At 38.4% G+C, this 128,871-nt stretch overlaps 1 protein-coding gene across 2 annotated transcripts; it reads right to left on the bottom strand.

Moving 5' to 3' along the window:
- Positions 1 to 30,869: 30,869 nt before the first annotated feature.
- Itprid2 (ITPR interacting domain containing 2) lies at positions 30,870 to 68,971 on the bottom strand. 2 transcript variants are annotated; one of them, XM_036183921.1, is made up of 18 exons: positions 68,479 to 68,971; positions 68,152 to 68,197; positions 64,820 to 64,869; positions 63,910 to 63,966; positions 61,890 to 61,929; positions 61,704 to 61,802; positions 60,313 to 60,521; positions 58,844 to 59,517; positions 52,792 to 52,864; positions 49,093 to 49,181; positions 45,142 to 46,344; positions 42,958 to 43,035; positions 42,751 to 42,878; positions 42,036 to 42,186; positions 40,874 to 40,939; positions 39,726 to 40,190; positions 32,898 to 33,016; positions 30,870 to 32,002 (listed from the first exon to the last, which is right to left on the bottom strand). In XM_036183921.1, exons 1-17 carry the CDS (start codon positions 68,687 to 68,689, stop codon positions 32,912 to 32,914), a joined length of 3,744 nt encoding a protein of 1,247 aa, XP_036039814.1. In that variant the 5' UTR covers positions 68,690 to 68,971; the 3' UTR covers positions 30,870 to 32,002; positions 32,898 to 32,911. The 2 variants fall into 2 exon arrangements, with proteins under 2 accessions (XP_036039814.1, XP_036039815.1); XM_036183922.1 differs by lacking the exons at positions 68,152 to 68,197; positions 68,479 to 68,971 and adding an exon at positions 65,750 to 65,781.
- Positions 68,972 to 128,871: the final 59,900 nt, after the last annotated feature.

Genomic DNA, 128,871 nt, shown 5'->3' with positions numbered 1-128,871 from the left:
ATGTTACCTATATATCTTTTTAAATTATCACTATAAAGTATTCTTCTATCTTGCTCAGTTCATTTACCTCCACATCTGCTATGTACAGTATATATCCTCCCACTTGTAACTATATTTAAACACGAGTCCATTTATGGTCACAAAACCAAACCAAAGGTCAAGACTCTGGAAAAGCCACAGGTTTGGTGCTGGGAGGGAGACAATAAAGGGTGGAAACAGAATACTGTCTAGAATGCATTATATACATGCGTGAAATTGTTAAAGCACTAACTTCATTAATAAATAGTAATGTTACCAGTAATAAATACATATCCTTTGATTCAATAAAAGAAATTTTCAAGTATGTTTACAAATTCTGAAATAAGTATTGAATGACTAAGACATGGTTGCCACTTTTGGCTACATGTTGAAATTCAGCAGTTCTGGCTGAGTAATCGCTGAAAAGGAGCTGTGCTTGAGTATGTGTGTGTGTGTGTGTTTCCATGCACCAGATAGGCTTATTCACATCTACAAGTGAGCTCAAGTAATGGAATGTTAAGAAGTAGAATAATTTACTGATTAGGATGAGTCATTTCTAGCAACTGCAGATGTCTTCTTTGTAAGGACATGAGCCTGCATTGGATGTCTGTGGATTGTTTGCCTGTTTCTCATCCAGTTGGTTTATCATGACTCTGGGCTGACCAATAAGCCAACATTGCTTCCTGATCACATTTACTTCCCGGCAACCTGCTATCAGGATCCCTAGTGGCATCTCATTATGTCTGCTTCGTGATATTTTAAAATATTCATCTCTTTCTATGATTTTTCCAACCACCTAGTTTTAAAATGTGCTAATTAATGTATGACTCACTGTACTCTTATGTAATATATGCATGAAGATCTTGGAAGCCATGACAAATTCTCAATGTAGAAAGAGTCTGAAACATCTAACAGGTCAGAATGTGCTGAGCTTTATTTTCCAGGAATGAGTCACGAAGTGAAAGTGATGATAGGTGTAGGTACTTGAGAAAATACGATAAGGAAATCAACTGACATTCTTGCCTGCACTTTGTAGAAAATGAAAATAAAATTTTGTTTTCTAGGTGCATCATCTCAGATAATGTACCCCTCAGTCACTACTGAACTTTATTTTTAATAACCCAAGACCTTTCATAATACTGTAGTATTTAGACATTTGTTTGGAGAATCCTATCGCCCCGCTCATGCAATTCACCTCTTCCTTTAGGTCCGGATTCAGCTGTTCCTTATTCTAAACTGCCATCTCAGATTCTCCAAGTGTTTTGTTAAATTGTCTTCTAAGCTTTCACTGGACTTTACCCATAAATGTTTCTGTTTTGTTTTACCCCAGTTGAAAAGTGATTTGGGGGCAGGAACTATAGCCCAGTCAGTAAAGCACTTGCCTCACAAGTGGAAAGGCCTGAGTCTGGATGCCTAGAACCTTCAGGAAATGCTGCTGGGCCCAGTGCTACACACTTGTGATCCCAATGTTGGTGAGATGAGAGGCAGATGGTGGATCCCTGGAACTCAAAGGCCAAGACAATCTAGCAGATTTGGAAAATTTCCAGGCCAGTGAGAGACCAAATCTCAAACTAAAGATAGAACAAGACCCAACCAAGGTAATTGTCCTCTTACCTCTTCATGCATATGAATACATGTGCAAAGATGTACCCACATATATCTGTGCACCCCCACACATGAACATGAAAGTAAATTATGTCAGTACTTAATGTAACTGATGGATATGCATTGATGTCTACATCTACTCCCTGGTCCTGATACTACTCATAGCAAAGCCACCTCTTACTACATACCTACTATTGTTTCAGTAGGATGTCTCTTTGTCTTGATTTATTCTGTCAACCAAAATGCACCCTTTAGTACGCTTTTTAGAGACGACTCATAGATACTAAACTTTTTAAGTCTTTGTGCATCTAAAATGACTTTTCACCCTTCTACTTGAGTTAGTTTGATTGAATAAAATACGGTAAGTTCCAGAATTTTCTTTCAAAACTTTGATAATTCTCTACTGTTAGATAATATCCAATGCTACTGATTTTATTTCAGAGAGAGCTGTCATGAAAGTTCCGATCTTTTCTCTTGAGAAACATTCAGTATATTTTCCCCTTAGCATTCTCAAATTACATTAGAGTGTGTATAGATGTGGGTGGCAGTTTTGTATTCATGCCTCTCAAAAACTTTGGATTTTCCCAATGTTTTAGATGACTCATTTTATCCTGATTTTTTTCAGTAATCTTGTGGTTTGAGATTGCTATTTATATTTATACCAGGCATCCTTGTCAAGCAATAGCATTAGAATAGATCTCATCAGAATAAAAGAAGCTTTCTTTTACTCAGTGAAGATAAACTTTGAATATAGAGACTGTCCTTGGATATTTTGGGGAAGGGGAAGGTTGAAGAAACTTCCCATACAAAATTTTATTTAGGGTCTGGGTCCCAGGCCCTTCTGATTGTTGTGTGTTGCTTATTAAACCAATCTATTCCAAAGCTATCCAAGCTTGTCCTGAAGATGTGGTGACCAGTGGTTCCCCTTTGATTTCCCTCTTTGCTGTTCCATGACAGCTCAGGCTCTACATCCTATTTTTCCAAACCCTGCCCACATACAAGGGACTCTCCAAGGGAAAGGAAACTCCCCTTGTATATTAAACAATCCTTTAGGGTTTATCCTAAGCAACCCTGCTGCTGCCAACTGTTACTGAAATAGGTTTCAAATAAAGGACAGAGAACTGCCCAGGAGCACTTCTACTTTGTGTTTTGATCATTCTGATTCTGGGGATTTTCAGAGCTTCCTTGGGAAATGCTGGTTTGACAATGCATCACCTTCTCCTGCAATTCTTTCTTTCCTGACTTCTCAAAAATGGTTCTATCTACTATTTACCTTCCATTATCCATCAAAAATTCTGATCTTCTGAGTTCTTTCTATTATATGTGTATATATATATAATATTTCTATTATATGTGTGTATGTATATATAGAAATAGTGACTACTATATATTATATATATATGACATATATATATATATATATATATGTCAAGTGCTAAAATACTTTTATCATTGCAATTCATCTCAATAACAGAAAAGACAGAAGCCTAGCATTATCTTGTTCTAATTTTCATGATTTCATATCAGTGTACATTTAAATGATTATTCCGTGAGTGTCCCCCATGAGAACACAATAGTTCTATAAGTCCCCACTTTCTGACTCAGTAAATTGAGAGAATGGAAACAGAAATACAAAAATAAAAAAATCAAAAGAAGGGCTCATAGTTTTCTATTAGTAGAAAACATCTATGGAAACATTATATATAGAGAGATTCTGAGCATTTGGAGCAGATGATAGATGTGGAGTCTGAAGATCTTTTTGTATGGCATGAAGGTTGATCCTGATGCCTTGCTGAGCTCTAGTTCTCCTGCTTAGGGGAGAGAATGTATCCCACAAGCTTGTCAGGATGCTTTTCATTTTAATTACTGTGACTCTGAATTGAAATTGGAAATCAATAGACCTCCAGACAGAGACCTCCAGACAGAAGCCATGCATGGTTTGTGCTTGTCCTGAAATTAGCTAGGCCTTGGTAAACTTGGTTGTTCTTTATATTCTTTTCTGTAATTTATGAGTCATTCTGTTTCTACATTTTTCTCTTATAATCCTTAGTTATTTTTCTTTCAACAAGCATTTCCCCCAATAACTTACTTTATTGCCCTGTCTATAAATCTCTGATAAAGTATTAACTGATAAGAAAGGAGTCAGCATATAAAAATCCTGAACAAATGGCTTTCTGTTAATTATATAGAGCTTTGGGGGGCAATATTCAGCTTTTATTTTCAAGAGTCTTTTTTCTTTATTAGAAAAAAGTTTGTAACCAAAAAAAAAATCATGTAGTTGAACAAATCTACCATCAAAAACCTGTGGTGGTATTGTGTTCCCCAAAATATTGTACACCCTAATAAATTTATCTGGGGTCAGAGAACAGACAGCCACTAGATACAGAACCAAAAATGGTGGCTAGAAAATGGGTCAGAGCAAGCTATAACAGAAGCTAGGCGATGGTGGTACATGCCTTTAATCCCAGGGAGGCAGAGCCAGGTGGATCTCTGTGTGTTCAAGGATAGAGCCAGCATGATGACACATGCCTTTAATCCCAGGGAGTGGGGGCAGAAAGAGAAAGATTATATAAGGCATGAAGACCAGAAACTAGAAGCATTTAGCTGGTTAAGCACTCAGGCTTTGGAGCAGCACAGTTCAGCTGAGATTCATGTGGAGGAGGACTCAGAAGCTTGCAGTCTGAGGAAACAAGACCAGCTGGGGAACTGGTGAGTTGAGAAAACTGTGGCTTGTTCTGCTTCTCTGATCTTCCAGTGTTCACCCCAATAACTGGCCTCGGGTTTGATTTTATTAATAAGAACCTTTAAGATTCATACCACAAAAACCTAATTTTCTTTTAGATTTTTGGAAACTTAAAAGATGGCTTTTAATTCTATAGCATGACCACCTAAATTAAAAACATAATAAACTGGCTACAATGAAGCACAAAATAGTTTAGAAAGATAAAAGTTATACTAGATAAATAATATACTACATAATAAATTTGGTTTGGAAGGACAAGCACACTGCTCAACTTCTTCTTAAATTACAGTCCATTGAATAACAGCTTGTTCCATCCTTCCTGTTATTAAGTCTATAGAAAATTATATCTATTTTTAAAGTTCTATATTTAACCTAAAATGTGGTTTCTCCCCTTACCAGTTGATACTAAAATGATTCATTCTTATTCTTTACATTCATGTGCATTAAAATATTCCCACATATTTTTGTCAGGGTTTCCAGAATCTTAAATTGGAACTAGAAAGTGCTATAGTGAGACTATCATGATCTGTCTATAAATATCTGTGACCACACTGATGGCCAGGATTGAAAGATGATCTTGTTCACTAGGTGAGTATCCCCACTCCCTCACCATTCAATGTGTATTCCTCTCAAAGCTGAGTGCTCAATATAAGAGATTGTGATTGTACTATAGAAGAGTATTCTTTGGTCAGTGGCATATTGTAGCTAGAGTTTTTCTCTCCAGGTCCTGCCAAGCCTCGGCAGTCTTGTAGCCCACTTATAAAATAAACATACAGATGCTTATATTATTTAAACTGCTCAGCCATTAGCTCAAGCCTACCATTGTCTAGCTCTTACTCTTATACTCAGCCCATTTCTTTTTAACCTATATGTCACCATGTGTTCTGTGGCTTTACCTGCTGCCTTTACATGATGCTTCCTGGATGGCAGGCTGTTGTCTCCTCCTCTTTGCCTTCCTGTTCTCTCAATTCTTTCTGCTAGTCCTGCCTATACTTCCTGCCTGGCTACTGGCTAATCAGTGTTTTATTTATCAATCAATCACCCACAACACTTCTCCTTTTTCTTTTTTTTTCAAAAAAGAAGGTTTTAACTTTAACATAGTAAAATTACATATAACAAAACAATTATCAAGCAAGAATTACAGTTACAATATTAAAGAAGATATCCTATCTATCTTATATTTGTGAGTCCAAGGTTTTATATCTAACTTACCTTTTATCATAACTAAAGAAATTATAACTATCTAGTTTTCAACCACATCAAAGACCTCAGAAAGATATATTATTACCTGAGAAATGGGAAAAGGATGCAAGCAATTTTCGGGAGTCTTGCAAAAGTAGATAGAGACAGTTGGCAGCCTGGACAGTCATTCAAAGTTCCTCTGTAAAGTTGGGGAATCTGTCTTCAGCCCACAGTTCTAGAGTCTCTCAGCCACTTTTCTCAGTGTCCTGTAGAATGTCTGGCTGTTTCCTCTGTGAACCAGGAACCTGAAAGACCATTTTACCAAGCAAAGTTCAGTGTTCACCTTCCTATGGGTCCTGCATGTCCAGTTGATCAAGCAGTCTAGGCAAGAACAGTTTCTTGCCCAAATGGCTACTTTTGCCAAGAAGAAGATAAACTCCATATGGAGTGTCTATGATGCCCATCCTCTTCTCTGAAGTAAATTGGTGCTGTCAGGAGCTCACATATCTCACTGTCCAGAAAGTCTAAATTTTTAAAAATATTTTAAATGCCATACTCTGTAGGTCTTTGAAGTGTTTGAAGATTACCTACTTATCTGAAATATATCTATGTGTACCTAGAAAACTTAACTAACATGGCTACAGTTATGATTATCATAGATGACTAATTATTAATCTATTTCTTAATTATCCATTACAATTTTAAATGAGCTGTACAAACATAATACCTTAAACAAGAGTAGAAATATACACACAATATAACAAAATTAACTTTAAATTTGTATCTATAAGTTAAAATCCTTACCAATGTAAAACATCTCAAACAAGTTGTTGCTCTTGAAAAGTAGGTTCATTAATCTACCCTTTCATCCTATCATATCTATATTATATCCCCTTTTCTTCTTTAGAAAGAGATTGTATTTATAATCAACCTGTTTTAAATAAAAATATTGGTTTTTCTTTCTTCTACACCAGAGGGCTCTTCTGCTATGGGACAAAAGAATCTCTCAACCTTTTTTTTTTTTTTCTTTAGCAATATGTCTGGGTTTAGAGAAGGAGTCAGCCAATTCCATCTCCAAAGCCAGCTTGGTATATTTGGGAATTTGGGTGTAGCTTCTCTTACTACTTCCTGCTGGAGGGGTATGCTGTATCTTATAGAGAATTAAAGAAAATTTTAGGATTATGCAGTAGTCCTCAAGGGTGTATCATCTGAGCCAGTTGCCTTGAAACCATTCTGGATGTTGGATCATTTGGGCCATGGTGTCACTGGAGACCTTTCAGAGGGTCTTGGCTGTTCAAACCTGATGTATTTTAATCTGGAACAAATTCATAGCCTCTGGCTTTCTGTGGAAACAAAAGCAGAGCCTTTTTTTCCAAAGCAACATATCCTTGGATCCAAATTGTGAAGTCAAGGTATCTTTAAAATATACATATTGGATTAACTCTGCTGCCTCTACAATCAAATATCTCTCTTCAGTTAAAAATCCCAAAGACAATACAATCCAGATTCTCTGTGTAATATCCATCTTTATGTGGCTTATTTTTTATACTACCTTTACTGTCTCTTTAAAGACTTTATTTTATAAAAAAAACTATTTCTTTATATAACTGTATATATTCCTTTTTTTCCTCTTTCAAGCCTATGTACATTTTTATACACATTGTAAAACATTTAAAGACTTGTTCCATCTGAATCTGTCTTATTGTAAATCTATTGTTTTAAGCTGCAGCATTACTAGGGCTAAAATAGCAGCTTTGGCTGGTGGCTCCACCCACCTCAGCTTCCCAGCATGGTGGTGGTACATTTACCACCAGCTCTGAGCCACCACCAGCTCTAGGAGCCATCAACTATAGAAACAGTGGTTCTATGCTTCTATCAAAGCAACGAGTAGGCCAGAAGCCTCTTTTTTTTTTTTTTGTACGAGCAAAGACTAAATCTACCACAAAGAGTAATATGCCACTTGTAGACACCTCATTCCTACCATATTGCCGGTCAAACACACATGCCAGGAACCCACCAACTTGAGAGAGACAACTAGGAAGCTGTTTTTAGCTCCGTTTTAGGATCTTTTTTTTTTTTTTTTCAGGTTTTAGGTGAAAACTCTTGCCAACCTATTGGGCCACCATTTGTAGCTAGAGTTTTTCTCTCCAGGTCCCACCAAGCCCCACTAGTCTCTTAGCCCACTTATAAAATAAACAAACACACGCTTATATTATTTAAACTGCTCGGCCATTAGCTCAGTCCTACCATTGTCTAGCTCTTATTCTTATACTCAACCCATTTCTGTTTATCTATATGTTGCCATGTGTCCCATGGCTTTACCTTCTGCCTTTACAAGATGCTTCCTGGATGGCAGGCTGGTGTCTCCTCCTCTCCACCTTTCTTTTCTCTCAATTCTCCTCTCTGCTGGTCCCGCCTATACTTCCTGCCTGGCTTCTGGCCAATCAGTGTTTTATTTATCAATCAATCACCCATAGTAGCATATGAATTGCTGTACATGACTCTTACCCCATGTAAAAGCTCCAAAAAGAGCTTTCTGGACTAGCTAACCTAATAAAAATGTTAATGAAAGAGATGTAATTTCATAGTAATAACTTGCACAGCACTAAAGTGTGAGCTGCATGGAACTTGTTGACTAAGAGTACAAAATGCAGGAAGGATCCTATTGATTTGGATCTATGTAACTTAAAAATAAAAATCAAATTTATCAGTTGAATAAATAAAAATATTTAGTAGTCTCTTTTGTGTGTGTGGGAATTATATGTCAGTATTTTCCAAGTGGTAATTCTCAATCTAAGGGAAGTTTCTACCAAAAGTGTTTTGACTGTTGAATTCACATGCAGTTTAAGAAACAAACCTCATAATTACAAACTTGGAATAATTAAGCTTATGGAGTACTTAAACTCAATACTGCCAGCAAAAGCTAAAGTGCTACCATTACTTAAGGAAATCATAAAATACATCTACTTAGCATCTATCTAACCAACTCTACTGTCAACTGTTTACCCAAGCTCCTGCCCCTGCCATGCTCATAAGAAATTTATAACAACATTGCTCATCACAGCACACAACTGGAAACAAGGCAAATGTTTATCAGCAATAAACTTGTGAAACAACTATGAATATTCCAGAGCAGGTAAAAAGCATGGCTTATTACTAAACATCATAACAAGAAGAATATATATTGCCTTAGTTATGTTCTATTGCTGTGAAGAGACTCCATGACCAAGACAACTTTTGTAAAAGAAAGCATTTAACTGAGGGCCTGCTTATAGTTTCAGAATGTTAGTCCATGAACATCATGGTGGGAAGCAGACAATCAAAGCCCTGGAGCAGTATTTGAGAGCTTTACATCCTGATCCACAAGCAGTAGGCAGACAGAGAGAGATTGGGCCTGATGTGGGCTTTTGAAACCTCAAAGCTCATTCTCAGTGACACATCTTCTCCAACAAGGCCACATTCACTCCAGCAAGGCCACACCTCCTAGTTCTTCTCAAATAGTCCAACAACTGGTGACTAAGCATTCAAATATATGAGTCAATGGGAGCCATTCCCATTCAGACCATCACATACTGTATGATTTATTTGTAAGAGACTAAAAATCAGGCAAAGTTTGATTTTAATAAGAGCACTAACTACTGTTACCTAGAGTCTTTGGCCCAGTACAAGTTACAATGAGAATTTCCGAAGTTCTTGATCAGCACTATGCTGCTAACTGTGCCGGTTCTGGCCTCATAGGTGTCGTTCACTCACTGTGCTCCCGGCCAAGTTCACACCAGTGCAATGTGTACAATGTGTGCAGGCAGTGCTCTATCCACATAAGTCCCTCATTCCCCCCACCCCCCATGCCAGTTCACACCTGCAGTCTTTGAGAATTGCCCTTGGCTTATTTCATTGGTTTAACCACGTGTGTGCAGAGTCAAAAGTAAAAGGAACTTCTGCCCTTCACACAGCAAGATGCAGGCAACACCTGACCACCTGACCAGCATGGAAAGCTACCAGGGTAATTCCTTCCCTCAAGACATATAAATGCAAATGTAATGGTCTCTGCCTCACTCCCTGTAAGATCTGGCTGATGCTGGAACTTGACCTCCAATGTGTCCTTTGCTTAGTTTTTTTTTTGTTTTTTTTTTGTTTGTTTGTTTGTTTTTCTCTCTGTCACTTCTGTTCACTTTCAGTTGTGACTGGCTGTCTTAGAGTTTCTATTGCTTGAAGAGACACCACAACCACAGCAACTCTTATAAATGAACGTACTTAACTGGGACTTGCTTACAGTTCAGAGGTTTAGTCCACTGCCCTCATGGTGGGAAGCATGTCAGGACACAAGTAGACATGGTGCTGGAAAGGTAGCTGAAAGTTCTACACTTGGATCCCCAGACAGCAGGAAAGGAGTGCCACACTGGGCCTGATTTGAGCATCTGAGACCTCAAAGCCCACCTCCAGTGACACACTTCCTCCAACAATACCACACCTACTCCAACAAGGCCACACCTCCTAATACTGCCACTCCCTATAAGCCTATGGGGGCCATTTTCTTCCAAACTACCACACTGGCTATTCCTAGAAATACTTCCTTAACAAATATCTTATTCAAGGATTCTCAAAGTTGTCCTCTTTGAGAATCAGACTCAAAAAGACAATTATCATAAAAGGAATCATTTCCCTTTCCCTTTTAAAGTACTTCACTGACTTTGTCTCATCTCTCTTCCTGTCTTGGGCCATCAAAGGCTTCATCTTAACCAGGTGCACTTTCCAAGAGGCCTAACTCATGAACCACTTGTGAGTCTGTTGCTCTTCACTAGATTCAATAGATAGGTAGGAACAAGTCATCCCAGGAGACCCTACAGTCACCAGGCTGGTGATTGTGGAGGTGAGGGTGGTTTTCAGAAAATGCCCAGAATACAAGCTTTGGCTGGAAAAGGGAGATGGAATGGCCATGAGAGACAGAAGTATGAGGGCAGTTTTTCAGATGTTGGTCACCTGGGCAGAAGAATTTTAAAAAGACTCAAAACAGGAAGTGCTTTGCCCCAAATACAACTTGATGAATTCCATTTAGAACTAACTCTGAAGTGATTAATAATCATTAATTCTCTGTATGGACAGTGAAATGAATATGTTATGATCTAATATATCAGAGGGAGTCGCAATCATGGTTAAGTGGTTGAGAACAGGGCAATTTTGACATCGCCTTGATGAAACCCAGCTGGCTTCATGCATCGAGTGCTAGCTTGATGAGAGTTCACACAGCTGAAAAGCATGTTGATGCTACTTATCCCAATTCAGAAAGCTGATAGGTTTTTATTTCTCTTCCTTTTTTCCCCTCAAAATCTATTTTAAGGTTTAACAATATGGACAGCTGGTATCTAGAAATAATTACAGAGTATGCGAATAAACATAAAACTATGTAATATTTCACATGGAAATTTCAAAAATAATATACTTCAACTCTATACCTCACAATTTCAATTTACTTGTAGTGTCTAACATATTCTTAAATTGACATTTTACATGATAAATATTATACGATTGACTTAATTCAAATGAATGATAACCAAAAATTAGCAAAGAAACTATAATGCAAAGAAAGATATAAAGAAAACCAAAAATTCATAAACACAAAAGCACGCACAGACTAGATGAGGCTGAAACACTACAACATATCAGAGAGGCTAAACTGAGCATGCTAGAACTAGAGATCATTTTATTTTCTTTTCCTCTGTATGTTTGTATGTGTGTGTTTCTGTGTGTATGTATGTATGTGTTTCTGTGTGTATGTATGTCTGTGTGCATATGTGTCTATTTATGTGTATGTATGTGTCTGTGTATATGTATTACATGTATGTGTGAATGTGGAATATGAATGTGTAGTGTATGTGAACATACATGTAAGTGCATGGATCTGTGTGCTCACTTGCTCATGGATGCCAGAGGATATTGGATTTTCTGCTCTATCATTCTCCACATTATTCTTTTGATCTGCTACTGAATCTGTTACTGAACTGGAGCTAGGCTGATGGCTAACAAGCCACAGAATCTTCTTGTCTCTACTTTACACAGTACTGTGGTTACAGATACATGCCTAGCTGCACCTGACTTTTATATGGGTGCTGGGATCAGAGCCAAGGTCTTCATGTTTGCACATGAGCTCCCAAGACATCTCTCCAAGTCTTCTTAGTACCCATAAACTGTGCTATTTATGAGCATCTTGTGTATAAGATCATCCTTCTCACTCAATTTTCTATTAGCTTGCATGTTATTTGCTTTTGCTCTTGACTCTTTGGGGGAGTGGGGCTGGCAACCAGCTCCAAATCATGATATACACTTATTCTTAATTATCAATGCTTGCCCTTAGCTTGGCTTGTTTCTAGCCAGCTCTTCTTAACTTAAAATTATTACCTTTTTCCTCTGGGCTTTTACCTTTTCTACTTCTGTATATCTTACTTTCACTCTTTGTGGCTGGCTGAGTGGCCTGGTGGCTGGGTGGCTGGCCCCTGAAGTCCTCCTTCTCTTGTTCCTTCTTCTTTTCCTCCCATATTTCTCCTATTTATTCTCTCTGCCTGCCAGCCTCACCTATCTTTTCTCCTGCCCCACTATTGGCCGTTCAGCTCTCTATTAGACCATCAGGTGTTTTAGACAGGAACAGTAACACAACTTCACAGAGCTAAACAAATGCAACAGAAAAGAACATAACACAGAGATCTGCCTGGCTCTGCCTCCCAAGTGCTGGGATTAAATGCGTGTGACACCACCACCCAGCTAGCCTGGTCTACAGAGCAAGATCCAAGACAGGCACCAAAACTACACAGAGAAACCCTGTCTTGAAAAAGCCGGGCACACCTTTAATCCCAGCACTTGGGAGGCAGAGGCAGGTGGATCTCTGTGAGTTCGAGGCCAGCCTGGGCTACAGAGTAAGTTCCAGGGAAGGCACAAAGCAACACAGAGAAACCCTATCTTGAAAAACCAAAAACACAAAAACAAACAAAAAAGAATGTAACACATCTTTGCATCATTACATCACATCTTTACATCACAAAAACAAACAAAAAAGATGTAGCACATCTTTGCATCATTAAACAAATGTTCCATAGCATAAGCAAATGTAACACATCTTCAAATAATATTTTATAACATCTGAGAGTAAATGCCATATGAGCATGGACATGGTTCAGAGGGATCACACTGGCTTGAATGATTTAGGTGGAGTGATGTATGTTGGTCCTTTCAATTTACTGTCCATTGCCTAGAAAACATTGTAAACTGGGGAACCTTGAAAATGTAAATAGAACTTCTTTTATTGGAAGTAGTGAGGTTGAACAATGATTTTTCTAACATCTTAGATTGACAAATCAGAAAGGGAAGGGATAAGTACATTTAAATACACACATGGGATATTTATGTGGCAAAAAAGAAATCATATTTGTGAAGGATCCCTTTAAGTAACTTCTCTGGGACTCTCAATTCCTGGTTATAAATGTCAACCAATTTGAAGGTCTGCTATAGGAGAAAGAAATATGAAGGACGCTTCACAGAAAGGTACAGCTGATAAAAATATGGTTCTTTTCAAGGGAGTTTTTACATATAAAGTTTCCATCATGTTGAAAGGTACCAGCTGCGACTCTGTGGGATGGTTTATCTCACTTTTGGCATTTCCTGTGAGTCACACTTTATTCCTTCTCATTGATGAGTATTTTATAAACACGAAACCTCAAAAACATCTGCATTTTTTGTTGTTGTGTAAATGGACTAATAAGCCACCAAAAGGCTCATGAAGTTGACAGTCACCTAGGCTGAGGCTGACTTCCTATGCGCACCCTTTCCCATGATGGACTGGATTCAAATTTGAGAAGTGGCCAGTTTCCACCCTCCCACTTTAGACTCAGGCCTCTAACTCTTTGGAAATGGTTACAGAGGCACAGCCCTGGGACAGAATACATATGTATGTGTACAGATGAATCTATAGATGTCGACAAAAAGATATTACAAACAGTCCACAAGCAGGCAAGTTGCGCTGAACTGGTAAAGAGCAGAGAAGCCAGAACCTGCCTCCCCATCTTGGAGCTATGACTTTATTTACATGTGTAAGAATATAACATAATGGGGAATTCTCTTGGCATTTAAAAAAAATGGGGACTGTCTGGAATTTTTTAAAATGATCATATCAGTGGTGATGTTTCTTAACTGTCAATTAGAAGACAGAGGTTCCCTGCCCTTCTTAAGGTTTAAGCACATTCTTTTTTTCCATGTCCAGAGGACAAATGAGCTGCCTAATCATTTTGTATTGGTAGTTATGTCCCAGCACTGTAGTGATTGGTGTGATGCCTGATAGTGTTGCACTTTCCCAGGAAGCCTGAACTCACAATGCTGCTGGGACTTCATGCTGTGTGGAGGTTACATATGAACATTGGGCACAGTGCACAGGCCTGCATGGTGACATTTGAAAGCAAGTGAAAGGGCTTCCATAGAGAAGTCATTTCCTCATCATAGACACCAGTTCTAAACAGAAAAAGCTGTTGTGCTTTTTAGGTTCAGTTACTACTGTGTTCTTACCATGGTAGAGAAGAACAGATATTGTGCCCTATTGAATGAAGCACATAGGAAACCATTTGAGAATTAGGTCCAAATTTACATAGCCTCTTAAGCTCATCTCTTCTATGTCACTTTTCCTTATTCACTGCCTATGGATTATTCCCCAGACTATACAGCGTTAAAAATAACAATATGAATATGGATGCAGCTGTCGTTCAGTTGGTAGCATTTGCCTAGCATGCACTAAGTCCTTAGTTTCATTTCCAGCACTAGATAAAGAAAACAGGCATAGCAGCAGTATTACATACTGAGCTTGAGCCTAGCCGAGGCAGCATGAGAAACTCATCTCAAAACAAACAAACAAAAACTAAAAAACTTCAAGTAAAAAAAAAAAAATAAAACAGATTTCTGTTTCATGCAAATCACACCAAAAATAGATTTTATACATATTGTAACTTGGTGTGAGACAGTCAGACCTAGAAGCATAAACAAAGATGCTCCAGGTAGAGGAAATAATGGTTTAAATGAGTCTGCACAGAAGTTACATAGGAGAGAGCTTTACCTTGCGGGCACTGATTTCCCATGGAGCTGTCCCCACAAGGGTAGCTCTGAGTAGAGTACATTTAGCGAAGCAGAAGGGTTTTGTTTATTTCATTTATGATCAGTGATTGGTTATTCTTCTGAGCTAAGGACACTAAAGGATTTCTAATCAAGCTTTAGTGATGTGACAGTGTGCAGCTTTAGACGGCCTGCTGCAGAGCAGAAACCAATTAGAGGGGAGACAACAGTGGTGTAGACAAAGAACTTCGTTATGATGAGCTTGCTTGTAGATGTAATTCTAAGTGGTTTTATTAAATAAGAAACACAGAGCCAAATGCAGAGCAAAAAGCCCCAGAGGTCAAAGAGTGTTAGCCAAAAGCTGAGACCGCCTTCTTACCACCCAATGCTGCTGCCATCCTTCCGGTGAGAAAGAGACCTACTTCCTGTGTGTCTGTCCTTTTATTAACTTTCTGTTCTGCCTTCTCATTGGTTGTAAACACAACCTCATGGCCTCCTCGTCACTGCCTATCTGTACAGACCTCCAGCTCTCTATGGTTGGTCTTGAGATTAAAGGCATGTGTCTCCATGCTGGCTGTGTCCTTGAACGCACAGAGATCTGCCTGTCATGTGATCGGGATTAAGGGCATGTGCTACCACTGCCAGACTTCTGCATGGCTTGCTATTAGCTCTGACCGCCAGGCACATTTATTGATTAAAAGACAAATGAAATCACATTTTAGCACAAATAAAATATCACCATACTTGCTGGTGGGAAAACAGCAGGATTCCCACCTGAAAAGCTCATCTTTGCCAAAGAGGCTGGTTTATATAGGACGTGAATGATCATCTACAACGGAGAGTCTCCTAACAGGTGGAGGCAGTGGCCAAATGACGTACATCAGCTCTCCATTGCTGAGTCATAAGATGGTGGCATGTTCTGCAAAGCTCGGAGCAAGGATCATTATTTCCTCGTGTTATTCTTGTCACTGATTCACCACCAAGACAGTCTCTGACCTCTTACACAATGACTGCATGAGGAGTGACAGCTGTCCCAAAGCCATCTTGCTGATCTCCAAACTTGTAGAAATGGAAACATCAGACCCTCCTAACCATGACAGGAGGCAAGAGTCTGAGGAGATTAACCAAGGTGTCTGCATCAGAGTAGGTCTTAGGGTTAAGCCTCAGTGATGTCTGACACTCCGGATTGACATGCAATCTCTTTATTTAGAGAGCTATTATATTTGGAGTATGTAATGAGTACCAGACAAGCTCCAGGCTTAGGGCTTGGGGAAGGGCTCTGTGGAAGAGGAATCAGGAAGAGGTGACTCACCGCCCCCCCAATAAACACTGAGGTGGGTTTGGTTGCTAAGAACAACAGGAGGCTTTGAGGGACTTGGGAATCAGAAATGTGGGAACAATTCACTTTCTTTGTTGCCCTCAATTTAGTCTTTTTAAAATGCGGGTTGGACTGCATGCTCTCTGAGCCCTAATGTTCTGATTTTAACACAGTATGAAGTTCACTTCAAAGTCAGCTGAAGAGCTGCAGCAACAGAAATAGACCTCGGAGTATAAACACTATGTTATCCAGAGAGAAAACAAAGATGACAGACTACATGTTTTAAAATAAACTCACTCACTGTGGTTTTTAATTCTCAATTATAACCTTGAACTTTATGAATATTGATTTCCTAGGATAAGAAAACCTATAAGTGCTTTCCTAACTATCTTTCTATTCATTTTAAATAAGGTCATTAAAACCTCTCTCATTCTCCTTATCCCTCATCCCCTATTCTGTATATATCCTTCTCCTTTCCCATCCTTCTCTCTCTCCCTCTCTCTCTCTCTCTATATATATATATATATGTATATATATATATATATGTATGTATATATATATATGTATATGTGTATGTATATATAGCTATAGATAGATAATATAGATGTATGATAGATAATAGAGATAGGGAGATAGATAGATAATAGAGATAGCTATCTTAGTTTAAATATCCCTTTGCCCTCATCAAAGGGACTTTTCTTTGTTCAACTAAATTTGGATATACAAAAAAAAATAATCACAATGTGTTCTGAATATTTATAAGAAAAAAAATAACAAAGAACCAAGATAGCATGCTTTCCCTAAAGGGAACAAAAGCTTTGTGAAGTACTTCAAACATTGAAGCAGAGTATTGCTGACAACACCATAAGACAGGGACAGAAACATAGTATTTCTTACTTGCTTAAGATCACATAGTAACTGAGCCCTAGGCTAGCGGTTCAATTCAGGGTGGTTTTGAGTAATGGGTTAGATCAGGCCACCCAACTCAGAAATCAACAGAGAGGTAAAAGGCAGAAAAGGAATTTAGCCAACAGGTCCACTCTTGGAAGACATATAAGGTCAAGTGTCTTAGCAGATCTTCAAGACCCTGCCCTGAGCCTTGGCTCTAAACAGAGGAAGAGGTTGACAGGGCATCCTGGGTATGCAGAAGTAAAATGTAGCCATCAGACTTTGGCCAGGCCAGTCATCATTCAGTCCAAGTCCAAGGTGACTCTGGAGAAATCCCTATGGCATGAAGGGATATTCTGATTCCCATGAGCTGACTGTTTATGCCTGAAGATTAGTCTCCGTTTCTAGTCTGGGGTAATTGCTTCCAGTTAGTGGGTCAATCTCATCCTTGGGTTATCTGCCGTGACACTTTACCTGGAATCTAAGGTAATTCAGTTTTATAACAATAACAAGAGACTTTCTGAAGATCTGGAACACAGCATTGTAAAAGCTGTCAGTTAAACACCTTCCTTACTTTACCCTTGTGCTATCTGCTGTAAAAGGAGACGAGATAAACTAGGTATGCCTTGAATGATAAATAAGCCTACATACAGAGTTCATCAGGAAGCTGACCCATATCAAGAAAAAGGCGACAGGCTGAATGAGGGAGAAATGCCAACTGTATCTGTCTATCTCTTCTCCCTTCCACCATGTCAACACGCCCTGTTTTGTTTTTTGAGACAAACTTTCACTATGCCCAGGCCGGTGTTGACTCATAGTGTCCATCTTGCTTCAGCCTCGCAGATGCTGCAATTACTGGTGTGTGCCACTGTGCCCAACAGATCTAGTACTTTTAGGCACAATAAATTCCTAAATTGACGTCATATCTATTTACAGTTTGTCTTCATCAACCCTTTCCTGCAGGACTGTAAGTCCCTGCTCTGCCAATAAGGAAACAAATTTGGAATCCTGTGTTCCTGCAACAGCAGTAGATTTGAAACTAGATCTAGCTAGTCTCTCGAAAGCTCTTCTAAGTTCTTCCCCTTACATGGGTGAGATTTTCGCAGATAATCCTGGCTTTTCAAAATGCATAGAAAGGATATTACCCTCTTTCCTCAGAGAACAGGAAGCAGTTGTAAAAAAAAGATGAAGACAAGAACAATGTTAAAAATCTATCATTCTATTGACCTTATGTTTCTTGGTGGACCACATTTCATCCCTTCCCAGCCTTTGTTTTACATCTAAATTAGACTACACAATTCCTGGACTAGACACTCTGTTGAGATCAGGCTGTGCCCTGCTCAGAGTCACTCCACACTGTTTAAAGCAATGGGGCTTTGGCCTGTGCCTTTCTCTAAGGGACTCCATTTCATAAGTGACATTTGAATCACTGTAAGTACAAATACAGAGACAGAATGACTCTGTACCTTTTTGTGGAAACAAACAATACCGTTTATTCAGCACCATCCATTAGGCACAGACCAATAAATAAATGATTCCTAAAACTACAAAAGTATACCACCCTATCAACTTAGCAGTGATTGGGACCATATAAACACATGAGCACATTAAATCATATCGGGACAGGCAGGCCCAAGAGCTCATCGACCAACGAGACCCAGGGAAATGTGAAACCCACCTCACTTGGAACCCATAAGGAAGAGGACACCTAACCAACACTGTGATAAAAGACTGATAATCTGTCACCTGACCATCTGGTGTGGTGTGTGTCAAGGGACTGATGGGCAGAAAATTCAGGACTGTCTCAGCTAACTGAAGCTTGCTTCAGCTCTGCTCCATCTGTACTGCTGATGCTGGCTACTCAAATTACCGTGAGCAGTCCATTTATCTGTCTGGACCTAGTCTTGCACTTCAACTTTATGGCATCCACAGTTTCCCATCTGGTTTCTGTTTCTGCAGCTCACCCCAGGGAAGTTGAAGCTTTACTCAGACCTGTGACCCTTGGCATCTCCAGTGACTCTCCAGTAGGGTTTGTTATCTTACCCCAGCAGAAACTCTTAGCATATCAGCCCTTCTACCGCTGTACTCAGTAAGGCCTCTTTGTACTCCTTGACCTCCCCAAACATGTCTGTCTACATGTCTGACATAGTGTGCTCATGATATCCTCTCAGCCTCAGATTCCCAGTTCAGTCACTTCTCTCTTGAAATTTCCTTTCTCTTTTCTCTGGTTAATGAGCACCTACTCATCCTAAAAGTCAATTTCTCATGCTACTTCCATTTCATGAAAACTCTTTGTCTACCCATATCTGATTAAAAAAAAAAAAAAAAAAAAAACTTTCCTACTCTAAGTTCTTTGTTCGTTGCCAAGGTAGAGTGCAGGGTGTAGAGCAGGCATGTTTCAGACATGTTTCCCATCCCTGTTCTTCGGACGCTTGCTAATGAGAGCCTGGAAAACACCCTCCATGAGGCTCAGATTCTTCAATTACAGAGTAGAGAACACCATTTCTACTTCAGTAATAACTACCTTGCAGTGCTGTTAAAACTGGCTATATAATTCCTTGGTCATTGGTAACATATAAACAGACAATGATGTATAATTTCTAACTCTTAAAAACACTTTCATAGGTCCATGACTTTTTGTTCTTTGATGGTATTCTGGCATTAGCAATCCAGTCTATTCTAGTAACTACAAAACTAGAGTCCAGTTCCATAAAGAAAATAACATTCAATCTCATAGGTAATGTCAAAGTTTTCTTGCCTTCTCTATGGAGGACAGAGTAGAGTGAAGAAAAGTCATGGCTGGTAAGTTCAATAGCATCTAATTCTGCTTCCTTCTGCTCTCCAGAGACCCTAGTCCAGGCCCCTCCAGTGCCCTACATCACTGGCAATGATGTATCAGTTCTCTAGAGCTGCAGACACACTTCTGACTCTGTTGACTTTTGTTGCTTTTGGAGCATCTCTCTTGAAGAGCAAGGCAGTTCACCAACATTGTCCAACTGTTCTCAGGGTACCTCCAATACTAAGGATCTGGCAGTCCACTATTGCTCTATATCCCATAGCTCCCTTTTGAAAGAGATGCATTCTTTTAGTATCATGCCAGATAAACTAATTTATGAAGGAGCATGGAGTGGTAGAGTCATATTTTGCCACTAGGAACCAATGTAAGTAAATTGAAAGCCCATTCTTGTAGTTTCTCTTTGTGGCCTTTGATTCTAGGTTTCTTAGACAGAAGTCTAACTGGCATTCCCTTAGTATCTAAAACAAAGTCATAAAATCTCAGCATAGTCCTTATTGGCTTGAGCTGAGGGTATAGTGAGGTGAGGAAATGTCAGAGAAGACCCTCCAATTCTCATACAAACAAGTCTCTCTAGTCTGCAGCTTTGTCCCATTACTTCAGCTGTGCTACATGGTCACATCAGTAGACGCATCTTTTTTTTTTTTTTTTTTTTTTTTTTTTTTTTTTTTTTTTTTTAGCAAGTCACTTATCGCATGGGTAGACTAGTACATGCCTTATCTTCTGAGGCATTGTGTTGGGGAGATTGACACTATTATATTGTTCTTTGTCACAGGAATTCAATTCATTTTTAAAACTTACTAACTGATAATGGAACCCAGGAACATCTAAAGTATGATTATAAAAGTCATCAGGGACCAAGGAATCTTTTCCTTGTCTTTCCTTTGGCCAAACACTCTACCTTCACTCTTTTTTTCTCTGCTTACAATCAATTTTGTTAGCTTTTCTCTCACAAGCCTCTTCATTTTTCTAATCACACACACACACACACACACACACACACACACATACACACACACACACATACACACACACACACATACACACACACACATACACACACACACATATACACACACACACATACACACACACACACATACACACACACACACACACACACACACACACACACAACTACTATACAGCTTTGAATATTCACAAATCAGAAGAAAGTGACTGGTTAAATCCCAGTTACACACATAGATCTGTGTTGCTCTCAGTCTTTGTCACCAAAGGTTTCTTTCCACCATGGGTAGTGGTTAAAGTAGAGACTTCAAATGCTGAGTCAAAATGCTGAGTATAAGTAACTGGGAGCCCTAGGCTGCAGATGAATCATCTATATCACCCCCACCCCTCAGCTAAGGCTGAGAGAATAGTGCAGAAGAGAAGGCAAAAAAGAATGTTTTGCTGGCAAATGGAGAATGAGTGGAGCCATGAAATTCTGAATTCTGAATGGGCCTTGGCTATTCTGCACACCTACTCAACAGCAGCTTTTGTTACCTTCATAAGACCTACACAAGCCAGTTGGGATTCCAGCTTGGGCAGGGGAGAAGCCCCTGAGGTCCCCTCATTTGGGGAAGGGGCTATTGGCAGTTGATGTATGAAGAGGGAATGTCATTCCTCTGTGAGGACATGACCCCTGGTAAATTGTCCATGCCCCCCCAGTGGGTGGTTCCATTGCATGTGGGGACAAAATCAATTATACTCATGGGAAAATTATGAACTTCAATAATCCCTCTCTTTTTTTGTCCTTTATTTAAGTCCCTAACTTCCCTGTGACCTTGTCATAAACAATTGACTTAGATCACTTACTTTTCATCTGTTCATTTTTATTTTGAGACAGAGTCTTGCTAGGTGATCTAGACTGGCTTTGAATTTGCCATCTTTTTACCCTAGGCCCATGAGTGCTAGATTATAGACATATACCCTATGTCTTTAATCTTAGATAGACATTTAATTTAAATCATGGAAATCACAAATGTTGTTTCACCATCTTATTGAGGATTACCTAGACAGAGGTGGTCTTTTACCCACCTGAAACCAGTCTTCACAGTCCATGTTCTACAACAGTAGTTAACATGGATAAGAGAGTAGAATCCTACCTGAGAAGTCCCAGCTGCACCATACCCACTTTCCCAGAAGCCCTGGAGTTTACAGATGGTTGCTGTCATATGGGGGTCATTAGTTTCTCATTTAGTTTTTCAAAATGAGGTCAGAATTGAGTCCTGTGGAGTTCAGTGACCAGAACAACAATCATCATTCCCTAAATTGCCCCAACAATCAGCCCAATAGTCTAAGTCTGAGGTAAGGAAATGTCAGCCGGGGTTCTTGTCTTCCTACTATAATGAAGAAAATATTAAGGAGTCTAACATAAAATAATAATAAAAACATTATCCTCCATGGGCCATTAGGACTAAATGACTGGCTGGCATTCTCTTGGTTTCACCATAAGAATGAGAACAAATGAAATGACAAGAAGATTCCACCCTTACTCAGCATGAGGTCCTGAGAAAACTACCAGAATCAATACAGTATGTTTCTTTGTAAGAAAATAACTTCTGACCTAGAAGAAATGACCGGTTATTGAAGCAGCAGAAAGCCACCTGTACAGAACTTTCACGGAGATGCAAACTCATAGCCACGATCCCCATACATGTCCTTCTGAGGCTTGGGGAACACAAACAAGGAAGGCTCATTCATTTATAGGTTCACATAAACAAGGCTGACAGAGAAAAAGATGAGCTGCTCATATGTTTCTACTTCATCTTGTGAACACTTCACTCTGGAAATTATCACCCAGGCTCAGGTCTTTGGGATTGCCATAACAAGATTGTTTTACAAGGAACACAGCTCAGCTGGTATGGGGTGAGTTACTTTAGATACCACAAATGCACACTGAAGTAGGAAAGGAATATTTTACCCAGAGCCTGACACAATCCCAAATATGTAGCTGCAGCACCAACTTCCATCCTCACATGCCAAATGTATAGAGAGGGAGTTTAGGTATATTTAGACTACAACCCAAGCTTTTCACAGTGAATATCAGTGTAATGCCTATCAGAAATCATGCTGGATAATCCTCTATTCAAATATGGTAGTTCTGCCAAAATTTAGTTTATCTTAGCCACATTCGATAAAATATTTGCTTCCTATTTTAATTTCCACAATCCATGAACTATTTCTTGCAAGACACAACACTACCATTTCCCTGTTCTGAGATTCATGGCTGGAGATGTAATGTTTCAAGAATTCCATATTTTGTAAGACAATATAATCACCATATTCATTAAAACGAGTGTAGGGGAGAGTTATAAGTGATTGGCTTAATTCTAAAGCTCCAGGGATCTAGTGCCTTGTTTCTTTGCTTGTTTTGTATCATTTCACTTGTCTTTTGGCTCAAGGGCAGAAATTCTTTAAAAATCTTTGCAATTTCTCCTGTATCATTTGATAATCAACACCATTAGACAAAAGTTGGATCCCCAAAGCCTTTTCTCCTATTTTCTTTTACCTCATTGCTATCTAGGTCTAGGAGACTCCATTACTTCACAGAAACACTGTGGGTGGGCAGGGCTTTAAAAGTCCTTACAGAAACTTTGCTATTTGAAATGTTTTATGAGGAACTCTTTTTAATCCTTCTCGGATATTAACAAAAGATCCTAAGGCCTCAACCTGGATTTTATCTATTCCAGAGCTACATTTTTTTTTTTTTAGTAATTTTAATGAGACTCTGGTATATATGACACAGTTTTATTTTAAAGCAGACAACTTCTAGTCCTATTTAAAGTATATTTTCAGTTCACTTCTTGCTCTTTATATTTTATTGAAGAAAAACAAGGCCCATTTCTCCTCTTTTCAAAAAATTGCTTCTTTTGAGATTATAAGTACACCATTTCCCTCTTTCCTTTCTTCCCTCTAACCCTGGCCACACAGTACTCCTTGCTCTCTTTCAAATCCATGGCCTCATTTTCATTAATCCCTGGTACATGCGTATATGTAAATACACATCTCAATACAACCTTGTTGGTCTGTATGATGTTACTTGCATGTTTTGTTTGAAGGACTGACCATTTGGTATTAGATAACAATTGATGCACTCTTCCATAAGAAAGGCCATTTCTCCCATTCTTAGCAGTCCTTGGCTGCCTGTATTTCTTTGTGCAGGCTTGAGGTCTTGTGGTCTTCCCTGCCCGCTTTGGCATGATTACTGTTGTTGCACTTACTCAGGGCAGTCATGTGGTAAGACTTCATTGGTGTAGCTTCTGACATTATTAGGACACAGTCTCACAGCACACTCCCTGCTCCTCTGGCCCTTACAATCTTTCTGCCTCCTCTTTGGAAATGTCCCCTAAACTTTATATGCAGGACTTGTTTCGTACATGTATCCACTGGCACTGGGCTCCACAACTCTGAATTTTGATTGGTGTGGTTTTCTCTAATGGTCTCCATCTGCTTCAAAGAGAAGTTTCTGGGCTGAAGGCTGAGAACTGCACTCATAACTGAAGATTTGGAGCTAGTAGTCTCTGATGAGTGAGAACATTTGGTGTTTGTCTTTCTGGGTCTAGCTTACCCCACTTAGTATCTTTCTAGCTCTCACGTTTTGCCCTTCACCTGTAAATCTTCTTGACCAGATTGCTGACTTTAATGGGTAGGTTGCCTCTTTTCTGCATTGTCAGAGATGCGTCCATGCTGTCACCAAAGGAGCCATTCCTTTCCTCTACTTTACAACAATGTCTCCTTCACTGTCCTATGAGCCTTTGTCGAGGCCTCCTTGAAGCCTTTTAGATTTCCACTAACTCTACATGAGGACTTTTTGGCTTCCAGTAATGGCATCCCAAAGCCAGTGCCAGTGGTTTTAGTTATGGCAGCATCTCATTCTGGATACAAAATTGTAGCTGGTATCAACAGATACATAAACTGACTCCAAAGTGAGTGAACTAAACAATAGTCATTGTTCATACACCTATAATTTTGGCAAGGGTTAGCAGTAACTAGTCTCATATCCGTATGGTGTCATCTTCAGATGGGACTTTACTAGAAGCTGCAAAGTACATTCGGGATAACTGACTCCCAGGATTAGCAATTTGGTACTATCTATTGCAAGGGAGTTCATCTGGAGACAGAAGCCAGAAGTGTCTGTTCTCCACGGCTTGTATTTCTAGGTTTGTCTTCCTTCCAGGATGGAAGGTGAGACTCATGCTAAGCATCAAATGAAAATCACATGAAAATTCATGGTATTATCCTGTCCTAGTCTAGATGGTACCATGCTCTCAAGTCCACTCTCTCTTGTCACTCTGCTGTCATAGACACACAAACAGTTGCAGGGGAAAGAGACAGACACCCCAGTTCCTTAAAAAATATTATTTATGTGTACCACACAAGTGCAGATGCCCACAAACGCAGAAGAGGGCATCAGATCACCTGGAACTAGAGGTACAGGTGGTTGTGAACTATCTATCTAGTGTGGATGCTGGAAACTGAAACTTCTCTTCTGGAAATGTAGCAAGTACTCTTCAGCACTGAGCAATCTCTCCAACCCTAAACTCCAGCTCTTAATGAAAGACTAGCTAAGATTCAGGAGAGTAAATGGGATATGGTACTGTTGGACTCATCTTCAGAAAACTGTCTGTAATAGAAAGATGGCATAAAAAAGACCATATAAGGACATTGATTTCAGGGATATATTCCTTATTCCTGATGACTATAGAGAAACAACAACAACAACAACCAAAAACCTAAAACCCTGTTGTTGGTTGTTTTTGCTCTTTGGTCTTTTAGGAGGCCCGCTGCCCAGCTCCCAAATAAATCACACGTGGAGGCTAATTCTTAATTATAAATGCCTGGCCTTAGCTTGGCTTGTTTCTTGCCATCTTTTCTTAACTTTAAATTATCCCATCTACCTTTTGCCTCTGGACTTTTTCCCCTTTCTTACTTCTGTATATCTTACTTTCACATTTACTCCACGATGGCTGTGTGGCTGTGTGGCTGGCCCCTAGCATCCTCCTCTCCTTTTTCTCTTGGTCCTTCTTCTTCTCTCAAATTTCTCTTTCTATTTATTCTCTCTTCCTGCCAGCCCTGCTTATCTTCTCTCCAGACTCACTATTGACTATTTGGCTCTCTTTTAGACCATCAGATGTTTTAGATAGGCACAGTAACACAGCTTCACAGAGCCAAAAAAATGTAACATAAAATAATGCAACACATCTTCGCATCAGTAAAACAAATGTTCCACAGTATAAACAAATGTAACATATCTTAAAATAATACTTTATTACAAAACACTCCATATTTCTTGTTCCTTTGTGACCAAATTATAAAAACAGATATAACTAGAATCTTTCTGTTCCTTACATATTCTTGTCATCATAACTATCCTAAATTCAAGATTATAATAAAGCCATTCACCCATTTCTTCTCAAGGAGAATCCAAAAATATATTTTCATAATGAAGTAATCATCAAGGTAAGGGCTTTGTATGGATACAGATTTTTTTACTTTTAATTTCTAAAACCATATAAACACAAATATATATATATATATATATATATATTAAGGATTACCATGTGATATTTCAATGCAATAATGTATATATTATATAGTGTTTAAGTCAGATTAAATATATTTTTCCTACCATTTACTTATGTTAAAATATTTAATTTTTTTCTTGCTTCCTTTTTAATATAACATCTAGTCACTCTATTGCCTTGGTTCTCAACCTTCCTAATTCTGTGACCATTTAATACAGTTCCTCATGCTGTAGTGGTCCCTAATCATAAAATTATTATTGTTGCTACTTTTTAACTGTAAGTTTTGGAACTGTTAAATGTTTTCCGATAGTCTTTGGGGATCACAACCCACATGTTGAGGATTGCTCTGTGTCATAGCCCTTTCTCAATGTAATGTAATTGTAACTTAGGACTCATTTATTGGCTGCCTTATCCCTGCCTCTTGCCCCTTTTCTTCAGTACTGGGGATGCAGAGCTTTGTGCATGCCAGTTAAGTGTCAGACAACCCACCTACTCCTGCCTCTCTCCTTTTCCCAATCTCTAGTAGCCACCAGTCTCAATTCTATGACATCAACATTTTTCTTTTTAGATTCCACATGAGCATGGTGGTATTGTGTTCCCCAAAATATTGTGCACCCTAATAAATTTATCTGGGGTCAGAGAACAGACCGCCACTAGATACAGAGGCTAGAAAATGGTGGCACTCATGCCTTTAATCTTAGCATTCCAGAGGCAGAAATCCCTCTGGATCTCTGTGAGTTCAAGGACACATTGAAAACAGCCAGGCCTGGTGACACAGGCTTTTAATCCCAAGAAGTGAGCCTTTAATCCCAGGGAGTAATGGCAGAAAGCAGAAAGATATATATGGTGTGAAGACCAGAAGCTAGAAGCATTTGGCTGCTTAAGCATTCAGGCTTTGGAGCAGCAGTTCAGCTGAGACCCATTCAGATAATGACACAGAAGATTCCAGTCTGAGGAAACAGGATCAGCTGAGGAACTGGCAAGGTGAGGTAGCTGTGTCTTGTTCTGCTTCTCTGATCTTCCAGTGTTCACCCCAATAACTGGCCTCAGGTTTGATTTTATTAATAAGTACCTTTAAGATTCATGCTACACATGAGTGAGATCATGATGTATTTATGAAAAAACTTTGACAGTCATTCTCATAACCCAAGATAATCAACTAGAAACCACTGAACTTTTGCAGCAATAAGTACAAAATCTCAGATAAGTAACGGGCTACAAAGAAGCACTTACTGCGTAGGAGAGGTTTATCTAGTATTGTATCAGAATATTTTGGAGATGCCTAAATAAGGAACCAGGAAGTTGGCTGTGACCGCCACCTCTCAAAAATGCCTCATCTTTCCATTGTCTCTAAGTGATTTCAAGGTCACGAAGTATGGCTATCCAGACTTCCTGATTCTGTCTCTGGCATAGACAAGTCACAGTTAAATGTCACTATGTTAGCAACCTCTTGGCTGGAACTGCACATTTCCTCCTTACAAAGATACTGTCTAGTCTAAAGTAGTGTTTTCATAAACTGTGGTCTGAATTATTTACAATATCTAGCAGTTGAATATTTATTCCTTTCAGACTTGATGTTTTTTTGGAACTCTATCAAGTTGAAAATCAGTTGGCTACTACACATAACTAGAATCTAATGTTCTGGGCCTCTCAAAAGGAAATTATAATGTTCTCAGAACTGAGTATGTTTTGCCTGCAATATCTGTGTTGACAGTAAATTAACTCATTTAATTTAGAGTTCACAGTAATAGTAAGAATAAACTAGGGTTGGAGAGATGACTCAGTTGTTAAAGCATTTGCTGTCCAAGCATGGAGAGCTAATGTTGATTTCCAACATCCATGTAGAAGTCAAGTGAAGTGCTCTGTGTATGTAATCCCAGAAAGAGGGAGACATTTGGGTCCCTGGAGTTCACTACTCAGCCAGTTTAGCTGAGACCATAAGCTCCAGGTTCAGTGAGAGACACTATCTCAAAAAGCAAGGCAGCCAGTAATTGAAGACACTCAATGTTAACCTTTGACCTCCAATGCACACTTACATATGTACATGACCACCACATATACACATGCTTGCAAGCACACAAACCATAAAGTCTTAATTTTTTTTTAACTTTTTAAAGTTTTTAAAAACTCATATTCCACTTCAATTTTTGCAAGAACTTAATCAGAAACTGAGTCTTATGCTGTTGACCAAGCTGGCCTGGAACTTACTATGTAGTCACAGGTTCACCTTGAACTTGTGACAGACCTCCTGCCTTAGCTTTTCAAGTGGTGAAATCACAGGCATGAGCCAGCTCCCTCAACTGAGAATCTGAAAGCTGTTTTCTGTAGTTATATTTCATTAGAATATTTTTCTAAATATCAAATTATGAAACAAATACTAGTGATATGTATATGTATACCTTCTTCCAGCCTCCATGGGCACCCACATGCATGTGCCATATCTTTACATGTACATACACACAGATAAAAATTTTTTAAAAAGCCAAGAAAATTTTACCATTAGTTTTTATTTAATTTTTTATTGAATGTGGAATGTCTGGATAAATCTAATTTGTGATATTTTGGAATAGAAAATAACAAAAATATGTTTAATGTTCATCATTTAAATACTTTTCTGTTCTTAAAAAGTAGGAGGAACCAGAGCCAAGTGGTGGTGGCAGTGGTGGCACACGCCTTTACTCCCAGCACTCAGGAGGCAGGAGCAGGTGGACTACTGTGAGTTCAAGGCCACCTTATCTACAAAGGAAGTTCCGGGATTGCCAGAGCTGTTACTCAGAGAAACCCTGTCTAAAAAAGAAAAAAAGTGGGAGGAAACCAATTCGTGCCTAACCCTGTATCCATTCTAGGATTCTGCCAAGGTGGACTTGAATTAGCTGATCAGAATGAGGACAGCTGGCAGAGAATAAGAGACCTGCCTTGCTGCTTCACATTCACTACTAACCACACCCAGGGAGATGGATCTGAGAGAGATGATCTCAGTTTCAGCAGGATTCATGAGAGAAAGCCGGGCAATGAGCAATGCTGCTTTGCCACCAAGATATGCTCTGATAGCATGACAAAGGAAGGGCTCTCCTCTTCCATGCATCATCCATGGAAGAGAACCTTGAGAACCTTGGTGGAGTAGCAGGGTTTGTCTTCACATGGGAAAATACAAGGCTTTTCACTATCAATGCCATCTCAACTTGCCCTCACATGCAGAGGTCTGAATAAACATTACTTCTATTTGGGTGTCTGCATTTTTTTGTATATATTAATAATAGATAATAATGGTATAATTTCTAACCAAATATAAATCTAGATATTCACAACTGAGGTTTAATTAATGATCCACATACATCGTAATTTGTGTTTCTGAATCTAACTTAGAATCTTTTTCATAATACTTAAAGGTATTGTTTTAAAAACAAAATCTTTGGACTGCAGAAATTATAGAAGCAACCATAAATCATCTATACATGGATTTACTAAACCATTAGCTCAAGAACATGAGTAAGGAACTATAATGTTTACCACAGACAGCTTTGTTTTTAAGCACCAATTCCTTCCTAAAAAGGAATGGTACAGCATGTGCTTCGATCGGTGCTGCTGCCCATTGCTGGTGTATCATCCGGTGGCTAAAACCTTCAAAACTAATCTCAGGGCTTTGCTCTGTGCAGCCTTCTGTGAACGCTCTTGGCACAGAACACATGAGCTACAAACAATGTGCATCTTTAAAAACAATGCTCTCACCAGGCACATGGCAACTGAAACTCAATTTTGGTGTTCTGGATAACCTTGTAGTAACGATCCTCTTGACTAGTGTAACGCTCCACTGTCCACTGTTTTGTCTTTAGTCTTTCACACATTGGTAGACTTTTCTGACCCCTTTAAAGTGTGTTCTCTCAAATTATGTTTGGAAACTGGATACTGCTAAGCATACCTTACATTAAAAGACACATCTGTTTTCAGGCCCCTTTCTTCATCATTCTACATAGCTCGGCGGTTTGGATATGGTAACTTCCCAAGAAACCGAGGAGCAGAGAAGTTAACAGAACATATGCTAAGTGATCTGCCTGTTGGCTCAGCCTAGTGTTTCAATTGTTAGACCACCAATATTGATCATCAAAACGTGAGAGTCTTATTCTGTTAGAAATAGATTGAAATTGACTAAAAACCCAAATAGCTAAAATTATCAAAGCTTGCATTATTCATATGGAATGTCTTGTTTGCATGTTTATCATCACTGTTACAATCAACTGGCTAAATTCTTGAATAATTTGACTAACTAACAATAATATTTTAAAATCAGTTCTTTTTCTTTCTTTCTTTTTTTTTTTTTTTTTTTAAATGCACAGTAACATGTAGTCATGTAGTCCAGGCTGGCTTTGGACTCCTGATACTCCTGCGACTACTTCTCCAATAATGAAATTACAGGCATGTGTGTCATTCCTGGCTTCTTAGTCGGTCTTCATAGTTTAACCGTACATTCAAAGACAAGTTCAACCTGGCCTTAGATGGGATCATAGCCCTGGGCCTTTATACACCCAAGAGTGATTATTCCTGTGCCTGTTCTTGGTGGTGGAGCCTGAACTTCCTCAGAGCATTGCAGGAGCCTCATCAATGGGGAGGAGAGGCTCAGGAAGCAGTTCAGACTTTATTGGTTAGTCATCAAAAGTAATCCAAATTCTTCACCTTGCAGGTCAAAAAAAAAAAATTAACATTTTAGGCAAAATAAATACTTTATTGTTTTAATGGGTTTTTTTTTTTGTTTTTTTAGAGATCAGTCTTTGTGTGATTGTTCAAATATTTATAAACATTTTAGATAGTCTTTCAAAGAATGCTAACATTTCAAGCACTTTTGACTAAAATTTCTCACACAAAGTTACATAACAGAAGTTGAAGATTACAAATACTAAAAGACTAATTTCTAATAACATTTGGTTGTTACTTTATACATTTATTTGACACATATAATACCAGAAAGGAAACTTATTTTTCAGAAAAAACAAGAGTTTTCTGGTTAAAACTGAATTAAAATCATTTATGCATGAGGAAAACAAATCTAAACCTCATTTGGGGGGAAAAAACCAGCTTATTCATTTCTATTCTATCCATTCAAGTCACAGGCCCCATTATCTTGACAATACTATTTAGTCTAAAAGACAGAAGAAACATCTTAAGTAAGGTATCTAAACAATGCAGAAAGTACATAGTGTTTACCATAATGCACATAGCTATAAAATTACATCTGTTTGGGGCAAAGCAACAAGGCTTACAGTGTAAGAACATGAAGTAGTTGTAGGTAACCTCATGAGATCTACCCTACTGCTTCTCAGTAGCCTCCTCAAGAATTAAGAGTAATTTTTACAACAGAATCATTTGTCTTCTTGGAAGTGACCTACTGAAGAGCAGTGGAGGGAAAAGTCATCAGTTGCTTCAAGCTCTCAGAAGATGAATCTGTTATTGCACAGTAAATACCTCATAGAGGTCAGTGTTGTAGAAGCTAATCTAAAGAAATATGTTATTTATAAGTTGGTTATGTCTGGCACTCTTCAAGTTTTACAATTAATTCTACATAGGACATCAACTGGAAAAATATTGACATACAAATAAATACTAGACTTTCAAATGGCCAGTCTGATAGTTTAGAAATGAGTAAGCAAAGTGCCTAAGTTTCTACATATATTTTTAAAGTTTTATGCATAGGAGAACAGTATACTGTCCACTGCATACAGAAATGCACACTGTCCATTGTGTACAGTAGCCAGCTCAGTAGAAAGTATCTTCCAAAGGACAAATAACACCTCCACCAGCAGAAATCACTGACAACGCCAGTATTATAGCTAATGGGAGCCATGCCAACCCTAAAAAGAAGAAAATGTGAACATTAAACATTTTTCAAATATTATTTTGAAAGTTCTTTAAAAATAAATGTGAAAATTTATTCAACTAAATCCACATATATCATATATATCTGCCTATCTATCTATCTATCTATCTATCTATCTATCTATCTATCTATCATCTACCTATCTGCACATACATGCATATACATATGAACACATTTACATATAATCCCCTGGCTACTATACATTTTTTTGAGAGTTAATTGTTGATCCTTGGCTTTTGAAAAAGAATCCTCAGAGTTGATTCTGACATGATTCATTAAAATATTTTCTCCTTTCCACAGCTGAAATTATGTATCACACTTTTCATATCACACTGAATAAACACTTTCAGTTGGAAAGTGCTGGACAGACTATTATTCCTTAGTGTGTTCACCAAAAACTGCTGTTAATATAATTTATAAAATACAGTTATCCATTTAAATAAGTAAATCACATAAAATTCTTGAATAAATTAAGATTAGAAATGGATATATGAAATGTCTATTTAAAAGATAGAAATAACAAGGAAAGTTATTATAATTTTTTGACTAATTCTAAAATTCTTGCTCATAAATTGTACATTTGAAATACAATTTAATTAACATTAAAGTAAGATTTGGATCTAAAGCCTAATTTCATGATTTATTTACTACAATGAAATTTCAAAGTAAGCATACACTGTAGGCAATTCTGTTCTTAAACTGAGTTGTTTACACTTTAAATGAAGTTATATATGGTTTTCATTCCATAGGACAACTAAGACATACATTATAAAAATAAAAATGTAGTTAGAGATAACAAACTAAAACAAATAATTAAAAAACAAGTGTCAATTGATATCTAGTGAAATGAAGAAATGAATAAACATTACCTAATAAATCCCACTCAATGACTGTCTTGCTTAGAATTCGATGCTTTACTTGAAGACACGGCTGCCAAAAGTCCACTTACAATCTCTCGTCGAATTTCCCCGACAATAGATTCTTTAATCTAGAAGGGAGAAATAGAAAAACACATTTAACAACAGGACTAAGCTATTTTTTTCTTCCAGTTTTCAGATAAAACCACACGCCCCTTCGTTGTTAGAGTCGACTGAGCCAACACGAACGCACCTGTAGTGCAGATCCACCCTTCAACCCACATCAGACTCCAAGGTCTGGTGGTGTACAACCCAGATAATGACATTAGAAAAAACAATCACAATTCTCACGGGACACACATGGTAAGAACTTCTCGTAAGTTACTTCACATAACAAACTGCAAGGACTAAATGTAAGTCTTGCAATGTTGCTTTTACAGATGCAGGAAGTCAAAAGGATTTATGCTTTTATTGCTAAGAAAACCTCTAAGTAGCAAAGTGATATGCAGGCAGAAATACTCTGCCTGTTTCTATCAACTAAAGACAGAATAGAAGTTATATACTGTTTTAATCTAACACATTTTAAGGGGACAGAAGAAATTTTCATTTAATAGTACTTATTTTTAAATATTATAAACACACTCAAAACAACCATCTGCTTTAGTGTTATGGTGTGTTTGTTGTATGTCTGGCTTAGGTAAGAACTTTCATCTTGGGTTGTAGAAGGGCTGAATCAGTAATTGCTTACCATTAGGCATGAGGATCTGACTCTGATCCCAGATCCCATGCAAAAAAAAAAAAAAAAAAAAAGCCAGGTATGGTGATGTGTACTTGTAATTTGGGTACCGGGGAGGTAGAGAACTCTATGTCAGTGTGAGACTCTGTCTCATAAAACAAAGTAGAAGTCTCTTGAAGATGACACTTGAGGTTGTCCTCTGGCTTCCACAGGCACACACAAATCCATGCACAAATAAACACCCAAACATGCACACACTCAGAAAAAAAAAATAGACATCTCATTTTGTTGATGTAAAAAGCAAACAGACCCAAGGCAACAATCATTCTAATTAGGATTTTCTTGTCTAGATGTCTAAATACAACATAAGCCTCCTTTCCTTTCTAATGATATAGCCTCACCTCCAAATAGCTCTTTGTAAAGGCTTTAAATGTGCACTTGCTGAAGTAAATTGATAATGCACTCCCAAATTAGCACTGTGCTACTCTCAACTAGCTCTTAAAAATTCTACTTTTCCACAGTTTCCTGTCAGTCTGATCTATTTCCTAAAACGTTCCTAAATACATCCTGAAAACATCTCACTTGAGGTCTAAAAATGGCTCTGCCATGCAAAACTTGTCCATAATACATAGACTTATATATGACTCTTCATAGGAGCACAATAGGGCTAGGGAGATGGCTCAGTGGTAAAGGCTAGGCTCAAAATCAAAAAGACAATAGAAACAAAATGTGCCTTCAATATAAACCATTCATTTGCTCTGTTATGCATGTTAATAAACATAAGATTTTAAATTTACCTCTTACCACCATTTTTAGAACATTAAATAAAAAAGTTTTTTTTTAAGTTCCTAGTATTTTAGGTTCATTTTTTAATGAGTATGAAACATGCAAACCAGATGGTTGTAGCCACAGTATATAAGGTAAATACAGTATGAAGAAAAAGACCAGTGCAAATCTGTATTTTAGAAGACGCTTTCTAATGCACCTATGAAAAAACAACTTTACAACATCTCCTTCCTGTTCAACATTCAAAACACAAACTAGCTAACTAGTTAGCATGTGATATATCAATTAAAAATGAATACTAAGCATTTTGGGTAACACAGATATTACTGGCATAAAGTATAAAAGAATATCTAAGACCCTAGCAGGATGATATGCATCTATAGTCCCAGTCATTTGGAGGCTGGGACAGGAGAACTGCTTAAACCCAGGAGCATAAGACCATCCTGAGCAAAATCCATCTCAACAAAAAGGAAAACAAACATACAGACATGACTCTCTACTGTCAAGCATATTTTACTCTAGATGGGCACACAAAATGACACTGTCTCAAAACTAATAAAAGAAGACTAAGTGTGATGGTGCATGCCTTTAATCCTAGCACTTGGCAGCAGAGGAAGTTCAAGGATAGCCTGGTCTATAGAGAGCTGCAGGACAGCCATAGCTACATAGTGAGACCTCTGTCTGGAAAATAAAACGAACAAAAAAACCAACCAACCAAATAAACAAGCAAACAAACAAAACAAAAGACAGAAAAGTAGCTCCATCTAAACTAGCACTGAAAATAACACAATGCCTATAATGTCTATTTTATAAAGGAATCATGGACAAATCAATTAGTTCTAAAGTTCTCCATGCTATAGAAAATACAGGAAGGTTCAGAGTAAAACAATTTTAGGAATGGTGGTAAAATTACCTTTGTGAGCACAATTTCCAAAAGGCTGTGCAGACTTTACATGGACTACTCGACATTAAAAAAAGGACTACTTATTGCACCACACAATGACTTGCTGGTGTGATATGGGAAGCCGCAGCTATACAGTGCCTAGGGCCTCAAAGCCATGGCCCTTAAACAGTCTCTAAAAGATTCCAAGGGAATACTTGAGAAGCTGTGTTTCTACCAAAACACATGTTTAATCATGTCAGATGTACTGACAGTTGTAAACCAAGCCTAGAAGCTTAAACAAACACAGAAAACCTTTACTAAAATCATGACAATCTACATTTATTCTTCCACATTCAATGTGAAAATGGCACGTTCACATATCCAGTAAATCATCTTTTTATTCCTACACATATGTACATTTTCTAAACTATCTGTAAACAGTTGCAGGCCCTGGTCACATACAACACAGTGGCTCAGACAAATACTAAGGCAGTCCTATTTTCTTACCAACTGTGATGTGTACACAACCTGAGCAAAGGAGTATCCTCAGTTTGGCAAAAGTGTAAGGACAGACTGTGTGTCTTAAGCACTTGTCTGAAAGGACTTTGACTTTCTCCTTCCAAGGTGGGATGCCACTGGATTAGTGCATTGTAAGTAATGAAGTACTCTCTAATGTCTCACAAGGTGCAGTGATGGAGACAAAGGCCTAACAGTCACCATTGTTTTTGTGCACCCAGGAGTGCAGGAAGACAGTTTCCCTGAAGGTGCCTGCCAATCTTGTTTAATCCTCACCTGCAGAACTGTTCTGCCCAAGACTAGATAGTGTCACCCTGTATGGAGGCTTTGTTAATGGGGGTCAGGGCCACACATTTACAAGAAAGATAGAATCAAATTTAATTTCCTTGGTAGCAGATACAATAAGCTAAGAACTTGAAATTTAGTACCATGGACATTTACATTTAAAAGATTACCAGTTGGAAATAAATGGAATAAGGAACACTCAGTATTTGAAATGTCTTATAAACAAACTTTTAACATAAAACCACCTACCTGAACTATGATAACAGGTATTGTTTTTTTTAATTTTAATGAGCAATGGGCCAATGTATCTATTTATGTATGCTTTCAAAGTACTCCAGAGAATTTGATTTTCTAAGTACACCAATATTCCTTGTGCCTTGTTTACACATGCATTTTGCAAGGTAAGCCCTTCTTTATAGTAAGCAAAGGTTAAGGCAGATTTCCTTCAAACATTGCCATATTCTATGAGCTGAATGGCTTCTCACGATGGGTTTAGTAACCCATTTGGAAAGTCTGTCAAACATTTGCCTAGCATGCCAATTTAAATGTTGACAAAGTATAACATCTTTCATATTTCATGGGAGACTCCTATAAATGATTAAATAATTCTCTAGGACTGAGGCGGCATAATGGAAACAAATGACTTCTATGGTCTGTGCTGTGCTATTGGCCAAAGAATCAATGTTCTGGTCTACAGCGAACAGTTTCTTCCTAGGAAATGACTTGCAACATGGATCAGGCCAACAAACTTTTTAAAATGAGAACTCCAGCATGCATTAAAGGAGCAACTATACCAGACAAGCAATAGGACGTCATGTTTCCAGGAGACCTTTAAAACCAAAGCAGAGCGAGAGGAACAAAAATATCACAATTTAGTAAAAGAAGAAAAACAAGAGTTAGCAAATGTGCCATGAGCAAATGCATACAGTAATGTCCTGTGCTTAAACATGTACCTAGGAACAGATTCCTACTCACAGGCATACCTGACTGAGGAGGCTGAATGTACACTTTGCTAAATGGTAGCCAACTATAATTAACTTAGTAAAATAACTCCATTTGTAGATCAAATAAATGTATAGAATTAAAACCTTCCACTAGTTCACAGTCAAGTCTGGAGAAAAAATGAAAACCATGCAGCCTACAGCTATACTGATTTTAAAAATGGGCATTTGTTCCAACATGTCAGAAATCCTGGGTAACAATTTGCATGTAACATAAATGTCATATCTATTTATTTACATTTCATCCTCAAGACACATGAGTGGCCACAGAAAGTAGCTTTCAGCTGAACCCAGGAACTCAGAACACAAAGCACAGACAACTTAGACATCTACCATCAAGGTCAGTCCTGTGCACAAGCCGCTCCTCCTCACCCCTGGTATTATAGCTCTGCCAGATTTCAGACCATCCTTTCACCCCACAGCAGTAACCCATAAACTCCAGCCCTCCCAAGCCCCAGTTCCACAAGCACAAGTCTAACGTTTCCAAGGTCCAATTACCATTTTTCCTGCTGTATTATCTGCATCTGGACTATAATTATGCATAAAACCGTGCTACTATTCTGATTAGTTTGATATCTTTTGTCCTTTCTTGTGCCACTGATGAAGTTTGGAATATCATCCTTCCAATTCTGTTCTCCCTGGCAAGTCCTACAGGTTTGATTGCATATTTTAACAGCACAGACATTTTCAGGAAGACATCATCTGTGTGTTCACAGAACTCTGTTTATTTTAATGTACTTTTCAAGCTATTGATGTGCAATAAATGATAGCACTATGTATGTAGGCATTAATCATTGGCCCCAGAGGCTCAATGGCCCACTGAGTGAAGATTCTATGCTACAAATTGATTCTAAAAGTATGTTAGATACACATTTACATTTACATTAGAAATAATTTGAAAACAGGGAGCCCTAATTTCGCTGGCTTATTTTGATTTATTTTGCTCTTAAATTGTTAGTTCTTGGATAACTGAAAAGATTAGGAAATCTGCATTCATAAGACAAGAAATGGTACATAGTCTCTCTCTCTCTCTCTCTCTCTCTCTCTGTGTGTGTGTGTGTGTGTGTGTGTGTGTGTGTGTGTGTGTATGTGTTTGGTAATATTTTCATAGACTTTATGATCCCCAAATTTACAAAATAAAAAGACCCCCAAACCTGAAAACTTTTTAAAGGCCTCTGTGAGTTTTCAATTTTCCTTGGGGTTTGTCCTGTTAACCCCACTGTAATTTAAGTCAATAATTTCATGGTTTGCAGGTCTTTTCCACTTCCTTGGATACTTTATAAACTGTGTTGCTGATTTCTTTCTGTTTTTCTCTTTGTTTGGGCAGTGCTGGGGGGGTGGGGAAGGAATGTCACATTCAGGGCTTATTCACGCTGAGTGCCACCTCTGTTGGGTCACACTCAAGCCTAATATAAAATAAAAGGTGTTTATATCAGGAATTTCAAGACTGGATGAAAAGAAAAGTAGAACTAGTTATACTTCCTCTTCATGGTTACTCTCAGGAACACAAAACAGAAAAATATTCAGAGTGTATAACCTATACAGAGAGCAGATTAAAAAGCCACCATGAAGCTTGTCTGTGGTGTTCTTCTTTTTAAAGACCTATATCAGTTTAAATTAATGGAACTCAATGGTAAAAACAGTGTTCTAACGTAAATCTAAAATCCCCCCAGTGGCTCAGATGCCAACAGTTTGGTTTCCTATACAATGATACTCAGAGGTGTGCCTTTTGAGAAGTCACTAGATTAGTCCATATATGGGCTCTTAATTTCACAAGCTACTGGGGTCACAGAAACACAGAAGGTGGGACCTGGTAGAAAGTAGGCAGGTCCTTGGGCACAGGACAGTAGCTGCTCTTTGTCCTGGCCCATAGACCTCCCTTACCCTCCTCCCGCTAACACAGGGCAAGTAGCCCTGCTGTCCCGGCTTTCTCCACATGCCCTGCTTCACCACAGGCCCATGAACAACAGAACCACATGTTTATGGGCTGAAACCTCTGGCAGGACCAACAGAAAGATCCTATCCCAGTGAGCTTGTTCTTCAGGGCAGGTTGTCACCGTGAGAGAATGTTCAGTCACTCTACACAATTTCTCAATGACCCTGGCTCATAACCTTCATTCATGCCTGTGACTCCTTTAGTAACCCAGAACTATGGAAAACACTTTAGGTCCCCATGCTGTTGTCATCCAGGGTAAACCCCATTTTCATACTATGTTTTAATCTATGAACAAATAATACACTTTCTACATTTCTCTAGACATCAAAGGAAAAGGAACAAATTTTTCACAATTATTAATTTCCTCCTTTTTCTCATTTTCTCATGCCAATCAGAATTTTATAAAATGATAGCTTTTAATCCTGAAGAGATCTAAATTGTAATTACTCATTTTCGACATGTAGAGATGAGAGGTCTAAAGGGCTTTTCCTTCTTCAAACTTTCGGAAAAACTCTTGCCCTAAAGTGGGATTACCCTGAAGTATGAAATCTGCAGAAATGCAGGGTTAATGGGAAAGCTAATCTAAAGCTTTCCACAAGTTACTGTAGCCAGTGAAATCAGTCTTATAAGTAATATATGAGTCAAATCTACCAGGACACAGTCTGCAATTAACGACACACGCCCAGACTCGACCCACCTCCCGTATGACTTGCTGCAACTCATCTTGCTCCACATTTCGATGCACTTCCTGAGCAGCTGACATCAGTGGGAGATCTTCTTGCTCTTCCTCCATGTGAGATGTAAGTCCCACAACCTGTGAGGCTTCTTCAGCTGCTCCAGCTTCCTCAGAACTCTCCAGATCTGGAGGCGTCTGCACAGAGCCTGTTCTAGAGGGGGCTGTTGGTGTCAGGGCCACAGAGGCTCGGAATATCTTCTTTCTTGCCACTAAGCGGGCTCTGGGTTTGCTTCCTGTGTTACCAGAAGGCCCTCTGGATCTTCTGTTGTTGTGGGAGGGGCTGGAACAGACGGAAGATGATTCTGATGTGGCTTGAGAGAAAACGGACTCTGAGCTTTCTCCAGGAGGAAGTTCAAATCCCATCTCTCCGAGTCCCAGGCCCAACTCAGACTTCAGGTATGACTGCTCCCGTATCAGTTCTGTGACCTGGAGGCCAAAAAACGTTATTCTTCACTTGCAAGATTAGGACTGATAATTAAGAAAGTTAAATTCCCAGCTATGCTTACTATCCCCAATCACATAGATTTGTAAAGGCATAATTCTATTTCATTAACTTATTAACTAGTCAATTTTACTTCCAAAAAACAAAGTTAAATTCATAGTAATCTCAAGCCATAACTTGGGAATGTAAGAAACACAGTGACATGAAATTTTACTAGTTAACATACAGATATCTGAATTATTTCACGGAGGAGTAACTAATGAAAATTAAGAGTTACTCAGAAGCCTTTGCCAATGAGTCTAAAATGAAAGGATGAATACGTAAGTCGTTTTACAGATCCTGTACAGACCCTGCATCCAACATGAAAGGACTCCTTGAAATATAAATGAAATGTTCCTATGGTGCATCATATCCTTTAGGTTATAGAACAAATCACTCTTGCAATGAAGCTAGCTTTCCAGTGGCTCAAAATGGCACTGGATTTCAAAATGGCAAACACATTTCAATTAATTTAACTTCTTAACTTCCATATTTAAACAAGCATGAAGGAACTGGGAAACTGCAGGTTTGTGAGATGTTATAGCACACACACACACACACACACACACACACACACACACACACACACACACCCGCCACCCCATAACTGAGAAGGATAGAGGCTTACTGGTTCCATGACATTCAGTGGAGATGGGCATGATAAGTTATCAGCACTTCTACTGCCGCACATGCCCTGAAAAGGCAAGTACAGCATACAGGCTCACACATGTACATATTTACTCAAACTGCAAATGCTTCATACTGAAATTCTTGGCTACTAACTTCCTTGAAACGTAACTTTATGTCACAAACACTGTAGTCAACTACCATAAATTCCTTCAAATTCTGTGATAGCTACATAGAGACATTCTGGCTCTCTACTCCCACCAACATGTTTCTCAGAATGATGGGTCAAAACTATGGAAGCATGCATTCCTAATGATTTGGAATGTTATTTTATCTAAGTGTACACACACATCTATTTATTTTTAACAAAATCAAACATGAAAAAGTAGAGTAATATTCAAAATTTCAAACCAACATATTTTATAACTGGAAAGATATTGGCAAAAAAAGAATATAATGGTGATACTCATTCCATGGGAAGGCACAGTAGAAATACTAAGAAATGGCACAACATAAGGACAAACGTGTCCCTTTCATTATGCTTATTGTATATGTGGATCCCATCAGGCTATCACATTTGGTCCCTTAAGGAGGCAAGGAAGGCACTAGAGGAACTGCCAGTCGATAGGGCATGTCTTTGGCCTAGGGAGGATCTCATGTTCAATTTTTAGCATCAATGACAAAACATAAAACCACAAGGAACAGAAAAGAGCCAAACTGAAAACACAGGAAAAATTCAAAGAAATAAGCGGTTTACATAAACAAGAGAGAGCAGGGAGAAAAGAAGTAGGAGATTATGTTCTTTGGAGCTACAAGCAGAGATACGAACTTACAGAAGTCATCTTTTAATTCACTAAGATTTTCCCTTCAAAACCAAAACTTTTATGTTGACCTTTGTTTTTCTATTACTGACAATTATCAATAAAATTTCAAGTGTATTTCTAAATATACTGAATATAAACATCATACTTTGTACATAAAACTAATGTGTATAATATGAAGGTAATCAAGGCAAAATTAAATATTAAGTCTCCAGTGAGTAGGATAAAAGCTACTTGAATATAGTCCTAAAGCCATTGAAGCAAATGGTTAAATAAGTGCCCTGTCCTAAAGCACACATCATGAATAACCCTACTTGCTACTCCAGACCCCCGACAGCATACCGGGAGCACAGAGGATCTGAAAGGTGAAGGCCCACGGACTGCGCGGAGCTGCTCATCCAGGCCCAGCAGGCGCTCTTCCAGCTGCATCTCCAGGTCCTGCAGCTCCATTCGGACAGAGTTCCGTAAGCCCTGCAGCTGATCAACTTCATACCTGTCAGATATGGAAAAATAGTACCCAAATGATTTCTAGTCACCACTCTTGAATACTAGGAACTAACAAAAAGTTTACAAAACATTGCAATCCTATAAATTCGGACAGAAGCAACCCTGAGGTAATGACTAGGTCTTTTTTCACAATACTTTATTTTTATTTCATGTGCATTTGTGTTTTGCCTGCATATATGACTGTGTGAAGGTGTCAGATGCCCTGAAACTGGAGTTACAGGCAGTTATGAGCTACCATGTTGGTGCTGGGAATTGAACCTGGGTTCTTTGTAAGAACAGCCACTGCTCTTAACGTCTAAGCTATCTCTCCAGCCCATGACTAGGTCTTTGAACCCCTGCACTCTCATCCTTCTGGAGAGCAGACTACTGAGAGTCTTGCTTGGCACCCCAGAGGTACAGATGTAACTCAATAAACACTTACTTCTTACCCACACTGCTTCACAAACCAGAGTCACAGTGTGTGAATGAAGCTGCATCCTCAAGAACCTATGCTGAAGGCCTGCTCTCTAAAGACCAGGCCCTGATGGCACTAACACAAATGAACACTTACCTGTCCTCCTCTGTCATGTGAGGGTACACCACGGTTTGCTGCCGCAGCATGGCCAACTCCAAGTCCATCATCTGTGTTCTGAACAGATTCAGGCTCCGCCTCACAACTTGAAGCTCCTGAAAGGTATTCTGAAATGCAATGCAACAAGATTACATTTCTAAATCACACGACTTATTCTGCAACTGAAAAATTTAGGAGGGGACTTACTTCATAAAGAGGTAGAACAGATGACTTCTGAGTATTGTATGGAGCAGCAGCAAGATCAGGCCCTCTCATCATAGGGTACTTTAAAAAGACGAAACAGGATTAAAAGCCATGTCAAAGAGACTACTGCCAAGTTCTCTAAGGTGTTAAGGCTAATGTAAGACATGCATTAACATTTCTGTTTAAGCTAAATCAAACCCAACAATGTTTTAACACCATACTCAGAAACAAAAGAAATTAGTCTCTAATGCTACCTATTATTCTTAAAATGTTCTGGGTTCAAATTACTCTGTTTGGGAGAAGGAAGAGGCAAAGAATAGTGTGTGTGTGTGTGTGTGTGTGTGTGTGTGTGTGTGCGCGCGCGTGTATGTGTGTGTGTGTGTGCGTGCGTGTGTGTGCGTGCGTGTGTGTGTGTGTGTGTGTGTGTGTGTGTGTGTGTACGCACTGCACGCACAGGTGTGTTCAGAGAACTTCTTTCTTGCCGAGAAAAAGAAAGTGGAAAAGCCAAAGAGAGACTCAGAGATCTGGAAGCAGATGCAACAGGAGACTGCATCAGATTGATGTGGCTGGAGAGAGCAGCCAGGGGCCACCACATACACTCTCCTATTGTTATAGGCAGAGAAGACAAAAAGTTGCCTTGCCCTCATCTCACAATGTAAAGAAGAGAAAAAAAGAGAAAATTGAAAAAAAAAAAGAATAGTGTAAATGTATGTGTGTGAGTATGTGTGTAAGATGAGTGTGCAGGTGTAAGTAAACATATGAGTTTGCAATGTGTTTGAGTGTGTGTGTATGTATCAGTGTATGTAAATGTGAGTATGAGTGTGCATATGAGTGTGTGTGTGTGTGTGTGTGTGTGTGAGAAAGAGAATGTATGACTGTGAGAGTGTGTGTGAGTACGTGGTAGGAGGCTATATGATGAAAATAAGCAAAAATTCAGTTGGTAACTATGCCTACAGTGGTGACACCTGAGCTGTGCTTTAGACACCATCAGGGCTTTGCAGTTCATGCAAAGAGTGGCAGGGACAGAGCCCTGCAGTTAGAAAATAGCACCAGTGAAATCATCCAACCAAACCAGCCAAGCAAACCAACCAACCAACCAACCAAACCAACCAAGCAAACCAACCAACCAACCAAGCCAACCAACCAAACAACCAACCCAACCAACCAACCAACCAACCAACCAAGTGATATGTGCAGATTACTCAAAGTTCACGGATACTGAGACCCCCTGCAAGCTCTGTTGCCCAGTATCACCTGCGCAAGGAGACTACAGAAAATGATCTGTCTGCTGGGCTGAGGTGAGGAGTGGGGAGAGTCATCAACTGAGTTACTGATGGGACATTCATGGCCACAAACCACAGCTGGAGTAGCTGGCCTGGAAAGGCACCCCACAGAGGCACACAGAGAGAAGGCTCTGAAAATTCCCAGCCTCACAGAAGTGCAGTGAAAATGCTGAACAGCTCAGTCACAGCCAGAACTATGTTTTATGGGGAAGGAGAAATAGGTATGTTCTGGCCAGACTGCAAACCATTAGGGACAATGGTGGAGGGTACAAGGATGGTATTTAAAAGGTGTATCTTATTATTTGAATAGTTGCAGCTTTGATTTTTACCAAAGTGGCTTCCCGTCCACTATTTCACTGTAACAGATGGCATGCATTCAGAATTCACACTTTACCTGATTCTCTTCGGAGTGGTTCCAGTTTTGAGCCCATGGAAACAGACTAATTCTGTGCCAAGGAGGCCAGCATCAGAGGTCAGCAGATGAAGAGGAAAGCCTAGTCAGAGAGCTCTAAGAACCAGGAGAACATTGCGCAAGCAGAGCTAATGAGAAGACTTAGAAAGTTAGAGGTGATCAACACATCCAAACGGCAGAGAAGGAGAAAAAGGATTAGAAGATGCTTTTAACAGGACAATCAAAGGTTCCAGACCATGAGAATGACTATAGGCTGAAAGGGGGGAAATACCATGAGACAATTCCTCCTCTCCAAAGAGGAGGCTCTCAGCACAGAAATTAACTGTTCAGGATTAGTTACAGCTTTCCCCCACAAAACAGGAGGTATGTGTCTAGGAGAGCTGGTACAGATGAGTTCAGGCATGTAAGAAAATAAGCTGAAGTGGTTTGTCTAGCTTCCTGGTGAATTATGAAGAATTCAGAGCAATAAAAGATAAAGATCTTTTATCTTACCTGTGAAAGACTCTGGAGTGAGTTTCTAATATCATGCAACACCCTTCGCAACTGCATCTCTATGGCAGAAGGAGGATTCACAGGACACGTCCTGATTCGGGGGGCAGCATGTCTATGTGAATAGGGACAGCCGAAAGGAGAAGAGAAGGCACTACATGAGGCACCTGATATGTTGGGGACACTGTGAGCACTCAGAGTTCTCATGTGTTCACACAGGGGCCTGTCCGGCCACTCATGGACAGAGTGAAGGGAACAGGTGGACTGGGATATTGGAGCAAACTGTGGACAAGGGGGAAGCCTTCCATGGTGGCATTCTGCCAGTCCTGTGACCTCACTCTGAGGGGCTTCTTCTTTCTTCACAGAGGATGGGGGGATGAAGATGGTGGATTTAACCACAGACTGACCATCATGTTCAATCACTTCCTTTTCCAATTCTTGTTCATCTTCAGATGTGTACTTGTAGGTGAAGGAAGGTGGGCTACACCGGGTCTCTTTTCCTGGAGATAATCGCACATTGACAGAAGACACGACCCTTACTGGGCTCAGTAAGGTGGTTGGCAAAGACTGAGACCTTCTTAGGGGATAGCCAGCTTTTGCAAGCAAGTATCTTTGTTTCAAGAGATCCTTTGATTTTATTAGGCTCCGCCCTACTCTTTGACCAGACACACTGCAAACCTTCATTTGAGCTCTCTGCAAGGCAGTATTCACTCGATCCAGGGAAGAGGGGAACCCCGTTTTCTTTTCAGAGCTCACACCGCTGCACTGGGCATCAAGGGAAGCCAAGGATTTGAGAATATGGTGTGTGGTGTACTGGGCAAATTCACATTCGCTGCTTTTCTCCACGTCACTGTCTCCACTACCTCCACTCTGGAGCTCTCCAGCTGAGCCTGGAGCTGCATCCTTCTCCATTTCCAGAAGCTGAGCATCAGGGTCACCGGGACTCCTTATGGACTCTTTCTCTCCAGTATTCTCTGCAGTCTCACATAGATGGGAATCTGGGTTGTCTGCTTTTCTTTCGTCAGCAGCTATTACCACCTTGGCTTTTCCTTTCTGAACAGGGGCGCGAGACTCCTCTTCTGACTCATTAAAATACGGCTGGTCTTGTACTTTAGGAGTCACGTGGTCTTCACCAAAGGATGTGACAGTGGTCTCGCTGTCACAGCTGTCAGCACTGCTCCCCATGGCTTGCAGGGTTTCGTGAACCTGCGACAGAAAACATTTGGTAGGATGGGAATAAAGTCAGAGATAGCGCTGGCCAAAGACTACAGATGAGATGTGTCTGGGCTCAACCATCTCCTGTTGTGGTTGTTCTGGCTTTTACCGCCTCCCTCCCCGCTATTCATCGAGACTGTTTAAGATCTATTCTTCTTTTTTTTTTTTTTGTAATTATATACATATAATTTTAATAATACAATTTAATGTAAAACATACAATTAATAATAAAAGATACAATAAAAGTAAGATAAAAATTAAAAAAAAAAAAAAGAAAAGCCCTGACATGGCATTGTGAGACAAGGAACCTCCAAAGACGCCATTGAGTTCATTTTCTGTTGGTCATCGACTGCTGCATATGAAGTCTCTACCCTAAGAGTAGTTTGTTTTCCCAGTAAGACTGCTTTGGAGAAAACTAAATTTTCATTTACAAGTGGTTATCAATTGGAGATTGCTTCTGGGTTATGGATTGGGGCATGCATCCACTTCTCCTTTAAACCCTAGGGCCCCATCTGAAGCAGACCCATGCAGGCCCTGTGCATGCTGCCTCAGTTTTTTTTTTTTTTTTTTTTTTTTGAGTTGGTATATGCACCAGTTGTGTTGATTTAGAGGGTCTTGTTTTCTTGATGCCCTCCATCCCCTCTGGCTCTCACACTCTTTCTGCCTCCTCTTCCACAGGGTTCTCTGAGGCCTAATGGGACATCCCATTAGGGCTGAGTGTTCCCAGGTCTCTCATTTTCTGAATAGTGTCTGGCTGTGGGGCTCTGTATTTATTTGCATCTGCTGCAGGAGGAAGCTTCTCTGATGACGGCTGAGCAAGGGACTGAAGATCTATTCTTCTTACATTTTTTTTCCAACATATGACACTGACTCCCAGAATTGGGCAAAAATGTCTTACTGTCCTCCTCCAATAGCTATGATTTCCCTAGCTCTTCCTACCTGCTCTCTGTTCTGAGAGGAATCATGTTCTTTTCCCACACCTCACCATGCTGGGGTGTGATCAGGCGGCTCTAGGACCAGGGTTCTCCATGTTCTCAGCTCAGATTCTTCTGGATCAAACTCTTCTTACACTGTGGCCCCTTCCCTTAGCTGAACAACTTCCCGCTCATGCTAAGACATAGGGATCTCTTTAAGGAGGCTGTCATTCTTACTTGCTAACCTAGCCAAGGGTCTTCTTTCCTTCCTCATCACTAACATATGTCTCAGGCTGCCTTCACCTTGTTTATTTCATCACACTATATACTCTCTTCCCATTACCCATTTTTTTTGCACACTCTATTATTTTTTATTTTAAATGTATTTAATATACATAACCTGTCAAATAACATATCTTAACCTACTGTATCTTAAGTATGCTCAAACCACTTATACTAACTTACAGTAGGTGAGCAAAATTATCTAAAATAAATCTTATTTTATTAATAAAATATTTAGGGTCATGTAGTTTATTGAATACTATAAATGAAAAACAAAATTGTATAAGTACAAGAGAGACAATGGCCACTCAGTTGACAAGATGGAATGCAAAAACTCAAAACACAATATCCATAAAACACTAACACACAGTACACTGTAGAGTACTGCCCATTCCCTCCCAGGAACACACACCAGATTGCATCCACTGTTACTGTTCTGTATAATAAAAGATACAATCAAATATTGGAATTCAAAGATTTCTACAGAACTAATGCCACTTTAGCAGCATTGTAAAGCTGCAAATTTCAAGTCAGGGAATTACAGCTTGGGGAGCAGAGACTTACTTGCCTTTATTAATAAGTTTTATACCATGCTTTCATATTACTGATTATCATTTTTCCATTTTAACATGAAGAATTCTCTCCAAAGGCTTTTCAATAGTTTTTAAATTTATTCTCTTAAGAATATTATGCATGAACACAATGAATATGATTATAACTACATTCCATTTCTCTACCCCAGCTCCCCCTTTACCCCCACAACATGTCCCCCTCCCAACTTTATAACCTATTTTTTATCTTGATAAAACACCGAGTCTAATCAGTCTTACCAATATGTACTGAGGTGTAGGACCGCCCACTGAACATGGGCAACCTACTAGTGGCCAGAACTCCAAAGAAAGATGACCCTTCCCTTAGCTGTTCTCAGTTGCCAACAACGCAGGTCAGAGTGGACCCTTGTGATCGCTTCCTCTCGTCTAATGACTCTTCCGGGTCTTCTTGGTGACTTTCTTGCCTGTTTACCCCTCAAATGCCATGTTTCTAGAAAGCTTGTTATTCTTTTTCTCCTTATTTCAATTTTCAAGTTTTATTAAAGACACTTTGAATACCTTTTCTGTTCGTTCTGTGACTCTACATATCAACCAACCAGCAGCTGCTCAAGGATAAAGAAGTACCTGCTTTCTGGGTTACCTAACACAGCAAAACATTTCACAGAAGTCCATGTAATCAGCAAGAATATGAGTTTTCAAATAAGTTATTATAAAATGCTGGAAGCAAATAAGAAAAAAATCAGGCCAAGTACTTTAATGACCAAAGTAATTTAGTCACTAGTAATAAAAAAACTAAGATGTTTTTTAAATACTCAGAGATCATGAATGAGTAAAACCTGAAATTTATAGTCAAATACTTAGCCAAGATGTACATTCCAGACATTTTATTCCTATTTCCATTGGATAGACCACCTTGCAATAAGACACATAGATAGATCGATCGCCTTAAAATGAATATTAACAAAAGTGCCTATTAAAATAGGAAGTAGTACCTGAAGATGATTGAGAGGGAGGCAGTCTGCAGAGTCCTCAGCAAAGCCACTACTGTCGGAATGCTGACTTGCAGTTCGCAAAAGATGATCTGTCAGTAGAAACCTGCTGTTAACCAAAACCACTGCATAGGCTTGCACTGGCAGCAACATTAGCCTAGATATGATCCCTAACGAAGCAACACAAATTACTTTTGAAAAATCATGGCTTCAAAGCATGGTAAGTTCAAATAAAAGCTGGATCAGATTTTCTATCAGAAACTCTCAGTATTCACTTGCTAATTAGGCTCAAATTATAATGTATTTGGTAAATCCAATTAAGTCTTACTATAGAGAAAAGCTGTATAAAACAAAAAATTACATACTATAAATCTATAAAAGATAGTTAAGAAGTAAAATTAGAAGTTTACATGCAGAATGCATTAATAAAGGTCTGTATCTTCTTAGTATGAAAGAATGAAATTAAGGGCAATAAACTAAATCATTTGAAATGTGAGGTTATTTAAATATCTCTAATGTTTCTAATGACATAAGTATTTGTATTAGGAAATAATTCTTTCATAACAATTACACTAAAGTCAAAGACCCAATTAATATATAACATTGTTAATATTGTAAAACATGTTTACTGTTACATCATAAAGCTCTAATATATATATATGTATATAATATACATATGTATATGTGATTTTATGAAAGATGCTAAGTACAGCAAGCAAAATGACGTTCTATTCACACTAGAGCTACCATAAAGGGGGATGTTAGAGCTAGTCCATTTGCAAGGATCTGAGAGACAAGAGAGTCTTGAAGAACTTCAGAAGCAACAGGCTAAATACAGTGCTTTACCAAATAATTTAAACCAGATAATATGACTAAATGAAATCCAAAATTAAAGTTCACTTGAGTTTAAAAACATTCCAATGGACTTTTAGGGTTCATGAAATAGTGACTTGACACTATTAAAAACTGAGAATAATTCTATAATAGTGTTATGATGAGTTAAGCTCTATAATGAGTTAAGGAAGTGTTCCATATCCTTACCAAACCTAGAAATGCTGGAATAATTATCAAACTGAATTGTAACAAACCATTACCACCAGCTCTAATGGGGTATTACATCCATTCAAAAATGAATTCACAATAAATGAACAATCTATGTCAGAGCACTTGTCACTGTACTGGTGTTTCCATGTCTTTGTTATGTTTTGTTTTATAACTATGAGCCCATGAAATTGGAAACTTTACTTATTCTTAATGTTCTGGTATGTAGAACAACATGGCAATGTTTGCTTAATGACTCAGTTGTAACTCTCAACACAATTAAGCAGTCATATAATTGATCTAGATATGTATTTGATTGGGAAAAGGGAACTTCAGAGGAGCCAGAATGACTAGCTCAGACTTAGTTTCTTCAAAGATCTGTTGAATGTGCAGCAGAATAAGGTCTGAGCCTGTTGCCCTCAAGCTGAGCACCATGTGACTCACACAGTTTGAATGGCAATGGATACTACAGGCATGGGCATGGGGAAGTGAACTGAACAACGAGCCTAAGTGTCTTTTTTGCTTCATGGAGCACAGCAGTAACTTCTCTCCTTTGTGGATTGGGATCACAGCCCTCCATTGCCTGGAACTATTTCCGAAGATAGGAAAAGCATTCCCTTAGCTACAAAGCACACAGGCACTGTGCTCATCTATAATCCCAGAGAGACTGACAAATTAGCTTGAGTTTGAGGCCAACCAGAGCTCCAGAGAAAGGCCTTGCCTAAAAATATACAAACGATATTCTAAAGGTCTAAATATCCCAATCTAAGGTCTTTAGGCAGGCATTTCTGTACCATAAAAAGCATAGTTCTCTTGGGCTAAAGAGATGGCTCAGCAGTTAAGAACATTTGTTTTTGCAGAGGACCTGGGATTAATTCCCAGCACCCAACTGGTGGTTTATAAATAACTATAACTCCAGTTCTGGGGACACAACACCTTCATCTGGCCTCCTTGGGCACATCATACAAGCAAAATACATAAAGTAAAACAAGGAAATCTTATAAAATGAAACCACAATTCTTTACTAGAGAAATTTAGGTTTAAGAAAGATTAATCCTCAGTTCTGAAGACAGTGAATGGTACCTAAATTTAAAAGTTAGAAGAAACATTTAATTAGTATCTGATTAGTATCAAAGAAACTGAATAAAATCAGACTCTTCTAGATTTTTAAGAAAAATATGTTGTATCTTCTAGGGTGTTGGCCTTCTAGGGTGTGAAGCTACCCAATAAACACTGGGCTGGGACACGAGCTAAGCCACTGAACCTTTCTAAGGCACAGGAGACAGGGGAGTTCAACCTGCAAAGTTCTCCTAGTGAAGCTGTGCATTGTTTCCATTAAACCATTGAAATGAGTGTCCTGCTGATGATTCTCATTCTGAAATTATGATCAGTCAATGACATACCTCATTACCAGAATTCAATAGGCTACCTTCCCAAATGGATAAAATGTGGGTGTTTCCTGTCCCCTTTTCTCACGAATGGACACACAAAGCTCTTTTACTGTTACTTTATAAAAGATTTATTCACTAATATGAATAAATAGTTCTGCTTACGTTGTAACAAACAAGAGACTAAAGCCTGTGAGAAGAAGAAACTCAGACTTGGTCATAAACTGAATACATCTTACCCATCACCCACGACTTCCCTAAGACAACTTAAAGCAATTTTATTCTAGTCTATCCTCTGTTGACACATGACAAGTTGCTTTGCCCAATATGGCCCTTGCCTATCCACCTAAGGCAAAGATTTAAGCATCACTTTACACCTCAAAAACAGATATATTTATTTATGGACTCAAGAAAGAGAACAAATCCAATGAGAAAGTTCAGTTAGTGTCTGAGTGCAGCTGCAGTGAGAAAGGCTCCAGTCTTTTAATGCCATACTGCAATGAAAGAAAAGTCACGTGCAAACTGGCCCTCAAAAGGAATTTCAGAGATCAGGAGGACAAACATGTAATTTTCTATTCTAGGAACATACATATAAATTTTTGTTAAAAAACAAAAAAAGCAAGGCGGTTTGGTATGTGTAAAGTTTTAAAAATAAACAGTCCTACCTCCAGTGGTCATTTAACTTCTTCCTCTTTCTCTAAATATCAAAAGCTTTGTAAATCTAAAACCAGATGGCATTTTCTAGGTGCAAGTCAAAGTGTAAGGAATGGATCCAAAGGTTCTCTGGTCAATAATTAATGATTCAAGAGAAGAATGGCATCTATGGCCACTCACCTTTGATCTACACTTTGAATTTATTTAACTTGATTTAACTATTGCGAGTGAGTTTTTGCCAGTCATATTGCATGTTTTATACTTACAAGATATATGTGCATAAAGAAAGCACAGAACAATAAGAGTTTTCAGTCATAACAATGTAAAAGTAGTCTTACTCTATTTCAGTGCATGTGCAGACTTGAATAATATTTAGAGTACCCAGAAATGTTTAATGAGGTCATTACAGGATAAACAATCTAGTATTAGTTTATAACCATAAAAATCTCCCCTGCATAAAAACCCCACAACAATTATATGAAGAAATAGTACACATCCCACCCTATATCCTAACCTTTTCACACTTACTGCTATTGCACACACTGAGACATAAACCACTTTCCTTCATAGCCAACAACACAGAATAACTATGGGGAGCTGTGGGGAGTGGTCCACTTACCTTTTTTCGCCTTGGCAAGGCCTAGCTGGCAAGTGGCTGGCACGTGAGGTGCTTCCCCCTCTGTGCTCTGAACCTGAAAGAGAATCCTTTGTAGTTAAGAGAATCTATGGCCAAGGACTGTGTATCTCTTGATGGCAATTCATTAAACAAATCAGTCCAACTAAAGTGTACCAAACATCATATAGACATTGATCTCAAATTGTCAGCATGTCCCACAGCCATGTTTTCTGACCTACTTCCCCAAGTGACATGCAGCACTCTACCTAGGCAGCTGGGAGAGAAATAACATACAAAGTAACACACAGACAGAACTGTAAAAAAATGCTACCACACCAGGGAGTTGCCCAAATGTTAAACTTTAAACTTTAGTTTCAATCTGAGGAAAAATATTAATCTGTGTATCATAGGAAGTGATTACTGAGCCATATTTGATGCATAGATTAGCATTTTTTTCCTCAGATTGAAACAACTTTGAAGTTTAACATTTGGGCAACTTCCTGGTATGGGCCATCTTTAATCTATGGCAACTTTTCAGAAATGTTGTTATATGTGGTGTTATCTTAGTTATGTCTGTATGTAAGTGGAAAATAAGTCTTAATACAACTAAAACCTTAAAAAGTCTTACCCATAAAAATCTCTATAAAAAATTCTCTTTAATGGAGGTACCAAACCTACAAAAGTTACCTGTCTTTTTCTTACCTGCACAAATATATCATTGTGCAGGAGATTTTGATTCTAAACGCCATCATCCTGTGGAGATACTAGCTAGCTATTCTACTATAACTTGTATCATTTGGAGGAGGCATATGTTAATTTCCAACACTTTACCACATAAAAGTAGGCAAAATGACCAAACACAGGTTTTCAAACTTGAACAAATCAAAGAGCAAATAGCAAACAAGGTGTTAATTTGGATCCTTGTGTATTTCAAGCTACAAATTAATTCAAAACTAATAAATATCCTGTAGGAATGACTAGACAGCCAACACACATGCACATATAAACACAACACATACATACATACCACCTCCACAAAATTTAACGGTACTACTACCCAGTTCAGGAATTTCTGATGTAATGTGATGACTATATGCTATAGAGTCCCATGAACACAGTTATGACTTGAAGAAACTGAAAGTACTGACCATTTAACACTCTTCTGAGTACGAGACATATAAAGTAAGCTCTACTGATCCTTGCTACTATTTAAAAATTATATTATTCAAAGCAGCAGATATAAGTTCAACCGGAAAACCATTGTTTTAAGTGCTAGGGAACAGAACACATTTTCTTTTTATATTCAACAAAAGGCCTATTATTAGCTGCTACTCAGGCCCAACCTAATACAGACAGATCTCTAAAAACCAATCATTAACTAGATTGAAAGAGTTCAAAAGAAATCCAGATAACTATTTATAGTTTAGTAATCTAGCTTAGACACAACAAATTACTATTTCTCACTTTGAAATGTAAAATTAGCAAATATTCTATTTCCTTAGAGATTAAATTAATCACAAAGTAGTGTGGATTTAAAGAACATGCTACCTTCTCTGTCTGTCCTTCATGATGTTATTCTAGGGAGAAAAAGACTTTTCCTTCTATTCCAAAGCCCTTCATCCTTGCACTGACGACTGAGAGGATTCTGTTTACTTACAAAACTAACATCAGTAAGCCTATTCTCAGTCAGCAAACTTCACAGAATTAAGACAGCGAGTCACAGCTTATTTCTTAGTTTCTATTATTGGTCACAACTATGCAAAAGTCAGCTTTGAGTGGAAAATCAGGAAGACAATACAGAATGAAGATCTACATAGCAAGCTTTCCTAGAGCTGTGTGGTAAGCTGGCCGTGTGCTGCAGGTGGCTTTGATTACATTCTTAACAATATAATCAAACATAACTGAACTGAATAATAAGTAATACGTTTTCTAAACTTTAGGTAAGTTCAAAACTTTCCATAATAAAAAGAAAACAGACAAAAACCACATTAAGCCAAAATAATAAACTTGCTTGTTCCTAATGTTCTGGGAACAGCTTTCTGAATCAGTGTCTGTGTATCAATCATGACTTGATTGTACAATCGTTTCTTGATTGTAATATCTTTTAGATGCAGCTCTCATCTAGCCCTTCACTCGAACCAAAACACCACCAATCACTCGTGTCATTGTATACAAATATAAATATAAAATATGTTGAAATAAAATTTAAATTATGAATTACATTATGTGTTGTATCACAAAAAAAAGGAAAGAAAAAATAAATCAAAGAATGTTTTGCAAAGAAGTTGTATGGGGCTGTGAAAAGAACTTGAGCTCTCGTCCACTGCCCTCACTAGTCTCTGTCCACCTATCTGTTCCATGGTAAATGCATGGTACAGCCAAAAGTTCAAGCCTTACTAATGCCATTTACTGGCTTCTAAAATTATTTGTAATAATTATCTGTTTTTGCAATTACAAAATCAGGGTGAAAACTCTTCTACCACAGTCCTTAAGCCAATCAAAAGTAACTGCAAGTGAACTTTGAAATACGAAGTAGCCATGACACACCATAGAAGATTCCTCTCAGCCTCCCATCACTGACCATGTCCTGACCATGTCCTGACCATCTCCATTGGACATCATAGGAAATATGACATCCCTCAGTGAGACAGTGAAAGCCACTGCTGGGAAGTGGTACCTAAGTGTCAGGAAGATGTAAGGGAGGAAAATGATTGCAAACAACCTTCTTTGTACTAGTCTTTGATTCTGTAACTACTTGTAAGTTACCTTAAAGAAAAATGCTATTTTAAAACACAACAGAGTTTGTTCCTACTGTTACATAATTAAAAAAAAAAAAAAAAGACTTATGGTATCTCAGAGTTTAAAAAAAAAAAAAAAAGTAACAAGCCCAGTGACTATTTGGGACATTAGAGCAGATATCAATTTTTAGAATTCATATCTTATCTTAGGAAATTAGAGCTAGGATTAGGCATGGTGGGACATGCCTATAGTCTCGATATTTGGGAGGCTGAAGCAGGAGAATCAGTATGAGATCAGGGTCAACCCTGGCTGCACAGCAAGACTTGTCTCAAGAAACAAAGTTCACAGTCAAATTTGAGGGCCAAAGGAACAATGTAAGCTATTCCTCAAATACTTTACAGATCTGGATTGTTTGAATTCAGACAAAAAAATAAAATAAACTCTAAAACTTAGAAGCTAAATGCAATAAACCGTATTAGTTAAAACCAATAGTAAGTACAAAGACAGGATTAGAAACAGTTACTTTAGGAGCTCAAGAAACATTACATGTGCACCTAGGAACAATGTAACTAGTTCATTAGCACTGTGAGAGGACCACCTGGCACACAGGGATGGGCTCCCAACACTAGTATAGACATACCTTATCCACAAAACAAGATCATTCAGTAGGAACACTTGAACTGTGAATGTCTAATCAGACTTTTGATGTCTAACTCCCTGCAGTTACCATACTATATTCAAACAAGTCAACAAAAAGCAACAAACAAAAATTATCTATTTATGCCACTAAGAATTAAAATCCCCTCCCCATACCCCAACCAAAAACTGAGAAAGGGTTTAGAATTTCTGGGTACGGTGGACAGTCTGAAGTGTTTTTTCGAAGGCAAGCTGACTTTGAACTAAAGCAGTCTACAGGCTTTTCCACCTTTTTCTTTTCTCACCTAGAAGAAACAGACACGTCTCCTAGGCCTGTGTCAGTCTTGTCTGTCTGGCTCTCTTCACAGTCAAGTATCTTCCGCTTAGGTGCTGGTTCCTGTCACTTCTTACCTCCTGTCTCAGCTGACGAGGCGCCTCACCCAAAGAACCGCAACCAGCTGCTGCTGCTGAGACGGACTGCTCAGAGAAAGAGTTCTAACTTGTATCTACTTGCCTCTCACACAGGAACAAACACTATCTACAGCAACCAGACCCCAACCAAAGGCAGAAAGAACCAGTACGAGTTACTCTGGAAGGGATGTAAGTAGGCCTCAGGAGGACTGTTCTCTTTGTCTGCTAGTACGATTCATATCATGCTTACAAGGAAATGAAAATAACACATTTCCCTGCTTTATCCATTGTTCTATAAGCTTGCTCTGAAGTTCCCAAAGAAAACAGAATTCTAGGTTTTTGATGCATATTTTAAATAGATATGAAAAAGCAAAGATTTGTTATCCTTAAAGTTCCTCTGTTTACAATAGACAAAGTTGACAGAATAATTTGTTTATTTTAGAAAATATCTTACTATGTATACCAGGCTACTAGCCTAGAACTTGCTATGTAGCTTCAGCTTGTCTCAAACTCATGGTCATCCTGCTTCAGTTCTCTGGATGCTAGTATTATACACATACAAAACCATTCCTAGTGACACACACACACACACACACACACACACACACACACACAGAGCAAATATCTAATATTCTTAACAATTCATGTAATCTTAGACACAAAAAGGTGCACATTATTTTGTCATTAACTGGTTTTGCCAGCAGAGGGCGCATATGAAAACGGTCAATGACGAAACTCACCACACTGCATCTACCATTTTACAGGTGTAGGGACCTCTCATGAATGTTATCGAACCCTTTCAGAGAACTGCCCCTTACATTTTTGCTTAGAATTCATGAATTCTTGAAAATCCTAGAAATCACAAAAAAAGATCTGCCAACCTACTGCTGTCTAAACTGAGTCAACAACATGAAATTTTTCGATAGTGCACAGCTTGTAGAGGTCTGTATATTGCGGTAGGCACAGTGCAGAAGTGTGTGGGCTGTCAGATCTACTCAGCACAGAGGAGTGGGCATGGGGAAGGTTCGCATTGGACTTGCTGGTTAGGACTGATTAGACCAAAACAACACTCAGCAGAGTCAATAGGACAGCCAGAGTTTTAAAGCAACCATCATAATTCTCTTCCATACTCATTTTACTGAGGCATAAATTACTTTAGAAATTTAAAAAATAATGGAAATATAAACTACAGGAAAAGGTTTAGGGAAAAGTAGCCTACAAGAAAAATGCACACTATTCCAAAGAGCTTCTTCTAGTCCCCTTTCATTTTACTCTTTTAGTATAATTTATATTTAATAATTCCAAAAACCACCAAACAAACCAAAAAACAAAAAAAACTATAAATAGCTCAATGAACAACTGAAATTTTGAAATGAGAAAAAATCTTCACTAATGTGACCGGTACAAAACTCAGCTAAGAGAACATTATGGGCACCATTACTTATTCTGTTCTTCAATGGCAGAAAATGTGATTCCAAAGCTAGATGAGCTATTACCAAAGCAACCTTTGGTATTTTGAATAGGAAAAGTGGCATACTGGATTACGCATGGCCACAACTCATAGACCTCAGTTTCTTCCTGTGTAACATGACACAGCACTTTTCCATGCAGCATCCTCAGGCCTAGCAGCAGTCCCTCCTGCATTGCAGGTGCCTACCGCAGACCACTTAGCGGAAATCTCTGGTCTATCAGTCCCTATAGACTAGAAGGAGCTCTAGGTGAATCTCGTGAGTAGTTTTCCTTCTTGAATGCAAATTCTATGTTATCTAGCAAGAGAATTACTCGGTAAAATAACAAGTCACCAAATGTTGACCTGGGCTTACAAAACCCCACTGGGCAGCCTTCTAGAACCCTCCCTCTCAGGCACACAACACCAGTATCTATTCACAAGCTGCCTGGACCCTCACTGGGACCCTTTAAGACTAAACATCACATCTGTTTGGTCTCTGCACGTTCACTATTATGCAATACTGATTTGGATTTGCATGTACACTCTCAAGGCTCTCTCTGACATCAAAATCGTAGGCTTGAGGTAAAAACAGTTGCAGATAAATTGCCGTCTGGGAGACAACAATCTGGCCCGAGGGGCCCCACAGCCCATAGTTCTACAACCATCTTTTGGTTTGTGAAGCACACAACAAGGAAGTCAACACAAGGACAATTTCCGTCTAGGAATCTGTTAGCAGCCTCCCTCCTCCCTCCATTTTTACACACTTCCTGGAGCTTTTCTTTCTGGCTCTTCACTTGTTAAGAGGCCTCTTTGACCTACCTCTTCCATCTCAAAGGAGTCTTTCTGCTGCGTCATTATATTCCTTATGAACGGGATTGCCAGTGGTGCACAGGGCTCTCTGTCACCTGTGGACGCAGGGGCATTTCTCAGCTCGCAGTGCCTAGACATGGTGACATCACAACCCAAGTCAGATTCTGGAACAGCAGGCTTCTGGAGCAGTTGATTCTCCAGACTCTGAGCTTCTTTGCTTTGTTCGCTTTCCTTCTTGTGGCTAATGCTACTATCTGCTTCCTCAGAGAGTCTGTCAGCATCAACACTGTCTGTGACGGTCGAGGAACTCCCTGAGACTTCTTCTGTAACTGTAGCCAGTGTAGAAGAGGACTCCTTCTTCTTCATAACTTTCTGCAGCTTGGGGTCACTCTTGCTGCCACTGTCCTCAGCCAGTGAGATGCTTAGACTCTTTGCTCTCTCACTAGGGGGGCTCCCTTCTCTCTCTGTCTTATCAACACACAAATTTAGTTTGGAGAGTGTTTTCATCAGACGGTTTGCAGTGTTGCTTCGAGTTAGAGGAGGAGGGGAATCCGTTGCCTCCTTGGTGGAGGTCACTGAAGACATACTTCCAATTCTCTGCAGGGGTGTCCCAGAGACTTGGGAATATAAAGAAGAGAACGCATTGGCCACAGTAGTAAGCACCTCAATTTGACGGAACCGGCCTACAAACAAAAAAGAGAAAGCAATTATATGCTTCTGGTACATGTATGTATCTATAGTAAACAAATTCTATGCTTATATTATAGGTACATACAGTAAACATATGCTGTTTAGAATTCTAGTAATTAAATTTAGATCCTAAATATTATGAAATCATTTTCTTCTAAGTGAACATTTAAATCTCTACATTCATAGAATAGGAAAGAAGATTTTTATTGTGAACATTAGAATTTATACTCTAAAAAAATTAGAAATAAGCACAAAAAAATGATGATAGTACTGAACCTGAGAGAACTAGCTATTGATCCCTAGTTATGATTTATTGTTCGGTCATGAGCTCCATTAAGACTCTTCCAAATGCCATCCTAAGAAAACACAGCAGCATATATTTTACACTGATCTATGCACAACCTTGGAGGAATCCTGTTTTTAAACACTATTTAACAGAGAAAAAAAAGCAGAGATGGGTGAAAAGAACCCACCTGGCCAAGGTAGTTTAGATTTATAGAAAAGCACCTGAAATAGACTGATTTTTTTATTTAAAATGAACAAACCCCTCCCCCTACTTCTTTTTTCTTGAACAAATGCAATTTAGAGATAAAGGGTTCTGCAGATAAATGATGATGAGTTAATGGGGAAGGAGGGATGGAATAACCTCTATAAATAGGATAATTAATTCAGAATGAGTAAAAGAGCTATTCTATTATGAACCTTATTTTTAAATGCCAGGTGCTAAACCAGCCCACCTGGCCTGGAGCTGAATCTTTACGACAATGCACTAACGTCAGAAGCCTTACTTGTCAAAGCATAATTTGGGTTCTCAACTTCCATGCGTTGCATTTGTGCGCTCAAAAATACTTTAATGTCTATGCCTCTGGCAAAGGACGATGAGTTAAAAAACCTGGAAGGAATTTTAGAAGCAATATCTGGTTCATCTCGTCCAAATCCAAGATTATACAGAATTTCTTCAGGATCTTCTTCATAAAGCTCCAGCAGTTCTGAAACACTACAACGAATGAAGAGGAACAGAGAGCTGTAACATGAACTTGTAGTCCACAGTGCATTGTCAAAAACCTCACAGTTCCAGCTGCATTCCCTCAGTTTCTGCTCTTTACACCAATATTTGTTCCAATATCTTCCAATACTGTGCACTCCCTTAGAAAGGACAGATAGGCACATGTTCTCGGGGTGCTAGCGCTGGAAAGACAGAAACTAAATCCCGACACCTAACCCCTAAGAAACAAAATAGACCTCTAAGGGATGCCTCACCTTGTTTTCTTGGTCATTTTTAAGGGATTCTTCAGTAAAGCAATCCAGTTAAAACAGACCAAGCATGGTAAGGAAAGAATGGACTGAAGGGAAGATGGAAAGGAAAAACATCTCAGGAAATTAGTACAGCTTCGGTACTGAGGAGCCAGCTGGGAAACATAAGCTTGGCAGACGTTTTTTGTCTTAGAAGAGGTGACTATCGTAGAAGAAGCAATGAAGGAGACAAAGGGGTCAGAAAGCAGGGGAGGAGCCTCCTGCTCTTCTCTTCCCATATCCACTCAGGAAGGAGGAAGAATAAGGTGAGGAGGATATAGGTTACATAAAGGGAAACTCGTGCTCTCGATCTGCTGGGTATTCAACATTACCATACCCTCTCACTCCAGTGATAATCCACACTTCCTGGGGCCCGATAAGGGACCAAGAGCATTAGGGAGGGAACTGGTAAAGAGGACGGTTATACCTGCTTCAAAGAAATGTGCCTAGGTCATGATACAATAATTTGTACTGCAATTTAAAAACTGGTTCCACAGGCACACATAGTTGATTTAACACACATTTTCAAGATTGGCTTAACACGCTGAAAACAAATTTAGCTTTAAATATCAAGCTTCTAATTAGGGAGGTTTATGCTGATTTCTATGTCAGAGTTACTCAAGGCTCTCACAGAGCAGGGAGTTTTGCTTCTTTCCAAATAGAAGTTACCCCAATATGGAGTTTCTCTTTCCAGATGCTCACATAACTTTAATCACTCATTACTCGATTCCAGCACTGTTGTGAACATAGCTACTGCTTTTTATTTGCTTAGTTACAGGTGCTAATGAAACACTTTAGGTTCCCTTTGATTCATACACTTCAGCATCAAATCACAGAGTGGAAGGTCCCCTTAACACCATATAATCGCAGTCTCACTAGAACTCACCTTGACACTGTACCACTGCTTTTCCCAGACCCAGTAGAATTCATACTTCTCCCTTTCTGATGAAACTGTAGTCTTCTCTCTTTGGCCAAGATATTGTTGCTATAAATATAAGAAGATACTTTAAAACTTGATTTTCTATAACCCTTTTTCTCTTTTGGAAAGAAGCAGAACCAAACAGGTACATACCAGTTTTCAGCTTGAGCATCAGGTTCATGGAGGTGATTGGCTACAAATACAAAATGAATAAACGGAGGGCACAGTTGTTAGAAGGACAATGGCACAATTATGGAGAAGATAGGTTATCTATATTGTCACAGTTGACTTGTTAAATGTCCACTATTGAAATTGCTGTACAGAGAAGCAAGAACTGGACCAGCAGCTTTTGGGGGTTGCTTGTACTTTCTGGCAATGCATAACTACTCCTATTTGAGTGTTTAAAAATAAAAAGATTTGCCGGGCGGTAGTGGCGAATGCCTGTAATCTCAGCACTCGGGAGGCAGAGGCAGGTGGATCTCTGTGAGTTTGAGGCCAGCCTGGTCTACAGAGCTAGTCCAGGACAGGCTTCAAAGCTACAGAGAAACCCTGTCTCGGAAAATAAATAAATAAATAAAAAGATTAAAAAATAATCGATTACATTTCTGGACCAGGCTGAAGAGTAATAAGGAAGACAAACAGAATATGCTGGTATATGTAGTACTATCAAATTTCAAAGTTGATAACCAAGAACATCTTAAAAGCACATGTGACTGGGCACCCTTAAGTAGAACCATAATATGCACATATTTCTTATGTGTTTTTAAAGTTAGTGCCAGCCTTCAGGACAACATGAAAAGCTCTACATCTTTCGCTGTAACGTCTCCTTTAAAAGAAAAAAAAAATCCTCTCAACTTTATCCTAGATTAACAAGGTCAAAGCAAATCGAAGCCAATGTTTAGAATTTTATCATACTTATAGAAAAATAAAACAAGTGAGTTTAATAACAAAAATATCCACTTCAGCAGTTAACTTTTTCATTTCTGATGTACATAATGGTGAGAATTTTTTTTTTTTTTGCTTCTTTGTACATCCTACCAATAATATTGTTTGATATCATGACCCAGGCAAATATGAAAGGCATCAAAAGCTGCTTTCAGAGATGTGGACAAGCATCTTAAGGTGCTGATGGGATTTTTAAGAGCACTAACTTGAAAGAGGAAGTTAAAGTTTCCATTTGTTCTTGAAAAATACATTGACAGAGATAATGAAAATATTCATTTGTATTCTAAACTTTCTGAACTTTCTAATGCTACAATGTTCTAAATAAGTAACTTAGTTTACAAATGGAGTTAAAGAACCAAAGTATCAAGGAGACTAAATTCAGTGGATAAATTCACTCTTCATAAGCTTCTACTTTTTTAGCATTTAAACAAAAATCTTTAGTTCTTTGTAAGAGTTACCAGTAACCTATTCTAACTAATGAAATAAAATAAAATCAATTTGGATTTGAGCATGGTGGCTCACACTTGCAAATCCCAGAACCAAGAAGGCAAGAGCCAAACAACCGTGAATTTGAGGTCAGCCTGAGGCTACATGGGGAATTCAAGGCCACTGTGCCTACACAGTGCAAGATCTGTCTCAAAACAAAGTCAAAGCCCTACTTTCATAATAACAACAAAATCATTTTAAAATGTGAAACTTAGCTTTATATACTGGAAAGCTTTATTGGAAACCAACAAAGAATTTAACAACATGCTTTTGCAGTACTGAAGCACCATGAAATAGTCACCAGCATAATGATCTAACTTCTAACTCTATTTGGTCTTTGTGTTTTATCTTTAACTGTCAGGAAGAAGAGGGAAAATATAAGGAGAAAGACAAACCACAGCTGTAAGTGTGACATGAGTCCACTTCCCCAAACTAAAACTAAGCTTCAACTTAGTTTTCTCCTGCATAAATATTTAAGCTCCTGTCCCTCTTGGGGACAGTTTTTCTCTCATTTATGCCACCATAGTTTTGTCACCAACAGTTCCTCCAAGCAGTTAAGTCAAGCGAGATGTAGCTATGGTATTTCAGAGGTGTCCAGGAAAGAATCCTACAAGTTAGAACAGTGAAAGTGACCCATTGTCAAGACCTTTAAGTGATCGGAGAGCTCTGAATCTGATAGCCTTTACTACATTTCTTAAGATAAACAAAACTACAGAAAGACACAGTTCCTCAACAAACAGACCTTCAGCTCCCAGCGACAAGTCATCTTCGAAGCTTCCTCCATTTCTCACAAGCACACCTAGAGCAAAGTGTGAAAATTAAGAAACCATACTGTCATGCTCTGCTCTTCCCCATTCTCCATTATCGTACAAAGTCGTTAATTAAACAAGTCAACCAAGACCAAGCAAAGTATTTCACAAACGGTAGGAAAATATCTCAAACCTGAATATACTCAAAAGCTACTAAGATTGTCATTTCAAGAAGAAGCAAACAAGTCTTTTCTCTGTTGTATAGAAATGATGTCTGTGGCCAGTAAAACTTCCATAATTCAGGGTCTATATACTCTATATTTCTTATACCTCTGAAGAGATTTGATTAGACAAAATACTTTTTACCAAAGAGTTCCATAGACAGCCAGGTTCTGAAGCAATCATTCCCTTTACATCTTCAAGTTACATCAGGGTCTTAAGCTTTATTTTCCCAACACTGCAAATGCTTTTTATTCACCCTGTCATTACCTGTGCATTCTTGTTGCACTTTGAACTTGAGAATTTTGTCTTGCACAGGTGTTAAAATTTCAGGTGTGGCAAGTTCAGTTAGTGTAAGCACAGAAATGTTATACTAAAGTTAGCCTTGTTCACTCATTATGAATTTTCTTTTTATTTACATATCATAGTCTATATTTAATCAGCCATTATAATATCTAACTGGGCAATAAGAATATAAATATGACATTGTGGAAAGCTTTGGGAAACAAAGTTACTGAAAGTTACAATTCTTTTATGGCTCGTGACAACATTTTCCCTCTGGGCTTCTAGCTCAGAATGGTGTATTTTATAAACACGAGTCTCACTTGTGTAATTCAAGCATACAGTTTTACCTAAAAGACTAAGGAAGATTCTCGGTTTTGAAAAAAGAGAACTTTCTCTTACCCTTCAGTGCTCCGCTGCTCTGCTCATCCAGTGAGGCTCCCAAAGGGGTGCTGCAATCACAGAAACAGAAGCCTCAGTCTTCTGGAAACCCATTTGGAGAACTGTCACTGCATGGCTTCACTTCAGAGTTACAGGGAAGCAAGCATCTCAATCAACTCAGTGCTCCTCCCCAAACACCAGGCATGTGAGTGCCTTACATAAGTAAGGTCCTTCTAAGCAAATGCGTGTTGTCAAGTCAGGTCACCAGCAATGACTTAATCACAGGTCTGCTCGGCAGTAATTAAAAGCAGGAATGGCAATCGCACATGATATAAAGTGTAATTTTCTTTGCAAAAACAGAGAGGGGTGGAAATATAATGACAAAAGGCTAAGGAACTGTTTCACTCAATCCCTTCTGCCAAAACAAACCAAAACCAAACAACCAAACAATCCAGAAAACAAAAACAACAGGATTAGAAGGAAACAAAATTTCAGTGGTAAGCAACTTAATTTAATAAAACAGTTACAGGAGTTGGGGAATAAGCTCAAGGGTTCCTTAATTCTTTCTTACCTGTCGATGGAGCTGGCAGTCCAGACTACTACCTAAGCAGCTGCTCTTTACCTCAACAAAAGCCTTTCTCATAAACACAGAGAAGCCTAAGAGTTACTTTCTGCTTTTAAACTTAAAAAAAGAAAAGTGACACATTTTCATCACTTAGCTTTGGAAAGTCCTCACCTCAGCCTGGGAGTCCGAGTGAAGGATCAGCCAATGCTGATTCTCCCCCCTCTTTGTAGTTCAAACACAAACATCTCAAAATTGGTTTTCAATTAAGAGACACCTTTACTTTTCTCAAAACAACTTAGTTTTGTGGCTTGAGTCACATAAACATTCTTTTATTCTGAAGGTTCTACTCTGTGATACAAACTTTAGTTTTCAGTAACAGTTCCTACCTGTTAACAGTCTTTATCAGAAGTGGGATCCATCCTGGAAGCTATCTGTTTTAAAGAAATGCTACTAAATGCCAATTAAAAGTGCAAGCAAATACATAAGCAAGGTAGTTCTTTGAAAATTAGTGTTTTTGAGAAGTAGAAGAATCATGAGCAAGTACCATATGGGAATTGATAAAACCTTTAATTCTAGGGTTTAGCATACATTTCAATGAAGCTCTAATTTATATCATTAAGAAACTGTTGTTGTTGTTGTTGTTGTTTTTCCTGATGGCTCTTTTCTTAGTTGGGCCCAAACACTGTATCTCTGTGTCCACAGCTGCCTGTGCTGTTCTGCACAGAAAACGGCAAATGGGGCAGAATGGATCTGGCCCCCTTCTTCAAAAGCACATTCTCTACTCCTCACCACTCTCCTCCAAACCCCCACAGAATTCTTACTGCTTCCTAGACATAGCTTCAGTCAATTTGGTTGGTGAAAAACAAAATAGTTATCAGAATGAATAAAGACTCCATCAGAGAAGGGAAAGTATGACATCTTCACTCAGGATATGAATAGCAATGGGAAAACAGAGCACTGCAGAATTTATCAAGGAAGGAAAATACTGCCCTTCAAATCACTTGCAAATAATATATGAAATACATCAACACTCAACTCTGAGGACCGCACACTGCTTTTAAAAATTACAGTTGCAAATATCGTAGCAGTCAAATCTACAACACACTAGCCCACATTAAAAGATTCCGTGTTCCAACTTTCCCAGGCACAAATGAATACTGCTTGTGTACTGAATAGGGGTGACTATCAGAACAACAAAGAAGTCTATGAGAGGAGAGAGAGAAGGCTCCAGAATCTGTGCACATTAAGTTTAGCAATGACACTTCTGGAATTTTCTGGACTGAACTTGTGCCCTGGTCAATGTCAGCATTCTCCTACTTGCATTTACCTGAAAGATGTATTTATTTCCTGTCTACTTTATATGATTTCTTCTACAATCCCAATTCCTACACATCATCTTTAAAATGTGATCTTTCTCTTCTTCTTAGATTAAAAAAAAAAAAAAATCATTAGACCTGTTTTAAGGGTAAGCCTTTAAATTTTATTCAGGAATGGGTTTTAAATCCGAACCAAGATGTAAACTTTAAAGACCTGAACAAAAGCAAGGATAGACTACCCTCTTCACTCCTCAATAAAGAAACTTCAAAGATACTGCTTTGTAAGTTCTCTCATGACGCATTTTGAAGAGGTACATTTAAAATTTCAATCTTTCAATTTCACACCATTCTGATGCCAAACCCCTGGCACGCTACTGTGCTTTGTAAAGGTCATATTCTTGTAATTCAGAACTCAAAGGGGTAAACTAAGCGGTTGTTAACCTAAAGATGTCTTGAGGCAATATATTTGCCTCTGTGAATCTTTAAAATGAACGTCTATACATTCCATAATATTTTGGAGACACCACTAAAAAAAGTTAAAAAAAAAAAATCTGCAGTCAACAATCAGTATGGCTCCAATTACTCAAGTCACTAAAACAGAGACAGCCAATATTCTAACTGTCTTTAGGGGACAAACATTACTACCATATATAAGAATCACTTTCCAAAATAAAAAACAACGGAATAATCCCTAGGGCAAACATAACTTGAAAAAGCAATAATATGCCCAGTAACTAATGCCAACAAAAGTTTAAAAGCTATACAGCCTCACACAGATTTTTCAAAGAGCAAATAAACTGGAAAAAGATAAATGTAAAACACACTTCACTATAGTCAGATTTACTTTGCAATACAACCCACCCTCTGTATTTTATCAAACAGTTTTGTGCCGGTTGCCAAAGCATGTAACACAGACTCATGCAGTCTGAATGCCTTCAAAGCCCCATTTCCTTCTTCGAATTCCAATGCCATCTGACAAACCCGTGTTCAAGGAGTTAAACTCCAAGGACCATGTTGGCTAGTTTTAATAGCTCCCCAGAGAGACTCAAGGCACACAACCCAAATTAAAGCCCGGTTAGTGTAGTTAAGTAAATTAAATTCGTCTAAAACACGTTTGAAAGGAAAATGATTCCGTGCCAGATATGCAGATGCCAAAATAAAAAAAATAAATAAATAAAACATCTACGAAACATCAGAATTCTTTCAAGAAATGCCACGACCAGCCAAAGTAGCATCACCATGACTTCTGATCTGATGCTGACATCACACTCGGGCTGCTAAACTTTACAGTTCTAACTGTAAAGTTAACTCAGTCACAAATAATCAGAGGCCACAACACTTCCAGTTCTAATCGCTTCAAGAAGGAAGCTATCAGCCGGCTCACTTTCCGGTTCCTAGCTTACAGCCGCCACGGGACCCAGAGACACGGCCGATTCCCTCGCTTCTCCCCGGTCAAGGCGAGCAGGACTCACCGGCAGTCTTTGAGCCATATTGCGATCTTCTCGTTGGGCACGTTTCCTGCGGAGCAGAGCGAAAGGACAGCCCGTTAGGGACCCCCAAAAGTACTCAGAGGCTGTGCCATCCTGACACTTCCTTGCAGGAGAATCCGCTGGGGGCAACCGGCAGCCTCGGGGAGCCTTCCGGGCGCCAGACCCAGGGGAGACAGCCGGCAGCCAGGTGCACATGCTGGCGCTAGAGCGCCGATCACGCGCGCGTTTAAAGGTCGGGGGGCGTCCGGTCCCCGCGCCCGGTGGCACGGAGCGCGCCACCTCCCCGCCCGCACGTCCCGGCGCACCGACCTCGCCCCGCAGCCGCCGGCAGCTTCGCTCCGGGGAGGTCCTCCTCGTCGTCCTCGTCCTCGTCCTGCGTCGTAGCCTCTGTGGACAGATCCTCCGTCTCCGACGCCTGCCAGGAGCTGCGGCACTTGGCCCAGGCCTTCCTCCTGCGACTCGCCACTTGCCACTCCAGTTCCTCCTCCGCCTCTGCCGACGCCGTCAGGGGTCGGTTCATGGCCGCACCGGGGGCTCCCCGGGCCCAGCCCGAGCCTGCGCGGGACACGGCGGCGGCTGCGGGGACCCCCGCCGCTGCTGTCAGCGCCCAGCCGGGCAGGGGGCCCGGGGGGGGGGGGGAGCGGGAGCGGGCGCCGCAGGAGGAGGGGACGGGGAGGGAGGGAGGGAAGGAAGGGAGGGAGGGGCGGAGGGCCGGCGCTTCACGTGAACCCGGCCTGGCGGGGCGCAGGAGCGCGAGTGGCTCCGGCAAGCGCGGTTGGCGCCGAGCGCCAGGCCGGCCCGACCCCGCCCACTCCAAGACCCCGCCCTGCCCCCTTCCGAGCCACGCCCCCCGCCAGACCCAGTCCAGCCCCTCGTAGCTGTGCGCCCCGCCCACGAAGGAGGGCACGCCCCCTTCCGGTGGCTGTCTTGCTGTGAGCAGAAGTAGGCGAGTCCGGGCGGGGCTTGGCCCCACAGGCCCGGAGCCGAACCGCCCGGTTCGCGGTTGGCTCAGCAAAGAGCCAGATTTGTTTGTTTGTTTGCGTATAGCTTTTCCTTCTCTCAACTCCTCGCTCATCCAGAAATAGAGGTGAAGTGCCCAGGCCAAGTCTCATAAAACGCCCCCGCGCGTGTGAACAAGTGACTGGGCTCCTGAGACCTAGTCTTTGAGGCGTTGCTTCAGTGTGGGATGCCTGAGGGGTTGGGCAAGGGTGAAAGAAGCCGGAGATTGTACTGTCCAAGTGTAAAAGCTTCCCCCGGTGCTGCCTGCACGCTTGAGGAACGCGTGTCCTGGCTATGCGAGTTGTGAACTGAGCTGAGAAAGAATGGACATACCACACAGGGAAGCTGCTGACTGGAAAGAAATGACCTGGGAAATAGAGATAGCTAACTGCTTGAATTTGGGGGCTAGGAGATGCGACAAGAAGCAGATAGTGCCAAGGTTCTGAAGTAGCTTTGAAATGACCTTCGGCACACCCCCCCCATTAGCATATTTTTATCTCTTATGAGGAAAAAAAAAAGATTCAAATTCTATCCAGAATGAGACAAAATGTAACATATCAAACAATGGACATCCTCTGTAATGTTATTTCTAAGCTATCTACACTTAATATAGGTTTCCGGTATTTTATTGTGAATGGCTGAACTCTGAAAACAAAGTTAGATACTTTTTGTTTTGGTCTTACCTTCACGAAAAAGAACACTTTTACACAATTAAAATTTTAAGGAAGAAATTTTCTACTTGAAATAGATATTTACAGTTAATAAAATTTCAATTTAAATGTGCTTTAGTAAGCAAGGGAAATATTTTTGGAAACTTGTTCTTGACGTGCAACGGTATCTAGTTTTCTATGCATGCACTTTTAAAAGGGCTCCTTGACCTTCTTGTCTTTGTTCTTCCCTACCTTCTTTCTAGCATGATCTGATAGTTCCCCATACATCATTATTTATTGTTGGAAACAACAACTCCTGCTGGTTTGTCAGTATCCCCAAGATGGAAGCCAAAAATCCAGTCTGGCTTCCCAGAGCCATCACAGTATTATCCCCTTCCCTTATGGTGAAAGGTCAAGGGAATTAGAAGGATGCTTCTAGCATCTCAGTGGCTTGATCTTTCACTATTAAAGAATCTCTTAGTTCTTAATATGTCTTAGACTTTCAGTTCTATTATTAAGGGTGAAGCTAACTCCTTAGTATCCTTCCAAAGCAGCTGCCTGTGGAAAGATGAGACAGATGAAAAGGAGGTGCCCAGAGAACTGTTGGTGGTGTTGGTCAAATGATACAGAGTATACTGCCTCATAGTTTTATTCAGAGCCTTGTTGGTTCCTGTCCCATCCATCTGCTTTCTCCGGCTTCCATTCTGTCACCGCCGTGTGCTATTGCTGGCTCTTTTTCCTTGACTTTTAATTCATTCCTATTCTGCCTAATACCTGAATGAACAGACCAGCTGATCCAGAATTTCTTCACTGTTGTTCCACCAGTCATGATCATTACCCGCAACAGTTCCTTGATATACTACAAAATGTACACACCATTTATTGGGGGTACTGAATTATGCAGCAAATAAAATGACTGGATCCAGACAATATGTTTAGTTTACCAGCCACATTGTAAACATGAGAGATTATGGAACAAATTTTAATATAATTCTTGTACTCCTAATACAATACTTATTCTACATGGAATACTGACTGCTTGAGGTAAGTTGTCTATTTGTAATTGTTCTTTTTCAAAGGAGACAAATTAGGGATATGTTTGTTTTGTGTTTTTTCACCAATGCGTATTATTTTTAATTAGTTTTGTTTGCATTTTTAGAGAGCGAAGAATTCTTTGGAAAGGGAATAATGAAGTATAGCTTATATTTGCAAGTTATTCAACCACAATCAAAGAAAAAAAGGAGTAAACCAGGAAGTATAATTAGAATAAAGTATAGCAATTATTGAATCTGCAGTAGCAGAAATATTTTATTTTACATTGCAAAACTTAATGGAGAGTAATAAAAGTATATTTCTTTGAGAAGAAAAATCTATCGGACAGCATTTGTGTGGTCAACTCTGAGGTTATTTTTAATGTCCAAGATATTTGATTTATTCAATAATGAATGCTAAACCTGAGGAAAGTTAAAGCATTTGGTTGTTTTCCAAGCAAATACTCGAGGCTAGACCAGTCACAAAATCTGTGTTGCTTAAAAATATTGTCTAGGTCATTGATGCTTATGAAGAAGAGAAATACAGTATATAATATGAACAATGTCAATAGACAATATAGAGTGGAAAGGGGAAGGCCTTTGGTATCAAACTAATGTTGAATATTTTCCTTCTCTCTGGATATCACTTTGTTCATATGTGAAATTGCAATCATAACTACCTTCCCAAGTTAATGTGAGGGTTACACAAAATTAAGTAGATGTTCACTAGGGCTATTGCAGTTACTGTGTTGCAAGAGACAAAAAAAAAAAGTCAATTCATATGGAAGAAAATACTCTAATACTAATGAATAGCTTCTATTTCCATTTTATGAAAATATTTTTATGTTATAATAAGTTCAGGACAGAACAAAAAGCATATTGTAATTTAATAAAATTTTAGATGGAAAAGCTTCAGTAATAAGAAATATATATCATAAGAAATATATGATATCATGTAAAATTTCTTAACAAAGGCCTCAAATTAGAAAACAAGATTTATTTTGGTGCTAATTACTTGGAAGCCTTTTGATTCTAGTTAAGATACTGTTTCATTTATATCTATGAAATCAAAATTTTATACAAAATCTGATCTGAGATGGAAGAATTATAGTTATATCAAATAATTTTTCTCTCTTTTGGTGATAACACTACATACTGGATTTCTGTTTCTCCACTTTCTTGTATTCCAGCTCAATCCCAATTAAAAGTTTGGGCAATCCTTAAAACATATTTTCTGTGAGACTGATGTAGTAAATACTTCACAAAGGAGGCACCTTCAGGGTAATTCTAAACAAATGTGACAATTTGAGTTAGCTCAATAATGCTAAAATTCATTTCAGAAGAAGAGCTTGTGGGTCCTTCAACATCTATTAGCAGGGGGAAAATTCCTAAATAGGATAAAAAAGAATTGAAGGAAAATGTCAATCAATAAGAATAAATTCTTCAGAAATACCCAATAATTTATTTATAAAACAAGTATAATAAATGAACTCTGCTGAAAGATAGTTAGTCTGACTTTGGTCAGTTCTTTGATCTATTCCAATAAGCTATTATTAATCATTAAAATATATTTTGTTTTAGTATTTCTAGTTATTGTACATGTTTTAGAGAAATAAAATCTTATCAGGTATACAACTCAAGCCTGTTATTAGACTTTCCAGACTAGTAAAAAAAAATCAGTAATTATTGGAACTTTCCTTTTTGGAACATTAGTATAGCACAACCATCTGCTACTTTTATTTTCCTTTTTTTTTTTTATCAAGCACACATCAGAGGGAAAGGTGTAAATACCACTTGAAAACTGCTTTATATATTATTTCAACAGGCAAGTCGTATGTTTTCTGATGTTATACACATTGGATGGAGGCCTGCCAGTTTTATCATTTGCTCTCAAGTCACAATTTCATGTTTGTAGAACACTGGATTTACCCTTTCTACCGTGAATCTGTAGCCAGCTTCTTTTTTTTTTTTTTCACTGACTCAGTTCTTTCCTGTTTCTGAGCAGCAGGTAAGAATGCCATCTAGTCTTAATCCACAATGGAGAAGCAGGGCTATGTAACAGGAGAAATAAACTTTATTTGGTTTGGTTTGTGAATTCATAAAGCAGCTCAAAGGAGGCTTTGGAATCTCCTTACTGGACATATGGGAAAGCCAAAATATTTGTAATTCATCTGTGAAGCCTAGATTCTCAAATTCGAATTCATCTCTTTTCTTTTTCTTCTCAGTCTTGCTGTAAAATGTTGCTTTTAAAGATCTCAGACATCTTAAATCTTGCAAGGTTTTACAGAGGTGTATGGATCTATATCAACTGCTTGCTTTATGCCAGTACTTGCTGTGGGTAAGACTTTGTTGTTGTTGTTGTTGTTGTTGCAATATATCACAAAATAGGATAACATCTTAAGTTCCCAAGTGTTAACATTGTCCTGTGATGTGATCAATTTTTTGGTATACATTTTCTTCCTAACTTGTTTATTTCCAAATACTTGTACTTTTATATATGATTGCTTTTTCACTAAAACCAGTTAGAACTTAAAAAATTTACTACGCATAGATTTAGAATTATGTATTTCTATATAAAACTTTCTTTGTACCTTTTATAGAAATGAAAGAAAAAATATTAGTGCCTGGATATACCACATGTCAATCTAGTACTGATATATTTGAAAAGTTTTATGAGGACAATGTTCATAATGGTTGTTTCACATGTGAGCATGCATGAGCATGTGTACTGAATACACACACACACACACACACACACACACACATATGCACAACATATTTTTTTAAAGAAAATCATTTCTTTGACATTCACCTGATCCTAAATAAATATGAACTATACTAGCTTCTCCCACAACGTTTCCTGTCTCTAATCTATTTTCTACAGCTGCTTCATACCCACTATAGAACAAACAAAATCTACATTCAGAACAGAACCCTTTACAAGTTCAATAGAGTTATTCTGGGTGAGTCATTGAAAACACAGCACAAAAACTTTCCTCACCCATCAGAAATGCATTTTAAAAATAAAGCCAAAATGAACAAGGCTTGGCAAGTTTAAGAGTAAAATGGGGAGAAAGTGGAGCTTTTTTCCAGCTACAGACAGGATTTTGGCTATTTCTTAACTTTCAACTCCGCCATTTCCTTTGATCACCTCTAAATAAAAAGTGCAAAGTCAAACAGGTAAAACATAAAATAATGACACTTGGTTTCAAGTAGCACTGTCACATTGGGTCCCCTGCAGAGCCAGTGCAACTTTGTAGCTCAGAATGGTTTTAAGACTCCTTTGTGTCTTTCTTTACTTAGATCTGTAAGGCACACACATTAAGAATTTGCTTTATTTGGGCCTTTAGACAAATAATTAGAAAGGTGTGTGTGTGTGTGTGTGTGTGTGTGTGTGTGTGTGTACATTTATATATATTGGTTTTTCGAGACAAGGTTTCTCTGTGTAGCTTTGAGCCTTTCCTGGGCCTCCCTCTGTAGTCCAGGCTGGCTCTGAACTCACAGAGATCTGCCTGACTCTGCCTCCCGAGTGTTGGGATTAAAGGCATGCACCACCACCACCCGGCCAGAAAATTATATATAAATTTTATATTCATTTCTTTAAAATAGCTTTTAAGTTAAATCAAGTCCATGGAAGTAAATCCAGAAATGAAGTAGTAGAGGAAGTAGAACTATGGAGACAGAAAATAAGCTAGTTCCTAAGAAATTTTTAAGTTGACTTTGATAAGAAACAAGTCTGTATGAGGGTTTCATGAATCTGAAAAATTTAAGTATTCAAGATTTATAAGTCACTGTAGGTTACTTCCTATTAAACATGTTACTCACCCAGTAGTGTGAAGAAAACTTCCTATTTTCCACAAGGCACGATAGATCACGCAGGTATTCACATCCCATGAGCAAAATGAAATCCAGAATCTACAAGGAGATATTATAGGACTTTCTTTGGTTTTATTATTTTTAATTATGTGTATATGTGCATGTCTGTGTGTGTGCATATGCATGCAGGTGTCCAAGAAGGCAACAATGGTTGGATTCCAGGAGCTGAAGTTCTGGGTGTTTGTTTCCCTCCTGACATTTCCCTGCTGAGAACTGAACTTTCACCCTTTGCAAAAGCAGCAAGCTCCCTTAACCACCCGCTGAACCTTCTCCCCAGGCCCATGGATATAATCTTTAAAAATTATGCTAACTCAGAAATCTTGCTACAGAATATCATTAATTCTTAAGATCCTCTTTAACATGGGTTGACCCAGAATAATTACTGTGAGCTAATTAACGTATACTGTAGAGGATCCTAAAGTGGGAAGTGTCCTATTCACAAAAGTCCTCTCCCTGAGTTATAGGAAAAGCCAAGAAACACTGAGTTACTTATACATGTATTGTCCCTGGGATCTGTTTCTACAAGTCAATGCGACAACAGTTGGTAAAGAAATGAAATGTCTATGTTTGAAATTTAAGCTGCCCATGGAAATACTAGGATCAAAATAAATAGATATATCTACTCTGGTTGAAAACAAATTGTAGTATTCCATTTCCCACATTTGGAGAACTTCTTCCTTTCACTTTTCTTTTGGAGTAAGTAATTTTTTAATAATAAAGTAACTTATTTTTCTTTTAAAATGTATCTCTCCTGCCTAGGAATGATTTTGTGTTATTTTTACTTAAATGTAATCTACATATAATGAAAGTTAAGGAGACTTAATATATATTACCATAAAGAAGTAAGAACAACAACAAAAAAGAACTTCCCTATAGTCTGTGTCAAAGGAATGGAAATGTAAAGCAAATTCCACTGAAATCTCATCTCATTGGGCATGAAAGTTTCTTAAAGTTGTGAGGTAGTATGGTTGGCCTAGATTACATTAGTACAAATCACACAGCTCAATGGCATGTAGCATGTTTATTAGGAGATTGTTATTAAGTAAAAGAATCACAAGATAAAAGTTACCAGACATGTTATTTTGCTTGATTTTTAAATATTCTTCTGAGTCTGTGACTTTCTTATAGCTTTTTTTTTTAAACAAATCATCTCAGGGTGGTACTTTAAACCCTTCAAACACACCTTATGTTGATATCTATTTCTAGAAGTTTCAATAGGGCAATTATTTTAGTGGACTCTAGGAAATGGCAATGTTAAAAATGAGTGGTTTTAACTAGGTACTTGCTTTGTGCCAGTCACTATATTTAGAACTATACTGATACTGGATCATTTAATAAAACAAAAAAACCCAAAACACCAGATTCTTTAACTGCTTGATTTTTCTAGTTTTATGGGTAGAAAAGCAGATTTTCTGAGATGCTAGTGTTGCAGACCACACACTAGTACACTGCTTGAGTGCCAGAGTGGAACCAAGGCTTCTCCCTACCACACTCACACTCTAACTTACCCTCACAACTGCTTCATGGAATCTGAGCCTGGTTATTAGAGCTCAGCAGCTGTGTGAACACTGCAGGCCTCTTCACTTACAGCTGGGCAGAAGAGCAGGGGTACCAAAAGCTCATGGACTCCTGAGGAGAGATTTATCTACTCCAGCTCCTTGGTTTTTCAAGGCAGCAAGACTGAGTTAGAAATATTAGGGAGCCTGCCTAAGGTCAGCAGGTAGTCAGTGACAGTGACAGAAATATGCTTGCTTGTCTACCTCTTAGGAATTCTACCAGGAAGTTTTAGGCAATAACCTTACATATCTTGAGACTTTAACTTGAACATATTGGGAAATCATACATACCTCTTCTGGTTTTTTTAAAGTTATGAACATTGCATATAAAATAAATACATTTAGGATCTCAGCAACCTCATATACTACACTTGCAAAGGACCTAAGTTCAGTTCCCAGTACCCACATACTGAAGTTCCCACAGTTTGTAACTTTAGCCCCAGGGGGATCCAATGCCTCTGGTCTCTGCAGGCACCAGTACACTCATTGAAGCTCATGTGCCAGACAGAAACACAGACATACACATGGTGAAAAATAATGAAGGTAAAAAATAAATAAATATAGGCTTGAGATATTGATCAGCATCAACTGCTGAACCCTAACTGCGCTTGCAGAAGACCTTGGTCTGGTGCCCAGCATCCCAGTGGCAGCTCACAACCCTCTGTAACTCTAGTTTCAGGGAATCTAATGCCTTGTTTGACTTTGCTGGCTCCTGTGTGCACACAGTGCACATATATACACTCAGACGCACACAGGTACATACTAAATAAATAAATATTTTAAATAAATACATTTAAAAGCATTAATGCTAAGTATTTGTAATTACCATTTAATAGAATCCTCAGAACCCTCTGAAATATTTGTTGATCTGTAATCAGGAAAGTTCTGGCTAAATGGAGGTCAGATCTCCTATTTTCTCCAGAAAAAAAAAAAAAAAAAGGTTTTTTTTTTTTTCTTGTTAGTATAACATCTCTACATCTTTTGTTGTTTTGTGCCAGCTTTACTTTATTTGGATGTATATTGTGTTTTGAATTGGAGTCTCTCTGTGTAGCTTGAAACTCATGATGAGTCTACCTCTGTCTATCAAATACTGGGATTATTTCTTTTTGCACTATCATAAATTATACCACAATCTTTACTATGTGCCTCATAAAGTAGGAAAACTATGAGTAAGATGTTCATTTTAGTTTAATTTATTATAAAAGTCATAGACATAAAAACTCTTCTCCGTAAAATACTTTGTAACCATCAGAAACAAGCATTTCAAGACAGAATTGCAATAGGATATACTTCCGTGTTATTTGGAAACTCCAGTCATGCTGTAATCTTCCCAGGCCCCTAACTACACAAGTTCAAGCCTATGTGCTAGCAGACTTTGAAGCAGTTCCACCCAAAGTTAAAACCACAGTGGGAAACATCAGAGTCTGTTAGATCTTATGCAGTCCTTTTAAGGACGGTTAGGCAAAGGGTGAGGGGTAGCATGATGTGCTGGTGGTTCAGAAAGAAGTATGGCAACTTTGATGTAGCCTTTTCTGCTGATGTCTGGTGGAAATGAGGGTAAATTTACCAAAATTTTACATAGTCCTTTGAAGTACCACATGCTTCTATTTGTAAGTGGGCTCTTTTTTACTTCCTATAGGTGTGGAGTTACAGCCATTCCATAGCTAATTAATCATGCCTTCTTCTCCTTCTTTTCAAATAATTGTATTGGACTGGATACCATTCATATAAAGGATTAGATATGCCTTTAGATCCATAAAATGTAGGAATATATATATATATATATATATATATATATATATATTCTATGTGTCTACTGATTTCAGTACTGTATGCAAATGTGTAAGATACATCATGTCTAGTAAGAAAAAAAAATCTTCCTTTCATATAGGCTATGTAGCTCAGAGGGATTATATTCATTGATAAAGGTAAATATGTAAGATGCTTTTATGTTATCAAATCTTCAAAATGACAAGTAATAATTTTAATGTCTAAGTTTCTCACTAGCATATAATATTAAATTTTCTCATTAAAATTGGTATACTTCAGATCCCAAATCTATTACTCCATCCAGCCATAAGCACTCAGGATTGGGAACAGAATCTCTGTAACCTGAGGGTGTTCTTTAACTTATGTTTGAGTCTTATATGGAAGCATAATATTCTATACTGGAAGCAAAAGGCTAGGATTATAACATAGCTGGTCTAGATGCTTTCTGATACTCAAAGTATTATCTAACAGGGATAGGTTCATGATAAGAACATGAGAGATTCAGTTCTAAATCTAATATCTAGCCTTCCAGGCAAAGCTCAAATGCCAGATGTGGGACCTAATACCTTAAGAGCTTAGTTATGGGACTGGAGCAATGGCTGATCAGTTAAGAGCAGTGGCTCCTCATCCAGAGGATTGGCACCCACTTAGGTCCTCACACAGGCTTTAACTCTAGGTCCAGAGGATCCGATGCCCTCTTTTAGCCTCCATGGATACCACACACCTCTGGTGCACAGACACTCATCCAGGCAAAAACATAAATACATATAAAATAAATACATCTCTTTAAAAGTTTATTTAAAAATATTTAAAATTCTAACATAAATTGAAGGAGGTAGAAATTTTAACTACCCAGATTTGATCATCACACTTGCCAACAAATATTGTCACACTGTACTCCAGAAATTTGTACAATAATTGTAATTAAAATAAAACACTAACTTGAGGAGGAAAAATATTCAAAGTTGTCTAAAAGATACAAATGCAGTTACTATCATGACTGTACAATATCATTATGCATGATTATTTCAATATATCAGTATTTACCCAGGACTTAACAGTCTAGGAAATAGCCCACCACTTTGTTGCTTTGATAATATTCAGTGGTTTCCACAATTATATATTTTGTAAGATTACTCTGTGGTTTGTACACCTGCTAGTATCAATTCTGAATGTGAACAGTGATATGAAAGCAGAATGCACTATCTCAGAAAGTGAATCTTTCAAAGATAATTAAGAATGTCATTCTTCATGTTTGGTAAAAGTACCTATGTGGAAACAGACATAGGAAGAATTACATAAAATCCTAGGAGGATTAATCAGAAAGTTGATTAGCGTGAGAGGTTTCAATCCTTTTAGTAGCACATTCAGCATTAACAAAACTAGTCAGGAGTAATAAAGCACCTTTGTGCATCTCAAAAACAAAACACAATAGTTCTCATCTTGGATTCTCTTTAAGAGAACTTGAGTGGAAACCTCTTTTCACAATATTTATTGTAAGAACAGTTAAATTACCAGGCTTTGTGTTTTCTCACTGGCACTGGAAACTAAGTAACTAACAAAGTTGTGTGATAGTGGCTGCTGGAGACGTGGTGCCAAGTGTGTGTGTGGCTCACTAAGGCAGATGCGCAGGTTGTCATGGTGTGCATCTGAAACCTTGCTCTAGTTTGTCTCCACCCTGCTCTCATTCTACCTTCATCTCTCTTGCAAAATAGCATTGTGTTACTTTTAAACTTTTTACATTTACATATCTACAATATAACAAGAAACAGCTAAGTCAAGTATATTGGGAAAGTACTGAAAATTATATTTAACATGGGAACACATATTTTATAGATGAAATGAGAAATGAACAAAGAGAAAGTTAAATGGCATCATTATCGCTAACTCTTTTCCAAACTGAGATTACATTGAAAACTTAGTGAGGAGCAGGGAAACTACTTGAATTTTGAAGGGTATAGCTATTTAGATAGGAATATTGGGGAGTATGTGCATGACCCACATAATGTATTTCAGTATGATTACATTAATACATGTGAAGAACTATCATAATTGAGGTTGAGATGGCAGGTAAAAGCTGGTTTTCAGTCACTATCCCAAGGAGTTGTTTTTGTTTTTTTTAATTTTTAACTAAAGTGCTCTTTTGAAAGATAAATAGTAACTTTAGAGTTGAAAGAGTTGGGCAGGCCTTAGGCAAGGCAACCAGAGAAGGGGTGTATTAATTGGTATTTGGCACAGATGATAAACAACTGTATTAGGGGACTAGTGATAGGGCCTACACACAACAACACTGATAGTTTGGAAACAGGTGTGTGGTGGGGGAGAGCCAGAATGAACCCCCAAGGTTTGTTTTCATCTTTTGTTAAAAAGTGTTTATTGATGTTGTTTTACATGACAGGAAATATTATAAAGATTGAATATTTGATGTTGATTGGTTTGTGATTAAGGAGATCCAGGTAGAAGAAGGAAATGAGTACACTACGTACACATTAAATGGCAAGTGTTTATAAAGACCACTGGTTGAAGTGTGTCTCCAAGCACTCAAAACCAGGGTTCAGAGCTAGACTTGTGAATGAAAGTTTGGCTTAAATAGTGCATGTATGTTCTGACGGCCTCCCATCTCCCTGGTTCTTGTCAGTCTTCCTCCTACTTCCCAAGGACACTGTTGCATATCCAGTGATGTGTAAACAGAAAAGACCTGTAAATGCAAATTCCAGTGACCATGTTCAAGCCCTCTTTTTATAGTTAGCCTTATAACTTTTGGAAGGATTCACTACCTGCTCTGTTTCTTCTTGTCCTGGATTTTTCATTGTGTTTCTTAGCCTCTATAATTGGATCTCTTCTTCCTCCATATATACTCCTGTGTTCCTCAAATTCCCATCCTTAGTTTACCAACTCTCCCTGGGTCAGGAGGGAAAGGAACAATTATATCATAGTACCTCTTTAGGTCCCTGAAGAAATGTGCCTCTAATCCAGTGAGAACAGAGGTTAAGCAGGGGGATTTCATGGGCTGACTCATGCTTTTGAAGACTGAATCTGGCTGTTCTTCATAAATGTGACTAATGTGGTAAAGATAAGAAAAGGAAAAAAAAAAAAAGAAGAAGATTATGGAATAACAGTTCTACCAGAGTGGAAGCATTGGGCATGGTGGAGATGATATGGATATCTTGAAGATAAAGCCAGCAGGACTTGCTATGGTTACAAGTGATGTGTAACAAAAAGGGAGTAAGAGTTATTTCATTTATTGAGGATCTGGATTCTGTTCAGGCTGAAGCAAAGAAGACTTTTAGTGGAACAGTCTTAGGAACAAATATTGAATGTGTTAAGTTTGAAGAACTTTTAAATACTTAGCTAGAAAGGTAGAATAAGCATGAAACTATGGAGACTGAAGTAGGGAGATAAATTTGGACTTAAATATAATTTAGGGAGTAATAGAAAAATATGTAATACCTGATACCCAAGAGTTAGGTGGGGTCATAAATTGGGAATTGGCGAAGAATGATGAGAAGAGGTACCCAATGACAGTATGGGGGGGTGCATCACACTTTAGAGGTAGATAAATGAAGAAAGTTCAGCAAAGGAGGCTGAGAAAAATAAACCTATGAGACAGAAAAAGAGAAAGTGGAATCCAGAGAACAGGTTTGAAATAGCAAGAAATCAGCTTTGCTAACTTCCTGATAAGTTAACTAGGATGAAGACTAAGAACTGACCTGTGGTTTGGCTGTATAGAGTTTATTTCTGACCTTGATAACAGTTGTGGCTGGAATGGTGAAGAATGGAGACTTGATTAGAGTGGAAATCTATGGGCTAGTTCGTTGAGAAAAAGGAAACAGGAAGCGGTATGGGTATTCACACTAAAACAATTCACTCACATACAACAGAAGAACCAGGAAAATCATTATACAAATATATGACCATAGAAGTCACAAAAGCCTATTCTATCTGAAACTGAGGAAACAAGTCCTAATTTTGGATTCCTTTGAACTTATTCTTAATTTTAATAAGTACCCTCACAATTATCATCATTCCATCATTTCTTAATAATTCAGCAACTACAAGAGGTAGAAACATTCCATATATGTGTATATATATCCTGCTCTGGTGCTCTCAGATCTGGGTCCCCCTCACTCATATCGCCATGGTCAGCTCTATTGTTTTGCCCAGGCAAGGTGCAGGGCCCTCTCTCCCAATTTCTATAGAGGGCATACAGTGGTGGGAGGAGGGAGATGGAGGTGTGTGTGTGTGAGGGGGGGATGTTGCAGAGTTAGTTCTCTTGCTCTCATTCCCTCAGGGCTGGCTCACCTGTGTGAACAGGTGGTAATGGGTGTGTTGGTCATTTCTTTAGAGAAATGTGAAATCAGGTCTTTTTCTCATTTTTAATAACAATTTATTTATTTTCTTGCTATTGAGTTATGTTCTTTAAATATTTTAAATCTTAACCCTTTATCTGGTACATACATACATACATACATACATACATACATACATACATATATACATACACACACATAGTTTGCAAATATATTCTCCTTGTAGGGTGCCTCTTTACTTAGTTGCTGTATAGAACCTCTGTAGTTTAACATAATCACATTTGTTCATTTTTGCTTTTGTTACCAGGAGACTGGAAATCATATCCAAAAAATCATTGCCTAAACCAATGTTCCAGAGGTTTTCAGAGAAGGATAATTTAAATGAGTTCTCATCCATTGTCCTGAACATACTGAGAATCAGATGCTCTATTAAAGTAATGGAGCCTAATTCATGTGGAGATTGAAAAGAAAGATATTAAAGTTCACAAATCTGAACAGAAAACTAAAGAGAGAAATAAAAACATGTTTGTTCAAGTTATATACCTCTCTAAGTAGCCTATTCCTAACATACCCATGAGGCATGCCCAACTAAATGTGCTTCTTGCAGGGGAAGCAAAGAAAGGATAGAGCAACCATGTTATTATCTCATGGGCTGGCTCTCAGCTACCATGGGGAGTAGAAAGTAAGGGGAGCTCCACACTGTTTACCACACCCACTGATGCTTCTGTGGTGATATAGTGTCCTCCAATATATTGTGCATGCTAATAAACTTATCTGGGGTCAGAGGACAGAACAGCCACTAGATAGACATGGAGGCCAGAAAACGGTGGAACACACACACCTTTAATCCTAGCATTCTGGAGGCAGAGATCCATCCATCCGGATCTCTGTGAGTTCAAAGCCAAACTGGAAACAGCCAGGCATGGTGACACACACCTTTAATCCCAGGAAGTGATGGCAGGAAGCAGAGAGGTATATAAGGCATGAAAACCAGGAATTAGAGTCTGTTAAGCTTTTAGGCTTTTGAGTAGCCATTCAGCTGAGATTCATTTGGATGAGTACACAGAGGCTTCCAGTTTGAGGAAACAGGATCAGCTGAGGCACTGGCGAGGTGAAGTTGGCTGTGGCTTGTTTTGTTTCTCTGATCTTTCACCATTCACCCCAATACCTGGCTCTAGGTTTGTTTTTTATTAATAAGACCGTTTAAGATTCATGCCACATGCTTCCTCATTGTAGAGCATCCTAGAGGCCCTCTTGGAAAAGATATAGCTGTATTTAATAGTTTCGGACATGTTTGTTGAATTTCAAGAGCAATTTTTAAGTTCATTGAGATAGGAGCTCAGAGATTGAGATTGGATGTGATGGAAATTAGAGAAATGGGGGGTGTTAAGGACTTAGTTGTTCAGGGAAACTAGAGATAAGTGGAAGAGGAAAGTCAGGGGGGAGGAAGTAGGCTAGCAGAAGGGCTCAGTGAGATGAGTTTTCTAAGGTGTTTAGATTCCTTGTGGAGAATGAAGTTGTCTGATAAAATTGGGGAAGAGCACTAGTTGAAGAAGTAGGCACTCAAGTTAAGATGGTGATACTGTGTTGTAATTATAGGAGGTGAGGATTTGCTAGGGATGACTATGTAGCACTAGGTCATGTCACTAGTTGTTAACATTCAGAAGGTCAAGAAATTATGAGTCTAGTGTGTTGGGTGGGGCATCATCATAAATACTGAAGTCATGTATGAATCATTCAGGATGAGACAGGAAGCAGGGTGGAGAAAAGGCTGGCAGAGCCCAGGGCATTGCTGTGGGAGGCCATGAGGAATGAAAGATGGAGGAAGTCACAAGACCAAGTTACAAGTGAACAAAGTCCAGACAGTTGTTACATAGGACAGCCTTTCTTGTAGCCATCTGTCTCTGGGAGCATGGTAGGAAAGCTGAAGGGCCTATGTCACTAAGGTTCCTATACTGGCAGCATTCCTGAAAAGCTTTCGAGAGGCTGAACTTTTGAAATGATTAAAGCATTAAAGTACCTCAGAGGTCCAACACATTAGTAAAGTAAATATTAACACAGATTAGTCTATCAAGCCTATTTAAAACCATTAGCCCTTTAAGCACAAATAAGGCTCTGAAGGTGTGGGCAGCTATTGAAAGTGGGGGAGTGGAAGGAGGAAGGGAACACAGGAAACAGCCCTAGCAGAAGGAAAGAACTACCAAGCAAGAGCCTGGGGAACCGACTAATGTGTGCCTTGGCAATGCTGCGGAGAAAGAGGAAAGTGCACATGAGCCATGACCCTCAGTTCAGTAATTACCGCAAATACAAGGTGGGGGCTGGGACATTGCCCAGCTCTATCAAGATGAAGAACTCAAAAGGAAATATTAACATTTACAGTTAAAAGGAAAGAAAGAAAAAAGACAGAGGCTTCTGCATGAATGTGACAGTTAGCCAACTTTCTATCCCGGAATCAGAAAATAGGGTCAATTATATCCTATTACAGAACTAAGTGCATGTTATTAGAGGAAACTCTGTTAGTCAACAATACTCCAGACTTGTCTTGGTGACACCTATTGTTGGTTACTTACTAAGCCACCACTTCCCCTTCTTAGAAACAGAATCATTTTTATACCATTTGTATATTGGCATGAAACATGACACTAGGAACCTTCTTGTGACCATGAAGAAATATACCCTCAGAAGACCATCTGCTAAGAAGGTGCTTGGATTTTAGGGACAGAAAAGCTTAGCACCCCATTAAACTGGAACTTAGGATATCAATATTGCATGACATCTAGCAAAAAATGATGCATTCTTTAGTTGAAATTCAAATTCCAGATGTTGTATATTTAATTTTGTAAGCCTGGATGCTAAGAATGGCAAAACAGACATTTACAAAGATCCTACCTCAATAAAGAACTACATAAACTGCTGACCTAACCAACTCTGGAGAATACCTTAGTTCAAAATATTTTGATACTGGATTTTCTCTAGGCTCCAGTTTACAAAGATAACTGTTCAGAAACCAATAAATACATAGTATAAAAGATGTCAAGATGAAGCAGATATTTGTTGAAATACTTAACAATTCTGTTATACAACAAATTTTAATCTGGTATTAAGATTATTTATGTAAAGGGCCATTTTTGTCAGCAATAATTCATTTTGAGAAGTAATGCAGCTGTATATTTATGATGCCAGTCATCATGGAAGCAATAATTACATGCCTTCTACATATTTCTGAATTATGAATAAAAGTTAGATCATGGTTTTATATCCATATAAATATACAATTTTGCCTCTCATTATCACAAAAGCATGAAGTAGCTTCAAGTCTTATCAGGTGAATTCTCCCAAAGCTCTTTGGTACCATGGTTGTAGCCATAGTGTTTTAGTACCATGGCTATGGCCGTGGTAGTTCAAGAGTAGAAGAGGATCTTTTAACTGCCCTCCCAGGGTCAGGAAGTAGTTACACTGGCAAATAGGAATCCTTTCAGTTGGCAATAGGCATTTGTGTTCAAATATGCACATGCCAGTGAGCATGTGTGTATGCTAATGCTGTACTCCCATATAAGAAGCCTGTGCTCTACTTATATGACCTCCCCCAGGGCAACTTCACAATACCAGAGAGCAAGTGAAATCATTTTGCTAAAGATTTCCCCAGGCTGGAGATGGGAGGAAAACACTACAAAATTCATGGCACACACTGTTCTTATTCATAGTATTACTTCTTGAAATGGCACTTTCTACCTTGTCATGTTTCTCCTGTTCCTTTCCTTGCATAGTCTTGATTAAGTGAAATTGAACTTTCTTTTCAGGTAAATACATTAAAAAAAAATCACTAGTTATAGGAGGCATTCATTGGAATACCACTACTCTCAGACATACCTTTTGACAGCCTTCCTATGTATACCGCAAACTATCAGCATATCATAGTAACTATCCAGAATTTTTTCTGCCTATAAATTCTTTGCAGTTGGTTTATGAAGGGAACATTATAGCACATGCACACATGCAAAACCACACCCAGCCACAAATAAGAAACATATACTGAAGAGAAAAAAGAGTATGGAGGTGGTGCTGGCTCCTCTGGCCTCTGTGTGCACCTGCACTCACATGCACACACACACACACACACACACACACACACACACACACACACACACACGGTGGGGGAAGAGAGGGAAGGAGGGAGAGAGGATAGAAACATAAATACTGCCAACAATCTTTAAAAGAAAAGCGAGGAGAAGAAATTATGTAGTTGTTGGGAATAAATACAAATTGAAGAAAGAAATTACAATTTGAAAGTTCTTTCAGTAGGTTAATTTTCATTGGATAACCAATTTTAACTTATGTTAAAATCTGTTTTAAAATGCTGATTTGGGCCTGGAGAGATGGCTCAGCAGTTGCTCTTGCTGGGAACCCAGGTTCAGTTCCCAGCACCACATGGTGGAGTTACAACCCTCTCTAATGCCAGTTCCAGTGGAGCCAGTCCTCTCTTCAAAGCCCTGCGGGACTGGGCATGCATGTGTTGCACATACATACATACATACATACATACAGGCAGAACATTCATACACACAAAATAAAATAAATTTCTTTTTAAAATGTTGGTTTATTTGCTCTAACTTAAAAATCAATAACAATATAATAATTATTCCTTTATATACTAATTGAATTACTTTTGAATTAGTCAAGGAATTTAAATTTATTAGTCCACTGATGTTTTTCTTTACATTAGTTATTATTCACACCTAGCAAAATTTTGTCTTCATGTGTTACACATTGAAGACAACAGAAACTTATAAATGGAAAAAACATTTTTCCAGGAACATTTGACTCAAACTTCCCTAAAGAAGGTTATTTTCTCAACTTTAATTGCTTAATAGCATCCATTGGATTTTAAAATATATGTAAATAAAAATTATATATCACTCTAAAAGGGACTATTGTGTTTCAGACATTGTCTTTTGTACTAACTAGGTTTACTGCAAGCAAGATTTCTAGTGTGTATTTATTCATTCTGAATTTGAGCTAGATAATCCTATCAAGTTTGAGGCTAGCTTGGATACATGAGTCTCTTCTCAAAAATAATAAGAAATAATTAAATAAATTAAGTACAAGAATAATAAAAATCTGTCACAACATAAATTGGTTAGATTATTGTTGATATGTTTAAGCTTTTTTCATAAAAATTATGAAAGTAGTAAAAAATGTTCATGTTTACCCACTATTGATTATGTAATTTTAAATTTATGAAAATATCTAGAATATTTTGACATATTTTCTTTTTTTCCTCTGCCAAACTTTTAAAAACAATAAAATTCCCTTAAGTACACCCTCCTGCTCATCTGTCCTTGTGCTCTGAAACACATGAGAAATTTCTCTCACAATACTTGTTTATTCATTATTCATAATTTTACAATTCAAATTCCTACTGCATGAAAGTCAGCAATCAGAGTATAAGGGGACAGGGAGAAAAGGTTTTAGTAATATAGAAAACTGCATTCCAAGCTGGGCAGGTGACTAATTGCTGTAACTCTAGGATGTAGGAGGCAGAAGCAGGACGATATTGAGTCCCAGGCTAGCCTAAGTTATGAAATGATGCCCTGTGTCAGATCAAACCAAATCAAAACAGAATCCTTACAGCATTTCCTTAGTTTAGAATTTGATTTCTTGATTTTCTCTTACTAGCTATTATACAATGACATCATATCTGATTTTACCACCATAATCTGCCTACCTCCCTTCTCTCTCTCCCTGCTTCCTCCCTCCCTTCTCCTTCCCTTATTTTCCCTCTATCTTTCTTTCTTTCCAAACTCATTCTTACGAAGAATTTCAAATGATGTGGACTAGATGGAGTTAAGGGGACTCTGGCAGGAAGTGTACAGCCTGCTGGTGATAGATAAGGTGTGTCCCATTTGGTCCTTCCACAGCAGCATCCTGAGCTCCTCTGAATAATTCTTAGGGCTCTAGAACCAGCATCAATTCTGTCCTGGCCTTGGCCTGCCATCCTTTCTCTGTGTGGGCCTGGCCTACTTCTTTCAGCCTTCAGAAAATGATCTTATTAGAAACCTAGTAGATACCAAAAAATAAAAAATCCTGGTAATACAAACAGCATGCAAGAACAAATAACAAAATTCAAATCTAAACTATTCCGATGCTTTCTTTCTTTCCTTCTTTCTTTTTTTTTTTTTTTAACAGGGTTTCTATGTGTAGCTTTGCACCTTTCCTGGAACCCACTGTAGGTAGCCCAGGATGGCCTTGAACTCACAGAGATCTGCCTGCCTCTGCCTCCCTAGTGCTGGGACCAAAAGCACATGCCACCACCACCTGGCTCAGCTCTGAATAAAATTTAAGAACTTTTGACATGTGAGGCATGGTAGCATGCCTTTAATCGCAGCACTCAGGAGTCAGAAGTAGATGGCTCTCTGAGTTTGAGGCAAACCTGCCTTATATGGTGAGTTCCAAGCCAGACAGAGTTATATAGTGAGACCTTGTTCCAAAAAACAAAACAAAAACCTGTGGACTTCATGAAACAGAGTATGATATGGCTGGGTTGAGGATGTTTGGGGAAACTGGAAAAGGTTCAGTTCACTATGTTTCTTTGGGTCCATTAGAGTTAATTTTGCATTTCCAGTAGAGGTGGATGCATCCTGAGTATCAAGCCTGAGGGAGTACAGCTCCTAAATAAAAGTATTTACTCACACTTTAGTATAAAGCAGTGAAACGGCTACTTTCCTTCTATTAACATGAAAATTTGGCATTTATATTTATAAGAGGAGGTGCTGTCCACAGACTCAAGGCTTTTGAAATTTTTCTCTTGAGATTTTATTTTCATGGGTATTAATATTTTGCCCACATGTATGCCTGTACTGCATATGTGCAGTGCCCTCTGAGGCTGGAAGATGGTGTCAGATTCCTCTGGAACTGGAGCTACAGGTGGTAGTGAGCTGCCATGTGGGTGCCAGGAATTGGATCCAAGTCCTCTAGAAGAGCAGTCAGTGGTCTTAACCTCTGAGCATCTCTCCAGCCCTGAAGAAAGGCTTTGATATTGTTGTCTAGTATGGTACTTTGAGCAATAGACTAGAACCTAAAAGAAGACCATAGGACAGGAGAAGCTGTGGGTCATATCTATTATTAATGTTCCCTCACAAAGAATTTAAGAATCCAGTTGACATTTTATCTTCATTCACAACAGCTCTTAAGGCAGTGGTTTTCAACCTTCTGAATGCTGTGACCCTTTAATAAAATTCCTCATGTTGCGATGACCATAGTTATTTTCACTCATAACTGTAATTTTGCTATTGTTATGAATCTTTTATTTATTATTATGTGTTTTAATTTTATACATCAGCCATGGGTTCCCCTGTCCTCCTCCCTCCTGCGCCCACCCCCACCTTCAACCCAGCCCCTCCCCTCCATTCCCATGTCCTCCAGGACCAAGACACCACTGGGGATTCATTTAAACCTGGTGGATTCAGTACAGGCAGGTCCTGTCCCCTCCTTCCAGTCTGAGCATGTGTCCCTGTGTAAGCCCAAGGTTCCAAACAGCCAGCTCATACATTAAGGACAGATCCTAGTCCCACTGCCTGGTTGCCTCCCAAACAGATCAAGCTATTCAATTGTCTCACTTATCCAGAGGGCCTGATCTAGCTGGGGGCTCCACAGCTGTTGGTTCATAATTCATGTGCTTTCTTTCGATTTTCTATTTGTCCCTGTGCTTTTTGCAATCTTGGATTCAACAATTCATGCTCTTGCAGTCCCTCCTCTTTCTCGACAGTTGGACACCTGGATCTCCACCTGGGGCCTGGCTGAGGGTCTCTGCATCCACTTCCATCAGTTATTGGATGAGAGTTCCAAGACGACTGTTAGGGTGTTTAGTCATCTGATCACCAGACTAGGTCAGATCAGGCTTTCTCTTGACCATTGCCAGCAGTCCACAGAGGATATATCATTGTGGATTTCTGGGGACCTCTCGAGCACTCTGTCTATTCCTGTTCTCATGTGGTCTTCATTTATCATGGTCTGTTATTCCTCATTCTCCCTTTCTATTCTTGATCCAGCTGGGATCTCCTGCTCCCCTAAGCTTTCTTTCCCTCAAATCTTGCCCTTCATTACTCCCACTGTCATCCAGGTTGTTCATGTAGATCTCATCCATTTCTCTGTCATTGGGTGATCCCTGGGTCTTTCCTAGGGTCCCGATTTCTAGATAGCCTCCCTGGAGTTTTGTAGCAGTCTAGTCATCTTTGTTATACATCTAGTATCCTCCTATGAGTGAGTACATACCATGTTTGTCCTTCTAAGTCTGGGTTACCTCACTCAGGATGATTTTTTTCTAGATCCATCCATTTGTCTGCAAACCTCATGATGTCATTGTTTTTCTCTGCTGAGTAGTACTCCATTGTGTATATGTACCATATCCATTCTTCAGTTGAAGGGCATCTAGGTTGTTTCCAGGTTCTTGCTATTACAAACAATGCTGATATGAGCATAGCTGAGCAAATGCCCTTGTGGTATGATTGAGCATTCCTTGGGTATATGCCCAAGAGTGCTACAGCTGGGTCTTGGGGGAGATGGATTCCCAATTTTCTAAGGAAGCGCCATATTGATTTCCAAAGTGGCTGTACAAGCTTACATTCCCACCAGCAGTGGAGGAGAGTTCCCCTTGCTCCACATCCTCTCCAGCATAAGCTGTCTTCTGTGTTTTTGATCTTAGCCATTCTGACAGGTATAAGGTGGTATCTCAGAGTTGTTTTGATTTGCATTTCCCAGATAATTAGGGATGTTGAGCAATTCCTTAAATGTCTTTCAGCCCAGTTTCTGGCCAATTGGCGGGCCCTGTGGGAAGGCTCCCCTTTTCCAAGGCTGCAGGCAGACACAGCAGTCTCCACACTCTGCCCCCACACCCATTTGCCCGAGACCCAAGCCACTTCCTGAGACTCAGAGACCAACCCCCAGCTCCTGTCTGCCCTTGAACTCCCATCTGGACCAGAGACTGCAGGCAGACCCTGTAGTCACCACACCCTGCCCCCACACCCATCTGCTGGAGACCCCAGCCACTTCCTCAGAATCAGAGACCAGCCCCCAGCTTCCATCCTGCCCTGGAACTCCCATCTGGACCAGAGACCAGAAGAACTCCCTTCTGGACAAGAGGAGCTCCCATCTGGACAAAATAAGGAGATCCCAGGGACTTACCGAGACTCAGAGTCTAGCGCGCCCCCCCCGCCCCCAGCTCCTATCCGGCCAGCACTCTCATCTGGACCAGCACTCCCATCTGGCTCAGAGCTTCCATCTGGACCAGAGAGAGGCTCCCTAAATCTGTCAGCTCTCTCTGGACCAAGTACACTGATAAGACCAAGAACGAACCCAAGAGGAGATGGGCAGACGTCAAGGCAGAAGTACATACAACAAAATAAAGAGCAATACAGCATCACCAGAACCTAGCCCTTCTCCAACAGCTAGACCTGACCATCATGGAATGGAAGGAGAAGAAGAAAACAACCTTATAAGTAACATCATGAAGAGGCTAGAGCCTTATATAGAAGAAATCAAAAATAAAGTGGAGGAACAGACAAACGAAAAATGGGAAGAACGCTATAAAAAACTAGAGGAAAGGACAATTAAAGCAGAAGAAAACAATAAGTCCCTGAAAGAAAATTATGAAAAAGCAAGGGAAACAGTACAAGACCTGAAGAGGGAAATAGAAAAAATGAAGAAGACACTAGCAGAAGGAATGTCGGAAATAGAAAATCTGAGTAAACAAACAGGAACTTCAGATGCAAGTATAACCAACAGAATGCAAGAGATGGAAGAGAGGATCTCTGGTGTTGAAGATACATTAGAAGAGATAGATTCATCAGTCAAAGAAAACAGTAAAACCAACAAAGTCATGACCCAAAATGTCCAAGAAATTTGGGACACCATGAAAAAACCAAACCTATGAATAATAGGGATAGAGGAAGGAGAAGAATACCACCTCAAAGGCACAGAAAATATATTTAACAAGCTCATAGAAGAAAACTTTCCCAACTTAAAGAAGGAAATGCCTATGAAGATACAAGAAGCCTATAGAACACCAAACAGATTATACCCCCCAAAAAAGTCCCCTCACCACATAATAATTAAACAACTAAATGTACAGAATAAAGAAAGAATATTAAGGGCAGCAAAGGAAAAAGCCAAGTGACTTATAAAGGCAAACCCATCAGAATAACACCCGATTTCTCAATGGAGACTTTGAAAGCCAGAAGGACCTGGATAGATATGATGCAGACACTAAGAGACCATGGATGCCAGCCTAGACTAATATACCCAGCAAAATTTTCAATCATCATAGATGGAGTGAACAAGACCTTCCAAGACAAAACCAGATTTAAACAATACTTATCCGATGCTTTCTTATTATATGCAATCACTACATTTAGGTACTTCTTTAGAATGTGTGTGTTAAATCTGATAGAAATTAACATTTAGAATTGATTAGCAATTTGAACAATTATTATGTTTTACTTTGATTCTGGTTTATGATTAGTTCTTAAAAGTAATTTTCACAATTTAGAATTTTGTTTTCAGTTTGTATTTTTAGTAGCTCAAATACGTGTTCACATTCACCAGTTCTAACCCTCTGTAATACTTCAGCAGAGCTAGTGGTGCCCTATCATGCTTCTGCACATAGACAACCTGGTAGAAAGATCTTTCAGCTTTTTGCACTTGGAAGTCCTAATAGAATTTCACAGAATGTGTGAGGAGATAAACAAACTCAGTGTCAGGCAAATACCACTAAAGAGTACTACCATATCGGGCAATCAAATATACAGTTGAAATGGGGACATTTTAGTCTGGCTATATTTAAAAAACGTTTCTAACAGGGCACTGGTTCATTTGTAGATGGAAAAAATTGCCAGGCAAAATTTCAAAACAGTAAGTTCACTTGACTTGGGCCACCTGTTAAATAAACTATTGCTGCTTGTAACCTCAGAGAACTTTAATGTAGCTTCCAACATCTATAATTTTTTTTTTAGAATTCCTGGTTTTCCCATCAGATAACTTGACTCAGCTACTAATAAAAAAGTGCCTTGGTTGTCATTCCAGCTTCGTCCAAACAATTGCTGATATAGCTAATCTTTGCACCAAAGTTTCTCCTTTTTAAGAAACAGATTTATAACATGAAAAGTCTAATAGAAAATCCAGTTTGTGTGTATATGTATAAAACATATGTGTATATTTAAACATGTATGGATATATATTTACATATAAATTTAGAAACATCTGTTGTTAATTAATTATTTCCAATGAATTAAGGTTAAATAAGTCTTATATAGAGACAATTTAGTCATCTTAGTGAAAATATTCTTTTATCATACCTTATTAATAAAATGCTAAGTAAAAAGTGTTAAATACAGACTTTTATGTCCATGTACATTCCCATTCATTCCATAAATAGCTGTGTTGTATTTTTGCACAAGACGATCTTTTGGGCCTTTTGAAACTTGTACACAAGTGAGGACCATACTGACGAACCACAGGATAAAGCAGTGGTTCTCAACGTGTGGGTTGCAACCCTTTTCAAGTTGAGTGAACTTTTCATAGGGGTCATTTGAAATCATCAGAAAATCCAGATATTTACATTATGATTCATAACAGTAGCAAAATTACAGTGATGAAGTAGTTATGAAATAATTTTATGGTTGGGGGTCACCACAGTACAAGGAACTATGTTAAAGGATCACAGCATTAGGAAGGTTGAGAACCACTGATATGAAATTTATCACCTCAGTGGTCCAGCCATGTACTTTAACATTGATCACATTCTTTTTTGAGTCAGGGTTTCTCTATTTAGCTTTGGAGCCTTTCCTGTAACTCACTCTGTAGCCCACATTTTTATAGATACTTCAAAGCAAGTGAGATCTGAAACAAATCAAAGAAGAACACTTTTCTTTTTCTGTCTGGAGAGCATTTAGCGATTCCTTATTGTATTTTCTCTCTCTTTTTTCTATAGAACTAGCATCAACCAGTTTTGAAAGCACTGTTTCTTTTTAAGTTTGAAAGCAGTAAAAAGAGTAACTGTCTGTAGGAGACTGACAAAAAACCAAACAAGAGAGGGGCTGTCAGAAGAATTCCCTACATTTTCAAGTTTATTTTGATATAGAAAATACTACCAATTGTTTTTTCTTTTACAATTTACAATAGGAAGGTATTAGCTCATAAAATGAGGTAGGAATTTTATGTTCAATAATCTCAAGGATTTATTACAAAGTCAGTGTCACTGCCATATGATTATTAGGACCCAAACACCGAACAATAAATTAATTAAGGAAGTAGCTATCTTTGAAAGAGGCAAGAACAATGCACAGTCAGGTTGATAAATGAAACCATAGTCATCTGGACACAGGAAAGGATGTGCTGAGTATAAAATTCCTAATGTCAGTTGGCTGAATAGAGGCTCTGACTCTAACTATCCAAAAGACATCATCACTTCAAATATTTCATATATACACTGTCCAGATTAATATGTTTGAGTTATTCATAATGGATCAGAGAATTCAGATCATAGGGAAAATAGGTCAGATTCACAATGAAACTGTCCTGCTTCGAAAAAGACAAGTTATACTTGCCAGTTGTAGAGAAACAGTTTAGAGTCTCCAAGAATCTTAATTTCTAGCAAGTATGATATCTGCATAAAGTGTTTTCAGAAATATTGTCATCCTTCAGCTACTGACCTGAATTTTACAGTATTTTATGATACATTACATAATCTAAAAAAATTCTAGTTAAATGGAAGTATATTACACAATTTAGATTTAAAATATATATATGGGAAATGAGAATGTTTTTAAAAGATAAGGGAGCTGGCAGTCCCACTAATGTTATCATTTGTTGGAATTAGGATCAAGCATGAGACAAGTTAGCATCAATCAGATATTTTTCTGACCTATATAGAGTTTCGTTCCACCCTTCTACCTCTAGTTACTAGAGAAAAATAACTGTGCTGAATTGCCTAATGAACATGTGTTAGTCCAAGTTGGAGGATATCTCTCTCAGTCTCAACTCGGATATGTATATGATGCATGCTTGTATTTTAGTACTTACCACAGTTCATCATGGGAATATTTGTTTTTATCCACATAAAGTGAGAAGGTTTTTTTTTTTTTTTTTTTTGGTGGGTGGTACAACTAAATTTTGTGGCATCCCTAATGTTTAGCATAGTGCCTGACACTTGGTACACAGAACTGAGTAAAATACAATATAACAGAGTTTCTACTGATTTTGAGATTAATATTAATATTGTCCAACATACTGGCTCCATACAAGTAACTTGTATGTAAGCTACCTAGGAAGGAATTGGTGGACTATCATTTCTACTTTGAAAGATGCTTTTCAGAGCTAATAAGATATTTTGCTGAAATTTTATTAAACACCCAAATCATTTAATTTTAATTATCTCAATAAATTTTAAAACATAAATTTACACTGATTACTGAAGCCTGTTAGTAATCAGCCTTCAAATAATCTATCTTTAAGAGTAGAGTTTACAGTGATTCTTAAATCAATATTTCTCTAAAGATTAACTATGGAGTCCTGGGAATCTGGGTTTGTAAATGATCTCCTGCTACAAGAATTGTTAGAATTAAACACTAAAAACAATAGCTTTACACATGAAGTCATGAAAATTGTTTCCTATTAGAAACAAAGACATTTGAACATACGATCTTAATGTAGATAAGTTTTCTGATGAGACAATTCCTGGAAGTTGGAAAAGCATTTCAATTGTTAATAATGTTATTTTTCCTACAGAACTTATGTTACCGATAGACATGCTTGACCTTGGCAAGCCTGAGACATACATTGTAAAATACACATACAGATACATAAGAGGACTTTAACTCATGCTTCAGTATCCATTTCCCCAGCCCACATAACTGAGGTGCAGATTGTCTGGCTTCAGTATAACATCACTGTGTACACATTCTTGTACTGTTTTTGATTAAGTAAGTACATTCATACTGTGCCTTTAAAACCATTCCCATCCCTCATCACAGACTTCACAGACTGGTCAAGCTGACCTGTGTGGTAACAATGGTTCCCTATCCTTCCACAGCTTCTCACCTTTACATGCAGAACAAGCTCTTCATCCTTCTTCCTCTGATTCCTCTACTTAGGGCACCTTCTATCCCATCTAAACCCATGACCTAATTCCAGCTCACACTTCAAGACCTGGCTTAGTTAGAAATGTCCATGGAAATTAGCCCCTCAACTATGGTTAGAGTCCTGTAAACAGTACTCCTAAAGCTCTCGTGAAAAATGATCCATTCTCTTTTTACTTCCTCATCAATATTTTGTCCTAGTGGTGGTGCACACCTTTAATCCCAGCACTCGGGAGGCAGAGGCAGGCAGATCTCTGTGAGTGCAAGGTCAGCCTGAGCTACCAAGTGAGTTCCAGGAAAGGCGCAAAGCTACACAGAGAAACCCTGTCTCGAAAAATCAAAAAAAAAAAAAAAAATGTCCTTAGGAATGTGGCTTACTCATCCATTATTACATTCAGATAATATAAAGCCAATGAGGAAGGTTGGATGAGGAGAAAAGATTTTGGAGTTGCAGAGGCGATAGCTTTGTTGCTGAGTTGTTTTGAATAAGCACCAGGATCTCAATGGCTTGATTTCATTCCCTGTAAAATGGACTCACACTGCTTACTTTGTGGAGTTGTTAATAAACGCACAAATATATACTTGGTGGTTTTTCTGAGTCTCCTACATACATTGTCTTATTTCTTAACACAACCTTAGTAGTGTTAGTATCCATATATTATAGTTTAAAAGCAATTAAAAACAGAAACATGCAGTAACTTGCCCAAAGCTGCACAGTTCATAAAGACATAGTATTTCAGCCCTGAGCCACCTAGTTCTGGATCACTCATAAGTCCCATAAGCTGCAAATCATATTCTTACATTCTATTTTACCTAAGTAACTTCTTAATCACAAAAAATAGTTATTAAATTTCTAAAATATAATATCTAATATATTCTCTACAAAATCGAGAATATTTTCTAAATTTCTAGCAAGTACTGAGACATTTGTTTCTAGAAATATCATACAAAAATATCCCTTGAGGGGCTCAGGGATGTAGCTCAGCAGTAGAGTATTTGCCCTGGGCTTGTGTGTTATAAAACAATGTTGAATATGATTTCGATGATACTAGTGAGACTGAGCTAGTCCCCACCTAAGTTCTCTGAAAAAAATAAAGATTTAAAAATTACCTCTTAAACATTCCATTGTACCCAAAAGAGTTCCGTCATAATTTATGCTCTGTCTCAACACAGAAAAGCAAAAAGTGTAGAAATCTGCCTCGTACTTAAAACGTGTGGAGAAGAAAGTAAGAGCCAAGACTGTGCAACGTTACCCAAATGAGAGAGCAAAGGAACAAAGGTGGAAATGCAAATGAACTAGGCATGAGTGAGGAAAAGTTGCTGAGATGTGAGCCTGTGACGGGAAAGCCAAAAGAGCAGGGGAGGGCTCAAATTGTGGAGCTTTGAACATGTGTGCCACATCCACAACTTCTAACACTGGATTTTCACAAACAGGCAAATGTAATCTGCTCTCACTTTACTCTGAGCTCTGAATATGTGTGTACTTTGTTAAAATGTTCAGTGCAGCAGATCATACATCGTTGTGCCAATCACAATTTCAGAAACCTTTATTTATTTGCCAGGTATTGTTTGAATGTGAAAAAATAAAATAAAATAAAATGACGCAAGTAATCTTTCTGTGGCTGCATTGTTTGCCTGGGCTGTGATTGGATATGGTCCAGTAATACCTTTAAGATAGGCTGAGACATAAATAAATATGCAATGTGTGTTTTGAAAGAGACTCTAACAGAAGTCAAATGGTTTCATAGTTCTATTTGACCTTAGAAATTAGAGCCCAACCCCTTATTACAAAGAAAAAATCCTAAGACTAAAGGAGGTCAAAGGACCTGCTCAAGCTCACCAGACTAGTTATTGGCAAAGCTACAGCCAGGAAAAAAGTAGAACACTTATTCCTACTCCACTGATCATTATATGTGCTGTTTTGTCTCCCAGGAAATTTAGAACACTCCCAGATAGCAGCAGTTTGAGCTTCAACATACTCTAAAAATAGGTATGTTTTTTTTTCTTATATAGGCTAACATAGCCATAGCCTGGACATACCTTTTTCGTCTGAGACACTCTCAAGTTAACATTTCAGAACTGCCTTTAATAAAAATTTTAATCAAATATGTAATATCAGTTGTTAAGCAAATTAGTTCAGCTGAACAACTTCCCATATCTTATCTGCCTGTTGTTCAGTTTCTCAGGTTAGAAACCAGAAAACATAGTGACTGTGCCATTCTCATGGATGTTTTGAAATGGTACTATGAATAATGAGATTCACATTTAATAAATTAAAAACATAAATTCACAGTGAAGCTGTTTAGGAAAACCTTGCAGTGAGATTTCCATTCAGGCTCTGGTCAGATAAGGCCAAGTCAACACTCTCTCCCTCTCCTTCTCTACCACAGTTTTCTACTTATTACATACCGGTGATACCAGACAACATTTTTAATTGTTATTTCTAAACTATGACTGTTACTATACCATACTGTGAAATAATGCTTTCTGCTAATGGTAGATATTGAGCCCAATGTCTGTTTAGTTGCATAGATCAATATTTACAATTGAAATATTATTTTTGTAAGCCCATTTCAAAAATTTCAGCACAAACTAACATTTACCAGCACCTTAATAAAACAACCCAAAACGATCTAGCACATACACATAAACATCTGTTTTTAACATGGATGCCTGGAGATAAGAGGAAATAGTTACTAGGTCTGATTTATAGTCTTGAAGTCTACTAAACCAATCTGAACACAGGTCATACCCACATGAAAATATAGCATGTAATAATAGACAATATAATTTAGAATAAGGGTAACTTGTATGTTATACTTGTGAAAGAATTTCTAAGGTTTTCAGCTTGTCTTTCCTTACATGATAAGGAGGTCATGGGGCAAAACTATATGCATAGGAATCTACTAGGTAGGTAGGTGGGTTTTGGTAGCTCCCAGTCTGGAGAATCTCAGTGAGGCAGAGACAGGGTTGGGAGGGGCAGAGTTGTTATTCTTTAGACAGGAGCCCAGGGAAGTCAGGCAAGGCCAAGTACTAGCTGGCAAGGACCACTTCTGGGTAACCAGAGCCCAGAGTCCAGGAAGGAGGAGTCAAAAAGAAACCTTCATGACAAAGATAACAGTAAAAGGTGGCTGCCATTTGCTTTTACTGGAGCTGTAGGCCTTGATCACAGAGTGCTTCCAGAAAGGCTGGAAGTCCATCGAAGTTCTGCTGTAATGCATAGCTTAATAACTTCCTTAACAAGTGAGTGCTTGGCTTTGAGGGACTTACTGACTATATTTACCTATTTGACTCTAGACACCCTGGTTAAGCTAGTAAGATATAAATGTGTGAGGTATAAACTTCTTATGAGGCAATGGGAATATTAAATGATAACTGGTGAGTCTATTTTATAAATTGTGTGTAGTTGAACTAACAGATTCACTGTCTTCTTCAGAGTAGTAAAAATTTGAAAAACTGGTTGGGTAATAAAAAATAGTCATAATCAAGATTATTAAATAGTAAAATAGATCTCACTATAAATTCTGGACTAACACATCACAAAAGATTAAATTCATTATTTAAAGTTCTCTAAAACTACTAAATACAATACAAAATGTGGCTGTAAATGTCTGCTCAAACATTTGATGGTGTGTTTTACTAGGAATGACTTTACTGTGCTTTATATACTTAATAGTTTGTCTTACTACTTACAATCCAGGTTTTGCCATCTCTACTCACAAAATAAAGATATTAGCTAAAATATCTCAAAATTTTTTATGCTCACAAATAAAAGTTGTTTCTTATTAATGTTTCAATTCCTCTGGTTATCTTTCCCAATAGCACTGCCACAAAAGTAAATACAATTAGAACTTCAGTGGATTTTGGTCAAAACACTAAAAATGAAGCCTCGTGAAACATTGTGCTCCAAACCTATAATTTCAACACTTGGATCACCATTATTTGGAGACTATCCTGTTCGTTCTGCACAGTATGTCCCAGGCCAACTATAGCTACACAGTGAATCTTAGGCTTCAAAAGAAAAAGATTATCAGCTCTCTCCATTGCCAAAGATATCCGTAACTCAAAGGATTGCAGTAATATGAAGCCTAAGAAAATCCCTTCCAAAATGCATACAAGAAGGCCAAGAACATTTACAGCCTACAGAAGCCAAGCCACCAACAAGAAAGAGGAGATCCAGCTGAAATGGGCATGCTCAATTAGCCCCCTGCTGGCCTCCCACAACCAAGGATAGCAGCCCTCATCTGTCTAGTGCAGCACAGAGCAGGAAGTGTGAGATGAACCTGTTTCTTCCGAGCACATAGAAGGAAAACTCGGCTTTCCAGGCCTCTTGGGGCTGCTGCTTCATTATTTGACCATATAGCATTATTTTGTTTCAATCATTTAGATAGCCATAGCTAAATATTGTAATGAGTAACCACAAATACATGCATCATGAATTCTGGAAATAATTTACTTTACCCTTTCCTTTAGATGATACAATACATGAATATGTATATATTTATAATATTTGAAAGATATTTATGTAGACAATAGAGTTTGGCTTAATTAGTTCAGGTGTGTGTGTGTGTGTGTGTGTGTGTGTGTGTGTTTATTTGAACATGCAAACACACACTCATACAACTCTAAACTCAGGCACCGGTGCTCTTTTGGGCTTCATGGTGGAGTGAAGTTTTCTGCCTTTCATTTGACCAAGCCAAAGGATGCTGTACCCAAAGGGTTATGCTCATCAGAATAGTGAGTAGACACTCATCATGTGTTCTTTGCTTTTTGTGGGTACCTAGAATCTCAGAATCCCCTTCCCAAACATTCCTGAACCTGCATCAGTTTCCTCCACAGATCATTCTCTGGCACAGGTTGTTCTATCTATGTGAAACATTACAGATCCTGAGGGTGCCCACCTGGCAACAGCTGCAGGAAATCTCAATAGATCCTGGACATGTGAGCAGGAATGGCCACTTACATACTTTGATACTTCTTGCTATTTAGGAAGGGCAGGAGAGGCCAAAAAAGGTTGTGGGTCTTGGAATAGTCTCTTCTAGCAGCTCTCCCTTTTAAACACAACTACAAAGGTGTCAAAAATTCTAAATTGGAAGCTTTCCTAGCTACATTTTTAATGTGGAAGCATAAAGATCAATATTTCACTTATAGGTATTTACCATGATTAATAATATCACATATTCTATGTGGGAATCTATTTGTAATTTCTTTCTGGGCCCATAAATATTAGGGGAAAGATTGTACATATGCCATATAGAAAACTCATTTTTCCCTAACACTGTTTCTACATAAACTTTCAAGAGGATAGCAAAAGAACTAAGATTTTTAAAGTGTCTACTAGCCTGTGATTTCATATGGAGTACACATTATTTTGAATTGCTTTCCCATCATCTCTTATCATAATATTATACAACCTGATTAATGCAAACCTCATTCCCAGGCAGCCCCACCTTCCCTACTTGGCACAGCTTTAAGCTGGTAACTCCCTTTGACACTAGCCTTTCAGCAACATTTAAGGAAAGGGCCATTGGAACTCAAAACAATGGGTTTTGTTTGTAAGTAAATTCTATAACTCATCACAGAGTAGGCAACACTGAAGAAAAAAGCTCATATAGGATAACATATTTTCACAGTTTTTCTCCCTGCTCTTTTTTTTCAAAATCCAAGACTTAAACACACAAAATGAAAAAGTCCCAAACAGAAACAAAGTTGAACCCTTCCTGGGATCATTGCAGTACTTATCTCAAACACTTTTAAGCAATAGTCACAATACTTTAGTGCCTATTTATTGAGAATTAGCTACAGGCAATCAAGAAACATACATTCAATTCAATGTGGAAAATAAGTAATAGCAAATTAAGCAACAGAAAATAGTGAGGGTATTGTTTGTTTTCTGTGGGGCTGGGGATTAAACTCAGGGCATCACACATGCTGGGCAAGTACTCTAGCACTACGCAATACCTTTAACCTACTTTTATTTTAATTCAGGTAAGAGTTTTGCTGTGCTTATCAGACTGGACTCAAACTTGTAACCCTCCTGAATAAGTCTCCTTGCTCAGATTATAAATGTACACCACTACAACTGGCTAAGAAAATATTCTTAAATCCTTGTCTAAAACAGGAAGAATTATTTTACCTTCATTAGTGAATAGAATGGATATATGTGATAGAAAGGCAAGAGGGCAGTCTAGAACCATATTGGTACTTGAATGTGTTAATTTTGTTTTGTTATGTTGTGTTTTGTAGACAGGATCTCATTATGGGGCCTGGGCTGACCTCAAACATGTGATCCTGCAGTTTTAGCCTTTCCTTCATTTAAATTGTTTCCCTGTGTACATGCCTCAACTACAGATTCTGTGCAATCAGTCCCGCTTGGAAATGGCTAAGCTAATGGATACTTGCTTTTTTTGCCCCAGTACACAAAGCAAATATCTGTGAACCTAGGGAATATCTGGTAGATGAAGATTTTGGGGAATTCTGGAATATTATAATTCCAAATATGGAAGATATTATATCATCTTGCTTTCACATATCTGGGCCACTAAAGACTAGACAACTACCAAGGCAGTTTGAATTAGAGACTGCAAACATGAGAGAGACTGTAATTGATGTGCCAGATGTTGCTTCAGAAAAGTAAGGGCTAGTTATAGAAAGCAATTTGTAAAATGAACTGCATCTTCAGAGCAATTAGGTATTCTTAAATGTTAGCATTTAGTAGGATCATAAGTACATGGGCAACACCATCTGATTTTCTGACATTAACTATAGTGAGTCATTAAATTGCCAGAGCTGTATATGGCATAAATGATGAGCTGACCACACTGTACACACCCAATGTGTCATAACTGATGATGCTCAAAGTACATGTTCATAAACCATCTGGATTTCTCAGCATATAGTTTTCTGAAATTAAATCATCCCAGTGACAATGTTCACTACATTCTCTATGTCAAAATATAAATCTAGTTATGAATCACAGGGGCCTGACTATCCTTAATTATTCAAGCCATCAAGTCTCTAGTGTGAATTCTGAACCACAATATGGTCTATACATTTGATAGTATTTGTTGAATTGGACCAAAGCTGTAGCATCAAAAATTATACTTCTATAAGGATTCAAAATGCAAGGGAGGGAGAGGGCTCAGTGGGTGAAGCTTCTGCTAGTCAAGCATGAAGATCCAAATTTTGATTACAAGAACTCACATGAAAAGCTGGGTGTGGAGCACCCACCTGTAATCTTAGTGCTAGAAAGTAGAAGCAGAAGAGTTGAGGGGTCTCAGTGGACCTTGAAAACATTATGGAAAGTAAAAGTCATAATTCCATTTGTATGAAGAACATAGAACAGGGAAGTCCATACAGCAGAAAATTAGATAGCACATAATTGCCTAACACTGTAAATTCATTTTTAAAACCATACTGCAACTTTAATGATGTATTCTTTGACATGTAAATTATATTTTATATGGGTTTAAAAAAAATAAAACCCAGCTGGGTATGAGTATATTTCTCCTGTTCCTCATAACAGAGTTATAGAGGAGAACATGAAGCCTCCTGAGGGGTTCCATTTGTATAAAGGCAATAGAATTCTCAATCATTTTGATTCAGAAGCACCACAAAAATGCACTGATCACCTTTTCATCTCCTTGTTGCTTTAGAGTCTGAAAACCCTTTTATGGGTTATCCTGTAAAATAAGTCATGAAGGACCTTAGCCAAATAGGCATACTGTACATGGAAATGCACAGTACATTAACTTCTTAACATTCATATGAATAAGCTTATGAATTTAGCCAGGCATCTCACGGAGGCCCTGAAGAAATGAAATGTTAATTAAAATTTAAGGGAAGAGGAAAAGATTTGGTACTTGGCATACCGCCTAATACAGTGATTTTAGGAGTACAATCTGAGAAACAGACACAAATGTGGAATAACACCACAGGCTACTTTTTGGAAGTCATAATTCACCCATCTTGCTCACCTCTCTCTGAGTCTATCAACATTAGCCACCCGGGCTAGTTAGTTATACAGTTTTACTTTTCTGTTCTTTATGCTTTAGTAGGCAAGCAGTAAAGCTAGGATTATAAATCATAATCCTTGGCAAAGAAAAGCCACTGAAGTGTTTTTAAGAAGGGCAGCACCATGATCAGCTGCTTTCGAATTGCCTCCCTCACTGTGTTGTGGAGACAGATTTATGCAGAATGAGACTCAGTGTAGGGCGATACTCTAAAGATCAATAGCCTTCCAACACAATGTAAAGATTTCAAAGTGAAAACAGCTACAGTGGACATAGAAGCTTATCTGAACTTCCCTTATCTGACTGAAACAGAGCTTTATGAGAGTCAGCTGCCACAAATTGCCAGGAAGTCTCCTGTCAAGGAGGCAACTGGCGTTGACTGGGGGCATTCCAAGAAATTGTATCAACAAGCCTCATTAGAACCTTCTTCATTCGAACCCCAAATTCCTTCTATTCCATAAACCCTTACCCCTGCTTGTTCAGGGAGTTACTCATTGGATGTTCCCCGGTGCTTGTGAGTATATACTTTATCCATGCTGATCTATTGTCGATTTATTTGTAGTCTGTTCCCCACCTCCAAACTACTGGGAATAGAGCTGGAATAGAGCTTGTAGATTTTCCTTTCTCTCCTAGCAATGCATAGGGGACGCTTTCACAGTCTTTCTATTGGAAAAGCAATAGTGGTTTTCACTAGTGTAGCAGCAGAGGGAAGTATTAGAGCCAGCAGGGCCTGGGAGTTTAATGTCTTAGGGAAGGAATAGAGAGACATGGCAATGAATCTTAGCTCTCTTTCAAGAGCCTTTCAAAAGCTAATGTTTTCCTGGCTTATGTAACTGTCAAAGTATAAGGTGAGCTACAAAACCTTGTATATCTGTGAGAATGAGAACAGACAACTTAAATGCAAGTGAGAATTCTTTGTTGAAAAATACTGGCTTCAGGGCTGGAGAGATGGCTTAGACGTTAAGAGCACTGGTTGCTCTTCCAGAGGTCCTGAGTTTAATTCCAAGCAACCACATGGTGGTTCACAACCATCTGTAGTGAGATCAGATGCCCTCTTCTGGTGTACAGGCATATATGCAGATAGAACATGTATACAAATACATAAGATAAATAAATAAATCTTAAAAGAAATTTTTAAAAAGATAAATACTGGCATTTTCTGGAAAAAAAAAGACGTCATAGTAAGACAACGTTTACTCTTTCGGTTTTTGGAGAAGAATCAAATTGTGCTAAAAGTCAGGACATTGTATATTGCCTGCTAATAAAGGAGAATGTTTTACTTCTATTGGATGAGGTAAGTATTCCAAGCCCAAGAGAAGCTGGGAGGATAGCAGAAAGCAAAAAGGATAACCTGAGGAAGCATCAGAGCTGAAGTCCTAAGAGAAAATGCTCAGATGGCCAAGACAGGGATATCTGATGTTCTACTTAAAGCTAGGTGGCAGGGTATGTTGTGATAGAAAGTCCTTTGACTTTGTCTCTAATATAAAATGATTGCCTCCCCACTCTCAATAAGTACTCAGCTTATAAAAGTTCCTTTTGAAGAGTAATATATTAAAATGTCTTATCTAAAAAGTTGTCCTATTGTTCGAATTCTTCTCCAGTCGGCCTCTTTGAATCAAGGTCATTTAAAATAATAAATGATGCTCTTGAAAATTATCCTCATGAGTTACTATTTTATGTAGTTGTATTCATCATTCTGATTTCCATAGGCCTGTGGAAATACCATACTGTTTCCTGAGTCACGAGCTCTGCAGTTATCACACAAACCCAAAGCAAAACCATATTGCCTTATTTCCCTGCATAGACCAATTAGATCTCCAGTGACCCCTTAACTTCCAAATAGTATTTGTTAGACTATACCTGGGAAACAAGCTGGAAAATGAATGCTTGTCAAAGTTGAAAGCCAAAGGTGCATAGTTTAGAGTTGCCTCTGCTTTGTACATCTTTCCAACAGAAGATGTAAAACAGTTTATGCTAGACCTATACCAGGTACACATTTTAACTTTCACATGAGCCAAGGTTTATAGATGCCTACTCTTCTTGGCTCTGTTATCTGCCATGCACAATTCTCTGCAGGGGGTAAAAGTGCTCAGTACTTCACTGGGCCAAACAAGCCACCATCTGCCTGTTGTATCAAATAGGTGACATTTAAATGAAGAGGGTTTTCTTGCTCCTAAACTTTGAAATATAATTTAAATTATTACTAAAGATGGGTCTTAAGTTCACCCAGTGGAAAAGCTATGCAGAGACACTTCACATCAGACTAAGTTTTCAAAGGAACTTGAACAGATAGGGTTAGGCATTCTAGGCAGCAGTCTTCTGGTTCTCTGTAAAAGCGAGTCTTACTGTATACCTTGAGTTGGCTAATCAAGCCCAGGCTTGTCTTAAGTTTCTGATCTGCTTGCCTCAGCCACCAAGTGCTAAGCCACATAAAACTATTAAGTAAAATTTGTTTTTTGAACTTGGTGATAGGAGGGAGGTTTTGCAGTAGCTATACAAAGTAGGAAGTAGGCAAAGCATTTCTGCTGTTAGACATCAATATTCTGGAAATGAAACACAACTAGCTCTTAATACTGTCCCCAGTCTGCTCCTTATATTGTTAGAAGCAGAACTAGGTACTTTATAATCATCAGACCCCTCTAGATAATTTCTCAGAGCTATGGTTTTTGCATAGATTTTTCCATTTCTGGAAAGCCAAAGAACTGCCCCAGGAGACACTTATTAGAAAAATTTACTCCTACTCTTAGGCCATCAAAAAGAAGTCAGATTGTAACAGAATGGATTCTATTTACTTGTGTGCATGGAATGAAACTACTAAAAGTAAGTCTTTAGCAATGTTTTATTACTGGAGTGTGAACACTGAAGTTTTTGAAGGGCAGCCACAACAAGAGAAAGACAGAAAACAGTCTTAGGATTAAGCACATCAGCCACAAAAATTAGAAGAAAACATGCTTTATAAATAGAAGGGTGGGGGAAGTCTACTATTAACTACTGACATAAAGTTAATTGCTATAGCTTTAGAAACCAATACACAGTAATGCTATTTCTGTTTTCCATTCTAAAACAGAACAGAGTTCAACCCTTGAAACTGGTAAAAGTAGGTAAAATAAATCACAACTGAGAGTTTTCCCTTCAGCTTCAGATATATAAGCTTACATGAAATTTTCTTGAAATAATTGGCTTATCTAATAAAACTTCGGGTCATGGACTTTAGCTGTTTGTTGCAGTTTTGAGAGTGGGAGAAATGAAAGAAATAAAATGCCTGACATGTCTTCCTCCTACTGCCCTTTCTTCACACGAAAGGTCAGAACTGCTTCAGGGTTGCTCTGTGACAGACTGGGTTATGAGGTCCTGGAGCCAAAAGAGACTCTTGTAGTCACTTAGACACATTCATTATCTTATACCCAAAAAACCCTGAGATCCAAAGAATTGAAATTCATTGTTTAAAGTCGCAAAGCTAAAATTTCATAGAAAAGGAATTAGATAGTATGGAGCAGGAAGAAGTTTTAATGTTAAATATTCATTATGTTAGCTCAGGAAAAGATTAATTCAGGTAAGCCAACAAAAAATACTTAGGTCTGTTGTTTCAGAATACAATAAGGACTTGAGAGCTGATGGATAAATAGAGTGTTGGCTATTGACTCACAGAACAAGTAGGACAACATATGGTTTGAGTTCTTCAGTCCCTGGGCCAAATTCAAAATCACACTTACAACCTTGGTAACCAGAAAGAATCCTGTTCCTGGAATACTTGTGAAACTGGAGTTAGTCATAAGCTTCTTAGGAAAGAATTCATCCTTTGTTTGATACTTTGGTGATTCCTGATGAGAAGAGCAAGCAAGAACCATTCATTGTCAAGTAACTAGAGCCATACTATAAATGCAACCTTAAAGAACCATTGATTATGAATGATTTTACTTTGCATGAGATGATCACATGAGGCCTGTCCTTGCTGGGTCTTTATCTCCTATCCCTGTTGATATTGGTACAACAAACTTCACATGTAAGCTTCTGGAACTTAGAGCAGACAGCAGTGATGGAATTTCACATTATATTATTATATATTACTCAGTTTGGGAATTAACCAAAATTTTTATTCAAAACTTCACCAAAATCACTTAAACTGTGAATGAAGAGAACTAAAATATTAATATCCTGGGGGGGAAAAAAACCAATTCCACTGACTTTGGACCATTTGGTCTTTTCAAAGTCTAGCTTTTGGTTTCCCTTAAGGCTATTCACCTTCCCCCATGCCAATAAATCTGTTATTGCCTATTGCCAAAGGATAAAAATTCCTTTCTAATCTACTTTCATAAGTGGTAACTGACCAAAGCTCTATTTGGTATTTTATTAAGATTTTGTGAAGTGATAAGAAAGAAACAAACAAACAAACAAAAAGCTTTATACCCATTCCAACTCCTGCAACTCCTGAATTCTCCAGAACAAATGTAGATTAGCATTAAAATACAGCATTTGGAATAGTATCTGGATTCTTCCTGACATTCCAGAGACATACTCGAAATAAGAATACCAAAAGAAGCTAAAAATGGTAAAGGAAATTACAGAAGTGTTTGACTATCATCCAAAAGATTCTAATAGTTCACTCAAAGGAAAATGCCCCTCTATTCCAAAGCATTTTGGAAATGCTAAAGATTTTAATGGTGTGGCAAAATATATAGCAAGTGGTCAAGTAGTTTTGATTGATAGTAGAACTATTTCTTTATATATTCAACTGCTTTAGGTAACACGAATTGCTAAATGGTCTTATTAATAAAAAACCCAGAGCCAGATATTGGGGTGAAAGCCGGAAGATCAGAGGGATAGAACAAGCCACAGCCACCAGCTATTTCCATACCTACTACACAAATCCTCTGACTGAAATCCTCATCCTCCAAGAGAGAGCTACTTCCTGTTTATCCAGGCCTATATACCTTTCTGTGCCCTGCCACATTACTTCCTCTCTCCACTCAGCTACATAACTTCCTCTTTCCTTCCCACTTTATCACTTCCTGTCTGTCTGTACAGATCTCCAGACCTCTATGGTTAACTAGTGCTGGGATTAAAGGTGTGTGCCCAGCTTCATAATAAAAAAAGAAAAGAAAAGAAGCAAAGAAAGGAAACATAAATGATGTATATATATGATTGACTCCATTCCATCGATCTTTTATAGCAAATAGAACCTTTCAACACTTAAATACTTGATTTTCAGGTCTCCCTTATGGTCTCCTGTCTCCACTGAAATACAGGGAACAAGTCCTCATGTTATGAATGAGCATGAAATTTGACGCTCTTTCTTCCCCATTTCAGACATGACTCATTGCTCTTGATGCAATTCCCAAGGTACAGGAGCTCTTCTTTAAAGCACTAAGACAAAAGCAATATCTTCAATTCAAACTGGTTTACCCAGAGAATTCTGATAGTTCTTACCCACTGACTTCTTTATGCACCATAAAACTAAGTGCTCCAACTGTCTTGCCTTCACTTTCCCCAGGGAAACAGATGCCTAGAAGCTGAAAAGGGGACAAAACTGGTAGGCCTTGACTAGAGCCTATCAGTTCTGCTTAGCCTCTCTTTATCTCCAGGATGCTATTGAATGCTAGCATTGGGAGTATTCACTTTCAAGGCTGGAGATCTTCTTTCCTCCAGGCTCGTCTGCCTTTGGATACAGAGAGTAAGTGGTCTGAGGTCTTTCCTAAAGGCCAGTCTCATTTACAATCCTACTTTGCTGAGTGAAAATTACTCCTTCAACCCTCAGGTTTGAGAATTTCTACAGTCAAGATAAGGAGTCTTGAAATCCAAGAGTTAATTCTGTGGTCTTTCAAGCAATATGCAAAACTCTAGTTGTCCCATCCTTGAAAATACAAAAGGATAAATAAAAGCTAAGGCTATGTTACTTTTCTAGAAACATGTTTGTCCCAAGAGAAACTATTTCTTGGTTTAGGAGATGACTATAGTGGAAGTTAAACAAACACCCTTTTAGGATTGACAGAGAGAGAGAGAGAGAGAGAGAGAGAGAGAGAGAGAGAGAGAGAGAGAGAGAGAGGAGAGAAGTGAAAAAGCTAGCAGAGGTAGCTAACTGTTCCATTGGAAAATTTATTTCAGCAGATGTTCATCGTCCCAGGGAGAAAAGCACCCCCACTTTGCAGCATAGCATTTGTACATTTAGAAGCTTAAATGTTTCTAGGTTGAAATGAACCACATGGTATTAGTGAGATATAAATATGAGCAGTTACACTTTACTATTAAGTGCAAAGGAAGAATGCTGATGATTGCTGCTTGAATTTCATATTATGACAAGGTCAGACAGCGTGTAGTCTGTTTGAAATTTTCAGCTTCCATAGATTTTCTCTTTAAATCATATATTGTGATAGATACCCCAGAGAAGTATTAAAAAGTTAGCAATTTAATGACATTAGTGAACACACACACACACACACACACACACACACACACACATATACATGACAGTTATTCTTGATCTAAGTGACTGTCTTAGTTAGGGTTACTATTGCTGTGATTAAAAACGATGACGCAAAAGCAACTTGGGGAAGTGTCTTAGGGTTTCTATTGATGTGAAGAGATACCATGACCATAGCAACTCTTACAAAGGAAAACATTTAATTAGGGTGGCTTACAGTTTAGAGGGTTAGTCCATTATCATCATGGTGGGACATGGCGACATGAAGGCAAACAGTGCTGGAGAAGGAGCTGAGAGTTCTACATTTTGATCTTAAGGCAACAGGGAATGCACTGTAACACTGGGAATACCTTAAGCATAGGAGACTTCAAAGCCCACCCCCACGGTGACACACTTCCTCCAACAAGGCCACACCTCCCAATAGTTCCACTCTTTATGAGCTTATGTGGGCCAATTACATTCAAACTACCACAGAAGGAAAGGGTTTACTTGGCTTATACTCCCATATTGCTGTTTATCATCAAAAGAAGTCAGGACAAGAACTCAAACAGCATGTGAACCTGGAGGAAAGAGCTGATGCAGAGGCTTTTATTGGCTTGCTCCCTGTTGCTTTCTTATAGAATCCAGGACCACCGGCCCAGGGATGGCACCACCCACTATGGGCTTGACCCTCCCACATCAATCACTAATTAAGAAAAGTCTCTAGAGCCAGATTTTATGAAGACATTTTGTCGATTGAGGCCTCCTCCTCTCAGATACTCCAGCTGTGTCAGCTAGCACAAGGCCAGTGATCATTTTAAAGTGTAGAATCTGAAGCTCAGAAACAGTAAGCGACTTGCTTGACTCACACAGGCATAGAGCCATAGCATTGGCTTCTGAATAAAGGCAGTTTTACTCTAGGATAGGGGTCAATAAACATTTTCTATAAAGTGCCAGACATACAGCCACTGACTCAGCCAGCCAGGGAGCCCTTTGCTGTGAGAAAGTCAGCCAGTGGATATGTCAGCAGAAGGAATGTTTGAATAAAACCTGATTTATAGACACTGAAATTGAAATTACATATAATCCCCATGTGTCACACATATTACCTGTCTTACATTTATTTCTAATCTGGAGTTATTGACAGCGCTTCAATGTGTTCTTTTCACACTTTCTCAACTTCAAAATGCAGATATAATTGTTAAATTATGGGTTGTATAAAAATTGGCGATAGGATTGATTTGGCTCATAGACTAGTTAAAACCGAGACTGGTAGAAGGCAGGAAGGAAAGAAGGAAGGAAGGAAGGAAGGAAGGAAGGAAGGAAGGAAGGAAGGAAGGGAAGGAAGAAAGGAAGGAAGGAAGGAAGGAAGGAAGGAAGGAAGGAAGGGAAGGGAAGGAAGGAAGGAAGGGAAGGAAGAAGGAAGAAGGAAGAAAAGAAAGAAAAAGGGAAAGAAGAAACAAATGAAATAAAGTGATAAAAAGAGAGCCCTTGTGTTTCTTTTGGGTGCAACAGTAACTTGTGTTGACTCTTTCCTCTGGCTGGTACCTGTGTGCATGGTTAGTGCTTTAGAACATGTTACTTAGTGTATTGACTTAATGTATTGCATATTCTTCAGTGCCATGCATGAGGCTGCCGATCTCTTTCTTAGAGACTGAGAAACATCCTTTTGATTTAATTTTATAGTTTCTTCCTTTCTCTAATATTTACATTTAGCATATGAATAAAATTCAACTCTTCTACTAATATGTTAAAATATGTGGAAAAAAACCTGATGCTCTAAAAAAATATCTCACATTTGGTAAAGCTATTTTAATTTTATTTAAATTAAATTTTAATTTTAAATTTAAATACTCATTCAATTTATCAAAACTGCATTTATTATAAAACAGATCCTCTCTTTTCTATTTAGAAATAGATTATGATCTTACCCAAATTACAGCTTATTGTTATAACAGAACTCCAAAGAAATAATGTAATTATGGCTATAGAAAATTTCAATTTTTATGAATATAGTAGAAATTGTAGCTTATAACTGGTTTTATATTGATGATTTAGAAAGAAAAACACTTATTTTTACCATCTAGGTGATACTAGCAGATTTCAGGGAAATAGATCCTCTAAAGCCAGGATTTTTTGGTTATTGGTATTCTGAATGTGGGTAAGTTTCTCAGTTTCTGAATCTTGATCTCTTCAACTCTGAGTTGGGTAAAAATATTTATCCATCAGGTCATTATAGAAACTAAATCTGAAAGTACATTTTAGTACTTGTCACAGAGAAATTATATAATAAATAAGTAATGCCCTTCATATCATCTCAGGCCCAGACTGTCATAGTTCTTTTGATTGGGAAAAAAAGCTGGAAGAGCCAGGTGGTGGTGGTGGTGGCGGTGGTGGCGGTGGCACACGCCTTTAATCCCAGCACTCGGGAGGCAGAGATAGGCAGATCTCTGTGAGTTCGAGTCCAGCCTGGTCTACAGAGTGAGTTCCAGGAAAGGCACAAAACTACACAGAGGAACCCTGTCTTGAAAAACCAAAAAAAAAAAAAAAAAAAAAAAAAATGCTGGAAGAACCTAAAGTATCTAGAGGACCGTAAACATTGGTAATGTGGATCGTCTGTATAATGTCCTCCATCAACAGTTTGTGTTTGTGTGATGTGGATCGTCTGTATAATGTCCTCCATCAATAGTTTGTGTTTGTGTAATGTGGATCGTCTGTATAATGTCCTCCATCAACAGTTTGTGTTTGTACCTGCCGTTTAATATTGTACTAAAAATATCACCTACAAAAACAATAGCTAAAAATATTGTAAAAATTATGCTGAAACATGTAAGATTGTCACTTTTGTGTATATCAAAACAGTCCAACATTGGTAAATTTTCTAAGGATCAACACAAAATATATGATACAAAAAGAGCCAATTCTATCTGATAAATGGCTGACATGGGTTGATAGCATAGAATGTAGACTTGTTATATTTGCTCTTAAAAAGCATTGTGAAAAGATATTTCTAGGGGTTCAGGATGTTGCTCAGTGGTAGACTAGTATATTGCTTAGTGTATGGGAGGCATTAGGTAAATTCTCAGTATTGCTCCATGAAGTCTTCTAGAAGGATGAAAGACAGATCAGATTCTAATGGCCTAGAGTCAGGATCAACTTAGTTTCATATGCTCTCTCTGTCTGTCTCTCTGTCTGTCTCTCTGTCTCTGTCTGTGTGTGTCTGTGTGATTTCTTTCTGGCATAGCATAGAAACAAGTTCCAAGCATGACTGAGTGACTGGCCTCTTTTGCATTTTTCCAGCTTTACTTTTATAGCGTTTTCCCTCTTAGAGCCAGATTTGACTCCACTCTCACTATCTCAGTTCATCAAATATTTTATTTCCCTTCATTCAACATTCACTTCAAAGTCAGTTTCCTCTCTCCTGTACGCCAAGTAAGTTGTAACCAGAAACAGAGAGACATCAGCAGAACGCATAGTTTTAGGACCTAAGGTTCTGATAGTTCCTGAGAAAGAGAGATTTGGTGGGGTGATGGTGGGTGTCAGTGTTTGTCTTATTTATTTTTGTTTGTTTGTTGTAGAAGAAAAGGTATGAAGAACTTTTAAGCTAACTATAAGGCTCTGTCTTGATTATAGTTAATGATGTTTAGTTTTTAGCATGTAACAGAACAGTATAAATAATGTTTGAAGGAAACAGTGCTTTTTGGGATTTTTCTGATTTCTACTGGAATGTAATCACCATTAAAAATGAATTTTATCTTATTCACTGCAGAATTTCCAGCACAAGTATTTTCTGGAAAATGAGAAGTGCTCACTAAGTGTCTGTGGAATGAATAAGTGATTATTAAAGGAAGACTGTGGACATGGACACCTAGGAGCACTGTGATTAAACAGGTCACTATTGTCCTGCCACAGTGAATCTTTCCCTATCCACAAGTCTATCAGACAAAGGAGGGCTTAGTAATACAGACATGACAGGAGCATGAAGATAAAGTGATCATTGTCACTTTTGTGCCAGTAATGAGCAAGGAAGGGAAAACTGGATGATCCAGTCAGATCATTCTTCTCAAATAGACAGGTTCCAGAAGCTTCCATGAGAAAATACAGATGATTCTGTAGGCCAATATTTGAAATAAAAGGAATGGAGTCACATGAGATTTCAAGATGTTCTCAAAACAAAATTCTGACCTTTCCCCCATGCATTTAGCTACAGTAGAATGTGTGGGGCCTATTGGGCAGGATTTCTTATTATGGACATTTTGAACTGGACACTTTTTGTGTGGGTCGAGGGGGGAGAGGCTGGTGTATCCTGTGCTGGGGATGTTCAGCAGCCCTCCTGGCCTCCACACACTAGCCAGGATAACCCTGCTCCATGTTATGACAACTGAAAAACATGTTAGGCTCTGTCAGACAAAGAACCACCCAACAGAAAGGAGAGGGTGAGGAGACTCCGAGGCTTCTGATGTGCTTATAGAAAATAAGGAAATGGATGGAAAAGTAGTTCAGAGTCATATCATTGCACTTTTGATAAGAATTGAAATCTCACTTTAACAAGAAAGTTGAAGTGGGAAAAAAAGCAATGCCCATCCTGACTTGTGAGAACAGCAGCACAGAAGGGACTGAGCATGTATAAACAACAGGGCAATTTGATTTATTACAACTTGAACATATTTTCTCCATTTAGGCAAACAACCTTCTGCTATAAAGAGAACATTTTAGAGAGGCAAAGAGTAAGAAGGGACTTCATTACTCAGAATTTCTAAAGCAAGTAAATAAAATATTGAAAAACATGGGGGAAATTAACAATTAAAGGTACAGGCATGTCTTCATAAATCTTTGAACCACTGCTTGAGAGATGTCTCATTTTCAAAGAGCATTTTAATAAAGAAGTGATGTTATAAAAATGATGAGCTGCATCATAAGGAAATTTGAAAAAGGCTGAATGCCTTCAGTGGAATCCATCTACATCCACCTCTCTTACATTCAATTAGTATGAATAACCCACCAATATTTAACAACAGCAAAGCCAAAATACCATCCAGAAATGATAATCAAGCCTTTTATAGCAGTATTATTTAGTCCCTGCATAATTATATTTAAAACCTTACAGTTATTCTGCTATCCTAAGAAGCAATAGTATGCTAGATATGGACATTCTTCCGCTAAAATACTGTATCTAACCTGTTGTTGCTCTACTCCACCTGCCTCCACATAGTCATTTATCACCGTGCTCTAATAATTACAAAAACAATGACTAAGCAGAAGTTTACCAGCATAACTATTTTAAGTACCACCCCGACAATAAAGTCAAAGTGTGGTTTCAGGGAAAACAGCATTTGTTAAAAGATAAAGAGGGAGTTGTAAGCCAGAATGGAATTGTTTAGGCTCATCTTCATAGACAGATGTAACCTCCACCAGTTCTAACACAGAGTAAGTCACTCTAAGCACAGACAACCATAAGCCATGCATCAGTTTACATGGACTGCTTCCACTTTATGACGACTAAGTCAGAAATACAGTGTGACAAGTTTGTTGTAGCTGATGAGACTGTGGCAGCTTTGGTTAATTAAAAAAATGTTTAGGAGTTCAAAAGGGAGACTAGTATAATGAGTTAAAATTAAATTAATAGGTAGTCATTTCATCAACATTATTTCATGCCATAATTTCCTTATGAAAGTCTTGGTTCATTTGTGGAAAATTCAGATAAAATTGTCAGGTAAAGGCATGCTGAAACAATTTTCTTTACAGAATTAACAATGACAATTGCTCACATTACACATGTCATAGTTATACTTAGGTAACTTCCAACCCTAAACACATGGAAACTTATCTAATTTTTAAATCTCATGGTGCTCTTCCTTTTAAAGGAAATATACACCTAAGAAAATCTAGACATATGCAAGAGAGAAGAAAATATGACATTGAAAAGATAAATAACAACATTTAACTAGGTTCCCCTTTAGAGTTGTCACTATTCTCAAAGCACAGAATATGTGAACTGTAAGTTTAAGTGCCAGTTTGTGAGAATAGAGTCCAGCATGTGCTTAGGAAAGCATGAACTCCTTAACAGTAGAAGTGATTTGATCTAAGCCATACCATCACCCACAATGAGCTCTTAGAGTCTGGGAGGTACTAACTGGGAATGCTGTCTGGAATCCTAAGGATAAAGGTAGAACTTTGTGTTTGTTTGTAATTAGTAAGCTCCTACTGAGTAGAGGACTCTGATTTTATCTTAGTCACAAGACAAAACCATCAAGAAAATATCAAAATGCCTGTCACGCAGGCACTAAGGCTATTGAGGCAGTGTGATGAAGAGCCTGAAGCCAGTCTAGCCTATATTATTCTCTCAAAATGATAAAAACTGACCAACCAGCTCTCAAACAAAACTCAGAGAGGACTGGTAAGTTTAGTTCACTATGGAATGCTTGCCTACATGCTTAGGGCCTCCAATACTAGAATAAAGAAAAATAAATAGCTACCAGTGTATTATGAATTCTAACTTGTCTTAATAATAAAAACCTGGAGTCTGATATCATGGTGACAGCTGAAAGATAAGAGAGTCAAAAGAGCAAGCCACAGCCACCACCTCTTACCTCGCCAACTCCTTCCCAGAGAGGAGAAAGTGGAAAATTCTATAGATTGTTTTGTGTGTGTGAGAATAAGACATTATATACCAGTTATACTCATGTAGAAGATCAACATGTCTTTTTCAAGTTCATAAAATATAAAGCTCATTTCACAGTTAAAACCAGTCAAATAAAATTTGATGTCTTTTCTACAGGTAGAAATGATGATATTTTATTCTATTGCAATAATATTATTTCAATCCTATCCATATTCAGAACCTCTTGCTTTATATGTATTTTCTACTCTGAAACCAAGAGGAATCACACTTTAGAAAGAGTCTCAATGATATTACCTTAACTTTTTTTCTCAGAATATTCAAGTATATTAAAAAAGGAAGATCAATGAAGCATGATTTCACAAGTATTTCTCAAACTAAGCACATTATTTTAGAACTGCCTGTTTGCTGACTATAAAAGCATTTAAGTAGCTTAAGAAAAGCTGAGCGAAGAAAGAAGGTAGCTCTTTACACCCAGATCTTACCTGGAGAATTGAAATGGAACAAGACCCTTGTAAGCCTCCCTGATCTGTGTTGTTCTCCTCAAGGGACAGCTGAATCACAGCAGCCTATATTCTCAAACTCTAAAAGAAAAAATCAGGAAGCTCGATCTGTGCACATAATGGCCTGCATAATGTAAGAAAGCACCGTTTCTTGGCAACTAGAAAACAATCCTTTTCAATTAACTCACAGCAATTGGCCCACATTTGTTGTTACACACAGAGTGAAGAAAACGTTTTAAGAACTGAAAAGAGCCTGGTAATAGCTCAAGTCTGAGCAGTCTGTTCACTTGGAAAGCATTTTTAATTAGAAGACTCGCCATTCCAGTAGCCTCTTTCTTAAGATCATCTATGGACATACCCAACTTACTTTGTTGATACATACTATTTAGTCAAAGTCCTAATCCCGAATGTTGCATGTTATCTAAACAATGAAAAGGCAATGAGCAATTCTAGCAAACTAGAGGTCTGTTTGTGATATCCTGGTCTTGATTATTTTCATTTTGCTTTCTAAAATACCAACGTGAATATCATCCTAATGTCCATTAGGATACACAGGCCAAACTATCATGTGTCATATTCTCTTAGCTTTTAGAGATGGGTTAGCTCCACCAGACACTAGCTTAGCTGATAGGTAAGTACAGCTGTGTGAGAACAGTCTTACTCTAAATGGAAAGTTTTGGAGAATTCACAGATACTTGTGAGAATCTTACGAGATGTTCCTAAGATGTCTTGTAGTCACACACATGTATTAGAAATTTCATTTGTCAATAAGGGTCCACAGCAGGACTTCAACTTTAAAAAATATATGCAGAAGATATAAATTAGACATGTTTTTTCTAGTTACTAAATCTCTCCTAGTTGTCATGTTAAAGATGCAATTATCTCGTTAAATTGTATTTAAAAAATGAACAGACAATAAGGACAATTTCTATACCTAAGCAAAGTCAAATCTGGTGATTTTTTTTTGCCTTGATTGCCCCTCCCTTTTGCTAGGATTGAGTAGAAGTTTGTTTTTACCTTCATCAGCTCTTTTCAATATTTTCCTTTATAATGTGAATTTCTCTCAAAGATGTCAACCTTATCTCCCTAGCCTTGACAGGCAATTCTTCTTAGGTGTGCCTTTTAAAATGTAGCCTAGGCAGTATCTCAGCACAAAGAACTCTCTTTGTTAGTGGGAACTTCAGGCAGTGTTGTAAGCTGGTGAAGGTGATGTATTTGAGTAGACCGTCTGGCACCTTCAACTCAGACTCTCGACAGCTGTGTACACTTTCCATGGGTAGATCTGGCTGGGATAATTTTACAAGTGTTTCCTCAATCTTACTACTGACTCTTCACTGGCTCTGACCTCAGGCGGATTTGTTAAACATTTTGTGTCCAGGTCTCTTATCTGCCAAGTGAAGGTAATAATATTTACATCATAAGAGTGTTGTGAGGGTTGACTAAGGCTACATGTGTAAAGTTTCTTTAGAATAATGCCCAGCAGATGATAATAAGTGTTCAAAGTTAAGGTATATAATTAATGCAGTGCTGTTATTAGTACTCCTGAATTTGCTGAATAATCACAATACATTTATTACAAGGCTCATAACTTTACTTCTGATATTCTTAAAATGTATGGCCATTTACTTCTGCATTGAATATATTTAAACAGCATCAGCAAAACCTAGAATTTAAGAGGAGTTGCATACAAGCCAGTTTTCATAGGATCATTACACTCACTCATATCCTCTCTATTTTAGAAGTGGGGTTTAATCTTAGTTCCAAGCTTCTAGCCCAATCCATGATGTAACTGTCTCAGTCAAAATTTTACACCCTGTCCCTGCTTGGAAATAATTCAAATTAATTAGAAACAGGTTAAAAAAACCTATCTGGTCGGGAGGGATTTGGCTCCATGTTTACTGACTTGGCACAGGGCAGTGGTCCCTTGTTCATTATTTTGGATAGTGTTAATTTGCCCCAGTATCTTAAAGTAGAACATTATGGCAGGGGAAATTAAACAGTGAAATCTGAAAAGGGAAAAATAATCCAAGAGGACAAGTTTTGTGTAAACATGCTGAAGTCTGTAAGTTGTAACAGATACCCTCTAGCAAGACAAATTGGTAACCTGGTGTCTTCCAGAGGGTTGGGTGTGATGTGAATATAGGGTTCCATGAGCTGTTGGGAAACTGCTCCTGATCATGAGTACCATCACAGCCCCATCAGTCCTCTCATAACCACTACCCTGAGTAGTCCAGAAAGTCTAACTGAACAGCAGGAAAAAAATAACATGGTAAATAGAATATAGTGCATCTTTTGGGCGCCTTTACCTATAATTCAATTAAAATGTTACAAAATAAGTTTGTATGAAGACATTAGCATACAGACAAAGTCAAAATCAATACTTTTATAGAGTTGCTACAAATAATTCTTTCATAATTCATAAATGAGGTATTCAGATACATCTAGTAGGCTTTCTTGGACTGCCAGCCTCCAAATCATGACATGGAGATAATATTAATTATGAATGTTTGGCTTTATCTTATGCTTGTCCCACTACCTAATAACTTAATTTAATCTGTTTCTCTTCATCTCCATGTTGCCTCCTGGTTTTTTACCTTTCTTTCATTCTGTATGTCCTACTTTCCTGATTCCTTCATGCCTGTCTGTCTGGCAGCTGCCTGGCTGGCTGGCCCTGGGGATCTCCCTCTCTCTCTCCCACATTCTCTGTTAAGGCTAGATTCCTCCTCCTACTTATTTTTTCTGCCTGACAGCCCCACCTATCCTTCCACTGCCCAGCTATTGGTCATTTGATTAGACCAATCAGGTGCCTTAGGCAAGCAAGGAGAAATACCAACATATCTTAACATAGTTAAACAAATGCAGCATAAACAAAACCAGCACATCTTCACATCTTTAAACAACTATTCAATTCTACAACAGATGCGTGCCATATAAACTGAGAAAGGTTACAATTTGACTCCTGTGGAGAGTTTAATGATCAATACTTCACAAAATTAAATATTTTATAAACACTGAGTACATTTGTTCTAAAACAGAAGGTTGTAGTGTGAAAACCAAATATTTTCAAGGTTTTTTGGGAGCAAGAAAAAAAACCTGAAGTTAAGAAACAGTTTAGTTATTCATTAGAAGTAAGCTATTTCTACTTTCTAAGATTCTAATCTTCAAACTACATAGAAAGAGAGATAAAGAGAGAGAAACAGAGACAGAGACAGAGACAGAGAGACAGAGAGAGACAGAGAGGAGAGAGAGAGAGAGGTGACTAGGGAAACTTTTTAAACATGTAAATTCTTAGGCTCCAATCTGAAAGAAATTAACTGAATATCCTCAGAAAACCTAAGAATTCTACATTTCAGTAGAGCCTAGCACTGATGTCTTGGAGTACAGCACTTGAGAGCTGGAAATTCAAGAAAATACAGGTAGGTAGGAGTCTCAACTTGTGTAAGAGGGGGCAGTTATAGGATTTCAAAGGGAGGAAGATGGCCAAAAGGATGAAATGGGAAAGTGCAGCCCAGCTAATTTGAGCCAGAGAATAGAATGGAGAAAGTGGGGACAAACAGTGGAAACAGAACTTCAGTGACTTCTGATTTTGTATCTGAAGTACCATTTAGAGTGTGACATCAAAGCCTGAGTCAGTGCACCAGGCAACCAGGCAGCTACTCTTACCGTTCCCCATTGCTCACTTGGCTTTACTTGCTGACTTGACTTGGTCTGTTGATTGTCTCTAAAGCACAATGGCTTCCACTTCCTACACTCTCCATAACTTTTAATAACTACTTTTTCAAAACCTTTGGGAGGTGGCCCCCAAAATTCAACTTCTGGCCACTCCCACCAACACCTACTTTTTCAAAACCTTTGAGAGATGGCCCCCAAAATTCAACTTCTGGCCACTCCCACCAATACTGTTTTCCTTTCCTCCTAATTCTGTCACTTATTAATGACCTCTATATTGACATGGCTCGCTTTTCTGTCTGTCCTACTACACTATGAGATTCAGATGAAGGGATGTTGATCTTTCTTATTCAATGGTGTGTCCCTCCCATATAGAATGGTGCCTGGCTTCTGTAGCTGTTGCTACACAGAATTAGAAATACAAAGCACAACATGACATGTAGCTCAGTGGTCAAGCACTTGACTAGGGTATGTGGGGCTTTGGGTTATATCCTAGCCCCCAAACTACAATAAGACAACCAAATATCATATGCTAAGTGTAGGCATAAAGAGTTATTATTCAGTACTAGAAATAAAAGCAGAGTACTATTGGATTTTTAAAAATTCCTGTTTGTCCTTCTAGGGAAAGGTCAAAGTGAGAGAACCCTGTCTAGTGCTATAATGCTTCCAGGCATATTGTTTTCTAGTCTTCACAAAGGTAAGCTTGGGGAGTTACTGTTTAACTCTATTGAAAGCTAATAATTGTGTCCATTAACCTTGGGGGATGAAATACAGGAAGCATTTATCAAGGTACATAGATTTCATAAGTAATATTTTAAACGGTCATGTGCATAGTGTTAAAGGAATTGTTTTTAAGTACAACAGAATTAAGGTGAAATAAAAACCAATCTTTGCGAAAGTTTCTAAAAGAACACAGAAACAACTAAACTCTATTGTTATTGTTCCTTGAACAAAACTATCATAGAAATTAGCCTTTAGAAATAGAAATAATTGTTCTTCTTAGTAATTGTGAGAGTATTTTACCTTTAGGCATGTGCAATAATCAGATATCTTTTCTACAAATGCCGTGAGATATATAAAAGTGTTAGAGAACACCTAAGAGGGTAGCTCAGACAGCCAAGGTTTGGTCCTCAGAATCCATGTAACAAAGCTAGGCATATCATACCTGTAACCATAGATCTGGGGAAATGCAGACAGATTCCTGGAGCACAGTAACCAGCCAACCTGGCCTAATTGAGTGAGCTCCAGGCCAGCGGAACACTTGTCTCACAAAGCAGGGTAGCTAGAAGCTGACTCACGGTTGTCTTCTGGGTTGGACACACACACACACACACACACACACACACACACACTGCTTGAAATGGGACCAGAAGGGGAAAGCATGTTTCTAACTTTCTGCTGTGTTGCTGTGTTCTGTATGCCAGAGATACAAATTTCTTAAAATGTTAAATATCTGCACATGCCTTCTTTCATTGCACTCCTGCTTCATCCTGCTTTGAATCTCTAAAGTCAAGGTCTATCATCAATAAATCAGTGAGTAACCATCACATCATACTTCAATTCTAATAATACTCTCTATATGCTCAGAAAAATTCTCTCCTTCATTTCCCCCCTCTCTCCCACACAACACACAGAACCCATTAAAAACATGTGTTCCCTCTCATCTCACTTCTAAACTTAATTTACTCTGCAAGAACTGACAGCTGAACTGCAGGAGTTGTCTTATTGAACCCTGGAAACAACCCTAGGTGGTCAATATTTTTATTCCTTACTACAAATGAACAAATGAGGAAAGTGTGCCATAGAGAGGAAAAGTAAATTTCCAAAGGTCACAGTTATTCATCAGAGAGGCTTAAACTAGTCTTTACCTCACGCTGAAATTCACATTTTCAACCACCTTTCCTCAATCCCTGGTATATCCAACAAACAGTTCTTTCTGAACTCTATGCTGCGGTGTGTGTGTGTGTGTGTGTGTGTGTGTGTGTGTGTGTGTGTGTGTGTGTGTGTTTAACAGTCACAAAACTAAAATGTTTTAAAAAGCTACTGTTTATGACTCTTTGGATGAATTTCATTAGTGCAAGTAATGGAGGGGGGTGTTTAAACAGCATCAAGTACTTAAGGACAAAAAAGCAAACATTTTCATGCATGGTCTTTTGTAAGGATGTTCAATTTAGACCTAATCCTTTTAGTCCAGAGATGGAAGAGTGACATTCTAAACAAATCTCATTGTGTTGTGTTTGCTGCCATAATAAGGTATTTAAAGGATGAAATTCTTGCTGGCAGATGGACTTCTTGGCTTCACTATACATGCACTACAGAAAGTTTTTGTTTCAGAAGTTTAAACATGAAGCCAGACGCTTCTCAGGAGATAGTTCCACTTAGAAATATGGTAACCGGTTAGATAGGAAATTTAAGGAACAATAATAAAATCTTTTTTACAAGCATTTGTCCAGCTTATGATTTTAAATGATAATTTAATGTACATTTAATGAAATGTATCCTAGCTTAAAGTATAAGCAATTGGTCCCAGAATAAAATATTTCTATAGTTCTTCACATCAGAAGATGAAAGCACATTTTTATACTCAACACAGAATAAAGAAATGCATCCAGCTGGATATCTGTGGTTGATGTGGTCCCTACAGATTCATCCTTGATGCTTTACGATCACTTGCTTATCATGAGGTTTCTAAAAGGTTATCATAACACCATGTATTTTAGTTTAGGAACCTTTTATTTTTAATATAAACAAAGTATCTAACAATGGAAGACTATCTCTTGAGCAAACCATTTAAAAAGTACCAACAAAACACAAGGGTTGGACTGTTAATTTCAGACAAACACATTCTTTTTTTAATTTTTTTCAAATTTTATTTTTATACGGATATTTGTGTTTTAATTTTACATATCAGCCATGGGTTCCCCTGTCCTCCACGCTCTTGTCCCCGCCTTCCGCCCAGCCCCTGTCCCCCATTCCCATCTCCTCCAGGGCAAAGACTCCCCTGGGGATTCAGCTCAACCTGGTAGATTCAGCACAGGAAAGTCCAGTCCCCTCCTTCCAGGCTGAGCAAAGTATCCCCACAGGTTTCCCAGGTTTCAAACAGCCAGCTCATGCACTAAGGACAGGTCCTGGTCCCACTGCCTGGGTGTCTCCCAAACAGTTCAAGCTATTCAGTTATCTCACTTATCCAGAAGGCCCAATCCAGCTGGGGGCTCCACAGCTTTTGGTTCATAATTCATGTGTTTCCATTAGTTTGGCTATTTGTCCCTGTGCTTTTTTCAATCTTGGTCTCAACAATCCCTCCTCTTTCTCAACAACTGGACTCCTGGAGCTCCATCTGGGGCCTGATTGAGGATCTCTGTATCCACTTCCATCAGTTATTGGATAGAGAGTTCCAGCACGACAGTTAGGGTGTTTGGCCATCTGATCACCAGACTAGGTCAGGTCAGGCTTTCTCTCAACCATTGACAGTAGTCAACAGTGGAGGTATTATTGTGGATTTCTGGGGGCCTCTCTAGCATTTTGCTTCTTCCTGTTCTAATGTGGTATTCATTTATCATGGTCTGTTATTCTTTGTTCTCCCCTTCTGTTCTTGATCTACCTGGGATTTCCTGCTCCCCTAAGCTCTCTTTCCCTCTAACCTTGCCCTTCATTACTCCTACTCACATCCAGGTTGTTCGTGTTGATATCATCCATTTCTCTGTCATTGGGTGATCCCTGTGTCTTTCTTAGGGTCCTGTTTTCTAGGTAGCCTCCCTGGAGTTGTGAGTAGCAGTCCAGTCATCTTTGTTTTACATCTAGTATCCTACTATGAGTGAGTACATACCATGTTTGTCTTTTTGAGTCTGGGTTACCTCACTCAGGATGATTTTTTCTAGATTCCTCTATTTGCCTGCAAACCTCATGATGTCATTGTTTTTCTCTGTTGAGTAGTACTCCATTGTGTATATGCACCACATTTTCTTTATCCATTCTTCAGTTGAAGGGCATCTATGTTGTTTCCAGGTTCTGGCTATTACAAACAATGCTGAAATGAGCATAGCTGAGCAAATGCCCTTGTGGTATGATTGAGCATTCCTTGGGTATATGCCCAAGAGTGGTATAGCTGGGTTTTGGGGGAGATGGATTCCCAATTTTCTAAGAAAGTGCCATATTGATTTCCAAAGTGGCTGTACAAGCTTGCATTCCCACCAGCAGTGTAGAAGAGTTCCCCTTGCTCCACATCCTCTCCAGCATAAGCTGTCTTCTGTGTTTCTGATCTTAGCCATTCTGACAGATGTAACTGTACAATGGAAAAAGGAAAGCATCTTCCATAAATGGTTCTGGCATAACTGGTTGTCAACGTGTAGAAGGCTGCAAATATATCTACATATTTCACTGTGCACAAAACTTAAGTCCAAGTAGATCAAAGACCTCAACGTAAATCCAGTTACTCTGAACCTGATAGAAGAGAAAGTGGGAAGTAGTCTTGAACACATTGGTATAGGAGATCACTTCCTAAATATAACACCAGTAGCACAGACACAGAAACAATCAATCAATGGGAACTCTTGAAACTGAGAAGCTTTTGTAGAGGAAAGGACATGGTCAACAAGACAAAGCGACAGCCTACAGAATAGGAAAAGGTCTTAACCAACCTGACATCTGACAGAGGGCTGATATTGAAAATATATAAAGAACTCAAGAAATTAGACATCAAAATGCCCAATGGTCCAATTAAGAAATGGTCCATAGAAACAAACAGAGAATTCTCAACAGAGGAAGCTCAAATGGCTGAAAGACATTTAAGGAATTGCTCGACATCCCTAATTATCCAGGAAATGCAAATCAAAACCACTCTGAGGCAAACACATTCTTAATTCATCTAAGGTCGCCACAGTCAAGAAACAGTGGTGTGATCTGTCTTTTCAGAGGTAGAAATATCATTCAGTGCTTCATAGTTTTAGTATAATCCACACAGTTCCTTTTTTCCAACCCAAATTCACTACTTCAAGTATCTATGGGATGTCTTCTATAGGTCTGGCACTGTCATAGGGGGTGGATTCATAACTATGTTGACAATAGACTATAAGAAAAAAGATGCCGTAGTACTTCTAAACTGTGTCCAAAAAGGTGAAAACAATTTCCAAATTGTTCATGAGGACTCTTCAACACAGGGTCCTAAGTTGTCATGTAAAAGTACAAGTATTAGAAGCTGCAATGGCATGAGGAACAAAGCTATGCATAGAGCTCACTGACTGATGATCTTAGATAATAATGAGATGAATTTCTAGAATGCTAGCATGAGAGAGAGTTGTGGACATGGAGCCTAGTAGATGTTCCCATGCCTAGAGCTCTGGTTAGTATTGATTACAACCAAGGGTTCCAATAAGATTTACTCATTTGAGTCATTCAAAGAATTATAATCAAACAAGATTATGAGAAAGAAAACTGAATGTTGTTTTATGTGAGTAGATTTTAAATGGATTTGCTAAATACTAACAGAATTGTGTTGCCTATAATTAAGGTCTTACTAGGACCAAAAAGCCGCACAGACTATTACTTAAGGCTTAATGCAGCCTAAAATGTTATTAAAGTCTGGAACATAGGAGATGTTGCATATATAATGTTTGAAAGGCTGAGGAATCTTTGATCCATAGGAAGTACAAATGTACCTAATGAACTAGTTATCTGGCTAATGACTCTTTTGGTGTATATATTGGAAATGACAGTTTCTTTTAGTTGGATATTGTCATACAGTGAAGACAAATAGAAGATAAAGACAAAATTGCCCAATTTTATCTGAGTGAGAACAAATAAAAATGTTTCAGACTTTGCTATGTTTCAAAATAAGATTGTTTCTTATCTCTAGTCTCCTCTAGGAGAAAACTCTCAAAAATAAAGAAAAGTACTGGGTAAAAGACCAGAGTGCAGTCCAAAAGCATAATGCCAGGGTGAATATCAAATCAAGTATGTGATTATAAAACCTTTCTTAAGATATTAGTATGATTTAAAGTGACTTCTCATAGAGTCTCAAAACTTTGAACTAGTTTTCAGGATGTCGCTCAAAGAACATCTATTTAAAATAATAGCATTTTAAGAATTAAAAAAATGTTTTCCATACATAACAAATAAGAGTGACCATGGTAGAAATCACTGGCATCAGCTTTGCTGTTTTTACACAGGGACACACTGTCCAAGCAAAAACTACCTTTAACATTTAAAGCTAAATGCAAGCTATCATGCTATTTCATAACCCAGGTAAGGGCTATTTTTTAGATGTTTACATCTGTGGATACTGAAGTACAACTTTGTTTGTGGAAGAAATGTGCTTTTCATGTAAAGTCATAGTCCATCTATACATAGTCAGTTACCAGGTACATAATGAAACTCCCAGAAGAAGTTGTTACACTATTAACTATAAATTAGACACAGTCCTGGGAAGTCCCATTTTAAGATCAAATAAAAAGATTCTCAGTTTGAAGGGCACAGTTTAAGATACAGTGGCAGGCTTCTGCAGCAGGGATGCAAAGGAAATTAACAGAAAAGTTTACAGGGCTTGACATTAGGATATCCTCATGACCTTAGTCCTTTTGACTTCTTTTGCATAATGAAAATCTTGACTTCACTAAAAAGTGCCCTTGGTACAGTGGAGTTGGTGCTGCTGGGACTCATATATCTACTTGCCCACCACGTACTAACAAGAAGGAGAAAAGCTCTCTGGAAATGTGTTGATATTACAAGCTTTGTAATTATGCACATGATGAGGTGCTGTTGAACAGTTTGGAAAATCAGGTTCAATAAAAGCATGTTATTACAAGAGCAATGTAGAGTGAAGCATAATTAGGGAGGCTTTAGAACTCATGGGAAATCTGAATTCCCTTTGTTAGAAAGAATTTATTCAGAAAACAACGAGAAAGGAACTGGAGGCACAGGGAAAACTGGGGCATTAATGATATTAGTAATAATTTTCCCAGTTTGTAAATTCATTGGCCAGAAGGATAACAGAGAGTGATTTTTAGCCTTCAGCTCTGAGCCAAAACCCACAAAAAAGGGGAGCTCCAGGGATCAACTATGTCTACTCATTTACTGTTAGTGTATGAGATATATTTACAAAGCAATTAGATGTGGCTATCTAAGTACAAACCACTATTAATTTAGGAGGTGTCCAGAGCTGTCAAATAAAATGAAAACATTTTTCT

Source organism: Onychomys torridus, chromosome 4 (assembly GCF_903995425.1).
Source record: "Onychomys torridus chromosome 4, mOncTor1.1, whole genome shotgun sequence".
NCBI classification, from domain to species: domain Eukaryota; kingdom Metazoa; phylum Chordata; class Mammalia; order Rodentia; family Cricetidae; genus Onychomys; species Onychomys torridus.
Note: the sequence above shows the minus strand (reverse complement) of the source record. Positions and strands in the feature narration are given on the sequence as shown.

What these genes read in the sequence shown, in the direction of transcription:
- Itprid2 (XM_036183921.1), bottom strand. Translation starts at nt 68,689, where the DNA reads ATGAACCGACCCCTGACGGCGTCGGCAGAGGCGGAGGAGGAACTGGAG. An exon ending in CCTTGCCAAGGCGAAAAAAG is followed by an intron (nt 49,182 to 52,791) that starts GTAAGTGGACCA and finishes TTCTACTGACAG; the next exon opens with ATCATCTTTTGCGAACTGCA. An exon ending in CACTCCAGAGTCTTTCACAG is followed by an intron (nt 43,036 to 45,141) that starts GTAAGATAAAAG and finishes GTCTTTTTAAAG; the next exon opens with TACCCTATGATGAGAGGGCC.